This window comes from Bos indicus x Bos taurus, chromosome 3, assembly GCF_003369695.1.
Source record: "Bos indicus x Bos taurus breed Angus x Brahman F1 hybrid chromosome 3, Bos_hybrid_MaternalHap_v2.0, whole genome shotgun sequence".
Classification (NCBI taxonomy): Eukaryota; Metazoa; Chordata; class Mammalia; order Artiodactyla; family Bovidae; genus Bos; species Bos indicus x Bos taurus.
Window position 1 is genome coordinate 106259349 of NC_040078.1, and position 121896 is coordinate 106381244.

The window sequence follows — 121896 nt, forward strand, 5'->3', positions numbered from 1 at the left end:
ACCTACCTCACCTTCAACATTTACTCAAGAAATATTCAAATGCTAACTCTGAGCTGAGTGCTATTCTAATGACTTGGGATGGATCAGGAAACAAAACAGACAAATCACTGCCCTCATGACATTCACATGCTAGTTGGCAAACGAAAAAAAATAAACATAAGATATGTACTATCCAGCCTTAAAAAGGGATGAAATTCTGAAACATGCTACAGTATAAACCTAGAAGTGACACAGAAAGACAAATCTGGTATGATCCCACTTAGATGGGTCAGATTCACAGACAGAAGACAGTTGGTTGCCAGGGGCTAGAGGGAAAGAAGGAATGAAGAGTTAGTGTTTAATGGGTACAGAGTTTCAGTTTGGAAAAAGTTCTGGAGATGGTTGTGCAACAGTGTGACCATACTTAATGCCACTGAATTGTACACTCGAAAATGGCTAAAATGGTAAATTAAAAAAATTTTAAATAGTGTATTTTATCACACACACGCACAAAAGCTACATAACGTATTAGATGGTAATTAAGTGTTATGGAAAATAGAAAGCAGGCTGAAGAGGATTAAGAGTATGGGGGTACAATCCATAGCCAAGTGGCCTGAGTTGCCCTCATTGAGAAGGTGACCTCTGTGCCAAGATGAGCGGGAGTTGGCCTTGCAGAGCCTGCAGGGCAAGGGTGCTCAGGCCGGAAATGTGCCCCAGCAGGTCTGGGGAGTACCAAGGAGGTCAGGGGGCTGGAGTATGGGAGATGGAATTAGGAGATGAACTTGGAGAGGAAAAGGGATGCCTGGGCTCTGCAGGCCACTGTAAGGACTTGGGCTCTGCGTCATTGGGTTGAAGTAGTTAATATTAAAATGTAGACCAGCGCTTGGGACACAGCGCCGTGATTATCACACCAGGAAAGCCCAGCAGGAGACTTCAGGAGCTGCAAAGCCCTGGGCTGGGACTCCGACCTCAGGCCCAGCCCTGCCACATCTGCCACGTGGCCCTGCCGACACCCTGCCCCTCACTGGCGGCCTTGGGAACTCCAGGAAAGCGTTTGTCAAAGTCTTCCTGGTCTGAAAAGGAAGACCTAAATGCTGACTGAGGGCAGGGGCTGATCTGAGGCCTAGGAGGAGAGGGGCGTCCCAGGGCTCATGAACCCCTGGAAGGCCCAGCCTCTTCTTACACTGGAAGGAGAAGCGTTCCCAGGTCCTGACAGGTATGGATGGAGAGTTGGGTCATGTGTATTACATGGCAGCCTTCAGCACGCACTCAGATGGGGGTGGGGGACCACGCAGATATTGCCAGGAGGTCCCACCCAGACAGCTGAGGACATGTCCAGAGACATGCGTCAAATCAGAAACCAGCCCTAAGGGCCCTCAGCTACTTCACCAAGTGGGCTGCCACACCTGCCCAGGCAGGCAAGATGGCCTCGGATCCTACCTCCCACAGAGAGGGCTTCCTCCCCTCCCCCTGCCTCACCCCACCCCACCCCTCCTCTCCTGTCCCAAATCCTCCCAGAACAAGGGCTGCTCTGGCAGCCCTCGCCAAAATACTCCCGTCCAAGCAGCCGGCCGCTGAGGAAGCTGAGGAACCAAATGTGACTGAAAGTAACCCGGGTTACTGCTGCCTCAGGCTGGCCCGAGTGGCTGCCTGCCATTGGCTGTGCCTCATGAGGAGATGTGGCAGCGGAGCCCCGCCCCCCACCAGCTGCCAGGGAGGCGGGTACAACGGACTGCGGGTACAGGCGGGTACAGGGCCCCTGAGGCAGTCTCAGGGGCTGGCTCCCTGGGAGCCCCAGCATCCTGCGCAGGTAAGGCAGGCTCTCCTGTCCCCTGGCCACAAAGCCTGGATCAAAGGCCTCGACCTGGGCCTTCGCCAGGGGCTGGCGGGGTTTTGGAGGGAGGGGGGCCTCGTGGGAAAGGAAGCTGTGGGTGGGGGGGCAGGGACTGTGGGAAGAGCTTTGAAGGCCTTGAAGGCCGGAGACCAGGTATGCGCGCCCCTGGGGCAGGAAGGCGCCCACTTGAGCGTGGATGGGCCAGAGATGAAAGGGGTATGTCCTCCTCCCCCCCAACCACCAAGCAGGATGTCCTGGAGGGAACCAGAGCTCCGGCCTGTTCGCCTGTCCCTTGTGCCTGCCTTTGCCGTCTGATCTGTGGCACCACCTCCCCCAACCCTGCCTCACAGTCTGAAGCTGAGGAGTGTAGGCTTTGTATCAAAGGAAAAGGTCGTTCTCAGGGCCCAAGAAGCCAGAGGTTATGCACTCCCATTCTCGGTTTTATCATCCACCCATACCCCACCTCCAGGAGCCACTCTGCAGGGGTGCCCAGTTATATATTACTTAATGTGTCAGGCACTGTTCTAAGTACGTTATATGCTGTGTGTGTGTATTAGTCACTCGGTCAGGTCCGACTCTTTGCAAACCCATGGACTGTAGCTCACCAGGTTCCTCTGTCCATGGAATTCCCCAGGCAAGAATACTGGAGTGGGTTGCCATTCCTTTCTCCAGAGGCTCTTCCCAACCCAGGGATTGAACCCACATCTCCCGCACTGCAGGCAGAGTCTTTACTGTCTGAGCCACCAGGGAAGCCAAGTACATTATATATTACAAAATTTAATTTTCACCACAACCCAGTGAGGAAGATATAATTATTATCTCCACTGTGCAGATGAAGGAACTTGAGGCTGAGGAGTTAAACTGTCTTGCCCAAGGTGGTACAGCTATAAGTGGTCAAGTTGGTATTAAAACTGAGGCAGGCTGGCTCCAGAATGTAACCTTTCAACCGCTATAGGAAGTGATGGAGTGGAGAGGTTAGAATTCCAGTTTCATGGAAGGGAAAGGACCTTGGGGAGGAATGGGGCCTGAGACAGGGGAATCTTCTCAGTCTAACAGCTAGACCAGCCTGAACTGGCAAGAGTTCCAGTGCCCATGACTGGTCCAGCTGAGGCCCTGCTGAGGCTTTTGCCATCATTCCTTCTTCTCACCTCCCAGTCTGACAAACCAGAGGGAAGAACCATGGGGTAGCAGACACACCAGAGGCCCCGCCTTCTACCACCATGAAGGAGCATCTTCTACTCACCAGGGCATGAGGCGGCCCAGGCGGGTCCAGGGAGATTTGCTAATGCAGAAGCCCACCAGGGGGTCTGTGATGGCATCCCAAGCTCGGCCCACGAATAGGATGATGGAAGCAGAGAAAGGATCCACCTGGGATGAGTAACAGGAAAAAGATGACTCCCTCTTCCTTCATCTGATGGGCAACCTCAACCCTCACTGATGGGCAAAAGCGGGGGTCCCTCCCCACTTCAGCCAGGCCATTAGGACCCTGTACTGCTCCTACCCAGGCCTCAAGCATCATCACTTGCCTTGTTAATAATGATAATAACAGTCACCCAATAGCAGTGGTACTGTGTGTCTCCTGAGAAACTTTGCCAGGTCCCCCCTCTTCTGTCCTCCCCTCCACTGCCTTTGAAAACTCATCAATTAGACTGAATCCAGATTGCATTTCCTTGTCTCCCTCTCACAAGCCCCTAACCACCTGATGCCAGAACGAGCATTTGAGGGACTTCCCTAGTGGTCTAGTGTCTAAGACTCTATGCTCACAATGCAGGGGGCCCAGGTTTGACTCTTGGAGGGGGAATAAGATCTCACATGCTGCAACTAAGTGTAACTAAGACCCAGTGCAGCCAAATAAAAGCAGAGATAGCATTTTCTGGGTCACCACAGTGGCCCTCAGTTTTCCCATCTGTATAATGGTGTATGATCCCTATTTTACAGGGTCGAGCTCTATCTTGGATGTGGAAAAAGGATTAAATAGAGTAGGCTGTTACCATCACTACCCATTAAAGTTATACCTCTGCCTCCAGAACTTCTCGGCTTATAGACAATTTTTCTGGACTCTTCTTTATTCAAGGCTCTGCTATTACTATCACTATTACTATTACTCCAAGAAGATGGAGAGGACTTTCCTCGTCTGACTTTTCTAACTTTTTACATTTTGACAGGGGGTTAGTCGTATTTGCACCCAACTTAGGACCCAGGGCATGGGAGTTGCTTGGAAACTAGCTACTTAAAGGGAGTCATTTGTCCTATCTGGGGCTCAGGGTTCCCCATCTGTAAGCGGATACCACTAAGATGCCTTGTTTGCAAAGTCAGAAGTTACATGCAAAAGACAGCCGGTGTGTGCACCCTGAGAGCCTTGGCAGTTTGGCCTCCCACTCTTGCACCAGACAAGGTGAATTCTCAGGATGCCAGGCTGCTGGCCGAGGAGCCCTGTGACACCCTAAGTACCCTGTGAGGGCCCCTCTGTCCACTTGCATGCCTCTGCTCCTTAGGTGAAGGTGGGATGCACCTCATCCACAGGCCTGACAACATCCACCAATCTCCGAGCCAAGCCAGCTGACTGCCGTCCAACTGGGGACATGGTGTGCCAGTCTCTTCTAAGAACGTCAGAGCGGGCTTTATTCTCTCACACCATTGCCTACCCCTCCAGGCTCTGTTGCTTTTGCCAGGCAAGGAGGAGTTGCCTGACCTTGCCAGCTAAGACTCCTGGGGCTGAGAGACTCCCCTTCTGGATACTCTCCAAAGCCTTATTTCTACTCCACTGTGACTCTGAGAGGCAGAAGTGGAGGGGTGCCTAGTCCCATTTCCCAGTTGAGGGGAAAAACTCTAGCCTAGAGTCCGTAGTCTCTCCCACCTTGGGATGATGGAGGAGCCCTAGGGAGTTCAGCTCACTCACCTGAGCTACATCCAACAGGTAGATCTGCAGGAAGAACCCCAGGGCACATCCCGTCACCTGATACGGGGCTCCCCCAACTGCATAGCATAGTTTGTTGCAAATGGACAACTGTTTTTTCTTCTTTGGTTCCTTCTGGGAAGAAGAGCAAAGAATGAAGAGACCTGGAGACGAGACTGGCCTCCATTGTAGAACTTTCCAGAGCCAAGACCATCCCTCTAACCAACTCTGCCAGGAAGGATAATTCTGCCTTGCCCTGTTACCACCCAGGGAAGAGTTCACTTCTCACAAGAAAAGAGAGGTCTTCTCTGTTTTTAAAAATCTGGAAAAGGCGAATTCATACTGAAGAAGTAGCCCCTAAGCCACCTCACCCCAACCCCAGATCATCAGTGCCCCATCCCTTAATGACTCCCCCCCCCGCAAGGCCTCAATCATGTTTCTTTCCAAGTTGAAGGGGGAGTATGCTCCAGCAGTGAACCTGTCCCCACCTGGCACCAACTGCCACAACCTGAAAATCCTCTTGCTGCCAAAAGCTGCCTAAGCCCAGGCCTGGCTCCCGCCATAGTTCAGAGGGTAGAACCCACCTGCCTACTGGGTGAGAGCTCTAGAGATCTTTAAGGGCCCAGCCCAGTTGGCTGTAGGCACAGCTGTTCCTTCCATCTGTCCCAGAGCCTCCCTGGCCCCTGGAGGCAGCCAGACCTTCAGGCAAACCCAGGAGATGCCCTCCCCTACCTCTCCCTGTCCCCCTCCCCCAGTGCCCAGGGGATCTTGTTGTGGGGACTGGGGAATAGGGGGTAGGAAAGCCTCTAGGTGCTGGGTTGGGCCCTCTCTGGGTGGGGCACTAGGGAGGTTAAGGTTGCCCAGGGAAAGTAGATTACTCATACATTGCAGCAGCATTAATTGCTTACCCAGGCTCCTTCCAAAGATCGGTTAATAAAATTAAAACGAAAAGGCAGTCACCTCCCAGGCAGATATATTGCCTGGGATCCCTCTCTGGGGCCGCCTGATGTCACTGGGTCCTTCATTACGTCCAGAGAGCTGGGAATGGGGCCGAAAGTCAAGACAGGCAAAGCGCAAAGTGTACGCGCGGCCGATACCTACACTCACACAGAGCCTACAGGATGCGGCTCCTTTAAGAGCAGAGCTCTTGTTTTATGAATGAACTTGATCCGCCCTCGCCCTCGCCGAAGAGTTGAGAAGCTAGCGTAGGATGTGGGGGTGGGGAGTAGGCGGATGAGAGATGGGGGACCAAGGTGGGTTTCCCAGATTTCTGGGGTCTCCCTGCCGTCTAAGGCAGCAAACTTTAGCGGCTGATCACAGAGGAACGGAAACCTGCTAGGCAGAGCCGGGCACCACGTGGAGCTGCCTGTAAGGCTGCTCTCCAGAAATGCCCAGAGCTGGGGTGGGCAAAAGGGGGGCCTGGCGCCTACAAACCTTTTCCATCACTCCCCGCCTCCAGGGCACCCCCAGAGCTCTCTCCTGCCTCTGAGTTCTTCTGTCCCTGGCTTAGCCCAGTGTGTCCCAGAACCAGGCTTATCCCGCGACGCCCCCATCTCATCCTGGCCCCCCATCCCAGACCCTCCATCTGGGGTTGCGGGGACCTCACCTTCACCTGGACCGGGCGTTCACCGGCTTGGAGGATGCCAGTGGGCAGAAGTCCCGCGGCGGAGCCGCTCTCGGCGCCCTCTCCTTTGGCCATGACCCGCGGGCCACGCCGCCCGGGGACCGGGAAGCCGGGATGCTCCTCTGCTCCGCGGGCCTCCGCTCCGCCCGGGCTCGCGTTGTAGTTGTAGCCGCCGCCGCCACTTCGGTCGCCGCACACAAGTTAACCCGGCAGGCGGCTGGGCGAAGCACTCACTCCCCTGCACGCCCCCCGCGCCTCTTAAAGGTTCGTCCAGCCCTCTCTGATCTGGCCAATCCTGGAGCTTTGCTACCCCGCCTCCAGCCAATCCTGGAGCGCGCCGGTCCTCCCGCCTGCCCAAACCACCCGGCCTGCTAGCTGGTGCCATCCAGCCACGTTCTCTAGTCCGGAACCCGTATCCGGCTGCGCGTGCTCCGCGCAACATCGGGGGAAGGCCTGGAGACCCACCTGACACGCACGAGGAAACTGAAGCCCAAGGCTAAAAGTGACCTGCCCACGGACCCCCAGAGTGAGTTCTCCCAGAGCGAGATCTACACCTCATGACTTCGAACCCGCAGGTCCAGGAAAAGTAGGGGCTCCAAAGCCCACTGCCGCCTTTTAACTTCTGGAATCAAGTCGAGTCTCCTTCTGCTCTAAACCTGGAGTATGTAGCGCTGGCACTTTCCTAACCGACGCCTCTCTCTCTTTCCCCAAGATGGACTATTTCTTCTTATGGACAGAGGCATCTTTGCGGTCCTCCTGATGGGGGAGAAAGACAAGCTGAGGTAACCAGGCAACGCAAAGGCAACGCTTTGCCTTGGGCAGAAACCCCCACTTTGTGGAAAGGCGTGGAGACCACAGCCGTTAGCACACAATGATAGCAACAGCAGCATTTTATGGAGAACTTCCTCCAGGCTTGACAGGATCTCCTTCAGCCCTTTAACCACCCTGTGAGGGTGGTACTATTATTATCTCCGTTTTACAACTAAGGGGAGGAAAACGCAAATGAAATAGCTGTAATGTGGCAGAGCCAGGGCTAGGTTTTGCCCCATTTCAAAGCCTTCCCTCTTCATTGCACCGCCGCTATCCCTCTCAGCAAAAATGAAAAGGCTGAACCTGTCTCCCCAACAAGAAGCCCTGGGATATAGGAAGCCCTGAGTTGAAACAGTCAAGGAAAGATTTGAAAGAGTGCTAAATAATCTGCTCCTTGAAAGAAGGTGGGAGGGGAATTCCCCGGGCGGTTCAGTGGTTAGGACTCTGAGGGCACTCCATCACTGGTGGAGAATTAAGATCCTGTAAAGCCTTGGGGTCTGGCCAAAAGAAAAAGAAAGAAGATGGGGGGCCAGACAGATGTCGAAAAACAGTCTTTTACCACCGGTGTGTCCCTTGTGTCACCGTCACTCCTGGCTTCCCAGACACTCAAGAGGCCAAGAGGGGGCCAGTTGGCACTGACCAGTGAAGTGATTGCTCAAAGGCCACTCAATCCTTTGCCTGTGGTTGCTGTGTCAGGTCCTTTTTTCTTTCATAAAATCTTATTGCCAGCAGGAGAGATAAGGTCTCGCAGCCCCATGATGGCCACACCAAGCTTCCTCATCTGCCTTAGAAAATCCCCATCTTGGCCACTGCTGAGAGCCAAGGTGAGGCAGCTGAATTGGTGCAAAGGGCCTGGACTGGCCCCCATGGCTCTGCCATGAGCTGCGTGACACTCTTCTATGTCTGCCCTTCTCTGGGCTTGAGTCCACAGCCCTAACATCCTCAGCCCTAGGGGATTACACTGCATCAGAAGTGATTTAGACCCCAGTCAAACCTTGAGCTCTCAGAAAGTAAGAATCACATCTTTTTCACTCCTGTTTCCCCACTGACTAGCTGGGGGCCTGATTCATAGTAGGAACTTAAATATGTATTCAGTGATGCCTGCTCAGTCTCCCTAAGGGACAGCACAAGGGGAGCCCATTCAGAAAAGCCCCAGGCTCCTCCATTTACTAGTTGTGTGGTTGATCCTGGGCAACCCAGTTAACTGTCCTACATTTATAAGGTAGAGATATTAAATGACCACCTGTTTTGAGTATGAAACCAGAAAATTCAGGGGAAGTGCTTAGCACAAATGCCTGGGAGCCAAGGCTGGGCTGGTCCCCTCTCTTGGCTCGATTCCAGTCTGAAAGTGTAGCAGTGTAAGATTCCAGATATGGCCTGACCAAGCGAGAACAATAGGCCTATTATTTCCCGCAGTCTGGACACGACACATTGTTAATGCAGCCTAAGACTGCTGGGCTTCAGAGTCTTTCTCTCCCATGACTAGTTCCCATCAGGTTGTGGTCAATTAAATTATTCAGATCCTTTTCGCTGGAACTGGGGTCAAGTCAGGTCTCTCCCCGACCCTCTGCTTTGTGTAGTGTCTCCCCCTTCATGAAGCTCACAGGACAACAGTGTCTTCTTGCTTATTTCAGCTTGTTGAAATTGTTTTCAGTGCTGGTTCTATTGCCTCCTGTTTCCTCCCCCTTTCGGTTTATTTTTCTGTTTTTGTTTTGTTTTTTAAATTTTGGCTGCACCATGTGGCATGCAGGACCCTAGTTCCCCTGTTGGGAATTGAACCTGCGCCCCCTACATTGGAAGGTGGAATCCCAGCTATTGGACCAATGGAGGAAATTCTGCTCCCTCTCTAATTTTAGATCCAGGCTGCTCCTCTCCACTTCAACTACACCATCTGGTCTATTGATCAGGACAGAGTCCCACAACGCTCCACAAGAGACACTCTTCACCACTGACTGAGTTAGGGTCCTGCTATTATACAACAGCTCCCAATTGCTGGGCAAGCACGGTGCCAAGTGCTTTATGTATATACCATCTCATTTCCTCACAACATCAGTGGGTAGTTGATGAATCTGAGGCTAAGAGAGGGAAAGCAGGGACCGGTTTTACACGCCCAGAGTCAAGCCCCTTTTTCTGACCATGTGCTTGGCTGTAAATTTGTCACTCAGAAATGCTGGCTTCCGGCTACACACAGTCCTGACTACGTGCCTGCATGGCCGTCTTGGCTATTGTCTCTCCTACCCTCTTTCCCCCTCACCACCAGGCCTGGAGCCCAAGGGGCTTTGCTGAGGCTCCAGGCCAAGATGGGCAAAAGGCAACCTTATCAGCTCCATTAGCCTCAGGAACCTGGAGCAGAGACCTGGACCCTTTCTTCACAGCAACAGTCTTTTCATCTAGGATAGTAGTGAGAACAAGGGCTTCTCCTTGAGGAGCAGAAAGGCAGCTCCCCACTCAGTGATGAAACTACCCTTGTGGCCATCCTTGACCTTTTCCAGATGTAGCCTAGTCTCACAGCCAAGGGCAAATACATTTCAGAGCTCCCCTTGTTGATTTCCACTTGTCTGTGCCCTCACAGTGCACCATGCCCAGCTTGAAGGGCTTCTTCATACCCTAGCGTACTCCCCTGAGGGGCTTTGGGGAACGCCGCTGGGTCCCCTGAGCTTCTTTGGAGACAGAGAAGCAGAGTTAAATGCAAAGATTCGAAGGACAAGTCACTGGCTTCATAGACTATCTCTACCATACAGTTTGTGCATATGTACGAGCTCAGTTGTTCAGTTGTCTCGGACCCTTGCACCCCCATAAACTAACCCGCTGGGCTTCTCTGTGAGATTTTCCAGGCAAGTATACTGGAGTGGCGGAGAAGGCAATGGCACCCCACTCCAGTACTCTTGCCTGGAAAATCCATGGACGGAGGAGCCTGGTAGGCTGCAGTCCATGGGGTTGCTAAGAGTCGGATACGACTGAGTGACTTCACTTTCACTTTTCACTTTCTTGCATTGGAGAAGGAAATGGCAACCCACTCCAGTATTCTTGCCTGGAGAATCCCAGGGACGGGGAGGCCTGGTGGGCTGCCGTCTATGGGGTTGCACAGAGTCGGACACGACTGAAGCAACTTAGCAGCAGCATACTGGAGTGGCTTGCCGTTTCCTTCTGCAGGGGATCTTTCTGACCATACAGTTTACTCTTGGGCAAATTACAAAATCTCTTTGAGCCTCACTTATCTCACCTGTCAAATGAAGATAATAATTCTATATATCTCACAGTGTAGTCATGAGGATTAAGTAGGGTCCGTAGAACAGTGTTTGGCCTTGAGTAAGAACTTAAGCAGAAATCCCTGGTGGTTCAGTGGTTAAGAATCCACCTGCTAAAGTAGGGGACATGGGTTCAATCCCTGATCCAGGAAGATTCCACTTGCTGTGGAGCAACTGAACCTGTGTGCCACAACTACTGAGCCACACACTGCAACTGCTGAAGTCCACATGCCCTCAAGTGCATGCTCCACAACGAGAGAAGCTGCTGCAATGAGAAGCCCTCTCCCCACAACTAGACAAAGCCCGTGTGCAGCAACAAAGGCCCAGCATGGCCAAAAAATACATAAATAAAATTTAAAAAAAATTTTAATGCCCCAGAGAGCTTCTTAACTCCATTCAAAAAATAAATAAATAAATAAAAACAAAGAGCGTGGATTGCCTTTTAAAAATATTTGTCATCATTATCAGCATCACCACAGTCACTATCATCGATAGTATCGATTAAAGTGGTGAGACCACACCAAATAACATCATTAAAGTCAGAGGGGAGAAAATTTGATATAAATGGCTAGGGACTAGATTTATATCTGGTGATTCAAGATGGTTTTTCTAACCCAGTGGGGTGCTGCCAGGACAGGCTAAAAGATTGTTGCTAAGTGAAGGTGTTGTCAGGTGCCAGGGTTGTCAAGTAGAATAACAATGTGTTATCCTGTGGTAAGATCTCTTTCGTCCTTAAATGGCAGATCTACCATCCTGACTTCTGGAAAAAAGGAGCCCAGCCCATGCTTTAAAACACACTTATCTCAACTTATGAGGTCCTGCTTAGTCACTCAGTCATGCCCTACTCTTGCAATCCCATGAACTGTAGCTGACCAGGCTCCTCTGTTCATGGGATCTCCAGGCAAGAATATTGGAATGGGTAGCCATTCCTTCCTCCAGGGGATCTTCCTGATCCAGGGATTGAACCCGGGTCTTCTGCATTGCAGGTGGATTCTTTACTGTCTGAGCCACTAGGGAAGCCCATACTTATCTCAAGAGCCACTCTTAAGTTTATACCTTGGTTGGTGCTTATGGCAGAAAGTGAAGAGGAACTAAAGAGCCTCTTGATGAAAGTGAAAGAGGAGAGTGAAAAAGTTGGCTTAAAACTCAGCATTAAAAAAACGAAGATCAGTCTCAGGCCGTATCAGCCTGAAGGCGCCCGATCTCGTCTGATCTCGGAAAAAAACGAAGATCATGACCTCCAGTCCCATCATTTCATGGCAAATAGATGGGAAACAATGGAAACAGTGAGAGACTTTATTTTCTTGGGCTCCAAAATCACTGCAGATGGTGACCGCAGCCATGAAATTAAAAGACGCTTCCTCCTTGGAAGATAAGCTATGACAAACCTAGACAGCATATTAAAAACCAGACAATACTTTGCCAAAAAAGTTCCATCTAGTCAAAAGAAAGAAAAGTGAAGTTGCTTAGTCGTGTCCGACTCTGTGACCCCATGGACTGTAGCCTACCAGGCTCCTCCATCTGTGGAATTTTCCAAGCCAGAGTACTGGAGTGGGTTACCATTTCCTTCTCCAGGGGATCTTCCCGACCCCGGGATCAAACCTGGGTCTCCCGCATTGCAGGCAGACACTGTACCATCTGAGCCATGGTTTTTCCGATAGTCATGTATGGATGTGAGAGTTGGACCATAAAGAAGGCTAAGCGCTGAAGAATTGATGCTTTTGAACTGTGGTGTTGAAGAAGACTCTTGAGAGTCCCTTGGACAGCAAGGAGATCAAACCAGTCAATTCTAAAGGAAATCAGTCCTGAAAATAATTGGAAGGACTGATGCTGAAGCTTAAACTCCAACACTTTGGCCAGCTGTTGCGAAGGGCTGACTCATTTGAAAAGACCCTGATGTTGGGAAAGATTGAAGGCAGGAGGAGAAGGGGACAACAGAGGATGAGATGGTTGGATGGCATCACTGACTCAATGGACATGAGTTTGAGCAAGCTCCGGGAGATGGTGAAAGACAGGAAGCCTGGTGTGCTGCAGTTCATAGGATTGCAAAGAGTTGGACACAGCTGAGCTGAACTGGATAGTGGTGGTCTGAGGTCTGAGGCCAGGAAATGGCCAGGCTGAAGAGCTTAGGGCTGGGCAAGCATTGGAGTAGCCTGAGGCTATTCTGCACCCAGTCCTTTTGTTTGATGAAAGGGCAGATGAAAGGGCAGAAAGTAGAAAGGAGAGACTCCTGAGGGTCCCAAGAGAAACTCTTCGTGTAGAAAGTAGCTTTTCAAGTCATCTGAGGCTACCAGTTGTGAAGTAGAGTATCTCTTGGCATATCAATAAATAAGGATGTAACAGCCATCAGTGATTTGGGGCCTCCAGATGTGAATAAGGGCTCCCAAAGGGAAAACAAAGCCTGAGATCCAGCAGATGGTGCCACCGCATTCCCCCTCACCCCTTCCCTATGATTGCTGAGGAGCTAGGGGATGGGGTGGGGAGTAAGAAAAAAAAAAAAAAAAACAGGACGCAGGTCCCAGATATTTGAGATGTGTATGAATGAAATGACTTTAATAATCTCAGACTCTCGCATCTTCCCATATATAGAAGAGTGCTAATTTCCTTAACTTGAGATATCTGGTTTTCCTTAATTGACAGTAATCTTTGATGTTCAGACTGCCTGCCCCACTTTGTTACAAACTTCTATATATCCTGACTCCTTCCCCCCAGCTCCTTGGAGCAGTTTCTCAGGACTACCAGAGACACTGCCTTCTAGGCTTGAAGTCATAACATTCTCACCAAATAAAACACTTTCTGCTTTCAGGTTGTGACTATATTTTTTAGTAGACAGTTTTGGCAACCAACACGAAGGGACCCAGAGCAGATTCCTTCTCCTCCACCTGAGCTCTACAGGAATCTGGAGCCTTGGTACCAGCAGAGGCCCCTTGTGCCCATCCATCTCCTTGGGAGTTCAGATAGATTTGATTGAGTCTCTTCTGGTTCTAGGATCTCTCGTATTGGTTGAAGATCCCTAGTTTTATTTGGTGAGGTATAGCAGGTCCTTGCCCCCTCTCACTTGAAAGTTCCTGGGCGGGGGGCACTCAGTTGAAAAACACTGAGGCCCACCCACAGTCTAGATACTGAGTGGGACTCGGTTAAAAATACCGAGGAATACCCCCTCCCAGTTGTAAGACACTGAAAGGGGTTAATTAACAGATAAAGAGGGAAATACCCATCCAGTTAGAAGATACCTTGAAATACCCACCGAGGAATCCCCAGATCTTTGTTGAAAGACACCGAGCTTGCTACGTTGTAGGAGGCTGAGCAGTCTGTGCTGAGTAGTTAGGTAAGAGCCTGATCTGACTCTTTTCCTCAGTTTGGCTGCTTTAATAGAATTTGTTGGGGTAAAAGTGAAAATATTCCATGAAAGCTTTACTCTGAGGAAAAGGAACATAGCTCCCAGCCAGTTATAGTTTTTTCAGGTGACTGAGAAATTTATGGGAGTAGAGGAACCAGAGATCAAATTGCCAACATCCGCTGGATTATGGAAAAAGCAAGAGAGTTCCAGAAAAACACCTATTTCTGCTTTATGGACTATGTCAAAGCCTTTGACTGTGTGGATCACAATAAACTGTGGAAAATTCTGAAAGAGATAGGAATACCAGACCACCTGACCTGCCTCTTGAGAAACCTGTACGCAGGTCAGGAAGCAACAGTTAGAACTGGACATGGAGCAACAGACTGGTTCCAAATAGGAAAAGGAGTACGTCAAGGCTGTATATTGTTACCCTGCTTGTTTAACTTATATGCAGAGTACATCATGAGAAACACTGGACTGGAAGAAACACAAGCTGGAATCAAGATTGCCAGGAGAAATATCAATAACCTCAGATATGCAGATGACATCACCCTTATGGCAGAAAGTGAAGAGGAACTAAAAAGCCTCTTGATAAAAGTGAAAGAGGAGAGTGAAAAAGTTGGCTTAAAGTTCAACATTCAGAAAACAAAGATCATGGCATCCGGTCCCATCACTTCATGGGAAATAGATGGGGAAACAGTGGAAACAGTGTCAGACTTTATTTTTTTGGGGCTCCAAAATCACTTCAGATGGTAATTGCAGCCATGAAATTAAAAGATACTTACTCCTTGGAAGGAAAGTTATGACCAATCTAGATAGCATATTCAAAAGCAGAGACATTACTTTGCCAACAAAAGTCCGGCTAGTCAAGGCTATGGTTTTTCCAGTGGTCATGTATGGATGTGAGAGTTGGACTGTGAAGAAGGCTGAGCACCGAAGAATTGATGCTTTTGAACTGTGGTGTTGGAGAAGACTCTTGAGAGTCCCTTGGACTGCAAGGAGATCCAACCAGTCCATTCTGAAGGAGATCAGCCCTGGGATTTCTTTGGAAGGAATGATGCTAAAGCTGAAACTCCAGTACTTTGGCCACCTCATTCGAAGAGTTGACTCATTGGAAAAGACTTTGATGCTGGGAGGGATTGGGGCAGGAGGAGAAGGGGACGACGGAGGATGAGATGGCTGGATGGCATCACTGACTCGATGGACGTGAGTCTGAGTGAACTCCGGGAGTTGGTGATGGACAGGGAGGCCTGGCATGCTGAGATTCATGGGGTCGTGGAGAGTCGGACATGACTGAGCGACTGAACTGAACTAAACTGAGAGGCTGCGTCCTCATACTGAGCAGTGGTCCCACAGAGAAATCCTCTCATTAATTAAAAAAATTGCTCACCTGGGGGAAACAAATAAGAACTGGACATTCAGCGACTCAAGCACACAAAGGCTCAGTGGTCTTTAACTGCCAGAGATAGACTCTGAGACACATAAGATAAGCTAAAACAACTCTGGGGTGACTCTGGGAGGAGTTATGCTCACAAGCAGCACACAGGCCCACCACACAACTTCGCCAGGAAATTTTTATCCCTGCCAAATTCAAGTTAAAATGGGAAATAGAAGTACTCAAAAGCAAAGCAAAGGGCATCAGAAAGTCAACCTCTGACTAACACCCTAGCCAGATTCATAAGGAGCTCATACTTGCAAATACCTAATTAATTGGAGAAATTATACTTTAATTGGAGAAATTATACTGAAGGAAATCTTACCCTAAAAACTGAGGGGGTCCTTATTTTGTATGCAAAGTTAAAAACTGACTTAGTAAAACTTTAAACAAAGGGAAACTCACATTTCCCTGTGTCTTGGAGTTGTAAACGTTTCTACCTGATATTCCTAGGTTGTTCTGTGTTCCTGGGTTAGTTTGCTTGTGTTTGCCCTATTTCTTGTTGTTCAGTCACTCAGTCATGTGTGACTCTTTGCGATCCCATGGGCCACAGCACACCAGGTTTCCCTGTCCTTCACTATCTCCAGGAGTTTGCTCAAACTCATGTCCATTAAATCGATGATGCCATCCAACCATTTCATCCCCTGTCATTCCCTTCTCCTGCCTTCAATCCTTCCCGGCACCAGGGTCTTTTCAAATGAGTTGGCTCTTCACATCAGGTGACCAAAGTATTGGAGCTTCAGCTTTAACACCGGTCCTTCCAATGAATATTCAGGGTTGATTTCATGTAGAATTGACTGGTTTGATCTCCTGGCAGTCCAAGGAACTCTCAAGAATCTTCTCCAGCACCACAGTTCAAAAGCATTAATTCTTTGGCGCTCAGCCTTCTTTGGAGAAGGCAATGGCACCCCACTCCAGTACTCTTGCTTGGAAAATCCATGGACGGAGGAGCCTGGTAGGCTGCAGTCCATGGGGTTGCTAAGAGTCGGACACGACTGAACGGCTTCACTTTCACTTTTCACTTTCATGCATTGGGGAAGGAAATGGCAACCCACTCCAGTGTTCTTGCCTGGAGAATCCCAGGGACGGCGGAGCCTGGTGGGCTGCCGTCTATGGGGTCGCACAGAGTCGGACACAACTGAAGCGACTTAGCAGCAGCAGCAGCAGCCTTCTTTATGATCCAAGTCTCACATCCATACATGACTACTGGAAAAACCATAGTTTTGACTAGACGGACATTTGTCTCTGCTTTTTAATATGCTGTCTAGGTTTGTCAAAGCTTAAGAAGCAAGTGTCTTTTAATTTCACAGCTGCAGTCACCATCAGCAGTGATTTTTGGAGCCCAAGGAAATAAAGTCTGTCACTGTTTCCATTGTTTCCCCTTCTATTTGCCATGAAGTGATGAGACCAGCAGAGAAGGCAATGGCAACCCACTCCAGTACTCTTGCCTGGAAAGTCCCATGGACAGAGGGGCCTGGTGGGCTGCAGTCCATGGGGTCGCTAGGAGTCGGACATGACTGAGCGACTTCACTTTATTTTTTCACTTTCATGCATTGGAGAAGGAAATGGCAACCCACTCCAGTGTTCTTGCCTGGAGAATCCCAGGGACGGAGGAGCCTGGTGGGCTGCCATCTATGGGGTTGCACAGAGTCAGACACGACTGAAGCGACTGAGCAGCAGCAGCAGCAGATGAGACCGGATGGCATGATCTTAGTTTTTGAATGTTGAATTTTAAGCCAACTTTTTCACTCTCCTCTTTCACCTACATCAAGAGGCTCTTTATGTTCCTCTTCACTTTTTGCCAGTAGGGTGGTGTCATCTGCATATCTGAGATTACTATTTCTTCTGGGAAACTTCATTCCAGCTTGAACTTTATCCATCCTGGCATTTTCCATGATGTACTCTGCATAGAAGTTAAATAAGCACAGTGACAACATACAGCCTTGATGTTATGAAAACTAAAGGTATACAAATTGGTGGCAGAATTTAGATAAAGGTATATAAAATTGGTATATTTATGTGGCATTTATATATGAAGGCTTCCCTTGTGGCTCAGCTGGTAAAGAATCCACCTGCAATGTGGCAGACCTGGGTTCGACCCCTGGGTTGGGAAGATCCCCTGCATAAGCAAAAGGCTACCCACTCCAGTAACCTGGAGCGACTTAGCAGCAGCAGCAGCAGATGAGACCGGATGGCATGATCTTAGTTTTTGAATGTTGAATTTTAAGCCAACTTTTTCACTCTCCTCTTTCACCTACATCAAGAGGCTCTTTATGTTCCTCTTCACTTTTTGCCAGTAGGGTGGTGTCATCTGCATATCTGAGATTACTATTTCTTCTGGGAAACTTCATTCCAGCTTGAACTTTATATTTGAACCAGAATTTAGATAAAGGTATATAAAATTGGTATATTTAGGTGGCATTTATATATGAAGGCTTCCCTTGTGGCTCAGCTGGTAAAGAATCCACCTGCAGTGTGGCAGACCTGGGTTCGACCCCTGGGTTGGGAAGATCCCCTGCATAAGGAAAAGGCTACCCACTCCAGTAACCTGGCCTGGAAAATTCTATGGGCTGTATAGTCCATGGGATCGTGAAGAGTTGGACACGACTGAACGACTCTCACTTTCACTTACTTTGTATATGATGGTCATAGCTCTTATTTACTTTTATTGTGGGATAGACAAGGCATATAGATTGCCACTAAAGAAGTATTAACTAAATGTACTGAGGAAACCAATAGAGTTACAAAATAAGTAAAAGTGGGAACTAACATGCAAGGGCTACAAAAATAAAAATAGTGATTTTGCTTTGGTTTAATTCATAAACACAGAAAGGTATTTTGCTGAATGCCTTCTACAAACCTTTGAAGACATGATAAATTAAACTCTAAAGTTGGAAAACTAAGCAACTGTCTTTGTCCTGCAAATGTCCAAGAACCAGAATATGCATACAGGCCACAAGGACCTGACACTGAGGCCAGTTAAGCAGGCAAGAACTAAAACCAGAGGGAAAAAGTGACAATTTTAAGTTCAAACCATTGAGACTGTTCCCTCGGCCAAACCTTACAGATAGCAAGCCTTTATCATTTGAGCAAGCAACTTTTGTGTATTCCAACTGTTTGTTACCTAGTATGTTTATATTGGTAATCCTGATTCTTAGCCAAAGCTTTTAAATGAAGCCATGAGATCCCTAGTTTGCCTATTTATGTCTGTGTACACATTATACATATAAGATATCTCTACTTTTAAAAAGTATTATTAGAACTGGATTTATAAAGAGCTGTATTTAATTTTAATAAAAAGAACTTGCATTTAGAAGAAACTGACCAAGATGACTTTCAGGTTCATGTTAACTAGGAAATATTCAATAGTAAGTTGACACCTGATATTAATGTTTAAGTTTGTCGATCTAGTTAATATAGGCATGTCATTAACAGTCATCGAAATTGAGTATAATACTGTATCATACCTATGTTTAATAAATAAGACCTTACTAGATCTCTTGATGTAACTTTAAGATAAATCTAAATGAGATAAGGACTCTAGGGTAAATTCTTTTTATATTTTAGAACTATTTAAAAATAATCTTTCCAACAAAAATAAAAGAAAAAACAAACAAAAAAATGATCTTTCCAGATACCTGGTAACTTAAAATTCTAGAGCTATGCCAATTTAAGCTAAGTGATGAAAATTTATTGAATAGCTAAAAGATCCTGAGATATCAGTTGTTCTCTATAAGAACACAAATGTTTTTAGAAATTATCACCGGTGTTTATGCTCACCAATCTATAGAATGCCAAGGTAAGACAGTTCATACTTACTTACTTCTTAGTTTTACTAAAATCAAAGTTTTAAAAGTCAAGGATTCTCAGTTCTAATGAGGTGAATGAAACTGGAGCCTATTATACAGAGTGAAGTAAGTCAGAAAGAAAAAGACCAATACAGTATATTAATGCATATATATGGAATTTAGAAAGATGGTAACGATGACCCTATATGCCAGACAGCAAAAGAGACACATATATAAAGAACAGACTTTTGGACTCTGTGGGAGAAGGCGAGGGTGGCATAATTTGAGAGAATAGCATTGAAACATGTATATTATCATATGTGAAATAGTTCACCAGTCCAGGTCTGATGCATGAGACAGGTTGCTCAGGGCCAGTGCACTGGGATGACCCTGAGGGATGGGATGAGGAGGAAGGTGGGAGGGGTGTTCAGGACGGGGAACACATGTACACCCATGGCTGATTCATGTCAATGTATGGCAAAAACCACTACAATATTGTAAAGTAATTAGCCTCCAATTAAAATAAATTAATTAATAAAAAAAAGTCAAGGTTTCTAATTTACCACTAGCACCACCTGGGCCTTCCCAGGTGGTAAAGAACCTCCCGACCAATGCAAGAGACATAACAGACTAGGTTTGATCCCTGGGTCAGGAAGATCCCTTGGAGGAGGAAACGGCAACCCGTTTCAGTATTCTTGCCTGGAGAATCCCATGGACAGAAGAGCCTTGCAGGCTACAGTCCATAGGGTCACAAAGAGTCAGACAGGAATGAAGTGACTTAGCACAGCACAGCACAAAATTTGAGGGTTCTGATTTAAGCAGGTAATTAAAGCTATTAGGAACAATACAGTACTACAATAATACAAACTTTTCAATATACAGTAAGAAATAGAATGTATGTTTCCAATTAAAAAAAGGCATGAGAAATGGAATTACACTTTGGGGAGGAAAAAGAAAGAACGAGCTGGTTGATTTTATTTAGATGGAAAATGAGAGACTGGATACAGAAGTGATGAGAGACTGTGGAAAGAAATCCTGAGGAAAAAGATTTGTACACAGTCAGGATTGACTGAGTTTGAATTGAAGTTAACTAAAGCAATGAATGGACTTTGTTAAGTGAGTTAGTGCAGGACGGGAATTTAATTTCTATTAAAAGTGCTTCTTTTTGACTACAAATTGTGTGAGTTTCTGTGCCCTTAAGTGGTCTATATTTGTTTTCCTTTAATTGTTTTATTATTTTGGTTGAATAAGTATTCTTTCAGTGACCTATGATCCTGTATTTTAAAACCTTTTTGATATATCTAACAAACTTCCCAAATATCAAAATCTAACTAAGCTTGTCAGCCTCCAGCTGACTCTGGGATGGATGCTTTGGGGAAAAAAAAAATGTGTAAGACAAGTCAGAGACACCTCAGAGACAAATGTTAAACGAAGTTTATTTGGTATTTCTAATTGAAAAATATTGTCAAGTGACTAAAAGTGAACTTTAGGTTATAATGTATGGATAAATATCATTAATACAGATACTCCAAAATTTATGTGAAATCCCTAACATCTATATGTCCTCATATAATGTTATCAGTCATAATTCTAGAGATTATACAAGTGTCATATGTTGCAGAAATATCCAAGTTTCCTAATTGCATTGTACTCAAATCTTATACCATGCTATTTTAAGTTTTGTCCTTTATAGATTATCATAATTTTATACTGCTTTTACAAAATGAAGATTTTCAAGAAGACTCATAAAAAGAACTTTTAAACAATGGTGTTTCTGATAGCCTTAATGCCACTGAACTGGATAACAAAACGACAGACTCTAATGGAAACCTGATTACTTCAGGCAGATCAGCAGGAATCAGTTACATGAGACTGAATGAATGGATAAATATGATTTATAACTTTGACTTTACAAAATATGCTAACTTAAATCTGTTTCCCAGGTAACCTTTTTTCTCTTATACTGTGATCTACAACAGGTTGATAAAAAATGCCTTGTAAATGGGGATGAGATATTTGTCTTTTTCTCTCTGCCTGATCCTGCCAAGATTTGGCTCTCCACCTGGCTTCCTATAAACCTGATGGTAATTACAACTGGATTACAACTAGTTACAATAATCATTGCTTTAATTTGCTTCTTATTTCCAAATTGTTTGTGCTTTTGTCTGTTACACTATGACTTTGTCAAGGTTACTAGCTACATTACTTATGTCTATTTTAAAAGATTGCTGTCTCACAGCATGCAGCCAGGCCTCCAACAAATGTAGTGGTGACTAGATGACAAAGCAATTGATCAAAAATATATTGTTCTGTATGCCATCAATAATTGTAATAGTATAATTCTAGGTGTGGGAAGAAGCAACAAAGGAAATCCTAATAGGTTAAATCCTTGATCCTAATAAATTAGAAGATAGAGGGCCTAGAGAATATTTTATTATTTATCAAAGAGCCTAATCTGAAAATGCCAAAGAATGCTCAGACTACCGCACAATTGCACTCATCTCACACACTACCAAAGTAATGCTCAAAATTCTCCAGGCCAGGCTTCAACAGTACATGAACCATGAACTTCCAGATGTTTAAGCTGGTTTTAGAAAATGCAGAGAAACCAGAGATCAAATTGCCAACATCCACTGGATCATCGAAAAAGCAAGACAGCTCCAGAAAAACATCTATTTCTGCTTAATTGACTATGCCAAAGCCTTTGACTGTGTGGATCACCATAAACTGGAAAATTCTTAAAGAGATGGAAATACCAGACCACCTGACCTGCCTCTTGAGAAATATGTGTGCAGATCAGGAAGCAACAGTTAGAACTGGACATAGGTGCTCGCTTCGGCAGCACATATACTAAAATTGGAACGATACAGAGAAGATTAGCATGGACCCTGTGCAAGGATGACACGCAAATTTGTGAAGCATTCCATATTTTTGAGTGAAGTAAGCCAGAAAGAAAAACACCAATACAGTATACTAATGCATATATATGGAATTTAGAAAGATGGTAACGACAACCCTGTATGCGAGACAGCAAAAGAGACACAGATGTATAGAACAGTCTTTTGAACTCTGTGGGAGAGGGAGGCTGGGGATGATTTGGGAGAATGGCATTAAAACATGTATAATATCATAAAAAAAGAAAGTGTATCTTAGACTGAAAATACTAGTGCTTGAAAGCACACTTACAAATTTGTTTTAATCCAATTAAATATCTATTAAAAAAAAAAAAAAAAAGAACTGGACATGGAACAACAGACTGGTTCCAAATAGGAAAAGGAGTATGTCAAGGCTGTATATTTGTCACCCTGCTTATTTAACTTATATGCAGAGTACATCATGAGAAACACTGGGCTGGATGAAACATAAGCTAAAATCAAGATTGCCAGGAGAAATATCAATAACCTCAGATATGCAGATGACACCACCCTTATGGCAGAAAGTGAAGAGGAACTACAGAGCCTTTTGAAGAAAGTGAAAGAGGAGAGTGAAACAGTTGGCTTAAAGTTCAACATTCAGAAAACTAAGATCATGACATCAGGTCCCATCACTTCATGGGAAATAGATGGGGAAACAGTGGCTGACTTTATTTTTGGGGGCTCCAAAATCACTGCAGATGGTGACTGCAGCCATGAAATTAAAAGACACTTACTCCTTGGAAGGAAAGTTATGACCAACCTAGACAGCATATTAAAAAAGCAGAGACATTACTTTGCCAACAAAGGTCTGTCTAGTCAAAGCTATGGTTTTTCCAATCGTCATGTATGGATGTGAGAGCTGAACTATAAAGAAAGCTGAGCGCTGAAGAATTGATGCTTTTGAACTGTGGTGTTGGAGGAGACTCTTAAGAGTCCCTTGGACTGCAAGGAGATCCAACCAGTCCATCCTAAAGGAGATCAGTCCTGAATATTCATTGGAAGGACTGATGTTGAGTCTGAAGCTCCAATACTTTGGCCATCTGATGTGAAAGAGCAGACTCATTTGAAAAGACCCTGATGCTGGGAAAGATTGAAGGCAGGAGAAGAAGGGAATGACAGAAGATGAGATGGTTGGATGGCATCACAGACCCAATGGACATGAGTTTGAGTAAACTCCGGGAGTTGGTGATGGACAGGGAGGCCTGGCATGCTGCAGTCCATGGGGTCGCAAGAGTTGGACACTACTGAGCAACTGAACTGAACTGAATCTGGAAATTAACACCTGGAGTGATATATCAACAAGAACTTTCGCCTGATCTGGGATGAGCTTCCTAGTGCCATGGGACAAAAAAAATGGTCATGAAACATCTCCCAAATATGGTCGAATTTATGACCATGGTGAGAGATTGTGAAATAGAATATTTCCTTCCATATCAATAAACAAGGATGTAACAGTTGTCAGTGATTTGCGGCCTCCAAATGTGAATCAGGGCTCCTGAAAGGAGAAACAAAGCTTGAGATGCAGCAGATGCCACCCCCATGGCCACCCATGGTGATTGCTGAGGAGTTGGGTGGAGGAGGGTGGGTAGTGAGAAATCATAAAAACAGGATGGTGGCCCCAGATAGCTGAGATGTACATGAAAGGAATGACTTCAATAATCTGAGACTCTTGCATCTTCCCAAACATTGAAGAGCGCTAAATTCCATGAGATATCTGGTTTTCCTTAATTAACAGTAATCTTTGGTGTTTAGACTGCCTGCCCTCCTTTGTTACAAACTTCTATATATCCTGAGTGCTTCTCCAGCACCTCAGAGCAGTTTCTCAGGGCTACTGGAAATGCTATCTCCCGGGCTTGAGGTCCTAACATTCCCACTGAATAAAACACCCTACTTTCAGGTTGCGACTATACTTTTTAGTCAACAATATTCCTGTTGACTGGACCACTGGATGTTGGTTAGGCAACTGAGGAACAGGAGAGGCTTCAAGGCCGATCCTCCAACCCAGGGCTGATTTCAAAGGCTATAGATCATTCCACAGGGAGGCCTCCTATCCTGGGCTTCAGCATTTGGCTGGGTGATGGGCCTAAATTCTGAGCCTCAGTTGGGGTTGAGGGGCATGAAGAGTACCCAGAGATTTCTTGAGACACCTGGTACACCCTTCTCCACCTAGTACCTCTGCGTCTTCTCATCCTCAACTCTCCCTAGTTCAAGGTCCTCTCCAGAAAAGAAAGACAGCCCTACTCCCCGGGAAGATTGACTGCTGAGGTGATGATATAAGAATGATGGAGTGGAAGAAGCTGGGTAGGTCATCCTTGGCTCAGAAAGCCACACCACCTGAAGTCATGCCACAGCTCTGAGGGAGCTGGACCAACCTACCAGGCAGCCCTCAGGGGTCCAAGATCAGGTGAGGTGCTCTCTGGGCAAGAGCCCAGAACCTAATCTCAGAAGAGAGGGTGGAGACTGAAGCTTAAGCAACACTACTCTTTTACTGGCTAGCCAGGCCTCTGCCCTCCTTCTCCTTATGCTCATACCATATTCCTGCATGACAGTTGTACCTTGTTCCGCTCGCCTTGACCCTCTCAAAGCTGGAAGTTTTCAAAGTAAGTAACTTGTTGGACTCAGACCAACGTGGCAGAAGCAGAACCTGCCTTGGGCACCTCTGAAGTTCTGCCTCCCATCTGGGCCTCCTTTTACCCATGTGCACAAAAAGTGTTCTGGACAGCTCAACACCATGTAATGGCTGCTTCCATTTCCACTGTGGCATGCAGAGACCTCCAGCTTTGGTTGGCTACCTTCAGACAGAGTGGTAACCCTGTGATCTCATGGGATCAAATAGTGATGAGGAGCAAGAGATAAGCTTAGCTGAGGCCCTTAGAGGGTAGCCTGGAAGCAGGATCATCAGGGTTTGAGTCTATTGATTAGTTCTGTCTCTAGCCAACTCTGTGACTTTGAGGTCAGTTGTGACGGGCGCGCCAACGCGCAGGCGAGAGGAGCCACCCCACGTCCGAGGTCAGGGGCAGAAGCCGAGAGGACCCCATGCTCGAAGGGCGGCGGCCGAGAGGAGTTACCCCACGTCTGAGGTCAGGGGCAGCGGCCGAGAGTACCAACTGCAACGGAGCAGGAACAGTGGAGAGGAGCTACCCCGCGTCGGAGGTCAGGGGCGGTGGCCGGGAGGAGATACCCCACGCCCCAAGCCCAAGGCCAGGGGCGGCGGGCGGGCGGGAGGAGGAGCTACCCCACGCCCCTAAGCCCGAGACCAGGGACGGCGGCCAGGAAGAGCAACCGCACGCTCCCACACCCGAGGCCAGGGACGGCGGCCAGGAGGAGCAACCCCACGACCGAGGCCAGGGGCGGTGGCCAGGAGGACCAACCCCACGCCCAAGGAGCCGTGGATGTGCGGGCGCAGGAGGGCCTAGAGGAGCTATCCCACGTTGAAGGTCAGGAAGGGCTGCAGTGAGGAGATACCCCTCGCCCAAGGTAAGGAGCAATGTCTACTTTGTTGGAGCAGCCATGAAGAGATACCCCACGCCCAAGGTAAGAGAAACCCAAGTAAGACGGTAGGTGTTGCAAGAGGGCATCAGAGGGCGAACACACTGAAACCATACTCACAGAAAACTAGTCAATCTAATCACACCAGGACCACAGCCTTGTCTAACTCAGTGAAACTAAGCCATGCCCGTGGGGCAACCCAAGACTGGCGGGTCATGGTGGAGAGATCTGACAGAATGTGGTCCACTGGAGAAGGGAATGGCAAATCACTTCAGTATTCTTGCCTTGAGAACCCCATGAACAGTATGAAAAGGCAAAATGATAGGATACTGAAAGAGAAACTCCCCAGGTCAGTAGGTGCCCAATATGCTACTGGAGATCAGTGGAGAAATAACTCCAGAAAGAATGAAGGGATGGAGCCAAAGCAAAAACAATACCCAGCTGTGGATATGACTGGTGATAGAAGCAAGGTCTGATGCTGTAAAGAGCAATATTGCATAGGAACCTGGAATGTCAGGTCCATGAATCAAGGCAAATTGGAAGTGGTCAAACAAGAGATGGCAAGAGTGAATGTTGACATTCTAGGAATCAGCGAACTGAAATGGACTGGAATGGGTGAATTTAATTCAGATAACCATTATATCCACTACTGTGGGCAGGAATCCCTCAGAAGAAATGGAGTAGCCATCATGGTCAACAAAAGAGTCTGAAATGCAGTACTTGGATGCAATCTCAAAAACGACAGAATGATCTCTGTTCATTTCCAAGGCAAACCATTCAATATCACAGTAATCCAAGTCTATGCCCCAACCAGTAATGCTGAAGAAGCTGAAGTTGAATGGTTCTATGAAGACCTACAAGACCTTTTAGAACTAACACCCAAAAAGGATGTCCTTTTCATTATAGGGGACTGGATGCCCCCGGCAGGTGGGATGCAAAAGTAGGAAGTCAAGAAACACCTGGAGTAACAGGCAAATTTGGCCTTGGAATACAGAATGAAGCAGGGCAAAGACTGATAGAGTTTTGCCAAGAAAATGCACTGGTCATAACAAACACCCTCTTCCAACAACACAAGAGAAGGCTCTATACATGGACATCACCAGATGGTCAACACCGAAATCAGATTGATTATATTCTTTGCAGCCAAAGATGGAGAAGCTCTATACAGTCAGCAAAAACAAGACCAGGAGCTGACTGTGGCTCAGACCATGAACTCCTTATTGCCAAATTCAGACTTAAATTGAAGAAAGTATGGAAAACCACTAGACCATTCAGGTATAACCTAAATCAAATCCCTTGTGATTATATAGTGGAAGTGAGAAATAGATTTAAGGGCCTAGATCTGATAGATAGAGTGCCGGATGAACTATGGACGGAGGTTCGTGACATTGTACAGGAGACAGGGATCAGACCATTCCCATAGAAAAGAAATGCAAAAAAGCAAAATGGCTGTCTGGGGAGGCCTTACAAATAGAAAAGAAGAGAACTGAAAAGCAAAGGAGAAAAGGAAAGATATAAACATCTAAATGCAGAGTTTCAAAGAATAGCAAGAAGAGATAAGAAAGCCTTCTTCAGCGATCAATGCAAAGAAATAAAACAACAGAATGGGAAAGACTAGGGATCTCTTCAAGAAAATCAGAGATATCAAAGGAACACTTCATGCAAAGATGAGCTCGATAAAGGACAGAAATGGTATGGACCTAACAGAAGCAGAAGATATTAAGAAGAGATGGCAAGAATACACAGGAGAACTGTACAAAAAAGATCTTCATGACCCAGATAATCACAATGGTGTGATCACTGACCTAGAGCCAGACATCCTGGAATGTGAAGTCAAGTGGGCCTTAGAAAGCATCACTACAAACAAAGCTAGTGGAGGTGATGGAATTCCAGTTGAGCTATTCCAAATCCTGAAAGATGATGCTATGAAAGTGCTGCACTCAATATGCCAGCAAATTTGGAAAACTCAGCAGTGGCCACAGGACTGGAAAAGGTCAATTTTCATTCCAATCCCAAAGAAAGGCAATGCCAAAGAATGCTCAAACTACCACACAATTGCACTCATCTCACACACTAGTAAAGTAATGCTCAAAATTCTCCAAGCCAGGTTTCAGCAATATGTGAACCGTGAACTTCCTGATGTTCAAGATGGTTTTAGAAAAGGCAGAGGAACCAGAGATCAAATTGCCAACATCCCCTGGATCATGGAAAAAGCAAGAGAGTTCCAAAAAAACATCTATTTCTGCTTTATTGACTATGCCAAAGCCTTTGACTGTGTGGATCACAATAAACTGTGGAAAATTCTGAAAGAGATGGGAATACCAGATCACCTGATCTGCCTCTTGAGAAATTTGTATGCAGGTCAGGAAGCAACAGTTAGAACTGGACATGGAACCACAGACTGGTTCCAAATAGGAAAAGGAGTATGTCAAGGCTGTATATTGTCACCCTGTTTATTTAACTTCTATGCAGAGTACATCATGAGAAACGCTGGACTGGAAGAAACACAAGCTGGAATCAAGATTGCCGGGAGAAATATCAATAACCTCAGATATGCAGATGACACCACCCTTATGGCAGAAAGTGAAGAGGAACTCAGAAGCCTCTTGATGAAAGTGAAAGAGGAGAGTGAAAAAGTTGGCTTAAAGTTCAACATTCAGAAAACAAAGATCATGGCATCCGGTCCCACCACTTCATGGGAAATAGATGGGGAAACAGTGGAAACAGTGTCAGACTTTATTTTTCTGGGCTCCAAAATCACTACAGATGGTGACTGCAGCCATGAAATTAATATATGTGCTGCCGAAGCGAGCACTAGCCATGAAATTAAAAGACGCTTACTCCTTGGAAGGAAAGTTATGACCAACCTAGATAGCATATTCAAAAGCAGAGACATTACTTTGCCAACAAAGGTTCGTCTAGTCAAGGCTATGGTTTTTCCTGTGGTCATGTATGGATATAAGAGTTGGACTGTGAAGAAGGCTGAGCACTGAAGAAATGATGCTTTTTAACTGTGGTGTTGGAGAAGACCCCTGAGAGTCCCTTGGACTGCAAGGAGATCCAACCAGTCCATTCTAAAGGAGATCAGCCCTAGGATTTCTTTGGAAGGAATGATGCTAAAGCTGAAACTCCAGTACTTTGGCCACCTCATGCCAAGAGTTGACTCATTGGTAAAGACTCTGATGCTGGGAGGGATTGGGGGCAGGAGGAGAAGGGGACGACAGAGGATGAGATGGTTGGATGGCATCACTGACTCGATGGACGTGAGTCTCAGTGAACTCCGGGAGCTGGTGATGGACAGGGAGGCCTGGCGTGCTGCGATTCATGGGGTCACAAAGAGTGGGACATGACTGAGCGACTGATCTGATCTGAAGTTTTCCAAGCCTCATTCATCTGATCTGTAATTTATCTGATCGTAGTGTTATAGGATCAGGTGAGACAATGTAGGTGTACAAAACAAACCTTAGAGTTGGCTCTCAGCAAATGTTCATTTCTTTCTTTTGATCCCTCTGATTGGCAGGATGTCTTTAATTAATAGACAATGGAAAAACACTTTCTGATCTGGGTTTAAAACTTAAAAGTTGAGGGCCTTAAATTAAAAAAAAACAAACAAACAGATACTTGGGGAAGCTGTAAAGGTGGACTTGTCAGTATCTTCACTGAGACTATTTGGTGACCACTCAGCAACACAGGGGTGAACAAAGCATGGGTAATCTCATCCTTTGAGGAAGTAACATCTAACCATGGAGACAAATATAAGCAGATTAACTTATGAAATGATATGGCAAAGGCCTAAAAGAGATCTGAATACACATTTGAAAACACTAGGTTTTTTGGGGGGGATGGAAGTCTGAGAAGGCTTCACAGAGGAGGTGGCAATGGAGCCAAACCCTTCAAGATGAGTAAGAGTTCCTGAGACAGGGAAGGACATGCCAGGCAAAGGGAACACCACAGACATACATTTGCTGGCTGGGGAACTGGTAAACCCTGAGGCTGAGAAGATGAAAGGAAGCCTTGTATCCTTATCCCAAAGACAGTGAGGAACCATTAAAAAGAGCTTAAGGGACTTCCCTGGAGGTCCAGTGGTTGACAGTCCCCTTGCAATGCAGGGGATGCAGGTTCGAACCCTGGTTGGGGAACTAAGATCCCACATGTAGAGTAACTAAGCTTGTGTGCCACAACTACTGAGGCCACGTGCTCCAGAGCCCACGCACCACAACTAGAGAGCCCGTGTGTCTCAAGGAAAGACCTTATATCTGCAGCTAAGACCCAATGTGGCAAATTAATTAATTAATTAATTAAAATATTTAAAAAAATATTCCAAGCAGAGTAGCAAAATGATCACATCTCTACTTTATAAAGGTGACGCTGTCTCGGGCTGTCCTCAGACCCTCATCTCATCTCCCCTGGACTGTTGCAGCAAAGCCCTAACTCATCCCCTCTGACCCAATCCATACTGAGGAAGAAAAACACTTTCCTAAAAGTCTTATAATCTGGTCCCAGCCCATTGTGGGGATAACTCGAACTATCTTTTAAAACAATGGCAGATCCTCTGAGCACACCCTCTTGTTTCAGGCTATGCCCCAGCCTACCATGCATAAAAACAGGCCTATAAAGAGGCATCAACCTATGAGAGTCCCTCTAGGATATATAATGTCCTTGTAAGAGCTTTCCAAATGATTACTTCCTTCACTTTGGACCAGAGGAAAATCATGGGAAATGGTGGGCTTGAATTCTTCCCGCCCCCAAACAGAGCAATCCAGAAGTGTGGGATGTTGGGTTTTCCAAGTATATACTCATTCTTTACATCTCAACTCCAGTCCCCTACTGTGACCACAGCATTCTCCTTCATAGCTCTCTTTGTCCCAGATATGCCTTGATCTGAAACGCATAAGGCAGTGAACTTCCTGGACATGCTTAGTTCTTAAAATGTTTCATGTTTGTTCATTCTGTCTTCTTAGCCTCCTAGCAGCCCTGAGATGCAGGGATGAGACCAAGATCCCTTCATTCAGATGAACATTCACTGAGCCTAGACTCTGTGTCAGACAGAGGCCTCAAGGAGTTCAGAGTCTAGAGGGAGAGACCAACAGGTAAATAAATCATTACCATAAGGATCTGATTAAAAAAAAAGAAGAAGAAATTATGACAGAGGGAAACAGAAGAGAGATATGGGCAGGGTTGGCATGTTGCCCAACTCTGAGATCTATATGACTGTTCCCCCCTGGAGTTGTGCAACAAGAATGCCCTGGTCACGTGTGAGCCCAGAGAACACATCTGATCCAGTGTGGAAAGTCCACCAGGTACTAGCTGAAGCAGGAAGGGCAAGTTTACCAGGCAGATGAGGAGTGAAGGATGATCCAGACAGAGCGATCAGCATGTATAAAGTGATGGAGGGGTGAAACAAGATGTGAAATGCTGGGAGGCATCAGAAGATCCATTTTGGCTGAAGCACTGAGTAACTACGGGAAAATGTGCAGCTTCTTGTTAAATGAGTTAATGAATGCAAGAAGGACTATGACAACAACAATCATGATCATCAACATTTGGTAACCACTCATCTATGCCAAGTACTATACTAAGTGATTTCAGTGAATCTCCTCATTTTAAGATCCCACATTCCCATGACATCGGTTCTCCAATATCCTCTCCTCAGAGAAGTTAGTCAACTTGCTCAAGATCACAGAGCTAGTGCCAGAGCCAGGATGGAAGCTCAGATGTCCTAGATTCTACATCCCTGAGCCCTTGACCACTACTTCTTTCAGCAGCAGAGCCCTTAACTTTGGGCAGGGGGACCCCAGCACAGAGTCAGGTGGGCACCAGCAGTCACATCAGCCCCCCTTTGAGCTTCACCAGAAGTGGTCTTTTCTTTGGCCATCAGCAAGGACAAGAATCAATGGTTCCACCGAGATCCTGAGCAGAAGAGGGAAACGAAGAGGACACCTCATGAATGAATTCTCTGGGCATGTATGAAAAGACCCTGGGATTCCCAGAGCCTCCAGAAAGAGTGGGGGTTGCGGTGCTGCAGAACCAGTAAAAAACAAAACCCCACAATTTGATGACCTTGTGTTTATCCTAGGCATCGTGTGGCCTGGTTACATCGTGGAAAAAATGTCAAATTCTTTCCAGCTGTCTCAGGTCTGCACGTTCACGTCACCTGTTTTTCAACCCCATCGGGACCTCCCATCCCTCAACACAGCTCCCATCTTCTCTCAACCTTGCAGCCCTTCCTAGGTTTACATTGTCTTTCCTCCCATAGGGCTGGCATTTCTTTTGCAGACACCTTCCCCTGTCTTCATCCTGGGTCAAACCAACTGATTTCTTTCTCTGCTACTACATCTGGCAACTGTGAGCTGCTGAGGAAACCCTAGAATCACATGAGGTCTTGGAGCTCACCTGCTCTGCAGTCCTTTGCTTGATCCTTGCCAGCTCACAGGCTTTTTTCCTCAGCCTCATTCTAGGGTGTTCCCCCTCAACATGACCTTAAAGCACCTCTTCTTTTAACCCACTTTTCTCTTTACCCCATCCCCTTCCACCACTTCAGTGGCCATTTTTATACTAGTAGACTATACTGCATTCTATATTAATATACGAATAACTCCTCGATCACAGTTCCACCCAAATCTGAATGCCTGAATGTATATTTCACATGATTGTTAATGAAAACTAACTTTTTTTGATTTGTTAGACACCGTGCTTGGTACCTAACGTGGACCCTGCCCTCATGAGCTCACAGTCTGCTGAACAAAGAGAACTAGAGGGTGTTGGCCAGCAGAGCTGAGGGAACAAGAGGAGAGTCAGCCGATCCAAGGAAAGTGTACCAGTTAAGCTTGGATTTGGCTGTAGGTCACAAAAAACCCCAAAGCACAGTCATTGCAACCAGTTAGAAGTCTGGAAGTAAGTAGTCCAGAGCTAGTGTGGTGGACTCCTGACCATCAGAGACCATATGCTTTCTGTTTTATTGTTGTGCCATCTTCTGCCTCTCTTAACACAATGCTCCTATCTCATGGTCCAGGATGGCTGTGCAAGCCTTGGCCTTGACGGTTGCATTCCAGTCAATCCCAAGGAGGAAGGTGTGAAAGCAGCACACTCTGCCTTTAAAACAGTTCTTGGGGATTTCCCTGGCTGTCCAGTGGTTAGGACTCAGAGCTTCCAATGGAGGGGGGCACAGGTTTGATCTCTGGTCAGGGAACTAAGTCCTTTTATTCAGTTCATGAGGTTCTCAAGGCAAGTATCCTGGGGGTGGTTTGTCATTCCCTTCTCCAGTGAATCACGTTTTGTCAGAACTCTCTGCTATGACCTGCCTGTCTTGGGTGGCCCTACATGGCATGGCTCATAGCTTCATTGAGTTACACAAACTCCTTCACCACGACAAGGCAGTGATCTGCAAAGGGACACGAAAGCCTGGCATGTTGCAGTCCATGGGGTCGCAAAGAGTTGGACATGACTGAACAACAACAGGGAACTAAGATCCCACACGCTGCATGGTGTGGCCAAAAATAAAAATAATAAAATAATAGTTCCTGGAGGTTGCACAAAATCCCTCTGCTCACAAGCTGCTGACTAGCACTTAGTCACAGAGCCACACCTAGCTGCAAGGAATTCTGGGAAACAGAGCTTTTACTCCAGGCTAATCTCTTGCCCAGCCAAAAAGCAGTGTTCTACTACTGAGGACAAGCAGGGTAATAGATATTAGGGGACATTAGAGGACAACTAGTATTTTCAGCTTTAGAAAGCATCCTGATGAGCTGATGCTAAACCTGACTTCTGTGGGATGAAATCAGTTAGCCAGGCAGAGTAAGGTGTTTTAGGCAGTGGGCTGCAGAATGCATTGTTGGAAATGCAAGTGAATCAGGGTGTCTTCAGCATGGAGTGAGGGAAGACGCAGACGGGATCACATTATCTAAGGGGTGATGCTGAAGGTGGGAGGGACATATGGCCTGTTCTGAGTAGAGAGGCACACCGAGAGGTGGGACAGGGAGGAACCAACCCAAGTTAAAGCTGTGTTCCTCTAGAGATCAGCTGCCTGAATGTGGCATGGCCTTAGAAGTTCGGAAAATTTCCTTCTCCAGCCTGGAGTTCCACGAGATGCCAATTTGCACTTGGGCTAACCCTGCTTAGCAGGGAGGGTCTGGAAGCTCTGGAGCGGGGCTGCAGCTTCGAAGTAAACATCTAAGACCAGTGAGAGGCAGCAAAGCCACTGGCCTCAGCCACCGCAACTCCTGGTCAAAGGCAGGGCAGTGCTCACATGAGCTACCAGCTGTGGTATCTTCCCCAGACACATCACCAGGCCTTCCAAAGGTTGTATTTATTTTCCCAGGCTGTGTGCAGAGTCAGGGCAGGGCAGTCAGCTGGACATGGATCAGCGGTCTTCTCTGAAGACAGACCCAACTCTTTTGACTCGTCCTCTACTGCCCTTCTTTGCTCTTTCGGCAAGTGACAATGACCTTGGCCTGTGTCACCTCAGAGAATTCAGCAGGAATCCCAGATATGCTAACATCTCCCCACTGCCTACCACCTAACAAAACTCACCAGCTCACATTCTCCCCTTGCCCCACACCACGTACAGACACACCACATACACATATTGCTTAGAACCCATACCCAGGCCCACTTCTGTCTCCACGTTACAGTTATCCATACACGAAAGTCACATGCACACGCTGTACACGTGCACACGCCATACGCATGCACACGCCATACACATACCTATAGGCGCAGCCCTCCAATTACCCTTCATCATTTATAGACCACACATTGCCTACAAAGACACACCACACATGATACTTTAGCATGCCTACACTCACCACACGCCATGCCACACATACATCCATACTTACACGTGCATACACCTGCACATCACACCAGACTCCCACTGATGGTGGTCCCTGGGTTTGAGGGATAGGATCCTCAAGTTCCCTTGTTCATAGCAACCCTTGCTTTCTGAGCTTTGATGAGATAGAAACTCAGTGAGGCAATCAGAGAGGAGAAGAAGGTACCCTGTCTCCCCCACCAAAACATACATAGTCAGCCCACAACAAAGAAGGAAGAATGGCCTTTCCCCCAGAGCCTGGTGCATTTGTGTTTGCACCTGACGTCAGGGACATGGAGTTCTAGGCAGGGATTCCACTATTCCAGTAGGGTACCTTGGCTCTGTCCCCACTGCCCAACAGGCTCTAGGAACAACAGTCCCAGCCAGAAGCCTAGAAACAAGGCTGTGCCAGGCCCACCAGTGTCACAATAACAGGAGAGTCCTTATGCAATGCTCATTGGAATGTGAAGGTCTTCTGCAGGAAAAGCCCTCACGGTTATTGACATCTACTCTGTGCCAGGCACCATGCCTGTGGGAACTCCACAGCCTTGTCTCCAGCTATTCTTACATTGACTGTTGTCCCATTTTGCAGACAAAAGGACTGGGCCTCAAGGATCACATCCAGTAAATGACAGGCTCTTGCTTTGAACCTGGGCCTGTTTGTCCCCATAGTACTGGTCGGGGCTGTGATGTTGGGCTGGGATGCTGCAGTTGTTGCAGGAAAGGGGACCCCTTCCAGGGCCTGAAACTGGGCTCTTGTCTAACACTCGGAAAATAATTGTTCGATGAGACATGTGCTGACAAAGCAAGAGGTTTTATTGGGAAGGGCACCCGGGTGGAGAGCAGTAGGGTAAGGGAACCCAGGAGAACAGTTCTGCCTCGTGGCTTGCAGTCTCGGGTTTTATGGTGATGGGATTAGTTTCCGGGTGGTCTTTGGCCAATCATTCTAATTCAGAGTCTTGGCGCACGCATCGCTCAGCCAAGATGGATGCTAGCAAGAGGGATTCTGTGAAGTGGACAGACATGCGGTGTCTCCTTTCAACCTTTCCAGAACTCTTCCTATTGGTGGTGGCTTACTAGTTCCGTATTCCTTATCAGGATCTCCTGTTGTAAAACAATTCATGCAAATGGTTACTATGGTGCCTGGCCAGGGTGGGCGGTTTCAGTCAGTGTGCTTCCCCTAACACAGTGATGTGACTTGATGGCAGGGGTGATCCCAGAAGAGAGCAGACTGTGTGGGGCTCTGTTTAGTCTCTTCCCATGCTCTCCCCCTCCTTCCAACTGGGGAGTGCTGAGGCAGGAAAAACCTCAGTCCAGGAAAGTGGATCTGGAGAGTGGGAGGGTAGGAAATGGTTGGATGGATTTTGGACCAATGCTATAGGCTAAGCCTGTCCTGGATATTGAGCCAAAGCTCGTGCTAGGCCAGGAGCTGGTGCTATAGCTTGAAGCAGGCCAGAGCTAGAATCAGAGTTGGGGATGAAGCAGGAGCTTGAGTTGGAGCTGGAGCTGTTGCTGGAGTGAATCCAGGCCTGAACCTGCAGTCAGAGCCAGGATAGAGGAGTTGGTGGATGAGGCTAAGGGACTGTCTTACAGAACCTCTCCAGTATGTCAGGCACTGTGCTGGGCACAGGGGGAGAGACACACAGGAGCTCATGTTACCCAGTAGGGGAGAAAGAGTCAGGAAAACCAAGAACGTTCATCCAAGATACACTTGGCTGTGGCAAAACAGCCTTCCATGAAGCTGGGCCTTTGAGGGTGGCCAGAACTTTAGTCGGCAGAGATGGAGAAGGGAGATTGTGGCTGGCCAAGTCAGCAGTGGGTGCAAAGTTCCAGAGTCAAGAAAGCCCAGCTCAGGGCCTGTTCAGAGGAGGGTGAAGCAGATCCTGTTTGGCTGGAGCAGGTCAGGGGAGCGGTGAGGTCACCACTCGAACAGAGGGCCTGCTAGGGCATTTGCACTTTATCTGCAGGGCAACAGGATATTGTTGGCAGGTGTTAAGGACAATGACATGGCCAGACGTGGGTTTTAAGAGAGACCTTTGGAAGTTCATGTGGAAGACGGATGGAGGTAGAGGTGGGAGAACTGGAAGGCAGGGAGACCAAGGAGGAAACTGATGGAAACGCGAACGCAAGAGACCATGAGGTCCAAGCTCGGTTGGTGACTCCAGGAGTGGAGGAAAGGGGACAGATGCAAGATCTGTAAAGAGGGTAGGATCAACAGGATTTGGTAACTGCTTTTTGATTGAGTGTGAAGGCAAGGATGAAGTCCAGGGTAGAGCCCAAGAGTCAAGGAGACTGAGAAGCCATCACAGAAGGGGGGCGATCCCTGGAGAAACCACAGTGATGGAGCCTGAGTTCCACCCTTGACCTCCCAACTCTGCTTTTCAGTCAGTAGCATGTCCTTGGCATATTACTTATGTTCTCTGCACCTCAGTTTCCTCTCCTGTAAAATGCAGAATATTGCAGGACTTCCCTGGTGGTCCAGTGGTTAAGAATTTGCCTTCCAATGCAGGGGACTCGGGTTCCATCCCTGGTCAGGGAATGAAGATCCCACATGCTGCAGGGCAGCTAAACCCAAGCACACCATAACTACTGAAGCCTGAGTGTCACAGTACATAATCCATGTGCTACAACAAAAGATCTTGTATGATGCAACTAAGACCCAAGGCAGCCAAATAAATAAATGTGTTTTTTAGAAGAATGCAGAAAATTGTATTTCCTCCATAGGAAATTTTATGACAATTAGATAAAACATGCATGATGGTGTCTGGCACATAGTAAGAGGCAATGCACATATCAAAGCTCAGCCCAGATCTCTGGCTCCCAAGAAAGATTGCTGGCCTCTATGGATGACAATTGCAATACCTCCTGATCGCAAGGGTTGGAGTTTGCCTGACCTGTAGTTATCCTACCACATGGCAGCTCTTGGTACCTCTGGACTTGTACCTCAGACATCTGAGAATGTCCTGGTTTTCCTTTTGCTCACTCTGTTGTCAGAGGGGCCCGGCTTGGCTCTTCCTCTGAGCTCCCCTTCCCAATAGTGTCCCAGAAGCCCACCAAGTGAGTCAGGGGTGGGGCTGCAAGAGAGAGCTTCTGAAGGGCACTTAGGTAGGTGTTCCGAACTTGACTGGCGTCTTGCCTCCACCTTCCCCTTCAGGCAACATCAGGCTCTGGTCAGAGCCCCTCCTCCCTACCTATTCCTCAGTCCAGGGAGTCTAATGCTGCAGAAGGAGGATAGGAAGTGTGAAAGGAGGAGATTCTGGACCCAACGTGCAGGCTCCTCTCCTCCTCCTTTTACCTCTTCCAATTCCTTCAATGCGTTAATCCCTTAATGGAAACAGGTCCTCAGGGTCCATTCTGGACCTTCTGTTCTTCCCACACACCCCTGGGGTGATTTTGCCTGGCCTCCTGTCTCACTTCTCTCTTCTGAGCACCAGATCCACTTATCTCACTGATCTCATGACTGATACAGAGTCTCAGACCCCACTTGGCTAAAAACAAACTCATTGTTCTCCTCTGGACCCTCAGGTCAGTGGATGGGTCTACCTCCCATCGATTCCCTCAGGCCAGAAACCCAAAAGTCAACTTGTCTCCTCTCTTTCCCCTAGTCCTCACATACTTTCAATTCTATGTGTGTAAGAAATTCTATGTATGTACATGCGTGCTCAACCCCAGATCAAACCTGCATCTCCTGCATTAGCAGGTGGATTCTTTACCCCTGAGCCACCTCAGAAGTCCCTCAATTCTATTGGGTTGCCCAAAAAGTTCTGTTAGGGTTTTTTTCCATACAATGTTTTGAATTGTCACCTGTCACCTGCCTGCTCCTTCCCTCCAACTCCACTCCACTTCTCGGTAAGGTCTCCAACACCTTCCACCTAATCACTAACTTCTGGCCTCTAGCCCAGCTGTGAAATCTCAAAGAACTTCAGCTCCTTTCTTTGGCTCAGGGCATAAACTATCCTATTATAAAAATGGCATAAACTGCCCCATTCTGACATGTTTAAGAAATCTTTTTTTAGATGTCTCAGAAGGCAACATTTTAAAACCAAGGCAATCAATAACCACAACTTAAATATAATATCTGCCTTTCAAAATAAATTATCCTTGCAGACCCTTGCAACAAGGGTTTTTTTTTTTCCCTAGTACAACAATTAACACCACTTTGCAGTAGACTTATGAAAACAGTCTATAAATAAAGAGACTGCCGCTATAAAGAGTGCCGCTAGCACAATACTCAATAGCATGTTATGAAACACAAGCTTCCCAGACCATCAATCTTTTTAAAAAGAAGTCAAAATCTGAGTTTCAGATGAAATTTCACAGTTCTCAAAGGTTGGCAATCAGTTTTCAATATCTTTAAAACCACTGTTCAGACCCCCAAGTGTGCAACTGTTTGGGCAGCCTCTAGTGCATCCTCCAAGCCTCCACGCTTGAAACAGTCTTTTGCAAAAATAAAAATTATTTTTTGAAAAGATCCTACACTTAATACTGACTGGTTGCTGCCATGATTCCAAGTGGTTCACATGGAATTCATTTAATCCAACACTCAACAGAGTAGTGGAGTTACTATTCACTCATTTAATCCAACATTCCGTCCGAAGACAGTCCAGAGAGGTTAAGTCATTTACCCAAGTTACACAGCTACAGAGTGGAGGAGCTGAGATTCTAACCCAGCCGTCTGACCACTGAGCCAACAGCTGGGAAGGTCCTCGGGATTATGGACCAGCGACTCCGCAGCTCTGTAACAAATCAATGCATGAATGACTGAAGGCGTGAAGGTGGATGGAGTCTTCTCTGCCTAGTAACCACCTGCCTGAAAGCCGCGGGCCCCGCCCCAGCAGCGAACGCCAAGAACGCGCGCCAGGGGGTCTGCGGCGACTCAGCGGGAGCGGTCCTTGCACAATGCAGGTACCGGTGTTCCCTCCCTTCCGCCACTTTGAGGCTCCTGGACAGGCCCGGCCACCGCTTCCTGCACACACACCCCCGGGTCTGCGACGTCCGGCTGCCCGCCCTCCAGCCCGCAAGTCCCAACCTTGGAGTCGGGGGAGGGTTCACTTCCTGGCTGTGTACTGGGGAGGTCTGCCAGCGGAGCCACCACGGATTTGTTGCCCCCTGGTCCTTCCTGTCCCACGCCCCTTCGTTGACATACCGAGTGTCAGGGCCGTCTGGGACGCAAAGGCAGTTTAAATTCAGCACCCACCCGACTATTCCACAAGTATAATAAAAATAGTTTCTATGTCATGGAACACCTTCTAGGTGATGGGAAGGCCCAAGGGAGAGCTCCCCATGGATAATCTCGTTTAATCTTCAGGACGGCCATGCATGATGAGTATTCCTATCCTTATCTGACAAGTTGGATACTGAAGACCAGATTGTGAAGTGTCCTCAGATCAGCAGTGAGGGGGTGGAGGAGCCCAGATTTGTCTGATACCAGTGTCTTGCTTGTTCCTGCACAGTGTTCTGTGTAGCCCATCCAACGTTTTGGCCCAGGGACTGGAGCCAGGCCTGGGAAGACAGATCCGGAAGGGTGCTTCCCTGGCTCTCAGGAAGCATCCCTTCTGGTGGGGGAAAACTTCCTAGTGCTGGGTGATCTCAGAACTCACAGAAAGGCACGCCTGAGCACTCAAGTTCAAAGAGATTTCAGATGGAGGGCGTACATTGCACAAACCCTGAGATGGAGAGAGGGCCTCCAGGCCAAGCTCCTGCAACAACACAGCAATAACCGCTGCCTTCCCCCTCAACTCACCCTCCTACAGCCTCTGCCTGCTGAGATTGGATGCTCCATCCATGCGGATATCTCTGAGTGTGTGTTTGGCAAAAGACATGATGTGGGAAAGGCCTAGGCAGTGATGTTCTGGTAAATATTTAACAACTGGAATGGGATAGGGGGACGGGGACAACCTAATTTGTAGCATTTGCAGGCTTCCACAGAGTAAACACTCCACCGTGGCCAATGTGAAGCTATCAAAGTTAGAGTTGTACAGTAGCACACCATTCTATAATACTTCCACCATAACAGGTACAATAGATAATAGTAAAATACAGTAAAAACAAGTGGGGAATGATGAGTTTGGAGTCTCTACGATCTTTGTTTTTAATATTTATTTATATGTAAATGTATATAAAGTGAAAGTCACTCAGTCATGTCCGACTCTTTGTGACCCCACGGACTGTAGCCCGCCAGGCTTCTCTGTCCATGGGATTCTCCAGGCCAGAATACTGGAGTGGATAGCCATCCCCTTCTCCAGGGGATCTTCCCAACCCAGGGATCAAACCCAGGTCTCCCGCATTGCAGGTGATCCTTTTACCATTTGAGCCACCAGGGAATCCCTGGTAAATATATAAATGTATAAAATTTATATAATTTTATTTTTTATGGCTGCAGTGGGTCTTTGTTGCTACAAGTTGGGGCTACTCTCTAGTTGTGGGGTTGGCTTCTCACTGCAGTGACCTCTTGCTGCAGAGCACGGGCTCTAGGGCATTCAGGCTCAGTAGCTGTGGCTCTAGGGCATTCAGGCTCAGTAGCTGTGGCTCTAGGGCGTTCAGGCTCAGTAGCTGTGGCTCTAGGGCGTTCAGGCTCAGTAGCTGTGGCTCTAGGGCGTTCAGGCTCAGTAGCTGTGGTACAACTACTAAGTTGTGGCTTACTTGCCTTGCAGCATGTGGAATCTTCCTGGACCAAGGATTGAACCCATATCCCTGCATTGGCAGCTGGACTCTTAATCACTGGACCACCAGGGCAGTCTTAATTTAATTTTTAATGACCACATGTAACAACCAGCTTCCATGATTCCTAAAAAGGCAATAACCAGCTCTCACTGAGCTAGTGCAAACTTTTCCAGCACAGCACTGGGCCTAGGTAACTCAGGCCCCTGGCGGCAGCTCCTTTGGCTGCCTTGGGGCTCCTACGCACAGGAGTCATTGTCTCTCTAGTCTGTGTTTCCCTCTAGTGGACAGAAGAGTCATTCCAGGTGATTCTCTGGCTCCACCTGTGCTCAGAGCTCAGCACCCAGGTGTGGATGTCACTTTTCATGGAAAAAGTTTCTTAAGGGGAGTTCAGATGGTTTCATAATTATCTTCATACACAAGGCATGTAGCATTCCACCTCTATGAAGGGCAGTGCCTGCAGGGCCCCTGGGCCACAGCCATGACCACAACCTCCAGAGCATCTCAAAGTCCCATGTCACCCCCCATGTGACCGCTCAGGCTTGCTACATCAGCTCCCCCCCACTCCCATCAGGTCTATTTCTAAAAAAGGCAAACTTATCAGCACCTGACTGTATTAGGGTTTATGTTTTCATATAATTCATAGTCCGCTAGTGAAACACCAATGAGGACCATTCATATGCATAGGGCACATATGAGAAAGGCTTCCCTGATAGCTCAGTTGGTAAAGAATCTGCCTGCAATGCAGGAGACCCTGGTTCAATTCCTGTGTCAGAAGATCCACTGGAAAAGGGATAGGCTACCCATTCCAGTATTCTTGGGCTTCCCTAGTGGCTCAGCTGGTAAAGAATCTGGGTTGGGTTCGATCCCTGGGTTGGGAAGATCCCCTGGAGAAGGTAAAGGCTACCCACTCCAGTATTCTGGCCTAGAGAATTTCATGGACTGTATAGTCCATGGGATCACAAAGAGTTGGACACAACTGAGTGACTTTCACTTTCACGTGAGAAAATGGAGTCAGTTAGGTGCAGAGCTAGGGCTCCCTCTCCTGCATTATGCTTAGACTCTTCTTCCAGAACCCATCTTCCCAAAGTGCGGATATATCTGTGTCACTCCTCCACCCACAAACCTCCTATGATTCTCCACTGCTTTCAGCTTCAGTTCAAGCTCCTTCACCAGACATTCAAGGCCCTGATTAAGACTCCATGCATATTGTTTACCTTGAATCTCCAAAGAAAAAAAGGAAAATGGCATTTAAAAAATTTTCTTCTTGGTCAGGTACTGTGCTAAACACTTGGCTAACAGTATTATTTAATTCTCCAGTAGTGCTACTAGATAACTGTAACCACTTTCCAGGTGAGAACACTGGAAGGCAGTGCGGGCCGGCTCAGTGTGACACAGCGTGCAAACAGGGAAGTTTTGTACGTGGCCTACCTGTCTTTGTTCTCGAAAGCTGCCCTTGCCTCTCCAGACCCGGCCCCTTCCCCAGGTTGGCAGCAGAGTCAGGTGCAAAGATTCCAGAAAGAGAGGCCACATTTCTTAGGGTTCTAAGGAAAGGATTGCTTTTCAGTGAAACTCAAGCAGAGCCACAGACTTGGGATAAGAAATTAGATTTTAATCTGATTAAATTTTCTGGTGTTGATGCCCTTCCTCTCCCCTCCTTCCCCCTTTATCTTTCCTAACTCTCCTTTTTCATCTTCTCCCTCCTCATCTCTTTAACTTCCACTGGAATCCTAAACATCTTTAAGGCTCATATCAAATTTCCCTCCTCCAGAAAGCCCTCTCAGACCACCTGGCTCAGGAATCTGCCTAGTGAAAGTGAGAATTGTTGCTGTTTGAAAGGAGCAGATTTTTGGCTAAACATGAGGATTGATCACATGGGTTTATCTCCACTGATTCCTGAAATTCCATTAAAATGACAGTATATGGATTAGGGAGAAAAATATAAACTCACAAGAGAAGGGAATGACTATTTAATGGGTGTGGTGTTTCTTTAGGGGTGCTGAAAGTGTTCTGAAAATAGTGGTGATGATCACATGAAAAAAAGAAAAGAAAGAGGAAATGTCAGACCCAAACCTTACACCATGCACAGAATTTAACTGAAATGGATCAAAGATCTAAATATAAATGCTAAAACTGTAAAACTCTTGGAAGAAAACATAGAGATGAGTCTACATGATTTGGCAATGAATTCTTAGATATGATGCCCCAAAGAGCAAGCAACAAAAGAGAAAGTAGATTAATTGAATTTCATCGGAATTAAAAACTTTTGCGAATTAAAGAACACTAGGAAAAAAGTGAAAAAAGAATCCACAGAATGGGGATAAATACTTTCAAATCATGTATCTGATAAGGGCTTTTCTGGTGTCCCAGTGGTAAAGAATCTGCCTGCAATGCAGGAGCCTCAGGAGACATGGGTTTGATCCTTGGGCCGGGTAGATCCCCTGGAGAAGGAAATGGCAACCCAATTCACTATTCTTGCCTGGGAAATCCCACAGACAGAGGAGCTTGGCGAGCTACAGTCCATGGGGTCGGAGAGTCAGACCCGAATGAAGCGACTGAGCATGAGCATGTAGCTGATAAGGGTCTAGTATCCAGACTATACCTCTTACAATTCAATGGCAAGAAGACAAACAATTCAGTTAAAATATGAACAAAGGATCTGAATAGACATTCTCCAAAGAAAATATACTAACAGTCAATAAACATGAAAAGATGCTCAATATTATTAGTTAGCGAAAAGTGAATCAAAACCATGAGGGGAGTTCCCTGGTTGTTCAGTGGTTAGGACCAGTGGTTATTCAATCCTGAATATTCATTGGAAGGACTGATGCTGAAGCTGAAGCTCCAATACTTTGGCCACCTGATGCGAAGAGCAGACTCATTGGAAAAGACCCTGATGGTGGGAAAGATTGAAGGCAGGAGGAGAAGGGGACGACAGAGGATGAGATGGTTGAATGGCATCACCGACTCAATGGACGTGAGTTTGAGCAAACTCCAGGAGATGATGGACAGGGAAGACTGGAATGCTGCAATCCATGGGGTTGCAAAGAGTCGGACATGACTGAGCGATTAAACAAGAACTGCCAGTGGTTAAGACTTGGCACTTTCACTGCACTGGCCCAAGTTTGATCCTTGGTCGAGGAACTCATATCCCGCAAGCCTAGAGGTGTACCCCACACCTCAAAAAACCACAATGAGATACCAGTTTATACCCATTAAGACGGCAATAATAATAATAATAATAATTGAAAATAAGTGTTGGCAAGAATGTGGAAAAATCAGAACCTTTATACATCACTGGTGGGAATGTAAAACAGTGCAGCCACTGTGGAAAACAGTTTGGCAGTTCTTCAAAAAGTTAAAACATAGGGGACTTCACCGGGAGTCCAGTTACTTAGACTCCAAGCTTCCTCTGCAGGGGCAATAAAAAAGAATGAAGTTTTGATATATGCTGTAACATGGGTGAACCTTGAAAACACAATACTTAGTGAAAGATACCAGATACAAAGAGCCATGGCTGTTATATAATCCCATTTATATGAAATGTCCAGAATAGGCAAATCCACAGAGACAGAAAGTGGATAAAAGGTTGCCGGGGTGTAGGAGGGTAGGGAATGACCATGTAATGGTTATAGGTTTGGCAGGCAGAAGTGATGAAGGTGTTCTGGAATTAGATCGAGGTGACAGTTGCACCACCTGTGAAACCACTGAATTGTACACTTGAAATGGTTACAATGGTGAATTTGATGTTATGTGAATTTTACTTTTATTTTTATGTATTTATTGGCAAAGCTGTGCAGTATGTGCAATCTAAGTTCCCCAACCAGAGATCAAACCTGTGCCCCCTGCAGTGGACATGAGGGATCCTAACTACTGGACCGCCAAAGAATTCTCTACTTTAATTTTTAAACAGAAAGAAAGCAGAGAGACAACAGCAATTGAGAGATGTGGGAGCTGGATGGATAAGGGCTGGCTGCCTTAGCGAAAGGCCAGAGGAAGCTGAAATATAATTCCTTATCAAGGGAGTGGGGAGAAGGAGAGAGCAGTATCAACAAGAAACAAGTCTACATCTGCCTCAGAACCCAAGAACAGCTTAGGAATGGGAGGTGCTGGATACTTCTGAAGGTAGGTTGTCGGATGGGCTAGAAGGGGAGGCCTGCGGGAAAGCATAAGGAGCTAGACTCCTAAATCTCCTCCTTCAACCTCTGCAGCCAGATGACTGCCCTCTTCCAGCTTGTCAGGAGACTGAATTGAGAGGCTATGGATATGGGAACACTGGCACAGCTGAAAACAGGAGTGATGGACTGTACTGTAATCGGGGGGCATTTGCTAAACTATAAGACCCTCTCGTCCATCCCCTGCCCCTTCTTGGTTCCCAGAACACTGGGAAACTTAAAACTTTGCCCTTGGTAGATTAGAGGAGACTTCTCTATGTGGAAATTTAAGAACCCACATATATAGACAATTGAAGAGTTTCAAGTAAAAATGCCAGATACCTGCATTTTCACCTGCCTAATTTCACCTGGATAATCACCCTTTAGTGAAGTTCCATAATTGATAGACCCTCCTCCCGCCACATACACACAGAGCTTTCAGTGAGCTTTTAATACTTTACTCTTTCACGTAAATAAAAGCTGACATTAAGGATCACCAGACATTTGATGAAAGTCTCTAACAACAACAGAGGGGAAAAAAAAGAGCAAAAATAAAAGGGGAGGTGGAAACAGATCCCCAAGAAACAGGGAAAACAGGTAGCAGAAGAAAACTTCAAAATTTATAATGAATATAAAAACTATTATTAATAGCCTCAGGGGGAAAAAAGGGGGGACGATTGTGTCCATGTGTGGGGGGGTGATAAATAGTCAGTTACAAAAAGGGAACATTTGAGAAACAAACAAAGAAAGAGCTCTTACAAATTATTTTTAATATAATAATCCAAAAATTAAGTCAATAGGTTGGAAGTTGAGGAAATCTCCCAAATAGAAGGTGAAAAAAAAAGTAAAGAAAAGTCATATGCACACATAGAAGTGGAACTTGAAGAAAAGATAAGAAAAAGACAAAAAGAATTTCAGAAAAAGAGAAAAAAAGATAATGAGTGGGGAAATGTTTCCAAAAAAATAATAATTGCAGAGTGCATGGATTTCCAGACTTGAAGGTTCATAATGCAGAAAGATCCTGCAAGGTAATTCTAACACTAGTTTTGCAGAGTAGGTCAAGTTTCACAGTCCTCCAAAAGACTGTTCTCCCTTCAGACCCCCACTACAAGCTCAGGGGTTTGCAAACCACCCACGCTTCTGACCAACTGATTACAGAGTCAGGGGGTTCCCACTAACCCCTGAAGCTTGATAATACAACTAGAACAACTCACAGATCTCAGGAAAATTCTTTTCTTATGGTTACAGATTTATTATGAAAAAAAAAAAAAAGATACAAATCAGAACCAGCCAAAAGAAGACACACAGGGACAAGGTTTGAGGGTCCCAAATGTGAAGCCTCCAGTGTTCTCTCCTTGTGGAGTCAGAACACGTCGCCCTCCCAGCACATGGATACAGAGTATTGTTAACCAAGAAAGCTTACCTGAGCTTCAGTGTCCAGTTTTTACTGAGATTTCATTACATAGGCATGATGGGTTGAATCACTGTCCACATGATTAAACTCAGTCTCCAGCCCCCTTTCTTTATCTAGAGATCAGACCAGTGTCACATGGCTTGATGCTCCAATCCTCCTAATCACAAGGCTGGTCTTTCTTGTTTGACCAACCCCTATCCTAAGTCATCTTAATTTATCCAGGGGACCACCATAAGGAATCTCGTGTGCATGCTTAGTCCCTCAGCCGGATCTGACTCTGCGATCCTTCGGACTGTAGCCTGCAAGGCTCCTCTGTCCATGGGATTTTTCAAGAAAGCATACTAGAGTGGGTTGCCATTTTCTTCCTCTGGGGGATCTTCCCGACCCAGTGATTGAACCCTCATCTTCTACATCTCCTGCATTACAGGTGGATTATTTACTTGCTGAGCCATTCAGGGATGCCCGAGTAATCGCATGAAAATGAATTGTCAGGGCCCTGATAGCAAAGACAGTCCTATCTGAAAATTTGAAGAATTTAGAGGCTACTTACTAGGGACAGGAAATGGCAACCCACTCCAGTATTCTTGCCTGGAGAATCCCATGGACGGAGGAGCTTGGTGGGCTACAGTCCACGGGTCGCAAAGAGTCGGACACGACTGAGCGACTTCACTTTCACTTTCACTATTAGGGACAGGAGACAAGGGCCAGTCAAATTCTTTATTATACAACAGAGGCACACCAAAACACAGCAATGGAAAAAAAAAAAAAACAGAAGGTCAGAGCTTCCAGAGGGAGAAACTGGTCACATACAAAGGTTTGTATATCATATGATATCAATATTCTCAACAGCCTAATTGTTGCTAAGAAACAGGAAACAATACCTTTAAATTTCGTATTGTTGTTGTTGTTCAGTGGCTATGCTGTTTGCAACTCTTTGTGACCCCATGAACTGCAGCATGTCCTTCACCGTCTCCTGGAGTGTGCTCAAATTCATGTCCATTGAGTCAGTGATGCCATCCAGTCATCTCATCCTCTGTCGCCCCCTTCTCCTTTTGCCCTCAATCTTTCCCAGCATCAGGATCTTTTCTAATGAGTTAGCTCTTCACATCAGGTGGCCAAAGTATTGGAGCTTCAGCTTCAACATCAGTCCTTCCAATGAATATTCAGGGTTCATTTCTTTTAGGATTGACTGCTTTGATCTCCTTGCTGTCCAAAGGACTCTCAGGAGTCTTCTCCAGCACCACCATTCTAAAGCGTCAATTCTTTGGCTCTCAGCCTTCCTAATGGTCCAACTCTCACATCCATACATGTCTAGTGAAAAAACCATAGCTTTATCTATACTGACATTTGTTGGCAAAGTGGTATCTCTGCTGTCCTGGTTTGTCATAGCTTTTCTTGCAAGGAGCAAGCATCTTTTAATTTTGTGACTGCAGTCACCATCTGCAGTGATGTTGGAGCCCCAGAAAATAAAATCTGTCACTGTTTCCACTTTTTCCCCTCTATTTGCCAGGAAGTAATGGGACTGGATGCCATGATCTTAGTTTTTTGAATGCTGAGTTTCAAGCCAGCTTTTTCACTCTCTTCTTTCACCCTCATCAAGAAACTCTTTAGTTCCCCTTCACTTTCTACCATTTGAGTGGTATCATCTTCAGAACTGAGGTTGTTGGTATGTCTCCCAGCAATCTTGATTCCAGCTTGTGCTTCATTCAGCCTGGCATTTTACATGATATGTACCCTGCATCTAAGTTAAATAAGCGGAGTGACAATATACAGCCTTAACATGCTCCCTTCCCAATTTTGAACCAGTCTGTTGTTCCATGTATGGTTCTAACTGTTACTTCTTGACTTGCATGCAGGTTTCTTAGGAGTATTTCCATCTCTAAAAAGATTTTCCACAGTTTGTTGTGATCTACACAGTCAAAGTCTTTAGCATAGTCAATGAAGTGGAAGTAGATGTTTTTCTGGAATTCCTTTGCTTTCTCTATGATCCAACTGATGTTGGCAATTTGATTTCTGGTTCCTCTGCCTTTCCTAAATCCAGCTTGTACATCTGGAAGTTCTCAGTTCATATACTGCTGAAGCCTAGCTTGAAGGATTTTGAGCATTACCTTGCTAGTATGTGAAATGAATGCAATTGTATGGTAGTTTGAACATCTTTTGGCATCGCCTTTGTTTGGGATTGGAATGAAAACTGACCTTTTCTGATACAGTGGCCACTGCTGAGTTTTCCAAATTTGCTGACATATTGAGTACAGTACTTTAACAGAATCATCTTTTAGGATTTGAACTAGCTCAGCTGAAATTCTGTCACCTCTACTAGCTTTGTTTGTATTCATGCTTCCTAAGGCCCACTTGACTTCACACTCTAGGATGTCTGGCTGTAGGTGAGTGGCCACACTGGTCATTAAGTCCTTTTTCATCTTGTTCTTTTGTGTATTCTTGCCACCTCTTCTTAATATCTTCTGCTTCTGTTAGGTCCTTATTGTTTCTGTCCTTTATTGGCCCATCTTTGCATGAAGTGTTCCCTTGGTATCTCTAATTTTCTTGAAGAGATCTCTAGTCTTTCCCATTCTATTGTTTTCCTCTGTCTCTTTGCATTGTTCACTTAGGAATGCTTTCTTATCTCTACTTGCTTTTCTTTGGAACTCCGTATTTAGTTGGGTATATCTTTCCCTTTCTCCTTTGCCTTTTGCTTCTCTTCTTTTCTCAACTATTTGTAAGGCCTCCTCAGACAACCACTTTGTCTTCTTGTATTTCTCTTTCTTTTGGATGATCTTGGTCACTGCCTCCTGTACAATGTTATGAACCTCATCCATAGTTCTTCAGGCACTCTACCAGATCTAATCCTTTGAATCTATTTGTTACCTCCACTGTATAATCATAAGGGATTTGATTTAGGTCATACCTGAATGGTCTAGTGATTTTAACTACCTTCTTCAATTTAAGCCTGAATTTTGCAATAAGAAGCTCATGATCTGAGCCACAGTCAGCTCCAAGTCTTGTGTTTGCTGATTGTATAGAAGTTCTCCATCTTTGGCTGCAAAGAATATAATCAATCTGATTTCACTATTGACTATCTAGTTATATCCATGTGTAGAGTCATCTCTTGTGTTGTTGGAGGAGGGTGTTTGCTATCACCAGTGCATTCTCTTGGCACAACTCCATTCGCCTTTGCCCTGCTTCATTTTGTACTCCAATGCCAAACTTGCCTGTTACTCCAGGTATCTCTTGACTTCCTTCTTTTGCATTCCAATTCCCTATGATGAAAAGGACTTCTTTTTTAGCTATTAGTTTCTGGAGGTTCTCGTAGATCTTCACAGAGCTAGTCAACTTCAGCTTTCCAGCATTAGTGGTTGGGGCATAGACTTGGATTACTGTGATATTGAATGGTTTGCCTTGGAAACAAACAGAGATCATTCTGTCATTTTTGAGATTGCACCCAAGTACTGCATTCTGGACTCTTGTTGACTATGAGGGCTACTCCATTTCTTCTAAGGGATTCTTGCCCGCAGTAGTAGATATATTGGTCATCCGAATTAAATTTGCCTATTCCTGTCCAGTTAAATTTCTTAGGGAAAATTATTTCTCATCTAATATTCTATGCCCAGCCAAACTATCAATCAACTGTGAGGGTATAATAAAGTCGATTTCAGAAATGCGAGGATCAAAATTTTTACTTCCCAAGTAGCCTTTCTCAGGCAGTTGCTAAAGGATGTGCTCTGCCAATGTGAGGAAGTAAATCAAGAGAGAAGAAGCAGGGACTTCCCTTGTGGTACAGTGGCTCGGAATTGCCTTGCAGTGCAGGGGGTGTGGGTTCAATCCCTGGTCAGGGAACTAAGACACCACATGCTATGAAGCTACTGCACCCATGCACCACAACTAGACTGTCCACGGGCTGCAACAAAGATCCTGCAGGCTGCAACTAAGATCCAGTGCCGCCAAATAAATCAATATTTTTTTTTAAAGAGAAAGAAAGAAGAAGCAGTGAGCTCCAGAAAATGGGGGAGCCAAAACAGGAGAGAAGCAAAGGGAATTTCCAGGATGATGGTGAAGGGAAGTTGCAAAATGACAGTTGTGAAACAGACCTAGAGATCAAGTTCAAACTGTACTAGAAAGACAAAGGGCTCCTAGAGGGATGTTTCCAAGAAAGAAATGGAACTAATAGATTGATTACCTGACATGTTTGACCATATGAAGCAACCTTTGTAGCTCTTGTGCGAATGTGAAGTGTTAAATTCATTTACATAGATTAAAAATATCCGTAGAAAGGAATATCTACATTGATATCTAAGCCAAAAAGAAAAATTACAATTTAACTCTGAAAATAAATGTTTTACGAGAGAAAATGAAGGGACTTTCCTGGCAGTCCAGTGAGTAAGACTGTGCTCCCAATGCAGGGGCCTAGGTTCAATCCTTGGTCAGGGAACTAGATCTCACAGGCCACAACTAAGAGTTCACATGCAGCAACTGAAGATCCTCCAAGCACCAACTAGAAAATCTAAAAAAATAAAGGAAATGTAGTCAGAGTAGTCCATACTCACAATCCATAAGCCATACTCTACAGTCAAAACATTATATATATTGAATATTTATTTCATAATTGATCTGTAAAAGATGCTTCCCAGGTGGCTCAGTGGTAAAGAATCTGCCTGCCAATGCAGGAGATTCGGGTTTGATCTCTGGGTCAGGAAGATCTCCTGGAGTAGGAACTGGCAACTCACTCTAGTATTCTTGCCTGGAAAATTCCATAGAGAGAGGAGCTAAGTGGCTACAGTCCACGGGGTCACATGAGCTGGACACAACTGAGCACACACCCAAGGACAAGGAACTGATCTGTAATTCTACTTGAATGAATAAGGGAAGATGAAGTATGTGTGATGGAAAAGGAAATGTAAGAGTTACATCTCCTTCTATTCCGTTTTTTATAATTTTTTTTATTTTCATGTATTTATTTTTGGCTGTGCTGGGTCTTCACTGTTGCGTGAACTTTTTTTTTTTTTTTCCCCTAGTTGCACTGTAGTGGCTTCTCTTGGTTGTGGAGCATGGGCTCTAGGGCACATGGGCTTCAGTAAGTTGCAGCATGTAGCTCAACAGTTATGGTTTCCTTGCTCTAGAGTACAGGCTCAGCAGTTGTGGCACATGGGCTTAGTTACTCCAAGGCATAGGGGATCTCCCCAGATCAGGGATCGAACTTGTGTCTCCTGTATTGGCAGACAGATTCTTTACCACTGAGTCAGCAGGGAAACCCCTACATCTCCTTATATGTTTTTTTCCATCTCCTTCTATTTTAAATATAAATAGGAATTTTAAAATTCCTATTGACCTTCCCAGCCAATAGCTGTGAGAAATAAATTTCTGTTGTTTATATGCCCTTCCCCCAATTTTAAAATTAGATCACCTGTATTGGTCAAAATATGGAAGGAAATATGAGGGACAAACAGCCTGGTAAGCCAGTAGTTGCCTTTGGGGGGTGGGAATCAGGGGTGGTAAGGGGAGAGAAGAAGATTACCTTTTATTTTTTAACCTTGTCATACTACCACACAATTGCACTCATCTCACACGCTAGTAAAGTAATGCTTAAAATTCTCCAAGCCAGGCTTCAGCAATATGTGAACCGTGAACTTCCAGATGTTCAAGCTGGTTTTAGAAAAAGCAGAAGAACCAGAGATCAAATTGCCAACATCTACTGGATCATCTAAATAGCAAGAGAGTTCCAGAAAAACATCTATTTCTGCTTTATTGACTATGCCAAAGCCTTTGACTGTGTGGATCACAATAAACTGTGGAAAATTCTGAAAGAGATGGGAATACCAGACCACCTGACCTGCTTCTTGAGAAACCTATATGCAGGTCAGGAAGCAACAGTTAGAACCAGACATGGAACAACCGACTGGTTCCAAATAGGACAAGGAGTATGTCAAGGCTGTATATTGTCACCCTGCTTATTTAACTTCTATGCAGAGTACATCATGAGAAACGCTGGGCTGGAAGAAGCACAAGCTGGAATCAAGATTGCTGGGAGAAATATCAATAACCTCAGATATGGAGATGACACCATCTTTATGGCAGAAAGTGAAGAAGAACTAAAGAGCCTCTTGATGAAAGTGAAAGAGGAGAGTGAAAAAGTTGCCTTAAAGCTCAACATTCAGAAAACTAAGATCATGGCATCTGGTCCCATCACTTCACGGCAAATAAATGGGGAAACAGTGGGAACAGTGACAGACTTACTTTTGGGGGGCTCCAAAATCAATGCAGATGGTGATTGCAACCATGAAATTAAGAGACACTTGCTCCTTTGAAGGAAAGTTATGACTGACCTGGACAGCATATTCAAAAGCAGAGACATTACTTTGCAAACAAAGGTCCATCTAGTTAAGGCTATGATTTTTCCAGTAGTCATGTATGGATGTGAGAGTTGGACCATAAAGAAAGCTGAACACCGAAGAACTGATGCTTTTGAACTGTGGTGTTGGAGGAGACTCTTGAGAGTCCCTTGAACTGCACGGAGATCCAACCAGTCCATCCTAAAGGAGATCAGTCCTGGGTGTTCATTGGAAGGACTGATGTTGAAGCTGAAACTCCAATACTTAGGCCACCTGATGCGAAGAGCTGACTCATTTGAAAAGACCCTGATGCTGGGAAAGATTGAGGGCAGGAGGAGAAGGGAATGACAGAGGATGAGATGGTTGGATGGCATCACCAACTCAATGGACACGGGTTTGGGTGAACTCCAGGAGTTGGTGATGGACAGGGAGGCCTGGCATACTGTGGTTCACGGGGTCACAAAGAGTCAGACACGACTGAGCGACTGAAATGAACTGAACATTTAGTTGATTTTGAAAAATGATTTACATGTATTTTTTTATTCAAAATATGTTTTCAGAAAAGTAAAGGAGGAACTTCCTTGGTGGTCCAGTGGTTAAGAATCTTCCTTGCAATATAGGGGAAGCATGTTTGATTCCTGATCAGAGAACTAAGATCTCAGGAGTCTCAGAGAAACTAAGTCCATGAGCCACAAGAGAGTTTGTGCGCTGAAACCAGGAACCGAAACAGTCAAATAAATAACATAATTGTTTCTAAAAAAGGAAATAAAATTTAAAATTGCAGAAAAAATGAATTTTTTCAGTTTTTGAATTCATGAATTCATCACCATCCTAGGTCCAGATATCACTCAGAAGCCAGAGCTGTTAGCCCTAAAAGCAGCAGCATCTCTGCAGAACAGACACACATTAACCAGGCTCAGGAGAGTAATATTTCAAATCAGATGCCAATTCATTAAGTTATAAGGGGAAGCAGGGCTTTGGAGCAGACTGGATCTTCTTGTTCGCTGATGAGTGCATTCTCTCCCTGTGGGCGGATCTACATAGGGAACAGTGTGGTTTTCAGCAGGTTGCTTGGTGATCCAGAGTACAAGTGAAGTGGGGAGGGGGCGGTGAACTGGGTGGTTTCAAAGAATGATGTTTCCATCTCCCTTGTTCCTAGACCAGCATCTTTGTCCCCAGACAGGGCTAGGATGACACTCCGGTGATTGCTTCTTGATCTCTGTTTCGTTGACTGTCCAGACTCCTTCTTACTAGCACCTCCTTCTCTTTAGTTGTATCAATACCTTTATTCAGGTTACAGTCTAGACTGAGCCTGACAGTGATTCTGTCTCCAGTAGGTAGACTGGCACATTTCTACGTTAAAGCATTAGACTTGTCTCCAAACAGGCAACACATTTACGAAGCACCTCCGATGTGTCAGGCTCTGTTCTAAACTCTGGAGTTGCAGCAGTCAACAAGGCTGACATCTGACCTAGCCCTCAATGAGCCTACAGTCTGGTGAGGAAAACAAAGTATGCAATGTGAAGGAGCAGCCTAACTCTCAGAAGACAACTTCATTTACTTGATTCTAGTTCTTGAGGTGAGGACACATCCTGGTTGTCTCCAGAAATCACCTACTACAATGAACCATGGGGAGGGGCTGTTGAGTAATGAATCTCATCTTGATAGAGAAAGAAGATCCATTTCTCAAGCACATATTCCCAGCCTCCCGTGGATTCTATGCCCCAAATCTTCCCAGCAAAATGATTTTCTGCTTAAATGTATCTGTCTTTTGTAACCAAGAACTTGGACTATTACAGCAACCATTTCAGATTATCTGTAGACCAGAGAACAAGTTCGCAAAAGACAGTTCCAACCCCTCTGCCTCAGGGCTGCAACCAACCTGGAACCTCTCTGATCTGTGCCTTCCATTCAGCACAAAGCAGGACATACAGGCTCTCTCAATAAAATCTGGTTGGCTGAGTCACTTAGTAAGTTCAATCACAAGCTGTTTTATGTACTTAAATTGCAAAGCTAGTAAGAACTAGTTGCTGCCTTCAAAGATGTCCACATGCACCTTCGAGCTAACATATGCAAAACTGAGGCTGTCATCTTTCTTTCCTTTTCTGTCAACTTGTATATCAACTCATGCTTAGTGTCTCATGCTCCAACCACACTGAACTCCTTGCACATCTCACATCCCTCTGCTGGGATTTCAACAGTGAGTAGTTTGGTGTTCTTAGACCACAGTGGGGGGGAGAGAAAGACAGCAGGTAATCGGGCTGCTGCTTGTAGACCAGACCTTAAAGGCCAGTTAGAGCATTCTAGATGTATTGGCTGCTACCCCAGGTTACTTTCCTTGGTCTGAATAGAATACCCCATAGTTTAGCTTTTCCTCTTCTACTGAAGGAAGTCTGCATAGAAGAGGATACAAGGTTTATATGTCCATCATCTTGACCAGAGATACAGCTACAATTGAGGTTCTCATTTTACAGATAAGTAAATAGAGGCTTCAAAGGACTTGACTGTAGAGCTGCTGCTGCTGCTAAGTCGCTTCAGTCGTGTCCAACTCTGTGCGACCCCATAGACGGCAGCCCACCAGGCTTCCCTGTCCCTGGGATTCTCCAGGCAAGAACACTGGAGTGGGTTGCCATTTCCTTCTCCAATGCATGAAAGGGAAAAGTGAAAGTCGCTCAGTCGTGTCCGACTCTAGCGACCCCATGGACTGCAGCCTACCAGGCTCCTCCATCCATGGGATTTTCCAGGCAAAAGTACTGGAGTGAGGTCCCATTGCCTTCTCCGAAGACTGTAGAGCTAGCAAGTAGCAAAACAAAGGCTTGAATGAAGTTTCCAGACTCCAAATTCCCATTCTTTCCTGTATTAGAACAGCTCATACAGAGTGTTTTGTGTGTGGTTTGAGGGAGGGGAATCGCCTTGATCTGTTCTTGGGGGAAAATTCTCCTTATCACCCACACCAGGGGCTAAGTTTGTTCTGCTTGCCTCTCCTGGCTTAGTTCCCTTCCCTACTGTATCTTCTTAAATCCTCACAACAGTCCTGTGAGGTATTACCATCCCTTCATTTTATAGATGAGACTGAAGCTCAGAAAGTTTAAATTTCAGGCTCCGGAATCTTCACCACCTTGCTTCGCTGAGGTCCGTCCAGGTTTGGGAACACCAAGCTGATGAAGGGGGGCCCAAGGGTGAGGAAGACAGTGCCGGGGACAGGGCTGGGGTTTAAGGCTGAGGACCACCAGGTGGCGCGGTGGAAGTGCGGCTGCACCCTACTACCTCACCTCTCGCGGGCCAGATGTACCAGAACTAAACGGGGCGAGCTCGGGGAAGTAGGCTCGCGGAGCAGGGAGCAGTTTTCCTGAACCCAGAGTCTTCAAGGAGCTCCGTTCTCGTTCGGCCTCCAGAGGACCTCCTGAGCCTCGCTAGAGTCACAACCCCACCGGGCGACCGCCGGGCCGCATCAGCCCGCCGCCAGCTCCGCGCTCCCCACTGTGCAATTCATTTGATGGGCCTGGGACTCCACAGCCCCCACCTGTCGACCCAGGAGGCGGGGCGTGGGCGGGGTTGGTCCCGTAGGGCCCGCCCCCTGTCCCTGAGCCGCGGGCGCGCGACGAGATATAAGGCAGCCTGGAAACAATGCGCCTGCATCTCGCGCTCCCGCGCCGCTCTCGGGAGCGTCCGGGCCGCCGTGCGCGAGCGGGGGCGGGAGCGCGCGCTGGGGGGCTAACGCCTGTGTGCGGGCCTCGCACTCGGTGGCGCGCATGTGCAAGTGTGCGGGCTGCTTCGCTGCCCCGAGCGGGCGGGGAGCCGGTCCGCTCCAGGTGGCCGGTGGCGGGAGCGAGGTGAGGCTGCGGGCAGCCTGGGAACGGGCGCGAGTCCCGGGGGACGGGCTGCAGGCTGCCTTCCGGGCACAGCACGCCCCCGCCCGACCCGGCCGGGCCCTCGGAGCTGCGCTCCGGGCGGCGCTGGCAAAGTTTGCTTTGAACTCGCTCCCTGCAGCCTAGTCCGCGCGCTGTGAGCGGCTTCCCCAGGCACGCTGACCCGGGGCCGGGCTGCCCGGGACGCTAGGGAAGGGCGCGGGCTCCAAGCTGTGAGGTTGGAGAGGTACGAGAGCCTGGCAGCCAGCTGTACTGGGGGGCCGGGGGACGCTTCCCTCCCTGGGCCCGCACCTGGGTCAGCACGTCCCCCTTCCCTCCCGCAGGGAGCGGACATGGACTTCGACTCGTACCAGCACTATTTCTACGACTATGACTGCGGAGAGGATTTCTACCGCTCCACGGCGCCCAGCGAGGACATCTGGAAGAAATTCGAGCTCGTGCCGTCGCCCCCCACGTCGCCGCCCTGGAGCTCCGGTCCCGGCGACGGAGACGCGGGCCCCGGAATTGGTCCTCCGGAGCCGTGGCCCGGAGGGGGCGCCGGGGACGATGCAGAATCCCGGGGTCACTCGAAAGCTTGGGGCAGGAACTACGCTTCCATCATCCGCCGAGACTGTATGTGGAGCGGCTTTTCGGCCCGGGAACGGCTGGAGAGAGCGGTGAGCGACCGGCTCGCCGCTGGCGCGCCCCGGGGGAACCCGCCCAAGGCGCCCGCCGCCCCGGACTGCGCTCCCAGCCTCGAAGCCGGCAACCCGGCGCCCGCTGCCCCCTGTCCACTGGGCGAGCCCAAGACCCAGGCCTGCTCGGGGTCCGAGAGCCCAAGCGACTCGGGTAAGGACCGCCCCGGGTCATCCAAGAGAGGGCACCCCATGGGTGGCCAAACCTCTGCCGCTGAGGTCCGGCAACTGGGTCTGCGCAAGCCCTTCCGCCACCTCCCTCTTCCTCGGCTGAAGCTGCCGGTGTAGCCCCCAGCGGTGTCTGTCTGGCACGTGGGAGTGTTAGTAAACAGTTTGAAGAAGTGGCGTGGGAGCCAGCGTCCCTTTGATGATGATTGGAGCCCCAGGGGACAAGGGAGACAGGGTGAGGCTTGGCGCTTAGGGAGAACAATACGGGGATTGGACCATAGGGGATTTCTGCCCTCCGAAGGCTGGAAGGGGTCCCTTAAGGGTCACTCCAGACTTAAATTTTTTTTGTTGCTGTCTCTTTCTCTGGGAAACTCACTCCCTTGGGGAGAGAAGCTGAGAAGCCTTTTGTGCAAAGCCAAAGCCTTCATCCTTTAAAAAACCTGGTCTCCTGCCTGCTTTATTTTAAAATGACAATAATGGCTCCTCCTCCATCCCCACCTCTTACCACGTATTCATCCTCACCATCACCCATGAGACAGTAGTGGAGGAATGACTGCTCCCTATTAACAGATGGAAAAACCGAGGCTTAGAAATAGGAAATCGCCAGAAGTGAACGCCAGCTTCCTGCCATCCAGCCAGCTTCTTTTGCTCAATCCTCCATCCCAACCAGGCACTTCTCTGGTGTTTAGAGGAACTTATTGGTTATCTGAGAAGTGGTACATCTTGCCATTTTGCTCTGGCCTGTGGTGGGAAGGTGTTCCTCTAGGAACAATTCATCTGAGGGCTTTCAGCTGCTTCATTTGTATTCAACAAATGTTCACTGGCCTCTACTTTGTGCTAAGCTCTGGGGTTAGTGCTGGGGGTCACAGATATGGAGCTCCAGGCTCCCCTGCCCCATCCTTGAATGCAGGTGTACATCTCACTGAGCACAGCCTGCTGCATCTGTGCCACCAGACTATGTCATTCTTAACCTAACCTCTTCTTCGAGGTGCCCATGAGAAATACTGGGGAGGGTGTTTTATAGGGTGCACACTGAGGCTTGTGTCAGATAAATCAGGACTGAAAACTCAAGTAGCTTTTAAGAATAATTTACGTGACCATTTAGAGGGAACTGGGGAATGGGTTTGGAGGTTGTCATACACTTAATGGTGAACATAAGGAAGGAAACACAATTAAAAGTAAAAAAAAAAATTTTCCCGGTTCACTTTTAACCTGCTTGCTTTTGTTAAGGTCATTTTTAACCTGCTTGCTTTTTACACCAAGACCTTGTTTGTTTAATGGCTGGAATGGGAACTTTGAGATCAAGAAACCAATAAAGATGTATCTCTGCAAAAGCTGATATGGTAGAGTGGAAAGTGCATTGTTTTGGGAATCTGGAGATCTTAGTTTTAGATCCAGAATGTTATACAGGTGCTGTGTGGACTTGGCTGATCTGGGTCTGTTTCTCCCTCTGCATGTTAGGGAGTTTGACCTGATCATCCAGCTGAGGACATGTCCTTGTCTAGGTAGAGTTAGACATTTTCTCTGAAAAGGAGAATGGTGTCTCACATTTTTTTCTTAGGCAGAACCTGCCCCAGCTATGGGGCTTAACTCTGAAGTATTAAAGGTTTGGGATGTGGGGAAGCCTCCTGAATCATTTTCTAACCTGCCCTTTACCCTGAACCTGTTTGCAAGCTCCTGGTTCACTCACAGGCCACATGGCCCAGAACAAAATGCAACAGATTGCAAACAATGAGGGGGGTGGGGAGAGTGACTGACGGCAAAGCTCGGCCAATAGGGGCTCGGGGCTGAGTAAGACCGCATTCCAAACTCAGCTCAGCCAGCCAATCACAGGTCTTGGGGCCAGGAGGGCTGAATGGTCAGGTTTTATTAATGGAGAAATAATGCGATTGTCCACACAATGGAAGCCTTCCTGACAAAGGGGCTCAAGCTTCGTGATTTGCGAAAGAGGCTGAGAACTGAGCTCTTCTGTTGTCAGGCTGAAATGCATAAAGGTGGCCTTCTCTGTGGAGGCTGCAAAACAGTGCGGAGCAGTAACGTTCTCCCCTAATTGTCCCTCTCCTGGTTGGGGTAACCTAAGAGATCTTGGAGTAAGGGAATGATAGAGGCATGTCCAGGTGTTGCTAGTGTTTTGGCCCCTGTATCAAGACATTCCCTTGCCGCTCAACTCCTGCGCCCCAACTCCTGACCCCCTAGAACAGGTAGCTTGGAAATGGTCTTTTGTACCTTTGTGAAGTTCCTGCGGCTTCTGCCGACCTGCGATTACAAATCCAATCCTCTTCTGGTCCAGGGAAGTGGGTGGGGCAGGCGACCTATAAATGATGGATGACTTTAGAAACCCATTGAACCCAGGAGCAAAATGCTCCTAAGGGAAACCCTTTCCCTCCCCTCTGTGGGTGAGGAGGGATGGGTTGTAGCCCTCCCTTCTCTGACTCTTCTGCTGAAAAGGATGGCAGAATAGAGAGGTGGGGGAATAATAGGATTTATAACTTGTGAAAAGTAACAATTCCCAAGTGCAGGCTGTGCTGGGCTGGAACAAAGGGCAGCTCTGCCCACAGACCCCTCATTTACAATTCTGATGGGGTATGAAAGAGCCCGACTGGGGAAGATCTTTATAGTTAAAACTTTGTCCCAGGCCGATAGCTCTTTTTCTCCATCCCGACAGAGGGGGAGGGGAGAGCCTGTGCAGACTGGGGGCTGTTGGCTTGGGTCTGCCTTTTGTTCTTATCTAAGCCTTGCTGTGCAAAGAGAAATTGGAGAATATTTTCCTTCTTGCTTATTTCCCTTCCTTTCCTTCACACCACCCTTAGCCTTGATACAATTGAATCAGTTGTCTTTCTCCCCACTTGAATTTGTTTATATCAAAATTGGGAAGATGTCACCTCCTTTCCCAAACTCCAGCATAGGGTCTGTGTATGTGTTTCTCATGGGGTGTGTTTCTTCTGTTGATCTCTCTTCTCGGACAGAGGGTGAAGAAATTGACGTTGTGACAGTGGAGAAGAGGCAGTCCCTGGGTGTCCGGAAGCCAGTCACCATCACGGTGCGAGCAGACCCTTTGGACCCCTGCATGAAACACTTCCACATCTCCATCCATCAACAACAGCACAACTATGCTGCCCGCTTTCCTCCAGAAAGCTGCTCCCAAGGACAGGCTCCAGAGCCAGGGCCCCGTGAAGACGGTCTGGAGAGAGAAGCACCAGAAGAAAAGGAAGATGAGGCAGATGAAGAAATTGTGAGTCTCCCACCTGTAGAAAGCGAGCCTTCCCAGCCCTGCAACCCCAAACCTGTCAGTTCTGACACTGAGGACGTAACCAAGAGGAAGAACCATAACTTCCTGGAGCGCAAAAGGCGGAATGACCTCCGTTCCAGGTTCTTGGCCCTGAGGGATCAGGTCCCTACCCTGGCCACCTGCTCCAAGGCCCCCAAAGTAGTGATCCTGAGCAAGGCCTTGGAATACTTGCAAGCCCTAGTGGGAGCTGAGAAGAGGATGGCTACGGAGAAAAGGCAGCTCCGGTGTCGGCAGCAACAGCTGCAGAAGAGAATCGCGTACCTCAGTGGCTACTAACTGACCAAAGTCTGACTGCTCTGTCTTCACAGAGACCCAAGTTTATTTTTTAACCTCCCCTCTCCCCCTTAGGAATTTGCACATTTCGGTTCAGGTGGGGTGGCCTGGACAATAGATTCCCAGAATGCATTGCACACACAAGAAGGGCTCGCATTCTTGGAAACCTTGCAACCCGGTTCTCCCTCTGCCCTGACTTGCGGGAGTGCAGTGGCTTCTCTGGCACCTTTGGCTTCTCAGGCAGGCAGCACTGAGGAGACTTGGGGTCTGTTGAGCTCACTAGCTCCGAAGAAAAGCCTGACAGATGCTATGCAACAGGTGGTGGACGTTGTCAGGGGGCTCCAGCCTGCATGAAATCTCACACTGCGGATGAGCCTTAGACTGAGAAAGGATGCTCCCACTGGTGTCTCTGGGGTGACGCTAGGACAGCTGGGCCTGGATGCTCTCCCCAGGCTCCTTTTTCCAAGAGACATACGAGCTGTCTTAAGTGAAGACGAGCTCGCAGATTTGATCAACAGGGACCATTACCTCACTGTCAGACACTTTACAGTAGCTGAGGAGTCAGAAACCTTTAACATGTATTCCCATGTTAGGTGACACCCCTCCTCCCACTCTCCATGCTGCGATCTTGAGAACTTGTAAAGCGCTTGGCCTCTTAGATTCTTTGTCTCAAGGCCCTCCGGGCCCTTTCCCCTGAGGGCAGAGACCATCCCATCCTCACCAGGAACTTTTTTGGTTTCCTTCCACTTTTGTTATGCAATGGGCTCTAAGGCTATTTCCCACAGGTCTGAAATACTTCCCCAGGACACAGGGCAAGGGTCCCAGCCTGTGGCTGGGGGAAGGTTTGGAGTCCTGGATGCGAACGTGTTCCCTGCCCAGGTGTTTTCCATCTTGGAAATCCTCTCAAAGCAGATGTCAGGCACCTGAAGGGGAAGAGCTGTACCACTTCCTCTTTCCCACCTCCCTCTCATCTCAACCCCTGACTGATAAGTTTGAAGTTCTACTCAGTTCGGTTCAGTCGCTCAGTCGTGTCCGACTCTTTGTGACCCCATGGACTGCAGCACGCCAGGCCTCCCTGTCCATCACCAACTTCTGGAGTTTACTCAAACTCATGTCCATTGAGTCGGTGATGCTAGAACCATACAAACCTGTGCTTCTCTTGCAACTCCAAGGAGCTTCCTGTCCCTCTAGCCACCCTTGGGCCCTCTGCCAGCCTGACATGAGTCAGAATCCCATTCCCAGAATCTGGGCCTTATTGCAGTTCTTACTGGGAGAGCCGCTGGGACTCATCCAGTGCTCCAGAAGGCGGATTAGCTTCCTGGTGGGTTTTTAAGAAGCTTCCAGGAGCTCTGCTCAGTGGACCATGATGGATTTTACCCAACTGGGCTCAGCCTCTCCAGGTGGATTCCAGGCACAGCCTCTGGGCTGAGAAAGTCACCTAACCCAACAAGTGTCACATGGGCAACCTCAGCAGCCCCTAAGTCTAGCCTGGAAGAAAGATCGGCCCTTCCAGCACTCTGCCCAGGGCAGCAGGTGCGTACTGGATGGGGGTTTGAAAATGGGGGAGGGAAGAATTCTAGAGTGCTATATGTGGCTCTGGGAAGCCAGCTGCTACTTCTAAACCTGTTATGCATGATGGTCTGTTCCTGAGGTTGCTTCCTGGCCTCAGAGAACCCCAGTGGAACTTGCAAAAAGCCCCCTGCTTCTGGAGCACGGTTTTGGGGAGCCAACTGACTTCGGGAACTGTCTTTGGAGAACAGGTGGGATGTAGGTTATTGATGTCTCACCTGAAGAGCTTGTGTTTTATAAGCTGCTGTTGGGTATTATGCTGGGAGCAGTCTTTTTTTTAATACTGTATTTTTGTATGCCTTTTGCAAAGTGGTGTTAATTGTTTTTGTACAAGAAAAAAAAAAAAACTCTGGGGCAATTCTGTTGCAAAAGTCTGATTTATTTTAAAAGGTAGATTTACCTGAAATTTTGTATTTAGTTGTGAATACTGATTGCCTGATTTTAAAATGTTGCCTTCTGGGACATCTTCTAATAAAAGATTTCTCAAATGTGTCAGAGGTGGGGGGGTGGGGGGCAGCTTATGCCCACCATGTCCCCCAGAACCAAGGGACACTGTTTTTTAGGGTAGTCACAAGTGATCTCTAACCATGTTGCTAACCTGGTCACTCCACCCTGGGTTCCTGAAATGCCATTTCAAACATGTCTAAACAACGTAAGTTTAGTACTCAGTAAACACAAAATTGTCTTGTGAATTCCAGAGTGCTGAATTTGTATTTTAGAAGGCTTGAAATCCTGGTGTTCCACCATTAATTCATCCTGTGCCTTTTACCTTTACCTGAAAGCCCTAGTTTCCCTACTTGTAGAATGGGGATAAATGCTACTTCCCAAGGGATTGTTGCTATTTAGTTGCTAAGTCACATCCACCTCTTTTGCAACCCTGTGAACTATATAGCTTGCCAGGCTCCTCTGTCCATGAGATCTCCCAGGCAAGCATACTGGATTGAGTTGCCATTTCCTTCTCCAGGGGATCGAACTCACATCTCCTGCATTGGCAGGCAGACTCCCTACAACTGAGCCACGAGGGAAGCTTATCACAGGGATTGGCAGGCATTAAATGTAGACTTTTTCAGCTGCAAGGCTTGTGGGATCTTAGTTCTCCTACCAGGGATTGAACCTGGGCCATTGGCAGTGACCGTGCAGAGTCTCAACCACTGGACCACCAGACTCTAAGCTGCTTTTAAACTGTAAAGCCTTAAATCTTTTCAGGTGGTACTTTTCTTACCATGGGTATTTTAATCCCCCTTTTTTTTTAACCATGCCTACCGCCTTGTGGGCTTCCCAGGTGGTGCTAGTGGTAAAGAACCTGCCTGCCAGTGCAGGAGACAGAAGAGATGTGGGTTCGATTCCTGGGTTGGGAAGATCCCTGGAGAAGGGAATGGCAACCCACTCCAGTATTCTTGCATGGAGAATCCCCATGGACAGAGGAGCCTGGAGGGCTACAGTCTATAGGGTCACAAAAAGTCGGACATGATTGAAGCTACTGAGCATGTGTGCATGCGCTGCCTGGCAGGATCTTGATTCTCTGACCAGGGATCAAACCCAAGCCGCCTGCAATAGAAGCACAGAGTCCTAACCACTGGGCAACCAGGGACTTCCCTTGCAGGATGTCTTTTTAAAAATTTTATGAGAATTGGTGATATAATGTGATTTTTTTTTTCTTTCTCCTTTGATTAATACAGGAACATAGTTCTCAGAAACTTCTCTAAATGCAAGAGGGGAGACTTTAGTAATAGCCATTCCTGATGGAGCACTGCCTATATCTAAACACCTTGCTCCTTCCTACATGTTAGACCACACCAATCATGTGCCAGGACTACAGAAGAGGGAACCAAGGTTCTAAGAGTGAAACATAACTGCCCAGTGTTACACAGCTAGTAAGTAAATGAGTTCAAGGGATTTGAAACCAGCTCTGCCTGTTTCTAGAGCCAGAGGTCTTCACCACCACATAATAATGATCAGCTTCTTTTGTTACCATGCGATGTGTAGAGGAAGTAGGGAATTTCATCACCTAACTGCTTGCTGGAACTGTCTCCTTGGGGCCACTGTGCCTGCTGCTTATTGGGATGAAGTGGAGCAAATGGCCCGTGACCAGCCACTCTGCCACGTTTGTGGGTTGAGTAGGTTCGTCTTGCCCCAGAGAAGCCCCTTCTAGGACTAGGAAAGGAAAACAGGTGCAGGTCAGAAAAACCATGAGCATCATGGTAGGAGAAGGCCACTGTATCTCATGTAATCCTGCCTTACAGCTGAGACCTGGGTCGATATTGCCTACCTGCATTCCTACGAAGCCTGAGTCCAAAAGCTACTATAAATTCCTTGCATTTACAAAGTGACTCTCATCACAACCTGGTAAGTAAGCAATATTTGCCACTTGGTACTAGAGCCCAGACAGTTTTTTTGTTTTTGTTTTTTGGCCACACCTTGTGGCTTGCGGGATCTTAGTTCCCTGAGCAAGGATGGAACCCATGCCCCCTGCAGTAGAATGGAGTCCTAACCACTGGGCCACCAGGAAGTCCCCCAGACAGGTTTCTTGCTCAAGGTCACAGATCAGAATCCAAATCCCAAAACCTGTCTTCTGTCAGGTAAACTTCCCACTCCACCCCTATGACCTCTAGGTCCCCAAAGCCAGGGCATAAATAGCTGTTTGATAAAAACAGACTTGGATTACTGGGATACTTTCCTTAAAACTCCATATCCCTCTTTTAGTTATAGTCGCTCTGTTCCCACTGAGTATAACATATTTTTTTTTCGCTGTGCTGGATCTTTGTAGCTGTGCTCTGGCTTTCTCTAGTTGTGCAACCAGTGTCTACTCTTCGTTGCAGTACGAGGGCTTCTCATCATGGTGGCCTCTTGCTGCGGTGCATGGGCTCCAGAGCGCGGGCTCACTAGTAGTGGCGCATGGGCTTAGTTGCCCCAAGGCATGTGGGATCTTCTAGGTATCAGACCCATGTGCCTTGCATTGGCAGATGGACTCTTAACCACTGGACCAGCAGGGAAGTCCCCATTCTGCTTTTGAGGCCATTTGTTAAGAAAATTTGTAGGGGTTTCTCTCCCTTTACTAGACGTTGAAAAAATTCACAAGTGCTCAGTAAAATCCTAAGAACTCCTAGGTACAGGGCCTAAAGCTGATGCTAATGTTGCTTTACATAGTTTAATTCTCACAGTAACCTGGAGGAAAGGATGGTATCAGCCCCATTTCACAGGTGAGCAAATTGGAGCTCAGAGATATTGAAGTCATTTGTCTGAGCCCAGACAGCTAGTGCAGACTGCCTGACTTGCCTGACTCTAAGCTTCAGTTCCTTTGAGTCTGAAACTCTGCTGAGAAAGGAGTGGGAATAAAGCCATCTCCTGGGGGGAAGAAAGGGTGTTTCTGGAATGTGAAGTATTTTAAGCTCCTTCCTAGCTCACTTCTGCAGACTCCTACCTCTATCTTTGTCTGAAAATAGCCAGGAGTTTATTCCTGGATTTCGGAGAAAAATTTCTGCAAATTAGGTTTGCCTCTGAATAGTACACTTAAGGGACTACATACCCCTCCCAAAGATGTGGACGTAGATAATAAGGAACAGCTGAGAAGACATACGTGGCATGGGAAAGAAAGGCCATCTGCTCTGTTAGACAATCAAAGGCTAAATGGAGTGCTTAACTCCTGCCCCTATTGGTAGCTATTTTAGGGGGACTGAGACAGGTTGAACTATCTTAGAAGTGCTGAATTTATCTTAAGTGCCCCTGGAGTCAGAATATTTCAGAATATGCACTTTAGAAGGAGAAGGGATGGGTGCGGGGGAGTGGAGGGGCAGGCGGTGAGGGCAGGTGGGGGGTGGGGATGGTTTTGTTGATCTGGAAGGTGATAGGGAGTGTGAAAGAGGACTCGAAGGATAAGATAACCAGTGGGAGATGACTGATGACTGGGTGACTAGGGAGGGTAAAGGGGAGGTCTCTAAATACGTCAGCTAAAGTTCCATGGGGGTGTGGACATTTCTACTTTAAGCTTGGTGGACAGCTCTTAATGTCTTTATTTAGAACTGCTGCTAAAGGGATCAACTGTATTAACATTGGGCTTCCCAGGTGGCTCAGTGGGTAAAAAAAGGAAAGTGAAAGTGTTAGTCCCTCAGTGGTGTCCTACTCTTTGGGACCCCACAGACTGAAGACCTCCAAGCTCCTCTGTCTATGGGATTTTCCAGGCTAGAATACTGGAGTAGGTAGCCAGTCCCTTCTCCGGGGGATCGAGATTGAATCTGGATCTCCTGCATTGCAGGCAGATTCTTTACCATCTGAGCCACCAGGCCTGCGATGCAGAGGACCCAGGAGATGAGGGGTCCATCCTTGGGTTGGGAAAATCCCCTGGAGGAGGGCATGGCAACCTGCCACAGTATTCGGGCCTGGAGAATCCCATAGACAGAGGAGTCTGGTGGGCTATAACGCATAGGGTTGAAAAGAGTTGGACATGACTGAAGCAACTGAGCATGCACGCGCCTGTATTAAGATTGCCATTCTTTTGGTGAGTAAACCTAAATATGATCTTAAGGTCTTTAATCAGGTAAGTTATTAAACAATTAATACTCAGTGCCAGGGGTCAAGTTGGTGCCCAAGAAGTAACTGTTGAATCACCTCTAAACTTGTGGGAAGTAGTATGGTTAGGTAACCTCCCACAACCAACAGAGCTCAGTTCCAAATCAAGCTCTCCATTTTCCAGCTTTGTGACCTTCGACAAATTATTAACTTCTCCCAGTCCCAACTTCCATATTTGTAAAACAAGTATAAACCATAGCACCTGCTTCTTAGGGTTGTTGTGAGCAATACTAAGTGCTTAGTAAATGATTAGTATTATTTAAACCATTTAGCAAGCCCCACCTAGAACACCAATTAGTCATATTTAAAAGGTGATAGAAGGGATTGGTAAAAGAAATCTTCCCAGAAGGAGTACTTAAAATAATCTGGGGTAGATGTATTAATGCCTCAAGAGGCAATAAATCATCAGGGAAGGAGTAGCCAGGATTTTGGGAGACTGAGATGAGCAGAGAAGGGAAGAAGGGCAAAGACCTGAGTCTGACTGGTCCACAGCATTCCATGCCCCATGGCAGGCAGGCGGTGGGAGTCCGTGACGCTGTTGCACATATGGGCCCTCTATTTGTCCTTACTGGGCACTGCAGTGTCTTCAAACTGAGCTGAAGTCAATGACTCCATTCAGTCATTAAATCCTCTAATGTGTATTTTTGTTCAGACAGTGATCCTCACACCTGGGTGAGTCTTAAGAATCTGGAGATGGAAATGACAACCCACTCCAATATTCTTGCTTGGGAATTCCCATGGACAGATGTGTCTGGTGAGCTAGTACGGTCTGCTACTGCTGCTGCTGCTAAGTCGCTTCAGTCGTGTCCAACTCTGTGCAACCCCATAGACAGCAGCCCACCAGGCTCCCCCGTCCCTGGGATTCTCCAGGCAAGAACACTGGAGTGGGTTGCCATTTCCTTCTCCAATGCATGAAAGTGAAAAGTGAAAAGTGAAAGGGAAGTCGCTCGGTTGTGTCCGACACTCAGCGACCCCATGGACTGCAGCCTTCCAGGCTCCTCCATCCATGGGATTTTCCAAGTAAGTGTACTGGAGTGGGGTGCCATTGCCTTCTCCACTAGTACAGTCTATGAGGTTGCAAAAGAGTTGAACACAACTTAGCAACTAAACAACAAACAAACCCCCAAAACCTTGATGTAGTAGGTCAGGGCCAAGAATCTACCTTGCTGATAAGCAAGGAGGAAGATGGAATCCTGTGGTCACACTTAGAAAAATATTGGAATAAGGGGTTAGAGCCAGGTCTTGTGGAGATATAAAAATATTCACAAAAGTTGCTATAGATGGCATAGTATAATGGTTAAGAACATGGGCTTGGGGTTACTACTTACGTGATGTTTGGGCAAATCATTCAACCTCTCCAAGTCCTAGAAGTTTCCTTCTCTAAAATAGATATAATATTAATACTTACCTCATAGGACTGTTGAAAAGATTAAAAATAAATTATTGTATGTAAGTGCTCAGAATAGTTCCTGCCACATACTAAGAACAATGATATATGAAGTGATGGTTCCTTATGGAAGTTTCAGTTCAGTTCAGTTGCTCAGTCATGTTTGATTCTTTGCAACCCCATGGACTGCAGCATGCCAGGCCTCCCTGTCCATCACCAACTCCCAGAGCTTGCTCAAACTCAAGTCTATCAAGTCAGTGATGCCATCCAACCATCTCATCCTCTGTCATCCCTTTCTCTTCCTGCCTTCAATCTTTCCCAGTATCAGGGTCTTTTCCAATGAGTCAGTTCTTCACATCAGGTGGACAAAGCATTGGAGCGTCGGCTTCAGCATCAGTTCTTCCAATGAATATTCAGGACTGGTTTCCTTTAGGACTGAGTGGTTGGATCTCCTTGCAGTCCACGGGACTCTCAAGAGTCTTCTCCAACACCACAGTTCAAAAGCATCAATTCTTCAGTGCTCAGCTTTCTTTATGATCCAGCTCACATCCACGCATGACTACTGGAAAAACCATAGCTTTGATTAGATGGACCTTTGTCAGCAAAGTAATGTCTCTGCTTTTTTCTTTTTTTTTAATGGAAGTTTATGAGCATGCAAACATGATCACAGAATAAGTCAATATGTGTCTCAAACAAGGGCTGCAAGCCTCAGAAGGGGAAGAGAGCACTTTGGAGTCATCAAGAGAGTTCTTGTTGGAGATACTGTGACTTTAACTGGAACTACAAGTCCCAGTAGTATTTGGCTAAGTGAAGAGGAGGAAGGTGTTCTAAGCTAAGGGAATAGCTATGGGGAAGAGAGGATTGGGCAAGTTATGTGAAATCTGGGGAGGGATCTGGTCTGATTTTCAGGCCAGGTAGTCTCATTTTTGTAAAACAAGAGGAGTTGCACTAGATTTCTAAAAGGATCCTTTTACCACAAACATCCTCTGTGATTCTTTGAAATAGGGAAGTCAAGAAAAGAAACCGATTGTGGTTTGGGACACAGTTGAGATTGAGGTGGTGGGATCATTCAAAATAGAGCACCCAACAGGAAGTTGGAAATGTGACATTAAAACTTTGGAAAGGCAGTTGAAATGAAGATACAGGTTTAAGACTCACCAAGATACAAAGCTGATGAAGGCCCACAGTGCTAAGTCACAGGAAGGAGAAAGGGCCAGAGAAGCAGAGGAGGGGGCTTGAAGAAGCCATGAAATTAGAAACAGAAAGGACCTCTGATGGCTCTGCATCTTTTCTCCTTTTGCATCTCCCTACTCTGATTTTGCAGCCTTTGGGGATCCCTGTGCATGTGTAGGCTCCCTTGGCGATATGGGAAGGCAGGAAGTGAGCTCCTTTTGCGAACAGGAACTTGGGATTACTACCTATGTGATGTTTGGGCAAATCACTCAACCTCCCTGAGTCAGAAGTTTCCTTCTTCTGGTGTGCTCTGGAGAAAACTCTATAACACAACATAAATCCTACAACATGGTGAATTTCACTCTCTTCCCCTCACTTGTTCTGAGCACTCTGATACTCCCAGATTTGAGCTGGCCAATCACCAATGGAAACAGTAATGGAAACAGACATCCACCAAACCAATGGAGGGTGTTGTAATTACTCACAGGCACTGTACTGGGTTGTATTTTGTCCCCCAACTGAACTCATGCCTATCCAGAGCCTGTGAATGTGACCTTATTTGGAAATAGAGTCTTTACAAATATCATCAAATTAAGGTGAGGTCATATTGGATTAGGATGGTCCCTAATCCAATGACTAGGATCCTAGAGAGGGAGGTGGGGACAGAGACACACCCACAACAGAGAAGATGGCCACAGGCATCTTAGAGTCATCTGACAGTCATCTTAGAGTGAGACAGGCAGGATTAGAGTCACACTGCTGAAAACCAAGGAATATAAAGAATTTCCAAAAACTACCAGAAGCTGGAAGAGGTAGGGAAGGATTCTTCACTAGAGGGAAGCACGGAGTGTTCTACCCGTACTACCAGTACCTTGATTTTGGGCTCCTGGCCTCTAGAACTATGAGAGAATATATTTCTGTTGTTTTAAGCCAGCCAGTTTTTAAGCCAGTTTGTGGTAATTTGTTATGCTAGCCTGAGGAAACAAATACAGGCACCAAGTTCATCATGAAACATCCCTGCAGGAAACATTTTTTTTAATTTAGGATGGGGATCAGGCTGCAAAGCACTTTATCTTTTAATTTGTGATTAAAAAAATATTTTTTTATTTAGCTGAGTTGGATTGTGGTACATGGACTCAGTAGTTGCAGCACATGGGCTAAGATCCCTGAGGCATGAGGGATCTTAGTCCCTGACCTGGGATTGAACCCACGTCCCCTGCATTGAAAGGCAGTTTCTTAACCACTGGACCACCGGGGAAATACCTAATTTGTGATTTTTTTTTTTTTCTTAATGCTTATTTGGCTGTGCTGGGTCTCAGTTATGGCATGTGGGATCTAGTTCCCTGGCCAGGGAATGAAGCTGAGCCCTCTGCATTGGGAGTGAATTTTCCTAGCCACTAGCCCACCAAGGAAGTCCCCCTAATTTGTGATTTAAAATAAAATGTTATGGCTGCACCATGTGGCTTGTAGGATCTTAGTTCCCTGATTGAACCCAGGGTCCTGACAGTGTAGGCATGGAGTCCCAAACACTGAACCGCCAGGGAATTTCTGGCACTTTGGATTGTACCAAAAATCTAGTGTTTGTCTTTGAACCAACTTTCTTCTTTTACTTTAGAAACAGATGCTTCAGGCCTTTCATGACACATTCCTCCTCCTGTCGTAAATGTCGCAGCATCCTCTAGAACTCCAGAAAGTTCAAACTTTCTGGATGCTCCATTTTGAATAATCATTCCACTCTAATGGCTTCTCCCTACCTTTCTTTCTTTAAAAAAAAATTGTTTTAATTGGGTCATTGTCCAGATTTTCCCTCTACCTTTTTGCACTCCTCCTTTTCAGCCACATTTCCGCGCCCATCCCACCCCCCGTACTGATCTCAGTTTCCTAACGGTAAGGTAAGGCAACATAGATGTTGCCCAGGCTATATCTGCCCTAGGACAGAGCATACACATACACAGGCAGTGACAGTTAGGTGGCAGACTGTGGACTTAAAGAAGGGCAGACAGGAAGTATTTCCTCCAAGTAATTCGTCTCCCTAGTGTCTCATTTCTGCGTTTTAGACGTGCTCTTCCAGACTGAACCTGTCCCAGCATTTAAGAAATAATTTTATTTATTTTTGGCTGTATTGAGTCTTTGTTGCTGTGCGGGCTTTTCTCTAATAAGGGTGAGCAGGGGCTACTCTGTAGTTGCCTGTTCTGGGGCTTCTCACTCCGGTGACTTCTCCTGTTGCAGAATGCTGGCTCCAGGTGCATGACCTTCAGTTGTGGTATGTGGGCTCTAGGGCACAGGCTCAATAGTTGTGGTGCACAGGCTTAGTTGCTCCGTGGCATGTATGCTCTTCTAGTATCAGAGATCGAACCTGTGTCTCCTGCATTGGCAGGTGGATTCTCTACCACTGAGCCCCCAGGAAAGCCTGCATTTTTGCCTTTTAAACTATTTTTTTTTTACTCCAAATAGTCGGTAAGCAGTGGAATATATTGAAGATGGGCTTCTGAATCCTCCAGCTCTAGATATACACATACATTTTAAGTGAGAGACTGCCTTTCCTCTTGAGCTGTCTTTCTGAATAGGTTGAGCTGCTTCCCATCTGGCCTCATACAAAGCAGAGAGGGGTCAGGGCTAATACCTGGGCATGACTACAAATAGCTTTTCTGACTCCCTTTTGTCACCTTTTGTTTCTTTATTTCCCTGCAGTGCTCCCATTAGAGGGTTTTGGTGGTGCTAGAATCTGCCTGCCAATGCAGGAGACACAAGAGACACAGGTTCAATCCCTGAGTCTGGAAGATCACCTGAAGTAGGAAAGGGCATCCCATTCCAGGATTCCATGGACAGAGGAGCCTGGGGGGCCATAATTCATGGGGGTCGCAAAGAGTTGGACATGTCTGAGCACATTGTTTCTTAGAAATACTTACTAACTCTTGATCATAGACTTCAATTTCCCAATTTTTACTTGAACTTAATCTCTCCAATTAGGATTTCAAGTTACAGGTTATCTTTAAGGAACTATTCTTAGTATAGTTTCGAGTTCAGAAGATCATTAGGGAGACCTAGGTCCAAAAAAACAGCCTAGAGAAATTTAAAAATATGTTCCAATTCTCCTTTGGTGAGGCTGGCAGAATTAGAATTACAATGAATGGAAATAGTATGATTTTTATTTTTTCCCCTCACTTCTCCCTTCTCCTCATTTGTTTAGAACTACAGGCTCCATTCTGATTTAGGAGTCAGAATGAAATTCCTGCTCAGTATTTCAGTGATAGTTCTCCCCATGGTCTATAGGATCCCTGTTCTCTTTGTTTCTATAGCAACAGTCCTTGTGTTGCTTGGTTAGAAGCAATTTTCTACTGCTGTGGTGAAGCCCCATTTTTTCATTCCTTGTTCCCCTGTTGCCTCGGTAACCAGCCTCTCCCTCTTCTGGTCTCTCAGTAGTAAATTCCACTTCCCCCTCCTTCCTCTCTCTCTCTCTCTTTCTCTCACAACAGTCACCTGGTCATGACTCAGACAGTGCTTTCCCATCTGTAAGTGGGCCTCCTCTGTCATGGTCAGATTGTCATCATGATATTAGCCTCCCTTTTGCTTTATTTGCATCATTTCTCTGGCCTTCCTTCTTTCTGGTGGTTGTCAAGGTAACTGTACCCTCAGAAAATCTCCAGGCAAAGGCTCTACAGTTAACAACCATCATGTGAGATTGTCTGCCAATATGTGGCCACACATCTCGATTTTAAAACCGGCCCCAGGCGGATACCACAAATTGGAGAGAACAAGGCTTTTGATCAAAGCAGGCTGGATTGAGAAAAGGAGGTACAGGGGACCCTGGGACATGTGACTACAAGGTTGACGCTGGGTTTGCAAGAGTAGCCATTATGCCAGTAGTGATCCAAGTGACTGAGAAATGTATTTATTGGCAGTCATTTCTAGACAGGTCTATCACATGTTGTAACCATCCAGGGGTGATTCCTCTGGCCCAAGGGTGACGTGACCTGAGAGCTAGGCAGAGCCAAGTAGTAATCCCAGGGAGAAAGCAATTAGAACTCTTGAACTTGCTAACAAGGGGTGAGTAGAATAGGTATTTAGGCACTTTCACACATTACTGGAAATTTCTCTACCCTTAGGCGGCTGCTCTTACCTCTTTAGTGAGGCAGATGGGGTGTTACTATTATAATAACCCAAAGTGTTCAACAAATGGTGGTTATTATGTGCCAGGGCATTGTAGCAGGCACTTTTCAGACATTACTTCATTTTCTCCTTATGGCAACCCTGAGAGGTATTTAATGATGAGAAAACTAAGGCTAAGCTAATTGTGTGAAGTCACTCAGCTGATAAGTGGCAGAGTTGGAATTCAAATCCATGCTCATCTGACCAGGTGCCCAGGATCCAGATGCCCAGACCAGGGATCCAACCCCTGCCTCCTGTGGTGGAAGTGTGGAATCTTAATGCCTGAATCACCAGGGAATCCCCCCAAAGCCCTTTCTTAAAGGTTGTGGAGTCTTCAGAATTTTGGTCCTCTCTGGACCCGATTTTTCCCCATCCCTACTTTAATCTGAGGGTTGTTACTATATCCCTTCTACTTTCCTTATTTTTCCTCTTTGTAAGTTGTAGGTTGTTTACTTGCTTATTTTTCTCTCTGTTCTTTTTTTTAAAAATTCATTTATACATTTATTAACCTCCACTTGCTCTAAATCAGAAGCCATACTAAGAACCGGAGGATCCCAAGAAGAATAAAACAAAGGTATTCCTGCTCTTAAGCAGCTCTCAGTGTTAAGTTTTATTTGCAAAAATGTAATATTTTAAGCCATCATTAATTCACAATTGAAGTAGGCACTTATTCATGCTGCTGCTGCTAAGTCACTTCAGTCGTGTATGACTCTATGGGACCCCATAGACGGCAGCCCACCAGGCTCCCCCGTCCCTGGGATTCTCCAGGCAAGAACACTGGAGTGGGTTGCCATTTCCTTCTCCATTTCTCTCTGTTCTCACCCCATCTCTTGCATCCTTTCACCAAAGAGATGACAAATTTTGTTTTGTCTTCTGATTGTGTCTGAGTTTGAGTTGTTGGATGAAAACATAACAGCAGCCCTCTTTTCCTGAGAACTAGGAAGATCTGATCCTAAAGAAGATCACACCTCTGAGCTCACTGGCTGTTAGCACTAAGTAGGCAAGCCATTCTCTCCATTAACAAATCATTGGGTATCTTTTTGGTATCAGGTACTATACTGGATCCCTGGGTCAGGAAGATCCCTTGGAGGATGGCATGACAACCCACTCCAGTACCCTTGCCTAGAGAATCGCATGGACAGAGGAGCCTGGCCGGCTGAAGTTCTTGCTGCTGCTGCTACTGCTGCTGCTAAATCGCTTCAGTCGTGTCCGACTCTGTGCGACCCCATGGACTGCAGCCTACCAGGCTTCTCTGTCCATGGGATTCTCCAGGCAAGAACACTGGAGTGGGCTGCCGTTTCCTTCTCCAATGCATGAAAGTGGAAAGTGAAAGTGAAGTCGCTCAGTCAGTAGGGTTGCAAAGAGTTGGACATTTCTGAATCAACTTAGCACGCACACCGGCACCCACTGTACTGGAGATACAGTAATGTCCCAGGCAGAATCTGTTCCTTGCCTTTACAGAACTAACAGTCTGGAGACAAAGTCAGACAATAGAGGTCAAAACATAATTTCATACTATAATTAGGGCTATGAAGAAAAAGAAGTGGGTGCTAGTTTAAAAAAGAATAATAGGTATAAATCTATTTTAGATACGGCTGATGTGTTCCCATTTAAGAGAGGAGGTAGTTGAGGTTTTCACACTAGCTAGTTGATGGCAGTCACAGCAGGAGCTTCTGAGCTTGGGGACCTTAGTCCCTTGTCTCCTCCTTCCCTCCGCCCTTTCCCTCTAGAGCCCGAGGGCCGCGCAGGCGCACTGACGGTTGCCATGGGGACAGCTGATCCGGCGCAAGCGCAGACGTCTCCAAGATGGCCGCGGCTGCGGCTGCAAGAGCTGTGTCTGTGGGCCCTGGGCTCCAGAGCCTGCAGCGGACACTACCTCTCGTAGTGATTCTCGGGGCCACGGGCACCGGCAAATCCACCCTGGCTTTACAGCTCGGCCAGCGGCTCGGTGGCGAGATCGTCAGCGCTGACTCTATGCAGGTATGACAATGCGGCTGTCCCCGGCCTGGGGAACCGGAGACCGCGTGCGGGCCTTTGGCCGAGTGGATATCTTGTCGCTTGGTGGAAGTGGGTGAACTCCGAAGCTTGTGGGGCGGAGGAGGCAGAGGAAGGGCCATAATTAGTAGGCGCCCACCGTACGCGAGACACCGTGCCAACATCTCATTTACTGCTGACGACTTTACTGTCTGGTGTGTGGGTTCTATTATTTTCCTTTTACGGATGAGGGAGTTCACCTTGGGAGGCGAAACGACCACCGCGTTGTCACAAAGCGAGTATGTGGAGGCGATGGTATTTGAGCCTACAAGGTTGACATATAGATGTCCAATACATACCTTTTGATTGAAAATTATTCCAGAGCTTTTGCTGTTTAGAATTTCCAGCGAAACCAGGATAAATCATTTACCATCTATGATTGTCTACTGCGGGAATGGATCACCGTGGATAGTCTTGAGACCTGGATTCTCCTCCATAATCTGCCATCGGCCTAAATAAGGTGACCTAAATAATTAGGTCGTGATTTGTGCTTCGACTGAGGGTGGGTGACATTTGGGGCAAATCTCTGATGGAAGAATTACAAGTTAAGAGTTTTTACAGACTAAATGAGATGCTTAGTGTGAAATGCCTGCTGCTGAACCTCAGCAAGGAGGGGCAGTCCGTCTCCCCACTGTACCCTATAAACCTCTAGGGCATGGTCTCCACCCTCAGTTCATTTCGGGTGACAACTCGATGGACGTGAATTTGAGTCAACTCCGGGAGTTGGTGATGGACAGGGAGGCCTGGCCTGCTGCGATTCATGGGGTTGCAAAGAGTCAGACTGAGCGTCTGAACTGAACTGACCATCAGCACATATCAGGTGATTGGGATAATTCAACAAATATTTGTTTGCAACCTCTACTTTCTGCTGACTTTGAGAGACAGACTTTAGCTCAAATCCCAGCCTTGCCTTTTCTAAGATATGCAACCTTAGCTTGACCTCTCCATGTCTTTGTTTCTTTTGTAAAATAGGAAGAATAAAATTAGTAACACAATATTATTGCAATGGTTAAACAGATTACATATGTAAAACACTTAATATAATAGGAGGCAGGTAGTAAGTGCTAAAAATATGGTGAAAGTGAAGTCGCTCAGTCGTGTCCGACTCTTTAGGACCCCATGGACTGTAGCCCACCTATTGCAATGGTTAAACAGATTACATATGTAAAACACTTAATATAATAGGAGGCAGGTAGTAAGTGCTAAAAATATGGTGAAAGTGAAGTCGCTCAGTCGTGTCCGACTCTTTAGGACCCCATGGACTGTAGCCCACCAGGATCCTCCGTCCATGGGATTCTCCAGGCAAGAGTACTGGAGTGGGTGCCATGTCCTTCTCCAGGGGATCTTCCCGACCCAGGGATCGAACGCGGGTCTCCCGCATCGTAGGCAGACGCTTTACCACCTGATCTACCAGGGAAGTCCAGAAATATGGTTGGTGCTATTTTCTGCAAGGCCCTTTTGGAGAGACAAAACTGCAGTCCTTGTCCTCAAGGAGTTTTAGTCCAGCTGAACATGAAACAAAGCAAATTAATACATGTTTGAACTGAGATTTTCATGATGCTTTGCAAGGTACGGGAGTGGGAGGTGGAGAGGAGAGAGACTACAAATTTTAGATCTTACATCCATGGGGAAAGTCTAGCACGTGTGTGGAGAATGCAGCAGGTATGACCCACATTAATCCTACGCTCAGAGGCTTCCTCTGCTTGGTGGAGCCTTTCCCCTCCATAAGTGTGCGTCTTTGACTCTCTTTGTTTAGCTCTTTACTTAGATGTCACCTTATTGAAGCCTTCTCTGACCATCTTACTTAAAACAACACACTGTTGCTCCCTGTTTCCCCCTCTTCCTCATATACCACACTTGTCAGGAAAGTGTTCTCAATAGAACATCTTAATTTTACGTCTGTTTTGAAGTAAGTTGGCGGGTCCTGGCAATAAGGGTTGGTGATTGCTCTGTAATCGCTGTTATCCATTATTCAGAAATGTTTCTTTACTCATATCTGTGTACCACAAGGTTGAGCTTGCTGGAGGTCTTGCTCAAGGTAAGATAGGCCACATCGGTTAGACACTTTGTGTCTTGTACAGTGCTGATGATATGGTAGATCTTTAACATTTGATGAAATATTTGTTGGCCTGTCTTATCAAAATTACACATCTTGATCCATTTAGATTCTTCCTGTGGTTGTAAGTAACTAGAATATGAGAATTAAATTTCTTTCATCCTTGGGATGCCATGAGGATTAATGCATGAAAAACACTTTGACGATAACTGAGCTTTCTGAACTGGCTATGAAAGAGTTAGTCGCTCAGTCGTGATTCTTTGTGACACCGTGAACTGTAGCCCGCCAGGCTCTGTCCAGGAATTCTCCAGGCAAGAATGCTGGAGAGAGTAGCCATCCGCTTCTCCAGGGCATCTTCCTGACCCAGGGATTGAACCCAGATCTCCTGCATTGCAGGCAGATTCTACAGTCTGAGCCACCAAGGAAGATTGTGTTTAATTTTGATTATACCTGGGATATTCATAACATTTCCTCTCATACCCGTTGGAAAACTTTGACCTTTGAGTTTTACTTTTCATTTCAATTAATGAAATAAAGTAGCTCTGCCCCATTCACTGTGGGTGTACATAGTTCTTCATTTCTACCATTGCTTACCATGCCCCTGATAGGGTAGTGCTACTATGCTTGCTTTTTTTTTTTTTTTCTCTGCTTGCTTTTTAAGCAATAGAAAGAGATAAGGCTTTTCAGTGACTTGAGGTTGACTCAAAAAATTTTTGGCAAACTTGTAAGCAAGTGATACTGTTTTTTTTTTAAAGTTAACTTATTTTTAGTTGTACTAGGTCTTCATTGCCTCCCGAAGCCTTTCTCTAGGTGCGGCGAGAAGGGGCTACTCTTTGTAATGGTGCACCGGCTTCTCATGGCCGTGGTTTCTCCTGTTGCAGAGCAGAGGCTCTAGGCACTTGGGCTGCAGTAGTGGCAACAAGCAGTTTCAGTAGTTGTGGCTCGCGGCCCCCAGAGCACACAGTCTAGTTCTGGCACGAGGGCTTGGTAGCTGCGGCTCTCGGGCTTAGTTGCTCTGAGGCATGTGGAATCTTCCTGGACCAGGGATTGAACCCGTGTCCCCTGCATTGGCAGGCAGATCCTTATCCACTGTGCCACCAGGAAAGTCCCAGTGAATGATATTCTTAATGTTGGAGTTAACCAGCTTCTTTTCTAATTTTATTTTTTATTAACCAGCTTCTTGAAAGAACAGTTTCAGTTAAATCCACAAGCAGAATCATAACTTAAATTTGTATAGCACTTTTTATAAAATGCTTCTATATATGCTTTTTTGTCCTCACAGTAACCTTGTAAGGTAGATACAATTATCTTTTCACAGGTCTTACAGTGCGCAGCAGACCCAGAGTTGGACATAGGTCTCTACTTAACACGCTCAGTTCCTTATCTATATGCAAAACTGTCTTCCCTTTTGGATGAGGCAGGAGCTGTGGGAGTCAGTCATTAGAGAGTACTTCTTAACTTGTATGACACTCATCCTTCACACGGAGAAGGCGATGGCACCCCACTCCAGTACTCCTGCGTGGAAAATCCCATGGATGGGGGAGCCTGGTGGGCTGCAGTCCATGGGGTCGCAGAGTCAGACACGACTGAAGTGACTTGGCAGCAGCAGCAGCATCCTTCACAGGAATATGTTACATTTTGGTCAAGATACAAAATGTATTTTAGGATTCATATTGTGAATTGTAGTGTGAACTCATCATGATACCTCAAGTTGAGTGTTGAACTAAGTGGTGGCCACGTGATGCATTGCTCAGGGGGCTAAAACTTACTGCAGCTGAGACATAATTTAATGTGAATAATTTGATGATACCAAAGGCAGAGAATGTTTACTGGAACAGAGGAGAAAGGAAGGGCTTGTAGAGAGCCTAGAACGAGCAGTAAACTTACTTGTTACAAGAGCCACAGAGACTGAAGGGTGACCAAGTGGAAAGTGCCACAATTAGAAAGTTTTTGCAAGTTTCCAGATTGACCTTTCTAAACCAGCATTTGAATTGTAATAATCTCAGAAGTATACCAGTAACTCAGAAAGGATTGTAAAACACTGTCTTAAATCTTAAATTGTCTTGCGCCTCATACTTCTTGTATCATCCTTTTGTCCTACCTTAATTGTTGGGTCATCCCCAAGGCAATCCCAGCAGGGCAGTTTTCATCCAAGGAAAGTACTTGTTTTTGTAAACATTGAAGAAGTAAGTGCTTTAAGTATTGAGGTAGCTTCTTTGAGATAAAACCACGGGGTGTTAAGGGTCCTGTGTCTAGGCTGATAATATTGTTACAGAATGTGGTAGATAATGACTTGCTTTTATAGCCAGATAACACCTGAGGCCCTGCCTTGCCTCTCGCCTCTCATTCTTGCGTCAGTGGTTTGTTGAGTAGGAAGTCAGAACTAACTCTCGGAGGAATCACTTGCTTAGGGACTTCTGGGCTCAACTGTGGACTTTTCATGGTAGGTCTGACAAAAGTGAAAAACAACCTTTGTGCTTAATTTTCTGAGTTTTCCGAACTCCAGTTTCACAAATTGTAGAAGCATACATATTCTCAGCTAGCAGTAAAAGTCTGAATTCAAAGGACAGGTAACACAATCCCTGTTTTCCAGGATGGAAACGCTGAGTTGCAGAAAGATTAAAGAGCAGACTAGAGATCACACTACAAGACACTTGCACACCTGGGAATTGGATCTGGATCTTCTAACTCGTGTAGTGTCTGATATATTGCAGGAAGATGATACTGAAGGTCTTTTTTTCAGTCTTTTTCTTGGCATGTAAATTTAAGGTACAATGCTTCGCCTTTAGTGACTGGATGAAACATTGTACTGAGAAATTTGAAGGCGCTTGCCAAAAGATGTACAGTGGCTGCCTGGAAATACAGACTGCCAACTATATGCCAAGAGAAAATAAACAAAGTGTTCTATTTGCGTTTATAGAGAGGAAGTATCTCTAATGCCTTATTAGTTCTTCAAGTTCTGTGGAGAAGCAGTAGTCGTACATAGGAGCACAGTTCCCTTGTGTTTGCCTAAACCTCCAAGAGGAGAAGCAGTTATTTTTGGCAGTCTGACTAGTAAGCAGGCTATGTGTCATCTAATAAATGTGGACTTCTGCGTTCTTTGTCTGCTTTGGGACATAATTTAGGAGCAGTGTTTTTTTTTTTTTTTTTTAAACCAAAGGACTGCTTGTCTGATAGTGCTCAAGGGAGATCTGGCTTTCATGGGGGAGGGATATGAAAGAAGAGATGGGATAGTGGGTTACAGTGGCTTACTAGGACATGAAAATGAAAGCTACAAAAACCTGTTAACCGAGAGGAATGAGGGCTGTCCAGAGTCCCCTTGCCACAACTGACAGAGGCAGTCTTTTAAAGGACTAAGCATGAGAGTGGACCAGAGGAAATACCCAAAATTTTGGGTATTTAAAAAATATATCATCTAAAAAAAATGTGTGTGTGTGTATGTATATGTGTGTGTGTATATATATATATATATATGTATATATATATATATTCATTTCTAGGTCCCTGGGTTCACCTCCATTGTGAATGAATTTGGTTTTCCTTTGGCTACCTTATTAAGCATGGGTGGGTTGTACACATATATTTAGTTTTTTTTGCAGCTGTGGGAAGAACTTTAGAGTTAAATCTGCCGTGTTATATAAGGAAAGAGAAGTGGCTACCGGCTAAATGGGAAGACATAAGAGAGCACATGTGGGTTGCAGTTTCAGATTTGTGAGGATGAGGTGCTGCTCTGATGTTTCAGTGCTGGGGGCTGGGTGCTGAAACACCTTACTTCACGAAGGAGTATTTATATGGGGGTGTCAGTTATTTGGGGTACACAAGAACTCACCTGTGCGCTCTGTATGTGCTCTAGTACGGCTTAACCGAATTGGTTGTGGTTTCTTATGTAGTTTGTTGGGTTCTTTAGAGAATTTGAATCAGACCAGGTTGCCTTTTTCAGTTTACCCAGAGCTTCTGAGCTGGAACTTCGCCACTGCTCCTTCCTCATAGCAGCCAGAGTTCAAGCTCTTACCACTGTGCTATGAATAATAATTATACCAAAAATGATAACAATAAAAAAATATATGTCATGCAGTGTTTTAAAAGTTTGTCTTGTATTATCTCATTTAATATGCTCACCGCAGCCTTAGGTGGTAGACACTATTGTTATCTCACCCCTAAAAATTACTTCTTGAACCCTCACCTCGGTGCTATTCTGTGCTTTTTTCTCCATCTCTTCCTATTTGTTTATCCATTCATCTTCATCCCATTCTTTTCCCATATACCACTGTATACATTTTAGCAGGCAGAGAAGGAAAAAGAATATTCCTGATGAAAGAACAGCATGAGCAAAGTAAAGGAAGGGTGAAAATGCCTGGTATGTTTCCAAGGCATGGCCAGCAACTGTCATTGGCATAGACACTGGAAGGATAGTAGTCAGAGGTGAAACTAAAAATACAGACCCTGAGGCCCTTGAGAGGCATGCCAAGGGGTTTGGGGTTTTAAACGTGGGAATGATAGGAACTATTTCAGAAGGTAACTCTGAGGCTGGGTGGAGAATGGGTTAGAGAGGGATAAACAGTTTAGGATTCTGTTACATTAGCCTGGGTGAGAGGGGCTGGAGTTGACTTGTGGCTGGGAAAAGGGTTAATCATTTTGATGTTTTGGAGACAGAACCAATAGGGTTTTGGTTACTGAACTGGAAGCATTGTAAGGAAAAAAGATGGAGAACAAAGCCTTTTTGTGTTTGGAAAAAACAAAACATGCTTGTTTAAAAAAATCCAAATAATATACAGAAGTTCCAAGGAAATATCACCATAATCTTAGTGTCCAAAGATAACCATTTCGACATTTTGGTGCACATCCTTCTAGACCTTTTGTTTGTGTATTCATACACGTATGTGTATGTGTGTTTTCCAATTTACAAAAATTATAAAATACATGTAACAAAATTTATCATCTTAACCATTTTTAACTATACAATTCTGTGGTGTTAAATGCATTCATGGTGTTGTATACCCACTCTCCATTTCCATAACTCTTTCATCTTGCAAAACTGAAACTATAAACAAGGCCCTGCTGTATAGCACAGAGAACTATATTCAATATCTGATTATAAACCATAATGGAAAAGAATATAAAAAAAGAATGTGTGTATATATATAACTGAAACCCTTTGCTATACATCATAAATAAACGCAACATTGTAAATCAACTATACTTCAATAAAAAACAATGATTAAAAAATAAAGAAAATTAGATATTTCAAATTAAAAAAAATCTAAAACTCTGTACTCATTAAGTAAATCCTCCCAGCCTTGGCAACCACCATCCTGAACTACTGTTCAGTTCAGTTCAGTTCAGTCGCTTAGTCGTGTCCGACTCTTTGCGACCCCATGAACCGCAGCACGCCAAGGCCTCCCTGTCCATCACCATCTCCTGGAGTTCACTCAAACTCACGTCCATCGAGTTGGTGATGCCATCCAGCCATCTCATCCTCTGTCCTCCCCTTCTCCTCCTGCCCCCAATCCCTCCCAGCATCAGAGTCTTTTCCAATGAGTCAACTCTTCGTATGAGGTGGCCAAAGTATTGGAGTTTCAGCTTCAGCATCATTCCTCCAGTGAACACCCAGGACTGATCTCCTTTGGGATGGACTGGTTGGATCTCCTTGCAGTCCAAGGGACTCTCAAGAGTCTTCTCCAACACCACAGTTCAAAAGCATCAATTCTTCGGCGCTCAGCTTTCTTCACAGTCCAACTCTCACATCCATACATGACCACTGGAAAAACCATAGCCTTGACTAGACGGACCTTTGTTGGCAAAGTAACGTCTCTGCTTTTGAATATGCTATCTAGGTTGGTCATAACTTTTCTTCCAAGGAGTAAGCGTCTTTTAGTTTCATGGCTGCAGTCACCATCTGCAGTGATTTTGGAGCCCAGAAAAATGAAGTCTGACACTGTTTCCACTGTTTCCCCATCTATTTCCCATGAAGTGACTGGACCAGGTGCCATGATCTTTGTTTTCTGAATGTTGAGCTTTAAGCCAACTTTTTCACTCTCCTCTTTCACTTTCATCAAGAGGCTTTTTAGTTCCTCTTCACTTTCTGCCATAAGGGTGGTGTCATCTGCATATCTGAGGTTATTGATGACTACTGTTTTATATAAGCGGAATCATATGATATTTGTCTTTTTTGTGACTTGCTTATTTCACTTAGCCTAACCTCAGGTTCATTCATGTGATTCTTTTTAATATAAGTTGACTCATACATTTCATGCTACTCTGTATTTTGCCCCCCCCCCCACCCTTAACAATGTGTTACAGTTTTCTTTATGTGTTAATGTATATAACTTTGTATCAGTGGTCTCAATCTGGGGAAATTTACCCTCCCACCCCCACCCCAGGGGACACTTGACAATCTCTGGAGACATTTTCGGTTATAACAAATGAAAAGGTGGGTTCCTGGCATCTAGTGGGCAGAAGCCAGGAATGCTGTAGAACATCCTACCATACTTAAAACAGCTTCTCCCAAAAAGGGTTTACCTGGCCCCAAATGTCAATATAGTGTACTGAGGTTGAGAAACCCTGTTCTACATTATTGTTAGCTTTTAAATTTTGAAGTAACTATAGATTTACACAGGGATGTCAAAGATAGCCCATGTCCAACTCTTTGCGATCCCATGGACTGGAGCACACCAAGCTTCCCTGTCCATCACCATCTTCCGGAGCTTGCTCAAACTCATGTCCATTGAGTCAGTGATGCCATCCAACCTTCTCCTCTATAATCCCCTTCTCCTCCTGCCTTCAGTCTTTCCCAGCATCAGGGTCTTTTCTAATGAGTCGGCTCTTCGCATCACATGGCCAAAGTACTGGGGCTTCAGCTTCAGCATTAGTCCTTCCAGTGAATGTTCAGGCTTGATTTCCTTCAGGATGGACTGGTTGGATCTCCTTGCAGTCCAAAGGACTCCTAAGAGTCTTCTTCAACACCACAGTTCAAAAGCATCAATTCTTCAGTGCTCAGCCTTCTTTATGGTCCAACTCTCACATCCATACATGACTATTGTAAAAACCATAGCTTTGACTATATGGACCTTTGTTGGTAAGTAATGTCTCTGCTTTTTAATATACTGTCTAGGTTGGTCATAGCTTTTCTGCCAAGGAGCAAGCATCTTTTAATCTCATGGCTGCAGTCACCATCTGCAGTGATTTTGGAGCCCCTTAAAATAAAGTCTGTCACTTTCCGTAGTTTTCACATTTATTTGCCATGAAGTGATGGGACTGGATGCCATGATCTTTGTTTTTTGAATGTTGGGTTTTAAGCTAGCTTTTTCACTCTCTTCTTTCACCTTCGTCAACAGGTTCTTTAGTTCCTCTTTGCTTTCTGCCATAATCCTGTACTGAGTTATTTATTTTACTGTTCAGACTGTTTCAGCTTTGATTATTGGGTGCTCTTTCATGTTGATGCTAGCATCCTTTGGCATGGGCTGTATTTGTTTAGCACTTTCTTACTTTCTGGCACTGCAAGATGCTTTCATCTTTACGTTTGTCCTGTTTCAGTTCTAGAATCAGCCATTTTTCCGAGGAGCCTTGGTTCCTTTTACTGGTGAGTGGTATTCAGATACAAAGTACTGGGTGCTAATTGTGCTTGTTGCTACTAGGATATCATTGCTTCTAGTCCCTTCAATGGGAAAAGCTAGGCAACATATGTACATACACTAATTCATGCATACCCAAATATCTATGTTTATTTCTGTATCTATCTATGTAGATGTTAAAATAAACTTGAGTTTATACTGATATCTCTGACTCTTTTCCACCACAGGTTTTATTCTGATCTTTCCTTCTTGTTATTTGTGACTTCTTCCTCAGAGTAATAAACCTGGCTCTCCTTTTAATCAAATATTTTATTTTTTTGTACAACCTGTAAAATAGTTTAACTAGTTAATCCTGTGAGAAACAAATTTACCAACTAGAGTATAATGTGTGTATATAGTTCATTTTGCCATTTTAGCCATATAGTATCTAGCCATAACATTGTTTTTCAAAGTTATTTAGGTCAACTCCCCTCCTCCCCCTTCAGTGAGATTATGTGATACATCTGTAATATAATTAGATTCATTTATTGCAGACTGCACTCTGTCCTGGTTCCTCAGTCATTCTGGTTAGTATTATTTTTAAGTTTGCATATGGTAGAGTACATTCATTTTTGTGTGCAGTTCTTTGGGTTTTGCAAATGGAGAGAGTCGGGTGTCTGCCATCAGATATGCTGAGCCGCTTTGTTCACTAAAAATGGCCTGTGTGTCCTCTTTGTGGTCACCTCCTCTACCTACACCGATTTTTGGCAGCCACTGATCTGTTTTCCACCTGTGTTTTGCCTTTCTAGAAGGTCATATATGTGGAGTCATACAGTACTCAACCTTTGGGGTCTGACCTTTTTTTTTTTTTTGGCCATGTGGTAGCATGTGGGATCTCAGTTTCCCAAACAGGGGTCAAACCCAGGCCCTCTGCAGTGGAAGTGTAGAGTCTTAACCACTGGCCCACCAGAGAAGTCCATGGTCTGACTTTTTTCACTTAGCAAAATACGTTTAAAATTCTTCCGTGTAGTTACATGAGTCTGTTTCTCTTTATTGTTCAGTATTATTCCATTGTACATTATGTGTCCTTTCATCTATGAAACGCCATCTGAATTTCCAGTTTGGAAAAAGCTATTATAAACATAGGTAATGATTTAACTTTACAGGACTGGGTCAAAATGACTCTACCATTTTGTATTTCTACCAGCAGTGAATGAAAATTTTTGTTTCTTTGCATTCTTTCGGCATTTGGTATTGTTGTCACTTTTAATTTTAACAGTTTCAAGAGGCGTGTACTGGAATCTCATTGTGGTTAATTCAAATTCCCCTAAAGGTTAATGATGTTGAACATCTTTTCATATGTTTATTTGCTCTCTCCGTATATCTTTGGTGAAATATCTGTCTGATCTCTTTTTGGGAGGGGCTGTCTAATTGTTGAATTTTAGGAGGTTTTTAAAAAATGTATTTTGAGTACAAATCCTTTATATAGAATGTTATTTGCAAATATTTTCTTCTAGTCTGTATCTTATTTTTTCATTCTTTTCAGTGTCTTTCACAGAACAGTTTTATATCTTCATTAAGTCCAGTGCATCTATTTTTTCTTCTGTGGATTGTGTCTTTGGTGTCATATATTAAAAACTCACTGCAGGGAGTTCTTGGCAATCCAGTGGTTAGGACTTGGTGCTTTCACTGCCATGGCTCCAGGTTCAGTCCCTGGTCTGTGAACTGAGATTACATAAGCAGGGGACCCGACCAAAAAGAAAAAAAAGCAAGACAAAAAAAAAAAACACTAACGCATTGCCAACTCATAGACATGCTAATTTTTCTCCTGTTCTTTAAAAAAGAAGTTTATATATACAACACACACACACACATACATATATATACACACACAAACACACGTGAGTTTTACAGCTTTTCATTTTACATTTAGACCTGTGATTTACTTTGAATTTTATATAGGGTTCTGAGATATGTATGGGTGTCCAGTTGAACCAGATCTGATATTGAAAGACGATTCTTTCTCCGTTGAATTGCCTTTGCACCTTTGTCAAAGACCAGTTGACTGTCTTTGTGAGTCTACTTCTGGGGCCTCTGTTCTGTTCCATTGATCTGTTTGTCTGCTCTTTTGCCGGTATCGCTTTGTCTTTAGTTACTGTACCTTTATAATAGGTCGTGAGATTAGATAATGTGAGCTGCACAACTTTCTACATTATTGTTTTTGGTCTCTGTGTGGTATTCCATTTCATAGGCGTATCGTAATTTACTTAACCATGTTTCTTCTGAAGGACATTTAAGAAGTTGAATTTTGGGTTTGTTTGTGTTTTTTGCTTAATAAATGATGCTGAGACGAACATCTTTGCACACACATCTCTTCCTATTTGTGTAATTCTCTCTCAGGGTAAATTTCTGGAACGGGATTGCCAGATGGGAGGGTGGGTGCACATGTTACTTTCTTCCAGTTTTCTAAGAGCTTTATTAGAGGAGGTACTTAAATTTTTCTTATTGAGGTTAAATTAATGTAATATTAACTATTTTAAAATGAAAAATTCAGGGACTTTTCCTGGTGGTCCAGTGGTTAAGACACCACACGTCCACTGCAGAGGACATTAGTTTGATCCCAGGTTGGGGAACTAAGGTCCTGCATGCCTTGAGGTGCAGCCAAAAAAAAATAATAATAATTTATTGACACTTAATACATTCACAGTGTACCTCTATCTAGTTCTGAAACATTTCCATCACCCTGAAAGAAAACCCCATAACCATTAAGCCATTACTTTTGAGTGTCCCTTTCCCCCAGCACCGGGGAGCCACCAGTCTGCTTTTAGTTCCCAGATAGATTGTATCTAGGAACAGATGGATTTTATCTAGGAGCAGATAGATTTTACCTGTTTTGGATATTTTGTATAAATGGGATATATAACACATGACCCTGTCTGACTGCTTTCACTTACACTGATTGTAGCATGTGTTGGTGCTTCATTTCTTTTTATGGTTGAATAGATATCCCAGTGTATGGATAGATCACAGTTTATCCATCTACTGATGGACGTTAGCACCTTGAGGCTCTTGTGAATAGTGCTGCTGTGAACATAGGTTTACATGTTATTTGAGTATCTGTTTTAAATTATTTGGGAATATACCTAGGATTGGAGTACAATTGCTGGGTTATGTGGTAATTCTGTAGCTTTTTGAGGAATTGCCAAACTGTTTTACACAGTGGCTATATCATTTTGCATTCCCACTATCAATGTATGAAGGCCTCAGTTTCTCCACGTCTTCTCCAACACTGACCTTAAAAAAGATGGTGGCCACCCTAGTGGATCGAAAAGTAGTATCTCACTGTGGTTTGGGTTTCCACTTCCCTAGTGACTGTTGGACATCTTTTCGTGTGTTCGTAGGCTATTCATGTATCGTCTTTGGAGAAATGTCTGTTCAGGTCCTTTGCTCATTTTTAAATTGGGTCTGTTGTTTTTTGTTTGAGTTGCACACATTACATTTTTTTCTCTTGTTATCAGTTTTTAAAAATTTTTAATTGGAGCATAATTGCTTTACAGTATTGTGTTGGCTTTTGCCATTTTTGCCACACACAACGTAAATCAGCCGTGAGTATACACACATTCTCAGACTGCTTTCAGTAAAGTTTACCTGTGGTATGTCTGTTTCCCCTTACCCTTGCAATTCTGTGTGTTATCCACCTTTTTCATGGTTGTCAGTCTGGTGGACAACAAATAGATTTTATTTAAATTTCATTTTGAGATAAATTGTCTTTTCAAGGGTGCCTTGCCCATTTGTCTGTTTCTTTTTTGAATTTCCTGTTCAATATCTCTTGTGCTTACTTCTATATAGCGGTTTTCATTTTTGTGTTTATTGATTTGTTCAGTCTCATGAATTGAAAATATTTTTTCAGTTGGTCATTTGTCTTTTGACTTTTATGATTTTTTTTGTATATGAAGGCTTTTAATTTGTATATTCTTGTACACGTTTTAGGAGTACAAGTTAGCTTTAACATTCTTTTAGAAAGAGTTCATGACTGAAGTTGATAATCCATTGAGCTGTTGGAATTTACAGATGTGAATAAAAGATGTTGATTCTCTAGTGTAAATGAAAATACATCCAGGGCCTCCTTGCCTTCACTCTGCCTGTTACTCTCGTCTTGGAGTCTCATGTAGATGATCCTGCATTGTCCAGGCTTACTTAGGTCTGCATACCTTTGGTTAGCTACTTTCCTTTCTCTCTCTCTTTTTTCCACATCTTGCTGCCTAGCACAATACTTGGAACAGTGGTTGTCACCTTCAGCTGTTCTTTGAAATCACCCAGAGAGCATTAAAAAAATGCTGATGCATGGGCTTACGGTAGTCAGTAAATACTGTTGATTCAGATTACGTGATTGCCTAACTTTTCAGGAGCCAGTATTCTCTCCTGACTTACAGTCCTGGTTTTTACTCTGAGGTCTTCATTTGCTCATTTATTTTACCCTGGTTGTTGTTGTTCAGTTGCTAAGTCGTGTGTGACTCTTTGTGACCCCATGGAATGTAGCCTGCCAGATTCCTCTTTCCTTGGGATTTCCCAGGCAAGAATACTGAAGTGGGTTGCCATTTCCTTCTCCAGGGGATCCTCCCAGACCAGAGATTGAACCCCAGTCTCCTGCATTGTTGGCAGGCAGATTCTTTACCACTGAGTCATCAGGGAAGCCCATTTAGCCTGGTAGGCAGTTTTATTTACTGGGAAAACTGGGTTTTAGTCCCAGCTTTGTCACTAACCACTGTATATATAACCTTGGAAAGTTCCTACTGCTCTCTAGGCTTTAATTTCCTCTTGGCTGTGTTAGGGAGGGGAAACTGATCGGATCAGATCAGGGATCGGCAAACTGTTTAAGTCCAGATAGTAAATATTTTACGCTTTGTGGGCCATACAGTATCTATTTGTCACAGTGTCTGAAACCCCTTTCAGCTCTGGTGCTCTGCAGTTCTGTTCTTTCAAACCCTAGTCAGGGATCTCACCACAAAAAGCCAAGGAAAATATAGATACCGAGTATTGTGTGTGCTGCTTACCATCTGTCTGGCACAGTTCTAAACACTTTGCATGTATTAACTCTATTCCTCAGAATAACCCAGCAAGGAGTGTAGGTGCTGTTTTTATCCCCATTTTACAGAGGCAAACTTGAGGCAAAGAGAAATTAGAGACTAAACCTGCCACATGAAGGCTACCACTGGGTGGTAGAGCCAGGTTTGAACCTGGATTTTCTGGATCCAGTGTGCTACGCTCCTCTCCCTGCCTTAGACATACACCTCCAAATAATGGAGCACCTCAGCTATTATTCTCCATCCTTAGAAGAAGTATCAGTGAAGCCATCAAGAGTGGGCCAATCTTGAGGCTGTAAAGATGACCACAGAATAGAAGCTTTATCATTAACTCTGTTTTCTTCTCTTAAACCAGCCCTTTTGTTTCTGTCTTAGCACTATATTCATATGGCATTGTCTGTGTGTCTATTTCTAGCTTTCTGTCACACTTACTCTTTCTTTCTTAACTTTGGGCTGCGCTGGGTCTTTGTTGCCTCCTCCAGTTGCGGTGAGTGGCGCTGCTCTCTCTGGTTGCGGTGCGCAGGCTTCTCTTTGGAGTGGCTTCTCTTGTTGCGGAGCACGGGCTCGAGGTGTGCGGTCTTCAGTGGTTGCGGCACACAGGCTCTAGAACTCGGGCTCGGTGGTTGTGGTGCACGGGCTTAGCTGCTCCACAGCGTGTGGCTCATCTTCCCGGATCAGGGATCGAACAGGTGTTCCCTGCATTGCTAGGTGGATTCCAACTGCTGGACTCCCAGGGAGGCCCTATCATGTTTCCTCTTGAAAACTTTGAAGGGGTTCAGTGTATGGTAACTGTTTTCTCCTCAGCTTCTCAAATTTAATTTCACCTCAGTAGAAATTCATTACTTCAGGCAAGCAAACAGACTAGGGTCAAATGAGGATAAAAATTCTACTGATAAGAGGCAGCAGAGGGGACTTCCCTGGCAGTCTGGTGCTTAAGACTGTGCTTCCGCTGCAGTTTGATCTCTGGTTGAGGAACTAAGATTGTGCATGCCATGTGTCATGGTTCCCCCCCCCCCCCCCCACTGCCAAAAGGCAGCAGAAACTGCTTGGGTTATAGGCAAAGCACCCTGCTTTAGTCCTACCTCCCCTGCCGTCAGTTATGTGGCCAGGGTTGCTCTCTGAGCCTCGTATTCTCAGTATAAAAGTTCAGGTGATTAGACTGGTTATGTTATGTCTGAATTTCCTTGTATCCATGCTTCATCAGTGTTTGCAGGTGGACTTCTAAGCACCCACTGCAAAGGCTCTGCATTGCAAAATTTCTCATATTTTCACTTAAAGTATATGCTAATTTTGCATTCTTTGTTCTGATCTCTCTGTATTTATTAGATGTCAAAATGTTTCAGATGCTTGTTGCCACCAAGTAAGATTGATTAGACATTGTATTAAAAAGCAGAGATAGCACTTTGCCGACAAAGGTCTATATAGTCAGAGCTATGGTTTTTTTTTTTTTTTTTTTTTAAGAGCTATGGTTTTTCTAGTAGTCATGTATGGATGTGAGAATTAGACCATAAAGAAGGCTGAGCACCAAAGAATTGGTCCTTTTGAACTGTGGTGTTGGAAAAGACTCTTGAGAGGCCCTTGGACTGCAAGGAGATCAAACCAGTCAATCCTGAAGGAAATCAGGCCTGAATATTCATTGGAAGGACTGATGCTGAAGCTGAAGCTTCAATACTTTGGCCATGTGATGCAAAGAGCCGACTCATTGGAAGAGAACCTTATGCTGGGAAAGATTGAGGGCAAAAGGAGAAAGGGGGCAGCAGAGGATGAGATGGTTGGATGGCATCACTGATTCAATGGACATGAGTTTGAGCAAGCTCTGGGAGATAGTGAAGGACAGGGAAGCCTGGCGTGTTGCAGTTCATGGGGTCTCAAAGATTCAGACACGACTTAGTGACTGAATAACAACAACAAAGATAGATTTGCTGAAAGAATACATCACATACATATTATGTGTGCACTTTTAATTTGATAATCATGGTGATTCTAGTCCCTTTTTCTTTGAAGAGAGATCTCTATAGAAAAGTAAAAGCCATCCGTGGCACTATAAATTTCAAACCACTTCTATTACCAGACTGACTAAACATGTCAAGGTACTGGTTCTCCTACTTTCGAGGCATCTTAATCTGTCTGATTTATTCAGCATGTTTGCAGTTGGATCTCTGCTAAACAAAGCTAAAAGAAGTAGTTGCCTGCCGTGATATTCCTGCGGCTAATTCATTGTTTCTAATCTAGTAAAGTGTAAGTTATTTTAAAAGTTATCATTTTATTAAGAAAGAAAAATTAGCCAAGAGACTGACCTTTTGTCTACTCTTCAACATCTCTTCAGCTGAATAACCAAATTCAAATTACTTTAATTAAAAAAGAAAATCCCCTTTCTATTGAGTGTCAACATCTTAAAAAACTTTTGTTTTCCTTTCACCCTCTGTGCCAAAACTTTTCTTGAAACTTAGGCTATTAGAACTAGAAGCGTTGCTAGATGTGAGGAACTTGAGGTTCCAGGAATAAAAACTGACTTTCCAAATTCACAAAGCTGGTTTGTGTGGAGCAGAGATTAGCAACATAGAGAAGGCAATGGCAACCCACTCCAGTACTCTTGCCTGGAAAATCCCATGGACGGAGGGGCCTGGTGGGCTGCAGTCCATAGGGTCGCTAGGAGTCGGACACGACTGAGCGACTTCACTTTCACTTTTGCTTTCATACATTGGAGAAGGAAATGGCAACCCACTCCAGTGTTCTTGCCTGGAGAATCCCAGGGACGGGGGAGCCTGGTGGGCTGCCGTCTGTGGGGTCGCACAGAGTTGGACACGACTGAAGTGACTTAGCAGCAGCAGCAGCAGGAAAAGAACACTGACTGTGAAGTAAGAAGACATGGATTCACAGTTTGTCTCTGCCACTAAATAGCTGGGTGACTTTGGGCAGATTGCCTAATGTGTCTACATTTCTGTTTCCTCACTGGTGAAATGAGGCAGCATAACTTTAGCATAAAATCTAGCACTCTATACCTCCAGCCCGGAGTATCCATTGAATATATGCCACGTATTAGACACTGTGCTACATGTTGGAACTAGAGATAAAATACAGTCTTCCCTCAGAACTTGTAGTTTAGTGGAGGAGATCGATGCATTTCTCATGTACAAGAAGTTCTGTGATAGAGGTAAATGTGGGAGCATGGAGGACAGGCACAGATTGGGGAGAACTGGGGAGAGATCTCAAAGCAGGCTTTCATCAGAGGTGATGCTAAAGAGTTTGGGGGCTCATGAGACCAGATTTTCATTTTAGAAAAATCACTGGCTACAGTGTGTACTAAATTGGAGGGGTTATACCCTAAAGGAAGGAAGATCAATGAGGAAGCTGATGGAACAGTTCAGTTGAGAAATCATAAAGCCTTCAGTTGATAATGGCAGTGGGCAATGTGATAGTGGTAAGCTTTGAGATAATTTTAGGAACTCATATGGATAGAACTTGAGGGAGATTAGAAATGAGAGAGAGAGATACTAGGATCATTTAGTTTTTACTGTGATTGGGTGGTTCACTCAGGTATGGGTAGAAAGGTAAGGAGGTCAGTTTTGGACATAGCAGGTTTCAGGCGCCTGCTTGGGGTGGTGATAAAGATGATGATAGCTTTGTATTGCTGCTTCCTATAGGGTGGCCTATTCCATGTGCTTTACTGTATCATTTATTTAATTTTTACAATAATCCTTTGAGGTTAGATTTAAGGTTATCTGGCACCCCACTCCAGTACTCCTGCCTGGAAAATCCCATGGGTGGAGGAGCCTGGTAGGCTGCAGTCCATGGGGTCGCTAAGAGTCGGACACGACTGAGCGACTTCACTTTCATTTTTCACTTTCCTGCATTGGAGAAGGAAATGGCAACCCACTCCAGCGTTCTTGCCTGGAGAATCCCAGGGACGGGGAGCCTGGTGGGCTGCCGTCTATGGGGTCGCACAGAGTCGGACACGACTGAAGTGACTTAGCAGTAGCAGTTCCTTTATAAATGGGGCTTCCCTGATAGCTCAGCTAGTAAAGAATCAGCCTGCAATGCAGGAGACCCCGGTTCAATCCCAGGGTTGGGAAGATCTGCTGGAAAAGGGATAGGCTACCCACTCCAGTATTCTTGGGCTACTGTGTTGGCTCAGATGGTAAAGAATTCTCCTGCAATGCAAGAGGCCCCGGTTCAATCCAGGGTTGGGGAGATCCCCTGGAGAAGGGAACGACTACCCACTCCAGTATTCTGACCTGGAGAATTCCATGGATTGTATAGCCCATGGGGTTGCAAAGAGTTGGACATGATTGAGTGATTTTCACTTACTTTATAAATAAGGAATGTGAGGCACAGAGAGGTTATATACCTTGGCCAAGGTTACATAGCTAGTAAGTTGTGAAGCCATGATTTAAATCCTGGCAATCAGATCTAGAGTCCTTACTGTTAACCACGTCAATACTGTATTTTATAGCTCTCACTGATGATGGAAATGTCTGCGAGGGAGTTAAATGTACATCATGAGAGAGAACTAGATTGTAGATAGGATTTTGGGAGTTAAAAACACACACAAAAAATGGTTATAGAGGTCTTGGGGGTCTCCCAGAGAAAGTTTATAGTATAGAAATGGCAGATAGATGCTGTAAAGACTGCCATTTCTCAGTATTGTTCCCATGACAAGCTTAGTAGCTCAGTTGTGTCTGACTCTCTGTGACCCTGTGGACTATAGCCTGCCAGGCTCCTCTATGGCATTTTCCTGGCAAGAATACTGCTGAGTTGCCATTTCCTCCTCCAGGGGATCTTCCCAACCCAGGGATCGAACCCGAGTCACCTGCATTTCCTGTATTGCAGATGGATTCTTTACCCTTGAGCCACTGAGGGAGCCCCCTTTTCCCATGACAGACATTGCTAATAGATCAGTGGAAGGTCTTGTGAATAGGAAGAAAACCTGGAAGAGACAGTGCCATTTGAAGTCTCAAAGGAGGTGATTTATGAAGGAGAGTTTGGGTGTATCAGATTTTTGTATTTTCCATTATGTGTTTCGAGAGCTTAGTAGAAAAATGTTATATTTGGCAGTCAGGGTTTCCTAGTGATCTGAGTGAGTGAGATATCCACAGAGCAGTGGGGATCAGCCAGCAGAGAAGATGGATGGATAGTTACTATAGATTAACGCATAATCCAAGATTGTGGTTTTCAAGGTAGGTATAATCCCTAGAGGCAAGAAAATGCCTTCAGAGAAAGTGAGGAAAGGATTTCAGCGTATAATTTGGATTAGGAAGTAAATGAAGTCAAAAGGGGGAAGATAACTTGGAGGATGGAACCGAACTGGTTGGGGGCAGTGTTTTCCCTTTGCTTGTAGACAACTGTGTTGGTGCATCATAGCCAACCGGCCCTCAGACAGAGCTCCAGGATCTGCCCAGTGCCTCTTCTGATTAGCACACTCCTTGGAGCCACCCCACAGCATGACAGCCCCAAAAGATTGGAGCTTAAAGGAGGGGGACCTTAGGCTGTACAGATCTGGGGAGGAGTATCTCCAAGGTGAAATTTCTCTGAATCTGGTTTCTCAACGTTGAGACTCTTGACACTTTGGGGGCTTGGTGGTTCTTTGTTGTGGAGGCAGGGGCTGTCTTGTGTATCGAAGGGTATTTGGCAGCATCCCTGGCCTCTACCCACTAGATGGCACCCCCACCACCAATTTGTGACAACTAAAAATGTTTTTAGACGATGCCAGACATCCCCAGTTGAACAGTTCTATGAAGACTACAAGACCTTCTAGAACTAACACCCAAAAAAGATGTCCTTTTCATCATAGGGGACTGAAATGCAAAAATAGGAAGTCAAGAAACACCTGGAGTAACAAGCACATTTGGCCTTGGAGTACAGAATGAAGCAGAGCAAAGGCTAGTAGAGTTTTGCCAAGAGAACGCACTGGTCATAGCAAACACCTTCTTCCAACAACACAAGAGAAGACTCTACACATGGACATCACCAGATGTCCAACACCAAAGTCAGATTGATTATATTCTTTGCAGCCAAAGATGGACAAGCTCTACACAGTCAGCAAAAACAAGACCAGGAGCTGACTGTGGCTCAGATCATGAACTCCTTATTGCCAAATTCAGACTTAAATTGAAGAAAGTAGGGAAAACCACTAGACCATTCAGGTATGACCTAAATCAAACCCTTTACAATTATACAGTGGAAGTGAGAAATAGATTTAAGGGACTGGATCTGATAGACAGAGTGCCTGATGAACTGTGGTTGGAGGTTCGAGACATTGTACTAGAGACAGGGATCAAGACCATCCCCAAGAAAAAGAAATGCAAAAAAGTAAAATGGCTGTCTGAGGAGGCCCTACAAATAGCTGTGAAAAGAGAAGTGAAAAGCAAAAGAGAAAAGGAAAGTTATACCCATTTGAATGTAGAATTCCAAAGAATAGCAAGGAGAGATTGAGGACAAGGGCCTTTTCTAAGTCTTTGCACACCTAACATCTTGCAAATTATCTTGCTCATAGTGCACTCTCAGTAAATGTCTACTGAGATAAGCCAGTTTTGTTGATAATTTGATAAGTAGGTTAAACCTGCAGTTTCTTAGAGTATTTCATTTATCAGGCCTCAAAAAGAGGCCAAAGTTCCCTTAGTATTGTCAAAATCTGATTTGTGTGGAGAAGTGTTTTATCCCATCATTTCTTTTATTTATTTTTATTTAAAAATTAAAAAAAAATTATATCCAGTCATTTCTGTGAGGACAGATCACAGGTGTCCAATGGGAGAATGGGAAATGGAGCAGAGTGATGTGCTGGCTTTAAAAGATAACACAGATCCCTTTAGCTCTTCTAGCACCTGGAGCTGACTGTGCTGTAGGTAGTTTCAGAGTTTCACTGAAACTATAGGTAAAGCTGGGAGATAGGCAGAATGTCAGGCAATCAGCTGCATACCTGACCTATTCTGGTGGAATGATGCTTTCCAGGCAGGTAATAAAATTATAAGCCCAGTTGTGATATTTACAGTAATATGAACCAAATGTGACATTTATAAAACTGATTGGTTTCCAGGTTTGTTTACATGTTTGTCCTTAATGCAAATATATAAAATGTTGCTCTGTTTTACTTTTTGGCCTAGCAGTATGGTTTTAATTGATAAATAATGTACACCATAAAACACATAATTCATAACTGCATAGTTCAATAAATTATCAACAAGTAAAAATACCTGTGTAACCACAACTCAGTTCAAGAAATAGAACATTACCAGCCTTCTCAATAATTTTGAAAAATGCTGTATGATTCAGCAATTCTACTTCTGGGTTATATATTCAAAAGAATTGAAAAATTCAACAAATCTTTGAAAATTTTATCGTATTGCTAATATTCATTAGCTTCTCATTGTGTCTGAATTCTGTCAAGCCTTTTTAAAGTTATTGGGAAAATATACACAACAAAGAAGTTACCATTTTACCATTTCAGTGGCCCTAAGCACATTCAGATTGGTCTGCAGCCATCATCATTCACCATCTCCAGGACTTTTTTCCTCTTCCCAGATTAAAATTTTGTACCCATTATACATTGACTTCCCATTCCTCTCTGCCCCAAACCCCTGGCAGAATGACAGGGACTGTTCTGGCAACCAGCATTCTGCTTTGTCTCAGAATTTGACGATATATCATCTAGTAATATGATATATGTCATATAATAAATGGAATCATATAGTATTTGTCCTTTTGTTCTGGCTTATTTCACTTGACATAATGTCTTTGGGGTTCACCCATGTTGGTGCTAGTGGTAAAAAACCTGCTTGCCAAACCAGGAGACGTAAGAGATGCGAGTTTGGTCTCTGGGTCGGGAAGATCTCCTGGAGGAGGGCGTGGCAACCCACTTTAGTATTCTTGCCTGGAGAATCCCATGGACAGAGGAGCCTGGCAGGCTACAGTTTATAAGGTTATGAAGAGTTGGATATGACTGAAGAGACTTCACACACATGTTATAGCAAGTGTCAGAGTTTCCTTTCTTTTTAAGGCTGAGTAATCTTCCCTTGTAAATAAATATAGGACACATCTTGTTTATCCATTTATCTGTGATGGACACTTGGGTTGCTTTCACCTTTTGGCTGTTGTGAAAAATGCTGCTGTAAACATGGGTGTGTGTGTGTGTGTGTGTATATCTGTTCAACTCCCTGCGTTCAGTTCTGTTGAGTACATACCTAAAAGTGAAATTGCTGAATCAGGCATTTCCCTGGTGGCTCAGACACTAAAGAATCTACTTGCAGTGCAGGAGACCCAGGTTCAATCCGGGTGGGGAAGATCCCCTGGAGAAGGGAATGGCTACCTACTCCAGTATTCTTGCCTGGAGAATTTCTGGAAGAAGAGCCTGGTGGGCTGCCACCCGGGGTTGCAAAGAGTAGGACACGACTAAGCGACTGTCACTTTCACTTTTTTATGATATTTCCACTTTTTGAGGAACTGCCATACTGTTTTCCATAGCTGCATCATTTTATAGTCCCACCAGCATTGTACAGGGATTCTAATTTCTTTACATCTTCACCAACTTTTTTTTTTTTTTAATAATAACCATCCTAATAAAGTGCATCCAGGTTTTTTGAAAGAGTCTTTTTGTTATAGAAATTTCCTGATATAAAAAAGTAGAGCAGGTAGTAGTTGAACTCCCATGTATCTGTCACCTGTGCTCAATAATTGTGAAAGCTTGGCTAGTCTTGTTCCAGTGATAATCTCTTTCTCCCCCATTATTGGAACTCAGACACCAGTCATCATAAACTTTAATTAATTAATTTAAAAATCGAAGTAGTATAGTTGATTTATAATATATAAACTTTCTTTTTCTCTGTGAAAGACAAAGCATAAAACAATATTATTACTATAAATAATGTTTGTGAATTTTACTTGAGTCATAGCCATGTATTTGATTCCATGATTCATATCTCTTGTGTCTTATTAACAAATATGTTCTCAGCATCATTCTTGCTCTTGTACAGTGCAAATATAGATATATTTTACCTATGCTTTTCATCTACCCTTGCCTTCTTGCTTGTTAACAATTTTATTCATGAGTAAAATTTTGCAATACACAGTTGTTATGATCACAAGCTGCATAGTCATTTGTAAACACAATTTTAACAGCATATCAATAACTGCCAAAAGTCATATTAGAATGGAAAAGAGTGAAGCAACATCATTATATACATAACTTTGCTGTTGTTTAGTGCTGAGTTGTGTCTGACCCTTTTGCAACCCATGGACTGTAACCTGCCACGCTCCTCTGTCCATGGGATTTCCCAGGCAGGAATACTGTAATGGGTTGCCATTTCTTTCTTCAGAGGATCTTCCCAACTCAGAGATCAAACCCACATCCCCTGTATTGCAGGCAAATTCTTTACTGCTGAGCCACCAGGGAAGCCCTAAACATTTAGAATCACTTCTAAAATTCTTTTATTGAGGTATATATATTCTTATGCAAGGAGATTCAACCAGTCCATCCTAAAGGAAGTCAGTCCTGAATATTCATTGGAAGGACTGATGTTGAAGCTGAAACTCCAATACTTTGTCTACCTGATGCGAAGAACTGACTCATTTGAAAAGACCTTGATGCTGGGAAAGATTGAAGGCAGGAGGAGAAGGGGACAACAGAGGATGAGATGGTTGGATGGCATCACCAACTCAATGGACATGAGTTTGAGTAAATTCCAGGAGTTGGTGATGGACAGGGAGGCCTGGCGTGCTGCAGTTCATGGGGTTGCAGAGTCGGACACAACTGAGCAACTGAACTAATATATTCTCATACAACATATATATTAGTTCCAGTTAAACAATGTAATGATTTGATGTTTGTGTATATTGTGAAATGATCACCATGACAAATGTAGTTAACATCTGTCACCATTCATAGTTAGATTATTTTTCTTGGGATGAACCTTTAAAATTTACTGTTTTGTGTGTGTGTGTGTAAGTCACTCAGTCATGTCCAACTCTTTGTGACTCCATGGACTGTAGCCTCCAGGCTCCTCTGTCTATGGAATTCTCCAGGCAAGAATATTGGAGTGGGTTTCCATTTCCTTTTTCAGAGGATCTTTCTGACCCAGGGATCTAGCCTGGGTCTCCTGCATTGGCAGGAGCCATCTGAGCCACCAGGGACGCCAAAATTTACTCTTAGCAAGTTGTTAATATGCAGTAGTAGTTATTATTAACTATGCTGTACATTACATCCTCATGACTTACTTATTTTATAACTGGAAGTTTGTATATTTTGACTATCTTCACCCATTTTGCCCACCCCATACCCCTGCCTCTGGCAACCACTAATCCTTTATCTACGCAGCTTCAATTTCTCTTTTTTTTAAAGACGTATGCTTTCATTTGCAGTACTTTAATATACTGTATACCTCAGTATGTTACATACTGCTATGTAGAAACACCATTCAGTTCAGTTCAGTCGCTCAGTCGTGTCCGACTCTTTGCGACCCCATGAATCGCAGCACACCAGGCCGCCCTGTCCATCACCAACTCCCGGAGTTCACTCAGACTCACGTCCATCGAGTCAGTGATGCCATCCAGCCATCTCATCCTCTGTTGTCCCCTTTTCCTCCTGCCCCCAATCCCTCCCAGCATCAGAGTCTTTTCCAATGAGTCAGCTCTTCGCATCAGGTGGCCAAAGTACTGGAGTTTCAGCTTTAGCATCATTCCTTCCCAAGAAATCCCAGGGCTGATCCCCTTCAGAATGGACTGGTTGGATCTCCTTGCAGTCCAAGGGACTCTCAAGAGTCTTCTCCAACACCACAGTTCAAAAGCATCAATTCTTCGGCGCTCAGCCTTCTTCACAGTCCAACTCTCACATCCATACATGACCACTGGAAAAACCATAGCCTTGACTAGACGGACCTTTGTTGGCAAAGTAATGTCTCTGCTTTTGAACATGCCATCTAGGTTGGTCATAACTTTCCTTCCAAGGAGTAAGCATCTTTTAATTTCATGGCTGCATTCACCATCTGCAGTAATTTTGGAGCCCAAAAAATAAAGTCTGACACTGTTTCCACTGTTTCCCCATCGATTTCCCATGAAGTGGTGGGACTGGATGCCATGATCTTCGTTTTCTGAATGTTGAGCTTTAAGCCAACTTCTTCACTCTCCTCTTTCACTTTCATCAAGAGGCTTTTTAGTTCCTCTTCACTTTCTTCCATAAGGGTGGTGTCATCTGCATATGTGAGGTTATTGATATTTCTCCCGGCAATCTTGATTCCAGCTTGTGCTTCTTCCAGTCCAGCGTTTCTCATGATGTACTCTGCATATAAGTTAAATAAGCAGGGTGACAATATACAGCCTTGACGTACTCCTTTTTCTATTTGGAACCAGTCTGTGGTTCCATGTCCAGTTCTAACTGTTGCTTCCTGACCTGCATACAGATTTCTCAAGAGGCAGGTCAGGTGGTCTGGTATTCCCATCTCTTTCAGAATTTTCCACAGTTTATTGTGATCCACACAGTCAAAGGCTTTGGCATAGTCAATAAAGCAGAAATAGATGTTTTTCTGGAACTCTCTTGCTTTTTCCACGATCCAGCGGATGTTGGCAATTATTATTCAGTAAAAAATATAATAAAAATTCTATATTTTTATACTATAAAAGTATATTATACCTAAATGTTAACAGTAATTCTTTTTTCAGATACCTTGTTTGTATCACCCATATCTTTATGCTCAGTTTCTTTTAATCTGCTGGTACAGGAGACAAAGGATTACTAACAAGTTGCTCAAAGATAACAATTTACATTGGTAACTAAGATTCCGTTACAGTTTTTAGTTTGTTAACTCTGTGAGCAAGAACTCTGGTTATTTAAAACTATTCTTCCTGATATTTGTTGGCTTTTGTGTATATACCATAAATAGTACAATAGGTAGCCACTGCCTTCAGCAAATAAGGTGAGTTTAATTCTGGGATTGATTTATATATGTGTGTTTGTTAAAATTGGCCATTTTAAGGGGCTCCAGAAAATATACCTAAAAGCAGAATATAGGATGAAAATGTATCTACAAATTTATCTACATATCTGATAGAATGTGCTGGTAGAGACTGTGTTTACATTTTGGCCTTTTTGGAGGTAAGGGCTGGTAATTATACATTTGCAGCTGTGCATTTCCTTAATGTTAATCTCAGTGTTAAAAATGAGAATCTACTTATAGTCAGAAGTCCTCTACTGGCAAAATCAAGTTGTGTAAATTCTTTTAACATTGGGTCGTTTGAAATCTAAACTACAGCAGAGCCAATTAAAGGCTGTGGGAAAAGGAGAGGAACAAACAATTATTCATTCTTTTTCCCTCCTATAGTTTTCTTATCTTGCACAGCAGATCCCAGTATATGCTACTGCATTTTATAACTTTTGAAGAAAGTCTTGTTCAAGATACAAAGAAAAGAGCTCCCTACAATTTAAGATTCCGTCAGTGCTCAGGTGTAAGAACGTCATTCTGTTGTCAGGCACAGATAAACGGGTTAAAGGCAGAGCTAGTTCTTTCTCTATGGCTCTGTTTATATGTTTTCTTGTGCTGTTTTACTGATTAACCGTTTTCTTTTTGTTTGAAGATAGTTTATATCCTTGTTCGTTATGTAACCTCAGTAGCTAAGAGCACAGAGGCTTCAGAGTGATAGTGACACTGAAGTTACTGTCCATTCTCCTTCTGTTGTTGTAGTAGTATATAGATGGTAGTAGTATAATGACCTTTATATGGAATTTTCAGCTGGTAAAGAATCCACCTGCAATGCAGGAGACCCCGATTTGATTCCTGGTTCGGGAAGTTCCCTTGGAGAAGGGATAGGCTACCCACTCCAGGATTCTTGGGCTTCCCTGGTGGCTCAGATGGTAAAGAATCCACCTGCAATGCGGGAGACTTGGGTTTGATCCCTGGGTTGGGATGATCCCCTGGAGAAGGGCATGGCAACCCACTCCAGTATTTTTGCCTCAAGAATCCCCATGGACAGAGAAGCCTGGCGGGCTACAGTCCACAGGGTTACAAAGGGTCAGACACGACTGAGCAACTAAGCACAGGCAAAAACTAAGTAAGTATTAACTCATTTAATTTACACAACAACCGTATAAGATAGATATTATTATCCTCATTTTACTGCTGAAGCATTAAGGCACACAGAGATTTGTAAACTGACTACTCCAAGTACAAATAACTAGTAAGTGGCAGAGTTAGGAATTGATCTGAGGCAGCCTGGCGCCAGGGTCCTTCCTCCTTAACCATTATACTTTATTGTTGTACTTACTTGACACCCATTTAAGTAAAGGGAAATGTGAGATAAAAAACGTTCTTAACATCTTTGTGGGCTCTATGGAACTTATTATTTGTTCATTCAGTGCTCCCTGTAGAATCAGTGATTACAGAGAGAACATTTAATCTAAAACATTCATCCCTATATTCAAACTAGTATTTTCAGATCTGTTCTCCATCTGAGACCTTGCATTTAGAAAAAGTACACTTGAACTTTTTAGTTGAATTGGCAGATCAAGAGCTTACAGACAGGATATTGCCTCTGAGTATTTAGATTGTATTTGCTGGCCTCCTGAAGCAGTAATTTGGCACAGTGTTTCTGCTAAGAGTTCAGCAGTATTCGGGGTTTTGACTTCAAAGTGTGTATATGTGCGTTTTATATATATCTTTGTAGATAGACCACTTCTCCACAAATGGAGCCAGTCTCACACAAATTCTGAAAATCTTTCAGAGCCATTTAAATCCAAAAAATATCTAAGCATTTGAAGTAGAACTATGTGCAACACAGCATGTTACCTTTCTGGAGACTTGTGATAAGTAGAGTAAATAAAGCAACCTGCCCACTTTTAAAGGCTCGGAGTTCAGGCCGAAGAACCTCCAGTTAATCTTACAGAGTTAGTTCTTATTTGGGCACCGATTTACATATACTTTTTATCTTTAAGTTTAAGTTAGTAACCACTATTTGATTAAAAAAAAAGTGTTCTGATTTCTTCTGCATCTTTTGTTTTGGATTATGTGCATCTGGCTGTGCTCTGGTTAGAAGACATTTCCTCTGGTGATTGGGTCAGTCAAGTGTTTGGCTGCAGCGAGCAATAGATCATCAATCATTTCTGCCCATAAGGTGTGCATCTTATGGAATACATGACTTTCACGCTAATTTTCTTTCCCCTAGGTTTATGAAGGTCTCGACATCATCACCAATAAAGTTTCTGCCCAAGAGCAGAGGCTGTGCCAGCACCACATGATCAGCTTTGTGGATCCTCTTGTGATGAATTACACAGTGGTGGACTTCAGGAACAAAGCAACTGCTCTGATATCCTTCAGGGAGACAGCAGCTAGGCTTGGTGGCTGCATGGCAGTCCAAGCCAAGAAAGAACTTTTCTTTGTACTGACAGTTTCTCCTGAGCAGAGATACCCAAGACAACAGTAGCATCCCCATTAGAACTCTTTGGATTGAAAGATACAGTGTCCTTGCTGCTGAATCTTGCCCTCAGACTGCAGGGTCAGCATCACGTAGGAGCTTACAGAAGTGCTGGATTTGGGCCTCATTCTAGACCTACTGAATCAGAGTCTGCATTTAACGAGAGTCCCAAGTGATTCATAGGCGTATTAAAATTTGGAAAGTACTGTTTTAGTGGAGAGAACACTGACTTAGGAACCAGAAAATCTGTGTCCTAGTTTTAGAACTACCTCTTTTGACCATATAAATGTCATTTCATTGGGTAAAGTATTTACCCACTGAGCTTGTTTCCCATCCTTTAAATGGGGACAAGAAATTAATTTAGAAATATAACGGGATTATAGTAGGAAAAAATAATTCTGGGTAACACCAAAGAAATTTTGGAAAAAAGAACAACATGGAGGGCTGCCCTTATATTTTAATGTCCAAACTGCCTTTACTATATGGACTGCTATACATTAAAACATATTGAAAATTCATAATAATTGTTATAGCATGAAAATTATATAATACTAGACAAATTTATAGCACAGATAAGAAAAGCCAGATACAACTTGAAGTTGTATGTATGTATGTATATATGTATGTATTTTATGATCAAGGTGGCGTTTCAAAACAATGAAGAAATAATGCAGTAGTTATTAATTTTTCCTGGGGCAGTTAATTTTTTTTTTAAGTGAAATCAGGTCCTTATTATATGTGATATAAGTTCCAGATGGATTTCAGAGTTAAATAAATGTCTTTTTTTTTTCCTAATGAAACTTTAAAACAAATGAAATAACATGTAATTGAGTAGTTATGTGAGATTAGAGTAGGGAAGGACTTTGTAGATACAGTCTTTTTTAAAAATTTTTTTAATTCATTTTTTTCTTTTTTATTGTGTTAAAATGTACATAAAATTTATCATTTATAAGTGTACAGTTCAGTGGTCTTAAGTATATTCACATTGAGCAGCTGTCACTACCATCTATGCCCATAATAGTCTTTTTTTTTTTAAAGGAAAATAGCTAGATTTGGATATATTCTTGTATTACCAATACAAGAATTTATTGGTAAGAATACTGGCTTCCCTGGTGGCTCAGACAGTAAAGAATCTACTTGCAATGCAGGAGACCCAGGATCGATCCCTGGGTTGGGAAGATCCCCTGGAGAAGGAAATGGCAACCCACTTCAGTACTCTTGCCTAGAGAATTCCATGAAGAGAGGAACCTGGAGGGCCATAGTACATGGGTCACAAAGAGTCGGACGTGACCGAGTGACTTACGCTAGCCACTAGCCATTGGTAAGGGTGTATTTCAACTATTTCAGTTCCTAGGTTTCTATCCTAAAGAAACCTTGCCACAAGTATACCAGGAGATAAGTGATAGATCTCATTTTAACAACATTATTGCTCTTAACAGCAAAAACATATAAATACCCAAGTTCCTACTTAGAGAAGAATATATAAAATGTGCCTTGTTTATTTAAGTACTGTATCAGCAGTGAAAATGATGAAGTTGTAGTTCCACGCATTATGGAGGAAGAATCTTATACTTAATTAAAGGGGGGACATACAATTTGTTTCTCTTTTTAAAAAATGGACATATTTCTTATAATCCTTGACTGGTAACATCTTTCTCCCCACCCTACCCCAACCTCTTGTAGAGGGTTTCTGATAGAAAAGAGGTCATCTCTCTGTGCCCACAGAGTGGCTGGCAAGGGGAAGAAATGTATAAATGAGTCTTTATCTAGGTTGAAAGTCTCTTTATCAGATACCCTCAGAAGCACAGTTCCTCTTAAAGTAGATATTATCTGTTTAACAGAGATTCTAAAGAGAAGAATTCCAAGTAGCAGGGGTATGAGAACAATAATGACAAGTAAATTGAGTGCTTACTCAGTAGAAAAAAGTATTTCAGCATTGTCTTAGGGGTTTTATTTGCATTGTCACATGTAATGCTCATAAGAACTCAGGAGAATTTTATAGGTAAGAAAGCTGAAGCTTAGATAGCTTGAATGACTTGCCGAGTGTTGGAGCTGGTAATTGAAATCTGTTTGTCTTTACATCCTGTGCTTCCCAGGTCATCTGGTAGAGTTTCAAGTGTGAAATATATACTACTACCCCAGAATGGTGAAGACTGACTGAGTCTAAGAACCATGGCTTAGAGCTACCAGCGCATAATTTGCCTTAGAAGGCAAAGTCACATAATGGATGTCATTTTTGTGGCTTCCTGAGCAGCTAACACTTGGTTCTGTGAGAGTTCTTTAGGCTTGTGCTTGTTAAGCTGATTTGGAATACTAAGCAAGCTTTGAATTTGAGTAGCAAGGCTTAGAAAGTTCTAGAACTGGAAGGAATTACCATCATGCATCTGTCTCTGGTTTATGCAAATCTCTCCAGAACTGATAGGAAATGATTCTGAGAACTCGTGAGAAACAGTGAAGACTAGTATCAAAAATATGACGAATGTGGTTTCTTACTTATCTCCTACTTCCAAGTGAGTTAGCATTTTCTTCTTAATAGTAAATATTTTGATGTCTTTCTTAACGTTCACATTGAAGATATATTTGCCCGAGATAAAATTCCTATTGTCGTGGGAGGAACCAATTATTACATCGAATCTCTGCTCTGGAAAGTTCTTGTCAATGCTAAGGTATGTTTAGTTCCCTTATAGTTCAATGAGGAAATGGGTTCTTCTTTCTTGCCAGCTGATTTTAGTGGGAGGAAAGTTAACTCTTGCCTATTTTTTATACTCAGCAACTGTACTAATTTTCCTACCTAATATTCTGAAGCAAGTGCCAATTTCCATATGTGAAGTGTGCTCCCCTAGGCTGGCCTAAGGGTAGGGGCTGTATGTGGGAAAGATGCTTCTCTGTGGACTAATTAGCATCACCATGTAAGTTAACAGTACGTTAGTCTGATTCAGCATTTCATGGCTGTAACAATCGGTATGTCAGGGAGATACCTGACATCAACCTTTTTTACAGAGGTGGTATTGCATAGGGTGGGACTTTGCAAACTATTCAGTATAATGTGCTGGAAATTCTGGTCCATTCTTGGATCACACTTGTTGAGAAGCTAGACTTCTGGATGTGTTAATATAGATGTATTAGTCAGGGTAGCTCATACTTCTGACAAGGAAGCAGTGTACCTGAGTACTTGCCTAGACAGTAGATCCTCTTTCTCTTTATTTGCTGTGGCCTCATAGCACTACCGTGGTGTGTTGGGATTTTCTGTTTATGATCTCTCACTATATGGCAAGACCTTCTGATTGATCTAGGTTGTGTTCCTAACACTTAAGCAAAGTGCCTGGCACATACAGGGTATCAGTGTTTGTTGAATTGTTTAATTAAATTTACCTCTAAACCTTTGTTTGATAGCCACAGGAGATGGGCACTGAGAAAGTGATCGACCGAAAAGTTGAGCTTGAAAAGGAGGATGGCCATGTTCTCCACAAACGCCTAAGCCAGGTTGACCCGGAAATGGCTGCCAAGCTGCACCCACATGATAAGCGCAAAGTGGCCAGGTAAGAAAGCTGGGGCCACTGACCCCAAGCCCCTTGAGAGGTAGAGGGCAGTCAGTTCTTCAGGGTGCCTGGGTGGCGAGACAGGTTTGGTAATAGCATCTAGTGGAGATTGATGTGTTCTAGCACAGCAGGTTACTGCTAAGTCACTTCAGTTGTATCCGACTCTGTGTGACCCCATAGACGGCAGCCCACCAGGCTCCCCCGTCCCTGGGATTCTCCAGGCAAGAACACTGGAGTGGGTTGCCGTTTCCTTCTCCAATGCAGGAAAGTGAAAAGTGAAAGTGAAGTCGCTCAGTCGTGTCCAACTCTTAGCAACCCCATGGACTGCAGCCCATCAGGCTCCTCCGCCCATGGGATTTTCCAGGCAAGAGTACTGGAGTGGGGTGCCATCGCCTTCTCCGACAGCAGGTTAGGAGGCCCTGAATTACTGCCTTAGTCCAATTCCCTCAATTAATAGTTGCACCCTACTTTGCTGTCACATGTAAAATTCCTAATACAGTGCAGCTGTTCCCTAAGGCCTGTGTACTCTTGCTTCATTTTCTATCTGATCTTTGCTTGTATAACAGTTTTCATATAAATTTTTTCTGGCATACAGCAGTGGCTGAGTTCTGCCCCAGCACACTGCCCACTGGGAGGCAGGTTTTAATTTTGTTTTTTTCCATAACTTGATTTATTTATTTTTTTTGGAGGTGAGTTTTATAAATTGTCTTATATTGATCAGCTCACCTTAACACATGGAGGCTTTCTTGAAGGGAAGAAAGAGATGATCTTAGTTCATTAACCATGTTTTCTTAGGTTATTTTGAAATTGAAGCCTCATGTGTTATGTGTGTTTTTCTTCCTCCCTCCCTAGTATTAGATGGTTTATTTTTTCCTCCATAAATATGCATTTTCATTGACTCCATATTCTGTTCACTTCTGACCACATCTTCATTTTATCAGTTATTACACCTACTTTTTTCCTTCCAGTTTTCTTGATATATAATTGACATACAGCACTGTATAAGTTTAAAGTATACAGTGTAATGATTATTTTTACAAATACCATTACGTTATTATCACGATAAGTTTAGTGTACTTATATAGATAGAAAATAAGAAAGAAAAACATTTTTCTTGTTATGAGAACTCTTAGGCCACCCTCTTAACTTTCATTTATAGCTTACAACAGTGTTAGTTTTATTTATCATGTTGTACGTTACATGCCTCGTACTTGCTTATCTGTAACTGGAGGCTTGTATCTTTTGACTGACTTCATTCAGTGCCCCCTTCTCCCACCCCAGCCTCTGGTAACCACACATCTGATTTCTTTTTCTTTTGTTTTGAAGTATAATTGATCTAGAACACTGTGTTGATTGCTAGTGCACATCATAGTGATTTGATACTTCTATACATTACAATATGATCACCACTTAGGTGTGTTTTTATGCATTGCTGGAGGTGACACCATATCTGGCAGAGTAGAGGCTCTAATGAGGATCTACTATATGGATGTTTATACACTTTAAATATTGTAGCAACCTTTGGTATTGATAGGGGTTATGAAATACTCCACTCAAATAAGTGTTCTAGATCAGTGTTTTCTTAAGCCTTCTCTATTATCCACTCTGCCCTTTAAGCTTTTTTAGAAAATTTTTTCTCTTGTAACTCCCTCCCTCCTCTCCTTGAAGATTTTGGTTACGGTTACCCTTTGGAAGGCTGCACATGATTATGATATTTAAGTGTTTTTTGTCCCTTGAGGTCAGTATCACCCTGTTAATAATGCATATTCTAGATAAATGAAGTATATATTTTCCAGTATTCAAACATTTTATTGTAAACATTTTAATAGAAATCTTCCAAAATTTTTTTTGAAAACTCAGGGATACTAAATGAACATTCATTTCTATATTGTTTTATGGTATGATTATCTATTCCTTTTATTAATCAATTCTTATCATTTCTCTTTGCTTTGCTACTTGTAGAATAGTAATGAGTTGAGCGTATATTTTAGTAAGAACAATAGGTTCGGAGCAGGAATTCTAGAGTCTCTAAAAGAAGATCCAAGGACCTTTTTCATCTTTCTTTTTGTTTGAGGCTGTATATTCTAACCTCCAGATAAGTAAGATATCTATTAAACTACTTTTTTTCCCTCGTAAGTCCTCTTTTGCGAGACCAGTGATGGGGGAAGACAAGGGGTTTCTACTCTTGTGTTAAGGTTTCAGGAAGTAGAATTGGATCAGGAAGGGATAGATCACTTTCAAGCTGATAAGTTGCTATCACCCAGAGTGGTAGAGTATAGATTTGAGAGTTAAATTACCTAGTGCTGCATAACATAGTAGATACTAACAGAGTAGATGGTGGCTTAAGTATGTGGATTCTTTCTCCAGTGATCTTTGTGTGTGTAGTAGAGTACTGAATTAGTCTGAAGCATTCTTCATTAGACATATTTAAAAAGAAAGTTGATGAGCTGGATATACAACATACTTTTGTACTGTGGGAAAGGCATTCCAGCGAGACTAGACTTGTTGGCTTATAACAAGGTATCCCAGCAAGCTTTTACTGTTTACTTGAAAGTGAATATGTCCTATTCTGTTTGTGTAGAAGAAACCTGTTGTTTCTGAACCTAAAGATTTCAGAGAATTTTATGTATGTTTAGAAGGGTAGTTTTATTTAAGTTTTCTTTATAACTCTTTTCTGAGTAGCTATAGGATTGCCATATAACCCTAGACCTTCATGTGTTCAGGGGCTTAAACGGTGAAAATGACAATGAGGCATTCTATGATAAATAGCCACTCTCATGTTACTTGAGAATTAATATTTCCTAATGGCTATGGTTTTTCCTGTGGTCATGTATGGATGTGAGAGTTGGACTGTGAAGAAGGCTGAGCGCCAAAGAATTGATGCTTTTGAACTGTGGTGTTGGAGAAGATTCTTGAGAGTCCCTTGGACTGAAAGGAGACCCAACTAGTCCATTTGAAAGGAGATCAGCCCTGGGATTTCTTTGGAAGGACTGATGCTAAAGCTGAAACTCCAGTACTTGGCCACCTCATGCGAAGAGTTGACTCATTGGAAAAGACTCTGATGCTGGGAGGCATTGGGGGCGGGAGGAGAAGGGGACGACAGAGGATGAGATGGCTGGATGGCATCACTGACTTGATGGATGTGAGTCTGAGTGAACTCTGGGAGTTGGTGATGGACAGGGAGCCCTGGCGTGCTGCAATTCATGGGGTCACAAAGAGTCGGACACGACTGAGCGACTGAACTGAACTGAATGGTTTTTATGGATGTGCCTACTCTACTCTTTCAAATGACTTAGGAGCCTGCAAGTGTTTGAGGAAACGGGAATCTCTCATAGTGAATTTCTTCATCGTCAACATGCGGAGGAAGGCGGTGGTCCCCTTGGAGGCCCTCTGAAGTTCCCTAACCCATGCATCCTCTGGCTTCATGCGGAACAGACAGGTAAAAGTCCTTTAGTATCCCAGAGTCCATCTGAGATAAAGCTTATAGTAATATATTGCTGTATATAAATGTTTAGAGTAAGTCAACTATACCTCAATAAAACATTGTTTTGAAAAAACATATTCTTAGTGGCATATGAATGGCTCATAATAAGTGCTAAGCAAGTGGTCACTATTAATTTTATTATCATTACCAAAGGCACAGTGTCATTTCCCTGGGTACCGGTCTGGAAAGCAGGTAAAGGTATTCCTGGCATTAGTATAAGATACCAAGGGTGAGATAAGATGGGATGGGAAGGGGGCTGCTATCCAGAGAGATCCAAAGGAGAAAGAGAAGGCCCCTGTGGAAGGAGGCTGACTCTCTGAATCGGCTAGTGCTTTCTCCTTATATAATAAGATGATATGCCTCATTCTTGCTGTTTTTATTGAATTGCAGAGTTTGTGACTGAATATAATTATGAATTATTAGATAATCTTTGGACTCTGAACTTTTTATTCCATTTGAACAAATTCTCTTCTTTGTGGCAGCTTATGCATTCATCATGTATAGTACGCACCTTCGGCAGGCTTGCTGGTTGATGAGTTAATTTGATTCAAGTTCTAGATGAACGCTTGGATAAGAGGGTGGATAACATGCTTGCTGCTGGTCTCTTGGATGAACTAAGAGATTTTCACAAACGCTATAATGAGAAGAAAGTTGCAGAAAATGGGTGAGAATTTGGCTGTTACTTCCACGTACTCTTCATTCCTTGCTTATGGTCAAAAGACCATAAACACAATACTGGCTTTGGATCTACTTGTTTATTAGCCTTTGTCCTTGGCATTGGCTCGGCTTGTGGGAAGGAGGGTTGGTGTACTTGTTACAGTTGCAGTTTTCTAATCTCACCAACATTCCCAGGAGTTAATTTTCAACGGAAATAACCTGGGAGCTGTTTGGGGGGTGTAGAGGAAGGATTTCAGAGAGGTGCTGACTGCTCAGGATCTCAGTTTCTCCATCTGTGAGATGAAATGGTTCAGCTAGATCATCTCCAGGGTCCTCTAGCTCTCAGATGCAATGGCTTATCTGCTGATGCTTTCTTGTTCCCAGCCAGGACTATCAACATGGTATCTTCCAATCAATTGGCTTCAAGGAATTTCACGAGTACCTGATCACTGAAGGAAAATGCACACCAGAGATTAGAAACCAGCTCCTAAAGAAAGGTGTGAATTCTCCATCTAACCTAGCCTTGGACATCCTTGAGTGATAGAGTGTCTAGCTGGTATGGTCTGAGAAAGAACTGAGGCTGAAAGAGTCCCAAATGGCCTTCAGCTCAGAACAGAGATTTTCACGGAGCAAGTATCCACCAGTATGCTGATGTGGCTAGTTTTCTCCGATGCCAGGCTGGCTGGACCTTCCTTGCGGCAGAGTGAGAAGTACTTAGAGCTTCTTATATCTGCTTTGTCTTTCAGGTATTGAGGCTCTGAAACAAGTGACTAAGAGATATGCCCGGAAGCAAAACCGATGGGTTAAAAACCGTTTTTTGAGCAGTAAGTCTCATTGTTTTTCCTTATGCTCTGGGTCTGCTTTCAATAGAACGTCGGCATTCTCAGCTCATCCAAAAAGTAAACTTTAGTTTCTGGATCTGACCTGGGGGTGTTGCATAAGTGATTATCCAGGGGTATTTTCTTTTGATACCTTAGGAAACACTTCTTCCTGAGGAAGAAGCTACGTTATGCCTTGAACACCTGAGTACTGTCTGCAAGCTAGTAAGAGCAAGGTAGCAATATTTTCTTAGTAGAGTTGGTGTTTGGGGTTGATCTTAGCTTCAAATTTTATAGTTGAAGAACAATTAGATGTCTGTAGGAAGGCTTTCCTAATTAAAATGGTTTGGGGGCCAGATAAGTAGTATAAAAAGACAAAGCCTTTACCAGTTCTTCTAGCATTACTTTTGTGTTCAGATACGTGGTGTTTCAGGCTGCCGCACCTCTGAACTTCAGTTGAATAGCACTTTTAAGGAAAAGGGAAGGAAATTCTCATTCATTGGACCCTGTACTATATCCTTAGCACTAAATTGGGTGTAATACATTTATTACTGGGACTTCAAGGTGGGCATTTTCCTTTTCTTTCTGAGGATAAGTAAATAGAGGCTTAGAGAAGTTAAATAACTTGCTCAAAATCCCCTTGCTAATAGGCAGTAGAGTACTGGATGCAGGCCTGACTCCGAAGTCCGCACTCAGCTGTACACCCACCACACTTGTTTCCTTGAGCCCATACCTTTAGCTGGACACCATTAGTACTGGGCCTTGGGTCAGGAATGGTGTGGTCATGAGCTAAAAGATTAATTTAAAGGAGGTTAAGCATAAATGAAACCCTGTTTTTATCTTTTGGGCACTTTTAAAATATGCTTTTGAATCAACTCCTGTTCACCTTTGCCATTGAATTTCTGCTCTCAGTTAGTTACAGATGAGTACAGCCGAGGCCTCCCCTCCGCCCCAGTGCCTATGGACAGAAACGCCTTGGTCCATGTTGGACGGATCGCTCTCTCAGTTCTCATTCTCTGCCAGCGTTTTCCGTGCACTTCTTCTACTTACCTTGCTTTCTCTGCACGTCCTTCTAGACAGAAGTCTTTTTGTCAGCCGAAACTGAAGTTCACTACTACAGATTTCTAACACAGCCTCTTTTTTCACCAGACCTAACAATTAGTCTGTAACAAAAGATGGGGTTTTGGGGGGTAATGATTTGGAACTTCTTCCTGTGGTAAAGCTGCGATAACCGCCCCCCCATCTCTGAGTCACTCCTGGTTGATGGCACAGTGCGTCATATGCTCGTTCCTCATTCGTGTGTGTGCCCACACAGCGTTGGTGCTGGAGTGAAAGGCACAGCTGCCCTGTAAATCAGGAACCATGTGTGATTGGCCAGGGGCTGGTCTGCTGGGATACGGTTCTGGCACAAAGCCAGAGGGACTTCCCCACCCCAGCTTGGCCTTGGACCTGAGCCAGAAATAGCAGCTGGGAGCCGAGAACTTGTTGAAAGGTGCTGAGACAGGGCACAGAAGCCCAACAAAGGACTTAGAAGGGAAAGGAAAATATAGAGTGGCCTGGAAACAGGTGCAGAGCTTAGCCACGGCCAGGTGTGCTGTGGATGCCGCCTGCACCCTCCCAGTCTCACCTTTCCATGTGGTGGCAGGTGCAGCCCAGTCCGGTTTATGAAGACTCTTATTTGTGGTTGGCACAGTCAAAAGGCCAGCACCTGCCAGCCGTTGGCATTCCGAGGACTTTGATGTTTTTGTCCATGGGGTGATGCTGTTTGCCTTTAGGCAACTGACTTAACCTAGATGTGGAAGACAATTTAGTGTGTCCGCAGACTGAGGAAACCAGCAGCAGAGACTAAACATGGTTGGCTCAGTTGGATGAAATGCCTGTAGCTGTACATTTGGCTACCTCCGGTCTTACCTCTGTTCAGAAGTAATTCGCCATAGGGTATTTCTTGAATACTTCTCTGACTTCTCTGGATCTGTTTCTTAGAAACAGGGCGCAACTACTTCAGTTCCAAGGCTTTTTTCTAATTTTCAGATTCAGCAGCTCCCTGGCTGATACCCTGCTGCTGCCAGCCCGTGATTATCAGTATGGTATTAATGAGTTTTGTGAGTGCCAGACTGCTGAAGGGAGATACACAAACCTGAGATTAGTGTCTGTTTCTAAAGAAAGCTGTGAACTCTCTTGCCGCAGAGTGACATCACCATCAGATGATATGGACCTTAGAACAGGTGTTCACTTCAAGCTGCTAGTTCCCCCTATAACATGCTGCCTTTTATATTGCAGCCCATACAGTGGCCACTGGGGCTGTTACTGTGTGTTGTTTTCCTGAGTGATCTGGAAGATCCCACACCTCAGACTCTAGATTATACAGCCAGACGTGTTGGCTCCAGACCCATCAACCTTCTGGGTCTTTCTTGGACTGTGTGTAGTTGTTTGGTTTGTGTTACTGATTAAAAGGAGTGGCATGGTCAGAATGTTTATTCCTTTGGCCCCGTATCTTTCCCTTGAGGATTTTGGAGTCCTGGGAGCAGAGTAGATTGGGTCTTGGAAGCTGACCTCTCGCGACTTTTCTTTGTCATCATTAGGACCTGGTACCAGTGTCCCCCCAGTATATGGCTTAGAAGTATCTGATGTTTCGAAGTGGGAGGAGTCTGTTCTTGAACCTGCCCTTGAAATTGTGCGAAGTTTCATCCAGGTAATTATTAATCATGGTCCCGTCTATTGTCTGATTTTCAGGGAGCTTTGTGTAGCTGACACCTTTGTTGCTATGCTGGGGAATGAAGCATTCTTTTCCATGGAATAGAGCAGAAGGGCTGGCTGCTTTTAGATCCCTGGAGGCTGTGTTTCTACTTTCACATTCAGAAAGGTTGTTGTTAAAATCTGTTCACAGCCCACCTGCTCTCTGGGATGAAAAAAAGGAATCTTGGGAAAATCTCACTCCTCTTAATATCCGAGAATGATATCCAGATCTCTTTGAACAAATGCTTCTTCCCCATCCTTGCCTTGTTCTTTCAGGGCCACAAACCTGCAGCCACTCCAGTAAAGATGCCAGGCAGTGAAACTGAGAACAAGAGAAGTTATCACATGTGTGAGCTCTGTGATCGAATCATCATTGGGGACCGTGAATGGGCAGGTAAGAGTCTGGGGTAGAACACAGAGAAATCTGTAAGGGTGGGTCACACTGACTTCATGAAATTTAAGGGCTTTGGTAGCTTGAATGCGGGAGTCTGCTTGTTTGTAAAAAGATGGCCAGATTCCTCTAGTAGCCTGTATTCAGATTTCATGGAGGCCTTCTCAAACGGGAGAGTTGTCTCTGTATTCTGAATTTCAAAGGAAGATTGTATGCCCTGTACCTTTGCCTCGAGTAGATATTTTATACTGAGAGGTTGGCAGTTAACTTTCCAGAGCTCCTATGACTTTGTAATCCTCCCTTAGAGGAGTTTCATGGCCTCTCATGTTTAGACCTCAGTGAGGGTGAAGTAGGATTTTAAGGGAAGCCGGGCAACTCACCCAAGAGACCAAAGGGGCAGAAACAGCTGAGAGGGGACAGGAAGTGCAGTTATTCCTCCTGAGTCCATTCTTCAAAAGTGGTATCTCCAGTAGGTGCTTCCCAACAACCCAGGATTGGCCTGCCCCAGGGTTCTAACTCCTTGCTTCAGAATCTAGGTCTGTCTTTGCCACAGAGTCAGCCGCATTGCGGTTCTCTGTTGGATTTCTGCAGTCATCCAGCAAAGCCCAAAAGGGCCCTAGCTGCCAAGCCTTGGATTTACGTGGTATTCAGAAACTTGTTTAAAGCTCACTCCTTTTACGCACAAGTAGGACTTGTATTTTACCCAGTGAGTGGAATCCTCCCGTTCAGAGGACTGCTTTGCATGGTTGGGATTCTCACAGAAGTAGATTTTTCTCCCCATACCAACCAATAGAACTATGAGTTCTGTTAACTGTTAACGCTGGCAAAATGAACTGCATTGTCAGAGTCTGGGGATGGCTGTGATTGCCCAGGCAGCAGAAGAAGCCTCGATTATCGTTGGTTCATAATGATGAAAGGGGACGAGAAAGAGAGTGCCTGATTGTTTTTTCTAAAGGAAACTTAGTGGTTCGATTTGTCGAATGTCCTTCAGGGATTGCCATAGAGAAGCAACATTTGTGAGCCTTTGTGAGTGGAGCTTGTGTGAGCCTTCTATAGTACCATCTGTCAAGTCCTTGCTCCCATCTCCTGCTGCCATGGGGAGTCAGTCCAGAGGTCATTTTTTGCCTTAGGCTCTAGCTGGAGACAAAAGCTGACTTTTTCCCTCAAGTAAATTTTTCCTTGACTTCTAACCTCTTCCTTTCCTACTTTGCTTCTAAATCCCTAAAAATGATGTTTTGAGTAAGTGTAAAAGAGAATTTAATCTCGCTTTCTGTCCTTTTAGGTATTTCCAAATAAGATTTCCTTGAAAAAGAGCAGGCTAGTAAAAAGGAACATCTTTGAGGTACAAGCTGAGAACTGCCTTTGGGGTGAAAGGTCAGAAATTGATATCAGCCGAGAGTAGCTTTTTACTGCGTCTGTGACCCCTTGAAAGGGACCATCAGAAGAATACTCGCTGTGATCTCTCTGTGCATTGTGTGCTGGAGAGTGTGAGTGTCTGGGTTAGCCATTCAGATGGCTTATCTGACGCAGGCAGAGGGTTCTCACACCAAGAGGGGCAGCCTGAGCGAGCTGGTAAGAAGTGAGAAGACAGTTCAGGGTACTGTAGGCCTACAATACAGACAAGAATTTGGATTTGTAACTTTTGAGCCACGTGGGCTGAAATGTATCTGTAACAGGCAGCCCCATATGGGAAAATCGAGTCTAGAGCCCTATTCTGGAAAATTGAATCTCTTTTTGAGCTATAGCTAAGCCAAAGAGCTTACCTGCTATGTGACCTTGGAAAAGATATAAGACCTCCATGAACTTCAGTCTCCTATATAAAAAAAATGAGCTGAATAATACTGTCCCGCAAGATTGTTGTGCAGGTTAGTGATAGAAAGCACCCAGCAGATAGATGTGGTTCGTGGTCTGTAGCTCACTCTAGTTTGCTAGCTAGCTGGGCATATGACTTATTCTTCTTTTTAAAATGCTAAGCAGCTATACCAATACATGTGTTGATCCTGTTATTGTTAGAGACAAGAATTGTATGGTTAATTTTGTATGCTACCAGAATTAATTAATTGTAGAAAATCCTAATTTTTTTGTTTGTTTTGTCTTAGCACATATGAAATCCAAATCCCACTTGCACCAACTGAAGAAAAGAAGAAGGTTGGACTCAGATGCCGTCACCACCGTAGAAAGTCAGAGTGTTTCCCCAGACCATGACAAAGAGCTTAAAGAAAAGGAATCTCTTGGGCAGAATGATAAAGAGCTGAAAGCCAGCATTTAAGGGACTTGTCCAGTGACCTTTGCAAAGGTGGCAAGAGTCCAGTTCTTTCATTCAGTGCTGTGGTTTTAAAGTCTCATGTTCTCTGCCCTGGAAACAGTAGGTCTTGTTAGCTCCCTGTATGGCTGATGTGTCTGGTCTGGTAATGATGAGTTTGGGAAAGGGTTTTTTTTTTTCTTTTAATCTTAGAGGTTCTATTTTTAAAAGAGGCACAGATTGCACTTTTTAACATTTGATCTTTGTGATAACTACTGGGATTCACTGTATCCCTTTAAAAACAGTTTTATGTCCTTGACTCTGGCTGTAAATACCTAATTTCCAGACACTTTTATAGCTGACTGAGTTATTGTGAGCCACAATTCCGGAGTTCTGGATGGGAGTGAATGGCAGGAAAGAATCAGCCCCAGTGAGATAACCAAGTGAACCAAACTAGTTTCAGGAATTCCATGAAGAAGCAGAGAATCAGACTGAGGTGGTTGGGACTTAAAGTCTGAAGACTTTTGACATTTGTTGAGCTCCTCCTGTGTGATAATCACTGGTATATTCCTACTGAGTTAGGAATCTATTTTTACTAAAAGTTAAATAAAGAAAAAGTTTTTAGGAGCCTCTCTAGTGCTTAAAAAGATGTATATGTGATGTCTAACTTACATATCGTGTGCTTTGTTTTCAACATGAGAGCTTTTTCTCAAAGTCAGCATTCTTAATGTCTGTCTGTTTATTTAGCAGATGTTTATGAGCACTTAATTGTATTCCTGGAAAACATCTGGAAAGGGTCTTTTCATTTGTTTGTTTGGCATGCGGGGTCCTAGTTCCCCAAAACAGGGATCAGTCCCGTGCCCACTGCAGTGAAAGTGTTGAGTCTTAACCACTGGACCGCCAGGGAAGTCCCAGGAGGACTCTTTTTTAATTGGAGATTTGTTATTTCCAGTTGAAGCTCTCTTACTGGAGTGAACTGAGCTACCAGCCATAGATCAATGTAACATAAAGCTAAGCGTTTTTAAGTACACAGTTCAGCAGCATTTATGTTGTGCAACCAGAACTTTTTCATCATCCCGAACAAACTGTACCTATTAAGCAGTAACTACCCACTTAAGCAGTATTTTATTTGTTTAGAATCTAGAATCCACCTGCAATTCGGGAGACCTGGAATTGATCCCTGGTTTGGGAAGATCCCCTGGAGGAGGGCATGGCAACCCACTCCAGTATTCTTGGCTGGAGAATCCCTATGGACAGAGGAGCCTGTTGGGCTACAGTCCATGGGGTCACAAAGAGTCAGACATGACGGAGCGACTTAGCACGCACACACGCACACTATATGAGAGGCCCTGAGTAGGCTCGAGGGGTACAGAGACAAAATGAAATGTGATTCTTGCTTTCATAGAGCTTGAGATATTGTTATCTATACACAAACAACAAATTTAGGTAAGAGAATATCAAAAACCATAGAGGCTGTGTAGAATTTCACTTGGAGGGAAGAAAGAAGAGGGATCATGGAAGAAGGAGCACTTCTACCAGACCTTAAGAAGCAGTTCTTGGTGAATGTATTGTGAACTATGCAGAAGTTTTATTTTTTAGATTTTTTTAATATAGTTCAAAAATCAAAATGATATAAAAAGAGATATTCATTGAGAAATCTCACTTCTACTTCCATCCCCTTCTCCTCTTATAGATAATCACTTATTCATTTTCTTATGTATATCTCATGAGTCTTTTTAAGTAAATAAGAAAAAATGCAAATGTGTGTTCTTGTTTCTTCCCCTTACCCAAAAGATAACAAGCAGTGCACACTGGCTTCATTTGCTTCCTTACTTGTTGGCAATACCTGAGTGTGTGTGGCTTTCTCCTGCCTCCTCAGGCAGGTCTCCTGTTTCTTTTCTTTACCACCCTCCTGAAGGATACCAGTTGACACCAGGCGTTAAGCAGGGTTCACTCATGTTTGCTGAACTTCATTCAGATGCCAGGGTGAGGCCAAAACTAGCCTCTGAGGAATTCTCAGGCTGTGGCCAGCTTTTTCATTCAGCCAGCACATATTTTAGAACTGAGCCAGGTGCTGTGCTAGACTCTGGGGGTTCAGTGATTAAAAAAGCCCACATCGGTCAAATAGTTACAGAATTACAGCTGTGATAAGGGCTGTAAAGAAAGGACCCTAGCCGTGAGTACAGGTAATCCGCAGCCCTGCCCCTCCTTGGTGTGTGTGTGTGTGTGTGTGTGTGTGTGTGTGTGTGTGTGCGCGTGTGCGCGCGTGCATAGGTGTGTATTGAGGTGCATGTGGCACAGCACGAGTCTGGAGCAAAGACTGCACACAGTACCATGTGATCTGGAAGCCAGATTTCACAACTTCACTGCCTTCCCCCGACCCCTCACCCCCAGTCTGTGGGGTGTCCTGGGTCCCTTGAGTTTTATTGATCCTTACCCACATTACCTGATTTGAATCTCAAGAATAAGTGTATTTTTTGGTCAAAGAAGAAATTGTCATTGAATCCACATCATCTTATTTTCTACATTAGATGTGGTGTGATTTTCCCAGTCTGTGTATTAACTGCTTCAGGAGCTGACGGGGTTGGGGGTGGCATCTCCCCTCTGGAAGTGGAGATGAATCCTTACTGTGAGCCAGGCAGCACCACGCAGTGTATGTACATTAGCTTCTCGTACAGCCCTGGGAGAGAGAGACTGCTTTTGTGTGTGTTTCCCAGTGGGGAGACGGGCTCAGCAAAGGTACCTAAGCCAGTACATGGCAAAGCTGGAATTGAAGCGAGGCCACAGAATTCGGGGTTCAAGCTGCTGAGCCCTGTGTTAAGCTGGCAGAATTTAAAGAGGAATCTTAGTCTCTGAAATGCTCTTCACTCAAGTTGCTAAGTATGTTTTAAACCTTAAAAAAATTTAAATGGAGAAGTAGGAAAAACTAGTTTTAACAATCCTTCCTTAAAAAGCCTTTAATCCATTCATCTGAAATACCTGGAGCTACAATTTCTCGTTGAACTAACCATCCCAATTATCTCTGTGGCAGCTGGCAATCAGGGATTTCTTGAAAGAGAAAAATCCAAGCACCCAGTAC

At 44.6% G+C, this 121896-nt stretch overlaps 3 protein-coding genes, 1 long non-coding RNA gene and 1 other non-coding gene across 8 annotated transcripts in view; 4 read left to right on the forward strand and 1 right to left on the reverse strand.

The window, feature by feature from the left end:
• MFSD2A (major facilitator superfamily domain containing 2A) overlaps window positions 1-6574 on the reverse strand; it is a 12834-nt gene extending 6260 nt beyond the window's left edge. Inside the window, exons 1-3 of one of the 3 annotated variants that reach the window (XM_027537695.1) lie at window positions 6316-6574; window positions 4705-4844; window positions 3057-3212 (exon numbers count right to left, since the gene is read on the reverse strand). In XM_027537695.1, coding sequence (XP_027393496.1) covers window positions 3057-3212; window positions 4705-4844; window positions 6316-6408 — 389 coding nt within the window. In that variant the 5' untranslated portion in view covers window positions 6409-6574. The remainder of the gene's footprint in view (window positions 1-3056; window positions 3213-4704; window positions 4845-6315) is intronic. The other 2 variants (XM_027537694.1, XM_027537693.1) reach the window with 2 other exon arrangements.
• On the forward strand, window positions 1482-3842 carry LOC113890083. The gene is made up of 2 exons (XR_003510428.1): window positions 1482-1789; window positions 2969-3842. It is a non-coding gene; the product is annotated as an uncharacterized LOC113890083 (long non-coding RNA).
• Window positions 6575-21780: 15206 nt separating the features above from the next.
• LOC113890557 lies at window positions 21781-21887 on the forward strand. The gene has a single exon (XR_003510522.1). It is a non-coding gene; the product is annotated as a U6 spliceosomal RNA (small nuclear RNA).
• Window positions 21888-56342: 34455 nt separating this feature from the next.
• Window positions 56343-63252, forward strand: MYCL (MYCL proto-oncogene, bHLH transcription factor). Of its 2 annotated transcripts, none has more exons than XM_027537696.1 (3): window positions 56343-56551; window positions 56911-57415; window positions 60396-63252. In XM_027537696.1, the coding sequence occupies exons 1-3, from the start codon at window positions 56471-56473 to the stop codon at window positions 60992-60994; spliced, it is 1185 nt and encodes a 394-aa protein (XP_027393497.1). In that variant the 5' UTR covers window positions 56343-56470; the 3' UTR covers window positions 60995-63252. The 2 variants fall into 2 exon arrangements, with proteins under 2 accessions (XP_027393497.1, XP_027393499.1); XM_027537698.1 differs by lacking the exon at window positions 56343-56551 and adding an exon at window positions 56560-56813.
• Window positions 63253-75614: 12362 nt separating this feature from the next.
• Window positions 75615-120578, forward strand: TRIT1 (tRNA isopentenyltransferase 1). The gene is made up of 11 exons (XM_027537699.1): window positions 75615-75815; window positions 104702-104842; window positions 107518-107616; window positions 108344-108489; window positions 111786-111928; window positions 112526-112637; window positions 113015-113127; window positions 113377-113454; window positions 116031-116140; window positions 116461-116578; window positions 118675-120578. The coding sequence occupies exons 1-11, from the start codon at window positions 75642-75644 to the stop codon at window positions 118842-118844; spliced, it is 1404 nt and encodes a 467-aa protein (XP_027393500.1). The 5' UTR covers window positions 75615-75641; the 3' UTR covers window positions 118845-120578.
• Window positions 120579-121896: the final 1318 nt, after the last annotated feature.

Coding starts and splice junctions, on each gene's coding strand:
- MYCL (XM_027537696.1), top strand. CDS start 56,471: ATGTGCAAGTGTGCGGGCTGCTTCGCTGCCCCGAGCGGGCGGGGAGCC. Junction 56,552..56,910: donor TGGCCGGTGGCGGGAGCGAG/GTGAGGCTGCGG, acceptor TCCCTCCCGCAG/GGAGCGGACATGGACTTCGA. Junction 57,416..60,395: donor CGAGAGCCCAAGCGACTCGG/GTAAGGACCGCC, acceptor CTTCTCGGACAG/AGGGTGAAGAAATTGACGTT.
- TRIT1 (XM_027537699.1), top strand. CDS start 75,642: ATGGCCGCGGCTGCGGCTGCAAGAGCTGTGTCTGTGGGCCCTGGGCTC. Junction 75,816..104,701: donor TCAGCGCTGACTCTATGCAG/GTATGACAATGC, acceptor TCTTTCCCCTAG/GTTTATGAAGGTCTCGACAT. Junction 107,617..108,343: donor AAGTTCTTGTCAATGCTAAG/GTATGTTTAGTT, acceptor TTTGTTTGATAG/CCACAGGAGATGGGCACTGA.